The sequence below is a fragment of the Siniperca chuatsi genome, linkage group LG4, assembly GCF_020085105.1.
Source record: "Siniperca chuatsi isolate FFG_IHB_CAS linkage group LG4, ASM2008510v1, whole genome shotgun sequence".
Lineage (NCBI taxonomy): Eukaryota > Metazoa > Chordata > Actinopteri > Centrarchiformes > Sinipercidae > Siniperca > Siniperca chuatsi.
Genome location: NC_058045.1, coordinates 5,673,260 through 5,779,179, shown reverse-complemented (window position 1 = coordinate 5,779,179; position 105,920 = coordinate 5,673,260). Strand labels below are relative to the sequence as shown.

Here is a 105,920-nt window from a genome sequence, read left to right as displayed (position 1 = left end):
TACATTTTATTTCCCAACATGAAGGTCTAAATCAGGGGTCTCAATCTACGGGCCCTAACATGTTTTTCTTTTTTTCACCTTTAGATTTTTCCCCACTCTTTTATTTTACAGTAAGGACTTAATTTTCTTACAAGGCGGCAAAATCAAGGCATAGAAATTGTCTCTTTACATTCAGTCATTAGAAAAATCCACCTAACTGCCCAAGTTGTCAACACTTGAGGTATGACCAAGAGCACTCTCATTTTACACTTGGCACTAAAATGTCTCTTTCTTGAATATCTTTAGGACTTTGTTGGACAAAACAAAAGGTTGAACTGGAGGACAGACAGTTTCAAGAGCGGTGGAAAGCTGATTATTTTTTCTGATTTCTTGGAGTTTACTGTTTCCTGTCTCATCTACAAGGAGAAGTTCAAGTAATAAGCAGCTAGTGGTACAATCTTAAATAGGATTACTAAACATGCAGGGCAGTGTGACAGGTATGGAGAGGAGAGGGAAAGACAAGTTGCAAATTTAAATTAGAAATTTAAAGCCGAACAAAAGTGTTGAAGCAACCAAGAGCAGCCTAGCCAGTGGACCCCAGGTATTTTGGGTTTGAGACCCCTTCTGTAAATAGTGTTTCAGAGACCTTTTTGTTATTTTGTTGGCTTAAAAGTTGTCAAATTTAAATATATTGGGTCAAAAAATTGTTGAATCAGCTTATTAAACACCCATCATGTGTATGTTTTGAATTGTAGACCATAAACTCCACGTAGATTTGTGAAACCCACAAATTCTCAAAAAATAAATTAAAGAGAGGACATGACCTCAGTGTCCTCAATGGAAGCTGCGGCCCTGCTGGAGGAGTACATGAGCGCACAGATGAAATGTTTTTGAATAAGGTGATAAATAATGAAATAACGAGTATTAATGGGGGTTCAGATATGAGCCAAAAATGTCTCGTTAATTATAGTGTAAAATCATTTCTTGTAATTAGTTTTCATCAGTTGTAACTTGATTGAATCTTTACTTTTATTTTCATTACCCCTTCTTTGTGCATTTGCTTTTTTATGATTCGTATTTTATCATGTTACTATTTTACTACAAAAACAAGCACAAATGTTGCAACTAAGGATTGTTATTTATACATTACTGATTAATCTGCAAATTATTTTCTACATTAATCAAGTAATTGTTTGGTCTATAAAATGTCAGAAAAATAACACCCACCGTGTGGCTGCAACATATGTAGGTTCTGAATTCACTCTGACAATGTCAGCTGTTTGTGATTTGTGGAGGTAGACATCAGCTGTGGGTAAAGGGTATAACAAATTGAGGGGGACAAGTGGAACAAACCTGAGTGTTTATTTGTTGGTGTATGCTCGCCATGCTCTAAATTAGACGTCACCGTTGCTTCTTGTCTCTAGCAGAATCCAAATGTGTTGTGGGCAAAAGAGATACTTAAATTCGATTTACTCGCTCTAACATGATTTAAATGAGCCTCTTGGCTCGCCCAGACAGATTGACAGCGTTGTCTTTATCGCCGCTTTGTTTTATTTTTGGCTGTTTACTCTGCCTCTCTGCTGTCATCTCACACGACGACTTTAAAGGGAGCCGGCATCGATCTTCCGAGATCTGGAGAGAATAAGCGTCCTTTTATGTTCTAAGTGCTTCATATGACAAATATGAAAAGGGATTCAAGAGAGAGCTGACAAGTTTTGTGTCGCCCCGTTCCCCAGCTGCAAAGAGTCGTGCAGGTAGAAGTCAAACTTGCAATCTTATAACATGAGAACCAGTACAAAACTGAGCAAAGAGGTAGACCCCTCTCGTTCAGGGTCTCGCTGGGTCAAAGTCATTAAATGCAACTTAATGTACGAACAAAAGGCATTTCTGTGAGATAAAGCCTGAATCTGGGCACTGTAGCTGTAGTACATGCTGCATTGCAGCAAGTTTCTGTGCTTGTTTATCAAAAAAAAAATAGTTTGGTTGTTCAGCAATGCATCAAGAACAACAACATTAGAGTATTAATGAGTCCCACGCTGGCTTCAGTTTTATTCACCCTGGCAATCTGGAGGGATTTAAGAAGCAGCACAAATGACCTTGGCAAATTTATTTTAATATTTCAAAAGGTCCCTGAATCTATTTTCTAAAAAATCAACCAGGAGATAAATAATGCATCTATTCCTTCCTCTTGTCAGCATGGTTGCAATGAGCTGAGAATAGTTTGGGATATACACTCTTTTACTTTCTTGCAGAGTGTTAGATGGAGATTGACACCACTTTCATATATGAACCTACGGAGCTGGAGCCAGGAGGCGGTTAGCTTAGCTTAGCATGAGGGCTGGAGACAGGAGGAGACAGCTCGCCTGGTAACCTCATAGTAACGATAAGACTCCAGGAAGTCAATGCTCCATGCCAAGAAAAAGTCCAGCAGATAACCCCCCATGAAACCACAACTTGTTTTTACACTTTGGTTCTTGTACGAGGTGTAGGCACATTTTCTACTTTTGGACACAGGCAGGCTCCAGTAGCTGTTTTCCAGCCTTTATGCTAAGGTGAGCTAATTGTCTCTTGGCTGTAGCTTCAAATTCAACGGACAGATACAAAAGCGGTATTGAACTTCTCTCTGCAAAAAACCACATAAGTGTATTTCCCAAAGTATGGTGGCAATTAGCTTAGCTTAGCATAAAGACTGGAAGTGTGGGGAAAGGGCTAGCCTGGCCCTGTCGGAGGTTAAAATATTTGCCTACCAGCAACTCTAAAGCTCACTAATTAACAAACTGTCTCTAGTTTGTTTAATGTGCACACAAGCAGAAGTGTAAAAAGGACAATTTGTGGTTTTACGTGGAGTAACAGCACATTACTCCCGGTGAGGTTGCCAGGCAATGAGCAGAGACACTGCACTGCAGCACTGGGCGGATGGATATATTGTTGTTTGTCAACAAATACGTATTTACTATACAGCACTTAACTCCCTGTTAAAATGCAATTTTGTTTTTGATATTTCTATTGGTGTATGGACTAAACAAACAAGATACATGATACAATATGTTAATTTGTGGGCTTTAGAGGTGTTGGTAGTTGGATTATTATTATTATTTATTTATTTTTTACTTTGGATTGAGCCAGGCTTCCCCCATCTTCCAGGCTTTATGCTAAGCTTAGCTAATCGCCTCCTGGCTCCTGCTCCGTATTCAGAGCACAGTCATGAGAGAGGTATCAATCTTCTCATCCAATTCTTGGATAGAAAACAAATATGTGAATTTCCCAAAATTTTGAATCATTTATTTAAAAGTGCTTTAGCTCATAAAGATACATAAAATCCCCTTTACTGAAGAAAAGTGTGAAGCAATGAAGTCAAATCTTCCCTCTTTGGAAAGTGATTGTGTGGGTTGAAGTCAATAAAAATGAATTATTTTAGCAGCATTTTGTGTAAGAATAATTAGTGGATACATTGGGGGTCACAAAGTATTGTTATTGTTAAGTTATTGAGGGTCACAACAAGTTCAATAAGATGATGTGTAGTCACAAGAAATGTCATAGTAGTGCCACATTGGTTTTAATGTCTGTTGTTTCAGTCTTGCCACCTGTCTTATATGTTAGTCCTCAGGCCTGGTGGTCCAGCTGCCTCCTAGCTGCGATGGCAGATCTCGCAGCACTCCAGACAAAACTCGAGACACTCGGTTGGCTCACAGCAGGACTCGAAAAGCACCGAGTGGCAGTGGGCGTGGCAGTTGAGCTCCTCCACGGGTGCCTCCTGGATGGCCGAACAGCAGCGGGCGCAGGCGTGGCAGCAGGAGGAGCAGAGGGTGTGGAGGCAGGAGGAACAGGCCTCCAACAGACCCAGGAGCAGCACCGAGCCCTGGCACGACAGGCACGCCAGCAGCAGCTGTAAGCAGGAATCTGTGGGGAAAAATGATTTAGCAACAAATATCATATCCGAGGTCACAAAAAAAGCTGTTGTATGTTCTAAAAGCCTGTCAGACACCATCAGAAATGGGGATTAACAATTCTATTAACCCTAAATTAATCTTTCGCATGTTTGTTTGTTATGCCTAGAACTAGAACTTAAAAGAGAAACTACTCTGCTGCAGTGATCAAGTGTGATTGTGTTTACTTAATCACACAGCTTCGTTCAGTCCTCGGGGGAAAACAAAAAAAGGCCACAGAGGCTGCCAGTGATGAACAACAACTAGGAGGAAGCTGTCACAAGATAATTGCTCTCCCACCCAAATTAGGTGCAGATGAAATTGCATATATTAACCCCACTGGTGTGTTACAGTGCATCTCTCGTGATCCTAGCCGTTGTATTATTTCTCAGCTACCGTTTTCATCCTCGCAAGGACCAGATAGTGAGTGAGCTCATGCAAATCGAGCTGTTTTATCCTGTTTACTAAAGTAAATGAAAAGGAGATGGCAGAATTCCCTGGGGAGTGGGGTTCAGCATTTTCCTGCTTAGCCGCTCCATTTATTCCCCCCCCCCTCCACACATAACTTATGCTAATATCCATATATGTGTGTAGATGAAAAGGAGCATTATGTGTGGCCACTGTATTGATTTAATGCACAACTTCATAGAGATAACAACATGAACACAATGATAAACAAGGAGTGGTCCACTGCACACTTTGATAAAACTGGAAGAAAGAGCAGCAGTTTGAAATTCTTCAAGGGAAACTTTTTAGAGCTCCATTTGTGTAAAAAGATAGATTGTCTTTGGTAGTGACAGAAAAATCCTCCGAATGTACACACAGTGTTTTTATGCTGTTTTTTTTAATGGTGGATGAGAAACCAAATTTGGACCTAAATTTACTCTTGTCTCAGTTTTCAATGAATAAATAATCTCAGTTCCATGAAATTAAACTGAGAATAAAAAAAACAACCACAGCCCAGTTTGGGAACTCCTTATCCACTGCATGGGACACAGTTGTTTTTACTTGTTATCCAGCACGTTGCATCTTCAAAGGTATTTTTTGTGATCTCACTGATGTCCATTGTCTGCCCGGTGAGATAAAATGTTTCTTTGGGGTGAAACCAATCTTTAAATTCAATATGTCCACAGACTGCACCGGCCACTGGCTGGCTGGCTGGCAGAGCCGAGCAGAGCGAAGCAGAGCAGTCTGTGGAAATGTTGAATTTGAACCTGAGTTTCGCCCCAGGAAAAAAAACATTTATGATTTGATAGATCACAAAAACACATTTGAAGATGTGACCGGCCGCTGGATAACTTGTAAAAATGTTTCGATTTTTACCCGTAGGTTTGCGTAGGGAACGTTGTGTGATTGATCACGAAGTAAAGTACGAAGTGCTGCTATTTAATGGAAGTGAGGAAGTTAAACTGACTAATATTTTAACCAGCTGTTAAATCCTTGTGAATCCTTTTGTCTTGTAAAACTTAAACATACTGTTTGAAAATATTTCAGAAAAAGCATAAATCTCACTTTTGTGTGACTTTTCCCAGTTTGTTTTCGAGTGCAGCAGGAACGGTCGCATTGCTGCCCCTTGTGGCTGATGGGGGGAAAACATCTACTATAATTGTGGTTTCATCACCTGTAATGTTTTCCCCCTTTGGCCACAAGGGGCAGCAAGCTTATTCCTGCTTTGCGCATCAGAGAGGCACTCCACACTCGAAAAAATACTTGGACAAGCCACACAAATTTGACATTTTGTGTTTTCAAGCATTGTGTTTTACAAGAGAAAAGGCTTCAAGGGAGAGGACTAAGTTTGGCAATTCGGATTCAATTCCCAACCTCCGATAAAGTGCAGTGCAATGAGTTCAACTATCGTTATCACGATAAATGTGACAATTTATTGTGATATAAATTTTAGATCAGATTGCCCGGTTCTGTTTAAACAGTGTGTGGAAGTGAACCACATTATTGTGCCTACCAGCAGGTGTAGAAGTATGTTGGTGTGAGCGAGCCACACTAACCCTGCTCCTAGTCCTGCTCCTGCTCCTGCTCCTCCTGCTGCTGCTGCTGTGCACCGACAAGCTGGGGCCCTGCAGTTGGCTCAGGCCCGCCGGGAGAGGGGGGAGTCTCTGGTCTGGGACTGTGAGGCCACATTGCGGGCAGATGGGCTTCTGGAGGTCACTTTGATGCTTCTTAAACCCTGCTGCCTCCTGTGAGGCCTCTGCAGGTGGCTCTGCAACAGGCACAGGCTGGGCTGGGCAAATATACAGTAAAGATTGTCTTACACAGAACAGGGACAGAATGGAGATTCCTAAATGATAAAGCTTCTGAGTGAGCACAAAGCAAATTCAAACTGTAATCAATCTGGAATTTAAAATTAGAAAGTGCTACAGGGACAGACTGGTAAGTGTGAAACCGTTTTGGAACATCCTTGTTTTGCACGCAGGAATTTATCATTTTCTCCAGATGTTTTGGTATATTTTGAGCATTTGAAAATTTAGAAACAGGTCTAGATTGCCAACCGGGCAAAGGGGATAATTGCACCACGGCCCCCAGACTGCCAGGGTCCCGCAAAATGATTTTTTTGTTTTGTTTTTGTTTGGGGTTTTTTGTAATTTGATTAATTCTAATTTGGTAGGGAACTTGCTCCAGTAAAGTAAGGCAGGCCCCAAATTCTGGCAAATTTTGTGGCCCTGTGTCAAAACCTTTATTGGGGGGTTGGCAGTTTATTTCTCACTTCTGATTATTATTGCCTGAAAAATGGCAGCAGCGCAGAGTTAAACACTTGATTTCAAAAGAGATTAAATAACACACAGTGTGACAGTGATGTGATCACTTTCAGCTTACATACTCTGTACCTTCTCTGCTTACTGTTAATAAAACTGATTTATTTTCCAGTCCGACCTCTTGTCAAGAGTCACAACTTTTAATTGCGGTCAGTGTATTGTTTGCTACACAGGTCTCACGGTTTCCACTTACTGCTGATGAGGTCAGTGGGGATGGTATTTCCTCTGCTAACAGGGTCACGTGCTGAAAGGATTTCCTGTGCTGATTTTAAACACGCACTACCTTGAGACACATCAAAAGAAAGTCATGTTAGCTGAAACACCCACATAAAAAAATCTGCAAGTCCAGGTTTTTTTTTAAAATTTGCTTACATTTTTTTGGGGTTGATTGTTTTGAAAATATATATATTTTTACATTAAGACAATAGTAATTTATCAAAATTACTGCCATTTAATATGTGCAGTGTAATCCTGCCTTCAAGAGCTTCTGACCCTCACATAATTAAATTAAATTAATTCAACTTTTTGTGTCCCTTGATGTTTTTATTGTGTTGCAGGGCTTTTACCACCCTGCCCAGTGGGACGTTTCTTGGGAAAACTCTTAATCTTTTCAATACTTTTGGGATAAAAATGGTAAACATTACAGATAATGAATAGCAGCACAGAATCTTAGCCCTTAACAAGTGGTCAGAGACTGCTTTTACGTCTTATTTCAGGTCAGATCATGACTACTTGCCTTTAGTCGGGTTGCTCTGTTCCTCCGTTCCGTCCACAGGTAAATGGTCTCCTGGAAACATGTCTGATAATCATGACTGCTCAGGATCTCTCTTACACTTTGTTCAACCGTCCACTTTGTCCATCCTCCTGCTTCTGTCCACACCAAGAGGTCAGGAAACCTCCAACAACACCCAACATGCAGGCCTGAGTCACCGCTCAGGAGACTGTGAGCTGTACTGTGTGGGTGTGGGTGTGGGTGTGTATGGGGGTCGGCGTTTTGTTGTTGTTCAGTCACTAAATAACACTTCCCTTCCCAGCAGATCCCTGAGTGGCCGCTCTAAACATGCTGATCACAGAACAGCGGAGACGGCAGAGGCCTGGTTGTGTGACTTTAGGTTGCCCTCTCTGTTCTGCTTTTAGTCACCTAACATAATGGAGACACATACCCCACAAGTGTGTTAGCTGAATACTGCATGTATGCAAGCTCTCTCGCCCTCTTATGCACACACACACACACACACACACACACACAGAGATTCATACAAACTGTCAAATTTGTATACTTTCTAGCATTCAATATGCAAATAAATGCAATTACTAATTTGCTCTGAAATGATGTAATTCATGCTTTCCCATCCCACATGGGATAAGAAAACACCACCATACATCAAACATGACATTTTAGGTAACACATACATTCGGTAACATACTGTACAAAACAACAACATATAAATAGGATCAACACCTTGCGGAGTTCAGATTTGCCGTAAACTCTGCTGTTCAAGAAACTGCAGGAGTAACACCTGCAGAACTGCAAACTGGCAGGAAGCTGAAGAGTCCAATGGACAAAGTTGTACTTCTATATACTTTTAAATAACATATTTTTATGTGCAACATTTCAAATGAATCTAATTAACAGAATCATTGTTATGTAAATGATGCTTGTTTGTACTCTTTTGTTTGGCAAAAAATCTTAACTCAAGGTCCACTTACTATTTTAACAGAATGTCATGGTCTTCTTCAGTGGATGAGGTTTGCAAACTCCATGTCCCTGGTTTAATGTTAAGTCTGTCATTTGAGAGCGCAAAGTAGTCTTCAATCAATCACTTATTCTGAGTTTTAATTTCAACCTCCCAAAACAAAATAAAAAAAATAAAAAGTTATTAATTGCAGTCAGTGACACTTCACACATACAAATCTTTGTATGTGGAAATATTGTTTTCCCACAGATGAGGATTTTATGAAGAGATTGGACTCATGGGCATCATTACATGTTGCTGAGAAGATGAACAGGGACCAGCCCTGTCGGAGGGGCTGTTGACTAAGTGCTGTCAAAAATGCTGCGTTGAAAAACATGTTGACTTGCCAGCCTCACAGTGAGATTATGGCACATCAAAGCAACACATAAGTGAAGCTGTTGAAGTTGTCTAGCACCATGCTAACTTTCAGTCAGTAAACGCAGCGTGGAGAGGCAATGACAAGAAAATGTCATCTAATAGGCTGACAGCGAATCAAAGGAAGCCCTGAGAGGCAACAGCAAACTTAAAGCTAACTCGTTATCAGCCAAGACAATTACTGACATTAGTCAAAACAGGGAGCTGAAAAGTCTGCCTTTGTTCTGTATTTGGTTGTGAAGTCTACAGCATCAGCTTCACTTCGTGGGGTTCATCAGTGGATGAGACCATGTGATGCTGTTGGGATTGTTTATCCATGAATTTGAGCATTTTTACATGTTGATGTGATTAAAAAGGAGAGTAAACTGAAACCTTCTCTTAGTGATCATCAAGAGACAAACAACCATGAATGTTAACAGAAATGGTTTTAAAATCATTGGTTCAGATATAATAATTTAATGTTAATCATTATTCTTTGCAGTAGGTATTTTAAGGTATGGCAGCTTTAATTCACCCACAGTTGTACATGTATTCTTACTGTCCTCATAGACGTAACTAGCATTGCTTTTACACCAACTGCATAAAACAAATTACTAAATAAACATTCAAAATTGCACACTGCAGCAGTATTGTGAAGGATTTGGATTGCAATGAATATCTATGTGAATAGATTTTGAAATATCTATCATAGTCCAATTTGATTAGATTTGATTCATTCTAATTTCTTATTAGAACGACCCAAACTAAAGCCCTGGGCAACATGACCCTGCTATTGCTATTAGCATTCAGTCAAGCCTAATAAAAACATTTATTTGTTCAGCTTATGTTCATACGTACTGTATTATGCTGCTTACACAAGCATAAACATGACAAAACAACAAGTATGTTTACCCAAAACAAAGTATTTTTTTTAATTTTCAATGTGAAATTACCAAATACCAAACATACACTCTAACAGGTGTAGCCAGGTTAGTGGCAGCTTGTGGGATGGGATAAGTCTACTGGTGGGTAACAACGCTTAGAGGTGAGGTATGCAATTCTGATGCATTTCGATACACGTCTTTTTGTCAAATTCAGCGAATATCTCCTCACCGTCCGCTAACAGACTAGCTAACGTTATGTTTTAGTTTTAGTTTAGTTTAGTTTAGTTATATTACTTGCTGTGCTGTTGTTCGCTCTATATCACGGTATTTGTCACTGTGTTGGATTTCTCCAGAATCACATGCCCCACCTTTAACAGTGTATAACATTTAAATTTGGTCTGAATGTAGAGTTTGACATCAAAACACAAATGTTTTTTCAATACCATTAATCACAGGTGTGACCATGATAAAATAAACAGCATTAATTGACAAACATATATATTACATATCTTTATTACATCATTCATGTTGGACATACAATTACAGACAAACACATTTTTATAAATACAGAGAGTTGTATTTACCCAACATCTATTGTAAAGACTCAAAATGTTAGTTATAAAAGTGGAATGTTTGGAACAATCTTTATTTCAGTGGAAACACAGCTCTGTATTAAATACATAAGTTACACAGGGAAACAGGAAAACACACATAGTGACTTTTGAAAACAAATGAACATTGATAAAACACATTTCAGCAGGTTGATGTGCATCTTACAAGATTTCTTTTAATGTACAAAGACAACAGAGAGAAGCCACAGCACAAACTATACATGTTTTCAGATATTTCATCACCACAAAACATCTCTGTCTTTGCTGCACTTTAACATTCACATTCACCCTGTGTTAATTCTTTGAACTATCACAATCAACGTTCTTTCTCTACATATTACACTCATTACATAATAACAAACGTTGATGTAAATCACCTACTTTGGCCTTTGGAATGTATCATTTACATGAAAGGATTTGTTCATGGCAAAAAGGACATAATGTCCCCCAAACTATCAGATCCCAACTCTATTTTTGACTGTGTACATTCTCATGTATGTTTTTTTACTTTGATGCTTGTCATGATGCACTTTTAATTGAAAAAAAAGACAATAATTATAATGAGATCATTTTGAATCTCATTTTTAACTGTAATACCTTTTAGTCCTTTTATCATATCCTTAACCCATTATTTTAAATATTTTCTTAAATCTCTAGCTGATCAAAAAAGAATAATCAAGTGATAGGCCGACACAAAAACCACAGGTGGCACTATATTCCACTTCCTTTTCTTTAAGGCTGAAATGTCAACAGAAAAAGTCGACTGCTGCAGACACGTACTCCACAGACAACTAAATCAGAACATATGAATATATGAACCATATAATGAACCACAACTCTGAATAGCTCCATTCTGGTGTGTATTTGATCAAACGACGCCTGGCACTACACACTGAAGATTTACATGTTAAGATGGTATAATATGTAAACTGTGGTCTACATCCCTGAATGTTCAACGAATGCTCACTATGCTGCTTTGCAACTGCTTTCCGTCTGAAACCCTTCTTTTGTCATTCAAGGTCAAACAGATGCTCTTCGTCATTTTCAGTCATGTCATGCTGCAGACTGGCTGGTTTCATTGTTGGCATCAGAGATTCTTGGTCATTCAGACTCAGCGCTTCGTCTTTAAGGAAAAGAGACCTGCAAGAGGTGAAAAACAAAGACAATTTGATCAATAATTGCAGCACATCAGTCATTTCATTGATTTTTAGAGTTCACAATAAACAAAACTCACTGCTGGACTCGTGGAGAGGGGTTTTGTTTACTGTGGCTGTTTGTTGCTTTATTCTCCTGTATTTGACTCCTGGACTTGCTGCTGACACACTCCTTCTTGAATCCTGGCAGTGATGCCTCAGCCAGTGCCGTCTACAAGGAAGATTGATCAGAAATCACACAGTGACCTCAACCACTTCAAACTCCTGTAATCAGGAATCAGAATCAGAAATACTTTATTGATCCCCGAGGGGAAACTCTTTTGTTCCAGCTGCTCACTATCACGTCAGTGCACACAGGAATAGAAGTACTAAGCAAAAAATATAATACACTATAATACAGGTCAGATAAATTAAGTACCAAGTGGGTATAAGTATAAAATTAAAATAAGGATAAAGTACAAAGCCAGTTTACCGGTTGATGATAATAATACAGTATAATAATACAATGTAATAGTACAAGTAGTAAGTAATAGTGCATAAACTGTCAAGTTAAGTGTAGCCTATTAAGATTACAATGAGACGGTGGATATTGCACAGAAGCCAGTGTTGTTTGAAAGATGTGCTCTAACATCCTCTCACCTGTAAGCTGGCATTCCGAACGGTCCCAAAATCAAGATTGGAGGACACATTTTTCATCAGCGACGGACTCCTGTGGAATAACAAACGTAACAGAATTTCAAAACGGAGACAATCCATGTCTAATTCATGGAAAGCAAATCAATACATAGTATATATTCCACAAGCCACAACATGGTTAACAACAATAGTTTGAGGCAAGGTCTTAAGATGACAAATAATTCAGTCACATGAATAATCAGGAAAGAACATTGAAGTAGAGCCTTGAAATTGTCACCTGGATCAGTTCAGCCATATTTATCATTCATTTACTGAGGCCTACATTGGACCTACATTGGACACAGGACTAAATATTTTGTTCATTTTGACTCTGATGACAACACGGTGGTGTCAATTGCAGATACTTCAAATGTTTTCTTTCATTTTTCTTTTTGAAATTTAAGGTAAAAAAAAAACTTTAAATGTATAAAAAGAATGTAAGGAAAAATATGAAATTTGATCTGGGGCAGTTAAAATTGTCTTTTATTCAGTCTTCATGTTGTGCTTTATATCTCGCAATAATGACATTTTGATTTATGATTTATTCGCATGTTAAACAGCCTAGACTCCGCTAAATATTAGGCGATACACCTTTTTCTGTTTTTCTACTTTAATGCTGAAGCAAAGATGGAAAACCCTTGAGTATCTTTGCTTCAGCACTTTTTGCCAATGAAATGGTATCATTTGTTGTTTTTAACAAATTAAGTAAATGTCTTAAATATCATTAAGTTTGAACTGAAATACATGCAGATACCATGATACCAGTGCTGTGATAAACAGGAAGTCATGTACTGTACCCTGTGATCTTCTGGGACCTCCTGCTCTGGTATTCCACCTCATCCACTGTCCACACCGCTCCTTTCACATTCTCCACACGCACAAAACACTTGTGCAGGCTCAGGTTGTGGCGCACTGCATTCTGATCCAGAGAAAATCAGAGTGATGGAGATATTACTGAATACATGCTGCACAAATCAGGAATGACACACACTGGAATCACAGAGTTAATTATCTGGGGGTGGGATACCTTCCAAGTGGCAGCATTGCGTCTGAAATAAGCAAACGTCCGTGTGAACCAGTTGTATATCTCGTTGAGTGTTAGTTGCATGTCTGATGTTTCCATAATAGCCTGTAGATGGAGGAGAAATAAAAAAACTGTAGCACATTACAAGATCAAATTAAATTCACTTCTGATCCAAGGAAGGAGGACCTATTTAAATTCCTATCATAGGCAACTAAGAGAACCAGCAAATATTCATATTTAAGAAACTGGAACCAGGAGGCATTTTTGCTAGAAAAAGTTACTTAATTAACATGATTAATGGACTATCAAAATAGTTGCCAATTCATTTTCTGTCGATGTTTCAGCTGTACACTGCTGATTCAAACGAATGAGCTCACATGGCAATCAACATGAACATAGAAATACAGCACATAGAGAGGTCATTTATCGGCAAGAAAGGCCTCCAACACTAAAATGTTCACAGTCTAGGGACCAGCGAATACAAAACAGGAAAACACAGAGTAAAAATCAATGGAGAAAACATGAATTGCTCTGAATTGTAAATTATGCAATTAGTCTACAAAGGGAATTAAATAATATATTACATCTAAGTTACTTATACAATGTTTAAAGTTAAGTAAAGAAAGAAATAACTTCTATTCCAAGGCATAGACGGTACCTGTCTTATCAGCGTTGCATAGGTGAAAGGTGGTCTGATATCGGTGTTCTTGTAGAGCTCATATTCATTTTCTGAAACAACAGAAAAACATAGTAAGTGGAAACTGGAGTAGAAATTGTGCTATGAACTATTCATTTCCTGTATGAACACAATCTAAAAGTGACAGTCACAGTATTTGGTTTACCTGAAGACAGCGAGTAGACCAAAGGGTGATGATGACGTCTTATGGCCCCAGCACATGATGTATGAGTGGACGACTCTTCTTCACACCCCTGGGATGGAGAGCTGACAGGGGCCAGAGGTTGGGGGGACACCTGGGCCGAGTGTGAAGGGCTCAGCGAGGGCAGGCTGCTGGTGACGGCGACTGAGCTGAGCTGAGATCGACACAAGCAGGTGATCCAAGTTAACAAAGGAACAAGTGGAATGAAAAGACTGACGGAGAAACAAAACAGAGTGGGAGATTTTTTCAACAGAGTGTAACAGAGCGATTTGATTCGCCTCTTCAGAGGTGATTCCACTAATATCGCAAGAAGAAGGAAGCCAATTATTGTTAATTATAGGGTGAAATTGTTTGGTGAGTGTTGTGGTTATGGTGCAATATTTGCAAGATTAACAAATGATTAGCTTCCACATTATCAGAGCATGTCTGCTGTCTGAGAACACAATGGCAGCAATCTGGTGCCAACAGCTGGGCACCGAAAGGAAAGGAAGCGCTCAGGATTCACATCAGGCAGTGAGTCACACTCAAAAAGGATGGTGATCTCCACAAAGGAAAAGTGTCAAAGTAATTTGAGATTTATGGTAAAAGGGTGCAAAATGAGAAAACTTTTTCAAGAAATGCATTTGTGACATAATTTCTCTGAGCAGATTCAAATGACTTTCATCTCATGCAGGTGTACCCCTTAGCCATGTTTTTTTGTCCCAACATATTTTTGCAACTCATCCAAACGTTCACCAGGTCAATTACAGGCTGGCGGTATCTTCATCAGCGCTAGAGAAGATGAGGTTGCAGCCAGACACGTGTTATTTTCACTCTCCACCACATATTTGGAGTTTTGCTTACAGCTTCAAAACGCCGTACAGTTTCACGGCTCATTTACTTTGTCTCTTTTGTTCACACAGCTATTACTGCACACTATCTACCTGTAGACTGCATGGGTCAGCAGCCGTATCAGATTGTGGCGACTGCAGACTCGCGCGTGCAGAGATCGACCGAGCTTCTAAAGATGGCAGGTGCAGGTGAGCCATCATCGCTCGCAGACGCTCCCGTTCTTTGCAGAGCTGTTAGAGGAGATGAAGGGAGGGAGAAGAAATCAGAGTGGACGGTGTCGCATCGAAATCACTGAACACAGATTATTTAAATGGAACTCTGTGAACCAAACATATTTGCAAAGTACAATTTCCTGCTGTGTCAAACATCAGGAAGGAGGCTGTGTTGGCAGAGCATTACAAGAATATTTACCATGAACAACAAGGTGTTTAGGTGGTAAAATTTAGGAAAACTCAGGTTAAAGAATTCAATGTTGTAGTCAAATATTGCTTCTATAAATATCAGGGGAGATTTTTTTTAAATCAATAAAAACTAATCACATTTACAAAGCAAACTCACACTCTAATCAATGCTCACTTAGGTTTTCTTTGTGCAGAATATGACAATATTAAATGACTATTCAATTTTACTATTTGCATGGCCACTAGCACACATCTAAGCGGCAGTTATAACTCTTGTTGTTGGACATCTTTACAGAACTCATGCCTACCTGAAGCTCAAGTTGCTGAACCACCTGCATCTGGACTCTGCACTGCGCTGTACTTCTGTCATCCAGAGTGTGCTCACTGCTCATGTGCCTGGAACACACACAGGGGCATTAAAGGAATACTCCACTGAAAAGTCTGTAGCTTACTCCTTCACAGAGATAGCAGCTGTAGTAGGCTTGGATTCACAGCAGCTACAATAGATTCCAATGGTGAGTAATGGCAAAAAAAAAAAAAAAAAAAGTCAAAATCTATCAAAACATTCATGGAAACTTCATTTAAACAACTCGTGCAGAAATGAATTTAATGATTTCTTGACAAAGTGAAGATCGTTTGAAACACACTGAACATACGCATCAACAGCAGAGACGTGGACTACGCTGCAGGAGTGGTTAGAGAAGTTTATATGGATGTCTTGTTTTTTTCACCATTGAAATACAATCCAGCAAATTGAATCCAGCAATCACAATGCATCCAGTTTGTGCCTCTCATGTCTTATCCTCACTTTCAAGTCACAGAGATGAGCATCAGTTTTTAAATAAATCCCCAGCAGGCTTTTAACCCCCCCCCCAAAGTAATTAAAGAACAATTTTTGAAAGTATTTCCAGAATCCTCAAACATTCCTCTGTCCATCTGGATGGATAAAATAATACTGTGTCTGCTTCATAACAAATACGATGTTTACTCTGTTTCCCAAGTTACGACTCTATTTCCTATCCAAACAAAGGTGGTAGCCAGGAATGACATGTGTCGTTGCTCAGAAAGTGTTGTCATCAGTTACATAATACAAACATTTCAGAGGAACCTTTCAAGCCTACAGGGGGTGAGTATTTGAAACTGAAAATATTTTCACTGGAGTATTCCTTTAAATCATAAACAGAAAGGTGCAAAGAGTCAGAGTTAAAACCTACTTAATGAACTGGCTGAAGTTCTCACACACCGACTCGCATCCGGGCCAATTACACACACCGTGACTGTAGAGAGTGTGTGTGGCAGCGTGATCAGCTTTAACAGCACTAGAGTGAAAGTATTGACATGATTAAAAACCACAGCAACAAAAATGAGAGCAAAACAGCAATAAAACAGATATAAGGGTGGTTTGTTTTCTTTTCAGGTAGCAGAAAATGACACGAGAGAGGTGGAGGGGAGCACAGAAAAATAATTGGAAAACTATTTACTTTTGATTTGGGACATGTAGTCATGTAAACTTTTTCTTTGCTGAACCACTTCAGGTGGTGGAACACAAAGCAAACAAACAAAACAAAATGTACCGTCCCAAGGGGAATTAAAAGAGAAGTCTCACTGCAAAATCAAACACCTCCCCACCCGCACCTTGAGAGGAAGAAAATGTCTACAGATGACAGGTCTTTGATGTTTACCAAAAGGCAGTATCATCTCAGTTCTCACAATCTGTTTACAGCCCGAACAGACAGATCGTACCTTTCTGCCCTATGAGGAGAAGACGACTGCTGGTCACCCGTCTGTCTCCCTGTGACTTTTGTTGACATTATGTTGTTAGCCGAAGAGTCCTGATTGCCCCTCAGTGTGGTTTTATCTTCAGTTATTCCGCTTGTGAGCTCTTTCCATATCTGCTGCATCTCTGCAGGGCTGAAACCAGCTTAAACAAAAAAAACATACAGTATATTGTAAATTTCTAAATCAGTTTTACATAATAAAGGAAACTGCAAAAGGAATGGGGGCTTATTATCTATTTATGATACATTAGAGGCAGCTGACACATGCAAGGAGCTGAGTGGCAGGTTTTTCCAGAATTATTTACTTTATAAATATACTTGATAATTGTTGATGTTCGCACCTCCACAAGGGAAGAAACGGGGAGAGCAACTTTTTCTCATGACCTCATGTTACCTCTTCACTGTAATCCAGGAATATTTATCACAGCAAGAATATGAGTAATGATGCATTTTCTACTTTTAGGTTTCAATTTCATCATCGTGACTTTTGAGTTTAGTGCAGTTACATAACTGAACCTAAAGCCAACACGAAACAAATCTTCCTGTGCTGAGGTCTCTGTGACAAAATCGTACCAGATACATGTCCATGTTTGTTTATGTGTGTGTCCTTGTGATATGATACAACATACTATAACCCTATGATCAATTCAATCTTAAATTTGCTAACATGCTCTGAATTGCAACACTACAAACACTGATACTGTACAGAAAATCAAAACACGCAAAACATTGGAAATAAAACAGCTGACAACACAGTTGCTTTCAACAGAAACTGCTCCAAAGAGGGAGAAGAAACACAGAAATAAAGTAAAACCTTGGTGTTAAATGTAAAGTGGAGTGACCTGGAGAGAGAGCAGGAGAAGCCAGGACTGGTCTCTGCACCCGGAGGAGCTGCTGCTGCTGCTGCTGGAGCTGCAGGAGCTGCTGGAACACGAGCTGCTGTGCAGGGAGCTGGAGGATGGAGAGAGAAAATAAGACATTTCAAAGAAAAGTGAGGTAGTATTCATGTGAAACTCTGCTGATCACACTCTCTTTTCTCCTGCTAGCTGTCCGGGTATTGATCCTGGGCTAAAATCAGTGCCATATACTGCATTTGTAATGGCATCCTTCAATAGTTTCTTCATCAGATGTTGAGATTTCTGAGTTTGAAATCTCACATTCCAAAACAAAAACTCATCACCCACACAGCCAACATCTCAGCTGCAAAGGCTAGAAAACATTGTTCTCAAATCCCTACAGCAGTGACAAAGCACATAAACATGTTCTCTCTTGATTGCACATTCTGTTGGATCTCCTACCTTCCTCCATCTGTCCTGTTCAAATATGTTTTCATGATGTGTGTCACTTCCAGGACACCATAACATGTTCCACAGTGCTGTGGGTACTGCAGCAGTTTCTTTGCTTCCCATAGAAAAGTTAAAGATTACTTATCAACCTTAACACTAGAAATTGTTATTGTATTTATTACATTTTATTGATGACTTACTAATCTGACCTTTTACCCCCAGATGGATATGTATAGTGTAAAACCAGTCAAACAAACTGAAAAATAAATAAATTAATAAGTTTAAAAAACAGATCACAAATAACTACTTACTTCTTTGACTGTCTTGCTGGGCTGCTGCTGAAGCAGCTGCAGGTGAATCTGTTGTTGTTGTTTCTTGTAAAATTCTTTGAGATGCTGCTAGAAAAATGGTGATGGACCATTATTATTATTATTATTATCGTTATAGACATTTACCTCACTCTCAAACATCTTACTGTGAAATATGCGAAACAGTAGGATATACTAAACTCTTGAATTACAAATTACCAACCGCCTCCCTAGAGTCTCTCGTCAGAGAGGTCCACAACGAGTTTTTTCTTTTATTGACTACTACCGCCCACGAGCCAATGTCAGGTATGTGGTACAATTTTGCCATTATTTTGTTTAAAGATGGGACGGTGACAAGAACATTGGCAAGAAAGACAAGAGGTTTTATTTACACTTCCTTTTTATTCAGACATAAGGCAAGGCAAAGGAAGTTAATTTGTATAGCACCTTTAAACAACAAGGCAATTCAACGTGCTTTACATAAGACATAAAAGTAACACAAGGCAATATAAAAAGACGCATTTAAATAGGATTTAAAAGAGTAAAATAAAATAGAAGATAAAGATAAGCTAAAATAGAGCAAAACAGGAGAACAGAAATTAGGCAGTGGCAGACAGCACAGTCTTAAGCCTTTATTTAAAAGAAGTGAGAGTTGGAGCAGACCTCACATTTTCTGGGAGTTTGTTCCAGATATGTGGTACTTAAAAACTGAATGCTGCTTCTCCAAGTTTAGTTTTGACTTGGGGGACAGTAAGCAGACCTGTCCCAGACGATCTGAGAGCACTTATAGTTTTGCAGAGGCAGAAATAATCTGACACGTTGAGTTAAACCTAGTTAAACCTCAGTGGGTGAATTCAAAGAACCTCAAACCACAAATTGGGTTAAATGCTTAAATGACTACAGGAGCTTAAGGTAAAAATTGAAGTGTAATGATATTAATGAAGTCATCTTAATAGTGAATTAAGGTTAGCTGGCTAAAATTAAATTATTTTCCCATAACAATTTTGTGTTTTTGTGTAAGCTAGCTAGTTTACCTTAAATGACTAATTAGTTTACCTTAACAGACTAACTGTTAGCTAATTTACTAGCTTACCTTGATGGCCATAAGCGATTGGATGGCCGGCAGGCTACAGTAATACTGTAAACCAAGTTATTATAGTACTATATTACTTTACCTGAGATCCAACTTAGACGGACAACTAAGCTAACTAACTGGCTAATGTAAATGTTATATTGCACTCAGTAATTTACAGTAGTTTCAGTCAAATGTAATTTGAATTATTGTATACAAGAGAAAAAACTCAAACTTTATTCTGCACATGTATGGTCCAGTAAACCAGAGTGCAGTGTATTATTATTACAAATCATTGTACCTATATTAGTGTTAATATTGCATAAATACCTGCTGGAGCAGAAGGGCTTGTTGCTTCTGGTGGATCAGAGCCTGCAGCTGGTTGGGGGACAGAAGCGGCTGCATCTGCTGAGGAGCCATCATAGCCAGGAACACCTTCAAGAAGAGGAGGAAAGATTAAATGACAAAGGACCACAGTCTACTCTCAGTGAGTGGGACAGAAGGCAAGTGTCAGGTGTTAAACAGTAATAACCATTGAATGGGAATCTTTCCAATCCAATTACAAAACAGTGCTGTCAACCTTTTGTGAACATCATCATGCTGGATTGTGTCATTGACCCTAAATGAGATGGGAGATAGGCTAGCCAGTTAATTAGCAACACAATTACATGCTTGTTGTGACTCCTAATAGAAGTGTATGGGTATTAATAAAGGCAAACACTCATAGAATAATAACGGATCTGCACTGGTACTGGTTGAGTGACAAATAACCAGAATGATTGTCTCCTTTTGTATCCAAACAGAGGCAACATCAATTGCCATGACTGAAACAACAAAAGCCTCTTACAAATCCAACATGTTGTTTTACAAACAATGCTGAAAAACTATACTAGTGCTGTCAATTGATTGTTGGGTAAAATATAATTTATTATGTGAACAGTTTATGACACTTTTTCAAATGGTGAATATCTCTCATTGTCTACATATAGGATGTCAATCGCTGTATACAGATGTGTAAAGGCTGTGACATGATGTTCTTCATAGGTTTCAGTGAAGCCTTACAGTATGTCTATATGAGAGTAATATCTTAGCGGCTTGCAGGATGTAATGAAAGAACACATCAGGGACCTCAAGTTTGTGATTTTTGTTCTCAGACCTTTGAGATAATACCTCCTGTGTTTCGACCAGACTGATAAGACAACTAGAAAGTTAAGAACAGTGGAACTGAGAATAAAGAATTCACACTTTGGCACAGCAACGATCTGCAGTGCTTGTAGACATGTATGATTTGGTCTTATTTAGCAATCCGTGGATTACTTGATTAGTCGATCAACAAAAAATTGACAATTTTAAAAGCTTATACAATTATTTATATTTTGTTATTTATTTATTGTGTTCAAGCATTTACAGCCTCTTAAATGTCTTTGGTTTTTGTACTGTGTCACATCCCCTGTTCCAGAGACAGTAACATGACAGTCAGCACTAAAGAATGGCATGAACAAAGAAGTGGTGGAATAAGCAGAAAATGTGCAGCATTTATTTGACTATTTACAATATTTACATGCACAAAAAGGTTCTCTAAATGTAGGGGGAACAGGAAAAAAGTGGTTTGGTAACCACTTTTGGTAACCTTATTAAACCTCGTGCGTCTAACAAAAGTCACTTTGTGTAAAAATGTATAGGGTATGTCCTTACCCCACCACATACCTGTTAAATTCTCCAACAATTTTAGTTAGACAAAACAAGCTATTTAAAGACGGGAAATTGTGATCAGCCTTTCTGACAATTTATTGAGTAAACAGTTAATCGATTAATCATAAAAATACTGGACAGATTAATTGATAATGAAAATAATTGCTATTTGCAGCCTTAGTCTTACATTTTTTGTGTCTTTACTGACTCTTCTTGTGTGTGTAGTTTTAAAGACGGCACTGACATACAGGTGGCTTCATTACCATGCTTTATAAATCACAGGGTAACTATTTGTGGTGTGTGGATTGGATGCTACAGTTAGAAAAGAAATACATTACAGATGGAGGTCCCTCTCTTTCATTATAAGAGAAAACCAGTCTTCATTTGTAACGTTTTCAGAGGTTTTCAGGTTGAAAAACTTTCATATCACAAGCCATTATTATGTTTTGAAGACTGGAATCACACTCTGGCAGGTAACGTTGCAACAGTGGCGTTATGACATTGTCACTTACTATAATCATCATGTTCAAAAATATAACACGTTTAAAAATTCAGCTCACACAGTTGCAGAAAGTGCTAGCAGACCCTTTACTATGGACAGTGGCAATGTTTTTTGTTATATTGTTAAAATTCTGTAGTTGAGAGCCTTGTACAGGTTTAGAAAGTGAATTAAGAGAAAAGAGCAGAGCAAAACTGACAGATGAGGGAACAAGCTGAAGGAAACGGTGGTGACCAGGCGTTCATTATCGTGGTTGTTTCATTGATCCCTTAGATTAAGATTCCCAAGGGTGGAATCGCAACAGACAACCATAAAATTATGTTGGGCCATGCTTATTTGCCTTTCACTTGCATCTGTTTGGCCTAGGTCTGTGGACAATTATTCCTCCCTGGCTCTGACTCACAAACTAATAATGAAGGACAAACAGAGTTCTGTGTGTCAACTCCCATCTTGGATCAGATCTCATATGAAATCCCTGCCACTGTCAACAGAGCTACAGGCTCTGGGTTTGGTGTCCTGTCAGAGGACGTCCAATATGGAGCTGATGTGCGGTATTTCTCTTGACATCTGTTTGCCTAAGACTGTTCTATTTCCCGCTTATGAAGAGGAGGAGACGAAGAGAGACGAAGGGAGAAGAGGAGGATGAGGGGGGGCTTGAGGAGTAGGAGGAGGATGAAGATACCTGTTTATTGTGGAGACTCTGCCAGCTTTCACCACTCACTCCACTGCAGGAGTCCCCATTAGCTACTCTCTCTCCTGCACCGTTGTCTGTGTGACTGAGGAGGCTGCTGGCTGGGGTTTGACGGGCTGCCGTGGGACTGAGAGGAGACTCAGGCATCCCAGCTCAGGTCCTAGAAGAAAACAGTCAACACCAAATAAGCTGTAAGATTCAAACACTGTAGATACAGTTCAGCTAAATCATTGCTAAATTGTACCTTTGTGGGGCTTTGCATTAAACACATGGCAAGAAAGAAAACTAACTTGAAATTCTTAAAAAATACCAAGATGGTGGTCATGCTTATTGAGGTGCTGGCTAATAGAACATACAAAGAGAAAGAAAAAATACAGCAGAAAACAACAACATTTCTTTGCACAACTGAAATAAGCAATGCAAGGCTTCAAATCCAATGAAACTCTATAGATGCAGTTTACAGAACCAAAGACTAGATAAAGTTAATGAATCTAGGATTTCCATGTAAGACTTGAATTGCATGTCAGTGGAAACAGCAAAGAAGCAAAGGTATTTCAGCGTAGTTAATTAACATTTAAAAGATCCCAATTTCTGGAGATTAACATCATCCAGACCTCATGCACAAATAACAATAACAGGTGATTTGCAGTAGGTTCTAAAATGGAGGTGTCTATATGCATTCACTATATATACAAAAGTTATTGTATAATTTCAGATTCTCACAACTCAAATCAGTGTTATTTGACGCAGAATATAGTCAGTAAATGTATCTGTGGCTTCTTATTGGCGGGCATGAAGATCCAGGAAAGCTTGCATGGAGTTTTTCAAAGCCACCTTTTTATTACATATCTTAACTTATCTCGGCACTGCATGAAATGGAAACTAAGAGGCAAAAAAAGATCCTACAAATACGCAAGAGAGCCATAAAATACAACCTATTACCTCTAAAACTGAGCACAAGTATGAGTTTAACTTTAAGTATTAACTCCTAAAAGCATCCAAGAAATAAAATCACTGAAAGCTGTCTGACACCTCTATTTGTGTCAGAACTGTGTTACAGCTACATACCGTTAAGATGAACAGTTGAATTCAGAGCAGCCAGGCAGAGTTGATGTCTCTAAGTCATGCAGTTTGGAGTGAGGATGGGAGAGAACTGATGGAGTTGTGTGTCTACCTGAGGGGGAGGAGTCACAGTGTCAGTCAGTGAATGAGACAGTGAGAATAGCAGTTGATTACCAGGATGTGAAAAACAAGACAAAATAGTTTCCAAATCAGCTATAGATCATTTTTATTTTAGGCTTAAAAGTAACTGCTTTTCTGCTGAGTGTCTCCACATATGTACAGATGATTTTTTTGTCTGCATTTGTAAAAAAAAAAGTCCTCTACAATTTGCATTAATCAATAAACATCACGTCTACTTTGCAATGACATAAAAAAAATAATGTATATTGTAACATAATATATAAATAAAACATGCTGTTGTGCTTTCGAGTTGTCTATTTTGCAGTAAGAATGCATTTTTACAGGCATTACTTTTCTTTGTTGATATTCATAGACATACACAATACAATTTAAAAAAACATTAAAAACAAAATGCCTGAAAACAAGCATCATTTATTGTCTTTCATGATTAAAACAAAGGGTCCGGTTTGAGAAAAGACAAGTATAGTCATCTGTGACTTTATTTAGATATGCAGTCAGATATCTACAAGTTTTGAACAACAAAAAGAGCTCTACAGCCACACAACTGTCAAACTGTTATCAAAGAGCTATTTACAGTAGCGTCTTCACTTTTATTTGAATAGCATATCAGTTCATCTGTTAAAAACAAAAGAGTTTTAATTTTGGCTGCTGATAGTGTAAAAGTTCCACACAGCTGCATTGACAAACAATACCTGAAATGACTGAAACTTTGTACAGGACATTTCTGCACCTCTTCATGTTTTTAAGCATTTTGGTTCATTGTTTTCATTCAGTTTTACTCTTCTTTTCTTTTACTCTTTCCTTTCTTTTTTTCTTTTAAGCATGCCACCTTCATCACATTCCTGTAGTGGTTTCGTGTAATGTCAGCTCTTAATTGGAAAATATGTTTTACAGACTGCAAGTACATGATGAGGACAAAAGGCCAGGCTAGGGGGGATATCAAAGTAAGGAACAAAGACCCTGAATCCATTCTTTTTTTAAGTGTTTCTCTCTAGTCATGGCATAAGAATAAAATAAATATCATGGCATAGCTAATGCAGGCTAATACATGTTAAAGATTAAGCTATTCACACCTTGTAAATATGGATTAGTGCTGTACATTTAGATATGATGCTTTTATATAAGTGACAGAGAGGCCAAATATATCTTCTCTCCACAAAACATGTCTTAAAGCAGGACAGACTCAAGAGCAATTAAAGACTGAATTGTGGATAGTGTTACCAAGGTAACTTTCTGCCACCTACTGGATTAGTATTTACCTGCTTCCAGTTTACATTGGAAGAAATAATTAAGATACATTTGTTCTGTATATTCAGCAAAAACATTTCCATGTGGTCTCCATCTTTTTCTACTTTTCATCATAATGCTTTGAGACAGTTTGGGGGTGAAATTAAAAACTGACTTTGCAAGGTAAAGGTTTTATTAACTCTTTGATGACTGGAGACATACACCAGCAGCCAGGAAATCTGAAAGCTTGCACTGGTGGTGTCATGAACCTGCTGTCATATGACTCTTTCATGCCTTTCAGTACTGGGTCACTCATCTCCAAATAGTGCAGTCTAGAGGTCATGGGTTGACTGTTGTGCCCTCCTACAGCTGTGGCCCTGCCATATGACTCTGGTAGCCTCTTTGGAAAATAGTAAAATTTCATCCAGCTGGGGGATTGTACCCAGCCCACATTGACGTTCCAAGGCTGATAGCGGTTGGTCCAGTCCACAGAACTCATCTGATACCTCCTTGGTTCCTGCAGAGGGCATTGTGGCTCCACCCAACCCAAAGATCTGCTCTCATAGAGTCTTCCAAGGAAGTAACTTGTCTCCATCCAAGCCACACACCTTGCCGCTTTGTCACATCGCTCCCTCTCCCTCCTCCCCCTGGCCTTGCTGTACTGCCTGAAATTCCCCTGCTGGAAGTCTCTCAGGTGAGCTTGGTGGACACCCCAGTAATGGCCACGACCATCCTCACAGCGGCCCACCTTCACAAAGCAGTCGTTCACGGACAAGTTGTGCCGGACGCTGTTCCTCCAGCCCGGACCCCGGCTCCTGAGGTAGGGAAACTGCTCCTCCATTGCTCTGTAGATGGACGCCAGGTTGAGTTTCTGGGAGGGTGAGGACAGGATGACTTTGGCAATTAGGGCGACATATGAGAGCAAGGGCTTTGAGAAGAGCTGAGTGTCCTCAGACGAGGGATTGTCTGAGGAGCTCATCAAATTATCTGGATGATGGGCTGGGCTGGTGAGGATGTTCTCATAGGTACTGACAGCATCTGCCATTGTTGCAGTCATTTCTTGTGCAATAATGTCTCTGCTGTTCTCTTCCGTCTTAGATGCATTTATGAAGTCACATCCTACTTTTTCTTCTTTCATGTATGAAGTATCTGTGAGATGTTGTCTTGTCCTTCCTTTTTCTGTATTCATTGTTTCTTTTTAATGTAACTTCCAAGTCCTTGCACAGCAGTGAAATTTAGTATCCTGTCCGTATCAGATCCCACAGTTTGGTTCTTTCCTGTTGGACAAAATGCTGAAACCATTTTCTTCCCTGACAGCCTTACAGGCTTTACATGCTTTTATACTGCTCATATCCATTTTTGGGGGGGTGGGGGGGTTGAGACACAGCACTCTTACTCACTTTTAAAATATGTATTTTATTTGCTCGGTAAGATTAAGGAGTAACCACTTTGGTCATGGCGTGGGCTGGACATGCCATTTTGTCACAGCTGTGAGATAAACACAGGAAATAGTGCAAACACAATGCACTGCTGTAAACTGTATAATTCTGGTATCTGCATAAATATCTTGATAAGGGACAAGCAGATAAAAAATAAGCTTATGTGGAATGGTTGTTTCTTACATTCTATCAGGCTTTCACAGTTATTGCACCATCAGAGAGTCAGCAATTGGTCAGTGGAAATTATTTTGGAGGCCTCAACAGTATGCAAAGGCCATATGTTCTGTTTTAGATTTCATGTAAGCACAAATAGCTGTCATGGTAAATATCATGCTTGCTGTGTGAATAGCATTATAACTCTCCAGGGAACAATTAGTACAGTTACATAAGAACGATTAGAGCTTTTAAGTGTTGGGGTAGTTTTCCAGTAAGAAAATTAGATAATTGTCAATCTATTTTGTAGATTATATCACACAAGCGGCCTGCCTCAAAGGGGCAAGAGGATGATATTTTCTCCTCCTGAGCGTAGACTACTGTACATAGTTTAGGTCCCTTCTCGCCTATTTATAGTGTTGGCCCTTGCAACAATGTCATCTGTAACTCGACTCCATCTGTTAAGTCAGAGCATGTTGAATGTCAGTTGCCAGAAGCAGAAGCACTGCAGTTCACTTCCCACTGACTCTCTCACGGAGAGCCCCATGGAGTTTGTGGGACAACCAGGACCTTCTGGGGCTTGTAACCTCTTAGGAGTGCCAGGCCTCGGTACCTTGGATGTGGACGATGATGAGGGCGAGGTGGTGATCAGCATCAGGCCCAAATCTTCTCCTCTCCCACGGAGAAGGAGCTCTGCCTCTGACGAGGACTCAGAGCCTGAGTTGCCCCTGTGTGGCTCCAGGAGAGTGTCCTTTGCAGATGTCAAAGGCCTCAGTTTGGTGCAGGTGAAGGAGTTTGACACTTGGGATGTACCCAAGCTGCCAGGGTATGACTCTTTTGAGGGCAAAGGTCAAGATGCAGAGGAATACTTCCTAACTCCTCTCACTTTCTCCCTCCCGTTATCTACTGAGGAGCTGTTTGTCAAAGTACGGGAACAGAAAGTGGAGTTGGAGACCATCGAGTTACTTCCAGGGACCACAATACTGAAAGGAGTGATCCGTGTCCTCAACATCTCCTTCAGTAAGGCGGTATATGTCCGAACCACTTTGGACACCTGGTCCAGCCACTTTGACCTCCTGGCCGAGTACATCCCCGGTTCCAGTGACGGTCTGATGGACTGTTTCTCGTTTAAGCTCACCTTAGTGCCCCCATTCGGAGAGCAGGGAGCCAGAGTGGACTTTTGTCTGCGATATGAGACTTCAGTGGGGACATTCTGGACCAACAATAACAACAGAAACTACGTGCTGTTCTGTCACCAGAGAGTGAAAGAGAGGAAAGAGAAACCACAGAAGGAAAATGTGAACAAGAAAAGCTGCCTTAAGACTGTTGGGTGAGGATATAAAGCGTTTCACTGCTGGGGATTTTTAAAAGTCTATACTGATGATGTTTTTAGACACAATTCAACTTATGTAATTACGAGAATCATACGTCGGGAGAAATGTCTATCATTCCAAAGTTGGAAGAGCAGACTGGCTAGTTTCTGCCATATGATAAAAAAAATATTGGCTACTGTTAAACCTGATATACTGTACGCAGTAGCCTGACCAAAATTATTGTTGTAATTTTTGTATGAAAGCTGCTACTTTTCTAAAAGCCTTGATATTATAAAGAGGGGACAAACTACATCGAATTCTGTATGTAGAGCAAAGGATAAACTAGCTAATCAGATTTTTTGAAGTTGTTGACTGTGTGAGGTCTGTATTATAAACATATATATATTATATATATATATAAACTTATAAGTTTGAAGCAAATCATGTTACATAACTGGTGGAAAGAAGTTGCAGGGGTCCTGCAACCAATCCAGGCTGTTTGTAAATGGGAAAATAGTTTTATTTTGTGGTTTGTTGATTGGTGATAGTCACATAGAAGTATACGAGACACATAAATTAAGTCGGACTGATCACAATTTTATTAATTCGCAGTCAGAACTTCTCTACTGTGGAAAACATTTCAGCAATGGAAGCTTCATCTCAGGAAAATATTTCAACAGGTGAATATTTATTTTGCTTATTGTGAAATGAAGAAAATAATTGTGAAATTTTAAAAAACATGGCTGTAATAGTGCAGCCTCAATATAAATGTAAAATAGGCTATCTCTTTTCTCCAGATGTGTCAAAACATGGAGAGGAAGTGGACGCTATGAAAGCCAAGCAAGTCCCTGGTGGTCAGTCAGGAACATCAGAGGGAGCTGGACAGACATTACTGGTGAGTAAAATGCCCCGACAAATAATCAGCATTTCTTTCTTTCTTTTTTGGTACATAGGCAACAGTCCAGTTTACTTGTACATTTTACGGTTTGCCTTTAGACTTCCTAGCCAAATATCCAGACTTTAAAGGCCAATTCAATACATTTAGGCTCACAACACAAGTGTATAGCTTAAGTATATTATATACTGTATAAGTTACCGTGACTGATCAGTTACTTGAGACTATCTTACTGTTCTAAAATCCTAAATTCTTTTTGATTGTTTAAACTATCTCTTATTTTCAAACTTGATTTGACAGGTTTGATGCATTAATGGCTATGAAAGGGAGCATAAAGACACCATGGTGTGTCTATGTGGTACAGGAGGAACAGAAAACTTAACATGACCCTTGGTGCACTTTCTGAGAGAATGTCACATGACCGGGACTTGAGTAGCACCAGCGTAACATAATGTACTGTGCACCCAAAGGACACTTAGCGCATGCTGTTTGCACTTGCTCAGTGTCTCATATTTTGTCATGCGTGCTATTTTAATACTATTTTAATAGTTTGTCCTTTTATTTCAATCAAAAATGCAGTCAAGGACAGAATTTAATCCAAGCATGTCACTGTGGGACCTGCAACTTAAAATGTCACCCCACTCCCTTTTCTTAAAACATCATAACTGTTGTGTGAGCAAACTGAAATGAATCTATCCCTGTTGTTGATGGACAGACTGAGAGCAGACAGAACTGCAGCCGAAGAAGAAGTAGAAAGGCTGCACGGATGGCTTGGGTGGGGGACTACTTCGCTGAAAGAGGTGGAGGAGCGAATGACACTGAAAGAGATGAATCACCTCCAGAAGCAAAACAGGCAGCTCAAGAAGAAATCCCAGAGGAAAAGCACTCAGATGTACAATCATTTTCTCAGGGGAGCAGCAAATCAGAAGGTTCTCAGTTTGTTTCTGAATCTCTGGAAACACGCAGCGAACCCCTCCTTGATATTCTACATGATACGTCACCAGCACACGAGTATGCATCTAACAGCGAGCCAGAGAAATCTGAGAGCATCAGTTTGGCTGACTCGACCACATTAACAGGAGGTGAGAGTGCCACAGATATCCCAGACAACCCATTGCATTCAAATGATGAGCCTGTTCCTGCAGAATGCCAATACATCAACAAGTCTGTCTCCAAAGCTGAGGAAAACAGTCAGAAGCAAGGCATGAGTTATGAGTTATGTACTAGCAGCATTGCAGCAGAACCAGCTGACAGTGTTACTTCAGCAATGAGCAGCGAAAGCCTCGTTAGCCAGACCAACAGCTTCACATTTGGAACTGTGGTGGCTCCGCTGTATTGTCAGGTGTTTGGCAGAGTGGGAAGTGAAAGTAAGAGTGTAGGTAATTGGGGAAATCCAGTACGGGCTCCACTGAATGCTGTAGATTTAACTCAAAGTTTCCCTCACACTGAAAGAAAACAGACCAGCTGTACTGTTCCAACAGATGTTAGAGGTAACACTGGCAAAGTTCAGGGAAATGGGATTAAGACTCAGGAATCAAACCAAGAATGCTTAGATGCCACTCCGAATAGTCCCCCCATTGTAGAAGAAGAAACAAGTTTGAGTGTGACAGCAAATGACATCCAGGACTGTGCAGAAACTCTGCAGGATCCAGTTGAGGTTATACATTCAGACCAGAGACGCACATATGAGGTTCCAAAAACTATTTCAGGAGACACAGTAGTACATCCACACACTGTAAACACTTTGAAAACATATTTGTTAATTCCACAAATACCGACTGAGAGTTTACATCTTCAGGGAGAAGCACAGGACACAGACATTCTAAGCAATGACCTCCAAAGACAAACCACAGCAGAAACAGCACAGGCTCAACTGCCAGAGCACACATGTACACAGATCAAAACTAATCTAGATGAACCACTTGCACAAAATAAAACGCAAGAAGTCATGAGCAGTCTAGAAACTTCATTTATGTCACTTCAACCTTCTCAGAGTGTATCAGAGCCTGTTAGTGATGAGACAGACCAACAGACCAGAGGTAGTGGAGCAAACGACTGTAAGTGTGTAGATGAGTCAAACAAAGACAATGACGTTGGCAAAACAGTAACTATATCAACTACCAATGGCATTTCAGAGGAGGTTAAACTATTGGAAGCTTTACTTGATTTGAATCCCAATCACATCAATAATTCAGCTACAAAAGAAACTGAGAATAGTTATGTTTCTTGTTTTGAAATTGTGGAGGATGTCACAACAGTTCAGATTTCTCTTGAAACTCAGGAAGAAACTAATAATGCGGAAGAAGGAAATAAAATGGTGAACAACTCGCATACAGACGAAATAAAACACTCCACTGAAATTAAGGTAACTGGTGAGGTAGCTGAGTCAATGACAAAAGCAATGATGAGTAACTATCACATACATGGTGACATGTTCATGGAGCTCAATGGTGAAGCAATTAATGTTTCAGAAAAAACAGATCATCATGAAATGGAAGCTGCTGTCTCAGAACAGGAGGATTTGTGTTTAGCAGACACCACTGAGGTAAAAGACTGGGAATGTATGGTTGAAGAAGAGGAGAAAAACATGTTAACAGATGAAGAGGAAAGCAAGGCAATAAGTTTAAAAGCAGAGGACACTGAAGCAGTGGAGAAAGACCAAGGAGAACAGTCGGAGGGCGCAGACATAGATACAGGATTGGAAAATAGAGATACAACAGAGATGGAAAAAAAGGAAACAAAGGACAAAATGGTGGGGGAGATCAGATCTGCAAGAGAGAAAGAGAACAAAGCTGAAGATGCAGGTGTTTCAGTGGACAAGCAGAGGATTGGAGAGGAAGAAATTGGGGAGATTGTGGCTGGAAAAGATAGGGAAGAACTTGAGAAAGAATTAGATTATGTTCAAGCCACAAAGACAGAAAAGACACCTGGAGAGGAAGAACTAGCTGAGGAGACTGAAGTAGAGAAAAGAGAGGAACAAGAGAAGACAGAGTTAGAGAAAGAAGAACACTGTGCAGAGATAAAAGACTTCAATACTGAAAGGACAGATTTCCAAGAAGAAGAGGAGATAGAGGGGGAGGAAGAAATGGAAATAGACTTGACCGATGACGATGAAGCAGGTGTGGAGAGGAAGGATCAGGTAAAACCAAGGGAGGAAAACATAGAAGAGGAGAATCCAGATTACAAGGAGGAAATTCTAGTTGATGAAACAGGAGCGTCAGAGATTGTAGATGCACAGTCAGAGAGCAAGACAATACAGGACAGGGAAAATGAAGTGGGGTGTTTTGAGGAGAGGTTAGACATTATACAAAACAAGGTTGAGGATGGTTTGTCTGCTCTGGTGAACAATGTGCAGGACAAGAGAGTAATTGACAAAGAAAATACAGGAGAAGGGCAAAATGCACACCTCCCAACTGAAATGCATCTTTACAAAGAGGAAGATTTTCAAAGCAACGAGAATGTTACACATGACCTATCAAAAGGAGATGAGAACGAATCAGCTGCTGCAGAGGGAGGTTCAAGCATTTTTGCAGATGAACCTGAAAGTGACCAAACAGGCCACGACAGCGCTTCAGCAGAGTCTGATTCAGACGATGAGGTGGAGTTGTACATGCACTGTCTGAGGGCTGTTCACACTGGGCCACAGGCCCATAAAGACGGGAGCAAAGACACAGGTTTTAGTGCGGGCAAAAGGCCCTCTGTAAGCAGAAGCAAACTGCTGTCCGCAACCATGCCATCCATCAGTGAGTCTCTGGATGAAGAACAACACCTCAGCCGCCTTCAGGACAATCATGAAGACACAGAGACAGCAGACATCCAACCCACAGCTGCAGCTCTGCCAGTGTTAAATGGACAGGAAAGCATCAACAGAAATGTTTCGTGGTGGACAGAGACTTTTTCCTGCAGCAGTATCTCAAAAACATTGTTATACGCCACCTTGATAGTGGTATTTTTAGTTGTGGCCTACCATTATGATTTTCTTGCCTGTTTTGGGCTCTACTTGATATCAGTGATTTGGCTCTGCTGTCAAAGAGAGAGGCAGCCAGTTAAAAACAACAGAATAGGTTGAATTAAACTGTAAAAATCTGTTTCGGTTGTGGTATTGTTTAACATGGACAAGGTGCTGACATGACACCCACAAAGGTCTGTAGGTTTAGTAGATTTAAAACTCCCTTTTTGCCACATACTATCATACCATGATATTTCCCTTCATCTAAAGATATTTGAATAAGACCTACACAATTAGTAATGGTCTGAATAGAAGTAGTAGAAGAAGAAGAAACATACAGTGAATGATAATGGGCATTGATTTAAAGCATACACGACACATATCAGAATAAATGCTGTATATTCCCTATGGGAGGATATTAACTCTCTGTTGTCAAGAGTATGAACCAATTTTCTTTATGCTTTACTGTACATAAAACTTAGTGTCGACTCAAACAGGCTGCGGACCATTGCTCACACTAATCATTTCTGCAGAGCGTTAATGCATTTTTTGAGGCATAAATGAAACTCATCAGTGTGCTGTGTGAATGGATGCCACCTAAAAATCACTGTATTTGTGTAGAGTACATTTAGTTTTCATAGGTCTGGAATGAATAAATCAATATAGACAAATAATTCAATGTGTTCGATGGCTTTTCATTACTATTCGTGTTCACAACACTAATAGTAGACTAACAACAGTAGCCAGCTCAGAGTCAATACAGTAGGAACTGATTTAATTTAACATATTCTAATTAGTACTAAACACAAAGTACAGCTGCTGATGGGAATGCCATTAGCCGGCAGGCCAACATTGCTATTCAGAGCTGCTGGTGTGGCTAAAAACTGGGTTAATGCATCAGCATTAAAAACAGATCCGAAAAGGGCATTGTCTTCAAATACCCATTACATTTTTCTGTTAGAAATTGGACTGCACTTAGATTCACTCGCTAATAAATATACAGGGTAGATATACTTGGAATAGATTTTATTTCCTCTAAAAGTCAGCAGGTTAGTAACAGATAATCCAACCCATAATCAGTGTTTTGCAAAAGAAAACATGAATACCATCAGGGGTGTGTTGTGTGAGAGATCTGTGGTCATACCCTGAAACTCTACAAGAATGCAGAAACCGGATTCTGACCAGACAGTTTGGATTTTTATTTGTGTTTCTGGTGTGTTGAAATGTTTTTATCTCGGGCTGCATTCTGAACAAATCAGGTATCTTGTTATCACCACTTATCAGTGTTAAAAATATGTTTGGCATCAAGCTGGCCAACAGAAGTATTAACCTGTACTTTCATACTGTTTAGATGCCATCTTCGGGTTTTCTGAAAATCAACATTTTCGCATGAACAAACAGCTCCTGGGACAGAACAGAAGCCAATCGTTTTTAAGCATTATTCCTCATATTGTTTTGTCCTTTTCTTGCCTTTCTCTGGGAAAGAATGACACACATCTTTCCCAGACAAGCTCATCCAAATAGAGGACAAACCTTGAGCCAAGTCCATGTGCATTTCTGACATGCTTTCTTTTGTGTCGCTCCACAACAGTAAATCTAGTCAAGCAGAGTACTCTTTTGACAGCTTTCAATTCCTGTTCAAAGTAGTTGAGTAATTTTGTCTCCGAATCAATGAACAGAGTCAAATGAAGTCACTTGTACTGTAGCTATAGCATATAGTTCCTGCTCCCTATTTGAACTTTGGCTTTTAGCTGTGTTTTGAGCTGAACACAGCTGCAGTAATGTCAGGGGATTTTCCAGTTATTCCACTCAGATGATTACCACTCTCTTTTGCCAGATGAACATGAGCATTTTTAGCCACCAAAAGAAACACGATAACATTTTCAACAAGTCAGACATACAGAAGGATACTGTATGTATCTGTGCAAAGAGAATTAATGACCTTTCCATTCCATTCAAATTCCAATTATAGCCTTCAGGGACAGGGGTTTATTTTTGAAAGCATCCTTTCTTTATAAACTGGAAATCTGAGAGTTGAGTTCTGCAATTCAACCACGCCTGGTCTCTCTGTCTTTTAGAGGTACTAAATAAGACCATGACGTTTTAAAGAGAAGTATCACATCGAAAATGTGGCAGCTGACTTCTTCTCATTCGTCATTATGGTTATATAATTTGTTTACTTTTTACACATGAAATCAACCTGTTATTTGACCTGAAGTGATGGGTGCTGCCCTCACAACAAAACCGATGTGAGCAATTCTAATAAATTTTTATTAGCTGTGCAGGTGCAGCTTTTGTTGGACACGTATCATCAGAGCATGTTGGCTGACCCCTACAACTGTTGGACTACGTATCCTGATAATGACTACAGTGTTAGCTACTGCAGACTGCAGCCAGCCAACTGTCTTCATTTCCACACTAACAGATGCCTGTCTGACCTCTTTCTAGGACTTTTATTACTCGTGTGCAGTGATAAATCAAATGTACCACAAGTACTGCAACGTTTAAAACCAGGCAGTATTTTACTAAGAAGCAGTAGTGCTGCCTTTATACATAGAGTATAAAAGACATTTTCACGTTTGTTTAATGAAAAATTAACATGAAAAATGAATGACTTATGATCTGAGCCACACAGTATATAGCACGTAATTACTTTAAGTGAGAGAAAATTCAAATGAATACACATAAACCCACCAATAAAACATAATAGAATGGATGAAAAAAACAATAATTTTATGTGCCTATCTCATCTCAAACAATTTTTCCTGTTTACTACCAGAGCCTTTATGTAAGACCTCACCTAACATTGGTATGGATGTACGGTGTAATTACATCCCATCCATGACAGTATCACAGTGTGTCAAGCAGACGTAGCTGCAGCTAAAGCTACAGTAAAAAAACAACAACGCCGTTACAGTCATGTGCTGTGTGTTATTTTTGGAAGAGAGGAATAGTTATGTTCTGTCAAGGGGTTTAAAAGAATGTATAAATACAGTCTGGATAACAAAGCTGTGGATACAGCTACAATTGTCTTTACTTCACGCTGAATTTAACATTAACTCGGGACAAAAGCAGTGTAGAAACTGCAAAATCATTTACTTTTCAAATGATTATATTTTCACTGCTGCAACAACTGAACTCCTTTAAAATCAACCCTGCCAATCTTATTCTTCATGACAAATGTAGACTTAAATTAATATACAGGCATATTAACATTGTCAGCCAACCAGAGAGATGAAAAGGTCAAATAAAGTAGTGATCTGTCTTCAGACATGTGGGGTCCACACAAGGTAGATAACACTGGGCCCATTGGGTGGCACTATCTACACAGTTAGTGTCAAATTGGATGCACAAGAATGAAATACAACTGTTTTATCACATACAAAAGTATTCTTATAACCTTTTATGGGTTTTACATTGTTCATAATGAATGGAATGGGTTTATCCTTATTTTGACTTCAAGTGCATACACACTAGATGCTGCACTTTTATAACTGAAGGCTGACACTGAAGAGAGCCTGAGCAACATTTAGCTTGACCTAACTGTGCATATATTTGGTATTTTACTGCTGTTTTTTAATTATATTGAATGCACTTTGTACATAGGGTCCCCTCAATATCTTTTTGTTTACCAGAGGTGTTCTACACCCTCTTCCAGAAGTTTTTACCTCAGATTCTGAAATGATTGGACGTTCAGTGTTGTTAATAATTGACAGAGATTTCCTGTAAACAGCAGTGTTACACAACAGCGTTATACAGAGGATTTAATAATGCTGTTGGCAGCCTAAAATTTTCCCATCTGTTTTGACAACGGTTGCTTGTTTTTATTAGCCACAGTCAGGTTGCCATACCAGACTGAAATACTCTGTGTCAAGCTGACATACACTTTTTCCAGCACAGTTTGACTGAATCCAAAACTGTTTAGTTTCCAAATAAGGCTTCCTTCGGGCTGTTAATTCCTTATCCTATTTTTTTTTTTTTAAGGATTGTATTCCCTCTCCAAAGGTTTGAGACTGAAGGGAGACTAATGATTCATTTTGACATTTCTAACACCTTAATCTATTATTCAGTGCTCCTGAATAATCTGCACTAACATCACACTAATTGCAAAATGATTTATTGAGGCTTTCCAAATGCCTCTCCTCACACTATCCCCCCCTGAACAGGACAAAACATCATGTTCATGTCCAGTCACACTCTCCCAAATCTATTGTGCAGACTACATCCTACTTCTGGGCCTAATCAGATTATCTCATTTGCTGAGGCAGTTAGCCAAGCATCTTTGTTGTGTATCTGTGCCAAATTATTGTAGGTTGTACCAAACATTTGTATGAGCATGTTTTTGGACTAAACTATTTTGCAAGTAGATAACCTACCTGATAACTTAAGTGGTTTATAATGTAATTGGCTGAGTTATGAATGTGAAGGCCTTAAAATACTAATTAAATTAAGCACAGTTTGCAGTATGACTAAGCTGTTTAAATAAACAAATTATTATTTTATCTTATGAATAAAAAGCATGTATTGGCATATGATGTAAAAAGTCCTTTAAGCATGGTGTTCCATGTCAAGTCATTTGGTTTTTCAAATAACCCTTTTTTCAAAGTGTATACAGTTACAACAGAAGAACATAATGCCAGAGGGGCGATAGAAGTAGCCTACATGTAAACAGAAGCTATTTTCAAGGATTCAATGGTTTTATTTGTCACATACACAAACAATATGTGTATTGAAATGCAGGGTGGCTTAAAGCGGTGCTAAAAGACTAGTAAAAATAAGACAAGTATTAAAAGGGAAATATAATGTATTGTATAATGTATTGTGTATTATATATGGTATAATACAATAATATATGTACGCCAAAAAAAAAGGTAAGATATTTGCTTGTTTTATTGACTTCAAGAAAGCTTTCGACTCCATTTGGCATATAGGGCTCCATTACAGACTTTTACATTGTGGTACAGGGGGCAAAATGTATGATCTGGTTAAATCAATGTATTTGGAATAGATGTGCTGTTAAAATTGGAGACAAACAAACTGAATCCTTCAGCCAGAGAAGAGGTGTTCGTCAGGGCTGCAACTTAAGCCCGACTTTATTTAATGTGTATATAAATAAACGTGCTGTACAGTTGGATCAGTGTGCTGCTCCTGGCCTCTCCCTCCCAGATACAGAGGTGAAGTCTCTGTTTTACGCTGATGTCCTTGTTCTACTGTCTCCTACTGAACAAGGACTACAGCAACAGCTGGACATAGTAGGAAAGTACAGAACAGCAGCAGTCAGAACTGGGCCCTGGCAGTAAATATGAAGAAAACTAATGTCAGGATTTTTCATAAACACCACAGATGCCAGGAGAACAAATACCAGTTTACCATAAATAATCACATCATTGAACATAGTATGAGTTACACCCACCTTGGTATAACTATAACAGCATCAGGGAGTTTCAACATGGCAGTAAATGCACTAAAAGAAAAAGCTTGAAGAGCTCTAAATGCATTTAAGAGAACATTTTTATAACTTCCCAATTTCAATTAAAACTGGGCTTAAAATGTTTGATAGTGTCACTCTGACCAGTCTCACAAGAACACTGCCTTCCAAACACCAATCAGAGTAAACCAAATTATAAAGCAATGTAAAGAAACCTATTTCTTTATATTGGAAAGAAGAAACTAAAAGTAGATCAGAATGTTATCTGGCCCTAAAAAGAGATTATGAATTGGCAGAATATCTCTCTACTGTCAGAGATAGAAAGCAGAGACAGATCCTAACCAAGTACAGGCTCGGTGACCACAAACTGGCAATCCAACAAGGAAGACACAAAAAAATCATGGAAACCAAAAGAAAACGGAATATCTCAACCTCACTTTTCGACAAGTGAGCTTGAGACAGAGATGCACTTCCTCCTACAATATACAACATTCAGTGAAATAAGGAACATTTACATTAACAAGTTCAACTCCGCAATCTCAGATTTCAAGGAGCTAAATGACCTCTCAAAATTAGAAATATTCCTGGTAGAAGGAGACAGAGCACAACCTGAGGGACAGTGAATGACCTAGACACATACAGCACATGCATGCATACACACACACACACACCCACACACACACACACACACACACACACACACACACACACACACACACACACACACACACACATTTACATTCATTAAAAAAAAGAAATAAAAGAAAAGCAAAATATTTGTGTGTTTTTTTTTTTGTTGCTTCTTAACATAAGCAACCTTATTTTCTGTCAACGTCATTAGGTGTTGGGATAACTTCAGGAGTTATGGAATTTACAAGGTGCACTTAAACGCTTCATGGCACGCACGCAGGCTCAGGTACGCTTCGAGGCCTGTGATTGGACGACGGACTGTCAGTTCTGAGGCATGTCTGTCAAAGTAAACCAATCGTCTTGCGTGTTGTTGGCCAGTGCACCGGTTCGCCGGTCGGTTTGCAGCTGGGAAAAGGGGAAGCGACTGGCGGAACGGTGCTATGGACCTCAGGGACAATGTCGAGACAGGGAAGACAGAAAACCACCCGGAGCTGTTTTACATGCCGATTCCAGATGAAGCACCGTGCAAGAGGGAGCAGGAGAAGCTGTCGGGGGTCGTCAAAAACGTCCACAGAAAACTGCGCAGGAAATACAGAGAGGGTAAGCAGCCTCTGTGGGCCCCTGTGTCTCTCTGTGGCCCTGCAGCCGAGTGGCTAACACTGAACGTTAGTCCACAAATACAAAATTAAATAATTTTCCGTTAACAGTAATCCCACTAAAGATAACTTTTTCTGCTCGCTAACGTTACCGCTGCTAGCTTACGGTCTCGTCTTGAGGCTGGTTAGCTGTTAGACCGCAGACAGCAGCAGTGAGGGTTGCATTCAGCAAGCAAGGCCTTTAAAGCTACTTAACAATAACATTACATACACAGCAATTGATATTGCTGTTTATAAACGTAAGTCACCAGTGTGAGCATGTATAATCTCTACTCTAAAACCAGTATACTGACAACGGAGACCTTAATAGGTTACTAATCAGAAACACTAACAGAGCCTATCTGTTGACAATGAATTACTTTCTATTACCTCTCTATTGCCAACAAATGATAACTCTGTGGCCTGCACAAACATTTGGTGCAACTTTTACGACCAAATTAGCTTTATCTCTGAGTATTGGTGTTATTCAGAACTAGATAACTTGAGTTAAAATGAGTTAATATTTCTTACATCAGATATTGTCAAAAGGTTCCTCACAGAGCCACTGATGCAGATTTTAACAAACACCCAGTCATGTTTGAAAACATGAGGCTAGGTTATATGTCAAACTAAAAAGGGTTAGGAAAGGCTGGTATCGTGAGAGCTAAGGCAGATATAGGTCATTTATTCGAAATTAAAAGACAAGAGATTGAGTCCAACCTTCTTCCATTTCTTTTCCAATACCTGGTATGGCAGGAGGTCTTTGACATCATCTGTTCGTGGCAGGTGGAGAAAGTGTCGCCTGAGAACATCAGAAGACTGAAGTTTTTACTCTTTATTTCCACTTTTTTAGAGAAATGTTCCCTATTTATTGCTCATAAATAAAATTAAGGTCCAAACCGACACTTCGGATACCACTCTAGGGCGGATTTTCTTCTGCTTTTGTGATTTGGGGAAGTACAAAAAAAAGCCAAAAAGTAACCACTTAGTTGGAGCAGATGATAATTGTATCTCTGAGACTGTGATTTCTCAGACAAAATGTTTAAGTTCATCTGAGATGTTGCTCTCGATCACCTCATCTGTCTTCACTCAGAACGAGCCCTAACTATTTGCAAATAAAATTAGCAAGACCATAATCGACCTTTCCTGATGCTAAAATGCAAAACTAAATGTAGCTTCATTCTCTTGTGTGTTTGTGTTCCAGTGGCTGAAAAGAGTTAATGGATCTTTTTAAGACGGTAAAGACTGTATCAGGGTCAGATTTCCACAGGAGTCAGTGCGTGTTCATCGGCAGCTGTCTCTCTGAGAGCAAAAACATCTGTCTTCTTTCCTATTGTGAGTCAGTCTGGATAAGAGCATGATGTAAAAAATGGGAAGTTTGGAAAAACCCTTTCACAATACTTCAGCACTGACGTATGACATCTGAGTGTCAGTCAACATCTTCATTGCTCAAAGAAGAAACTGGGTTTATTACAACTACGAGCTTGAAGTTGAAGACTGTTTGTAGTGTAAAGTGCCTACCAGCAGTGCTGAAGTGCCCTGGATTTAAAAACTTGATAAAATGCCCACCTACCCAGAGGCTTTGAACTGTGGATAATGCTGCACTCTCGCTCTCATTTTCTCTTTCTGAGGAAAATATGATTTAGGTTGTCTCCTGCTTGAATGCCTGGCTGGTTTGTTTCATTTGACTGCCCCTGAATCAAAAAATATGGATTTGACAATTTCACTGCTCTCAAATCTCATAAACAGCAGAAAGGGAAGACTTAGCACCAGACAACTCTTTTTACTAGTTTAAAACAATTTATCAAAAAGGAGTTTCAGGAATATTTGTGGAGTCAGGCTTGTGCTGTAGCTAATGTGGCCACATTCTCTACTTTCAGTTTATTTATTTTAATTATTTATTTGGATCCCCATTAGCCACTACAAAGGTAGCAACTAGCCTATTCTTCCTGGGGTCCACACAAGTAAACATTACATCATAGTGTAAAATGAAACAATGAATCAACAGCAATAAAACTACTAATGATGATAATAACAACAATGACAACCAGTACTCACATACTATCAAAATAGTCAGTAAAATATTTTATACAGCTCAAAAATAATAGTAGGACCACTACAAACAGTGTATACAGTGACTGTGAAAATTAAATTAAATAAAAATGAAACATGACCAATAAAGTTCTTCATTAATGATCATATCATATAGTCAAATATTATGTAGCAAAACATGTCCTATTTGGAGAGAGGCTAGTGTTCTGTTAAAAACAGTTTTACTTGTTAAATGTGTAATGTCTGATGGCAAACCATTCCATATTTTCATTCCTCTGTATGTAAAAGTACGTTGCCTTGCATTAGTTTTTGAGACAGGAATTGAAAAAGAATTGATGCATGCCTAGTATTAAAGTTACGGCCAGTACTACTATATGAAAATTGATGTACAGGACATTCGGGATTTTAAACAATTTGATTTGAAATATTTCTTATAAAACAGAGCAGAGAAATAACCGTCCCTCACCAATGACCAACCTAAGGTCATGTGCATTCTGGTGATGTTAGCTCTTCTGTAGCAGTTCAGAGCGAGTACTGTATTACTGTAGAAGTCCTAATTCGATGCACTGACCACACTACTGGACATTAATCCAAATGAGTAAGAACTAGTGTTTGAACAATGTGAGAAATGCATTGTTGTGGTAAAAATTTAGCACATCTCTAAATAACTGTCAGACCTCTCCCCATAGCTGCAAAATTTTTTATTTTTTTTTGAATCACTTCAGTCTGCTGTCTAATAATACTCCAAGGCATTTGGTTTCCTCTACCTGTTGTACAGGCACTCCCTGTACAGACAGGGAGAAGAGAAGTTTAACTCTGGCTTATGTTTAAGCCTGAAATTTGATCCAAATACAATATTTTTTTGGTTTTGATAGATTAAGAGCTAACTTGTTACTCCATGCCCACATTACAACTCATTGCTTACTACACAACTCAGTTGATTTTTCTGTTACTTGTGCAAGCTCTGTTCTACTTTTCCACTTTTAAAAACACTACATAAACATAATATAGTGTTTTATAATGTCATGTTTTGAATAAATCATGTTAAACCAGAAAATATTCAGAGTAAGAGAGACTAGCTGGTTGTTTTGGAGACTCGAACAGCACAGAGAAGTCGTCCTGCTAGCAGACCTCATGATTGGTTAATAAGTAAAGCATGATCTGGTAGGCTTGGCATTGAATCACAGTGGTCATGCTTCCAGAGTGCTGCTGTTTACCACCACTCCTCTTGTTGTCCTTTCATTTCTGCAAATCTGATAGAAAGTTTTTCCTTGTGGTCATGGGATTTCTCCCTTATCAGTGTGTTTGCCTAAGCTACAGGCTGTAAGCGTCTGAGTAACTGAAGATTTGCTGAAGGGAATTTTTGTTGACATTATTGTAACTGTGAAATGGCTAATTGAGGATGATTTCTAGAGAAACAGTTCCATTTCTGTGCTGGCAGAGACGAGTGAACATGTAGGCAATGTAGCAGTAAATGTGACCTGAGCTTTATTTAAGCAGGTTTCTTCGAAGGAGTACTGTGTAATGTTTTGGTCCTGAAGGGGATGACCAAAGTTGGGAAGTATGTTGTGAATGTTTGGTACTTGCTGTGGATAGACATGTCAGACTAAAAGACAACATAAATAGGACTATTTGTTAGTTCTGTCCTGATTTTAACTTTTCTTTTTTTTTTTTCCTCAGTGGGCGACTTTGACAAGATCTGGCGCGAGCACTGTGAGGATGAGCAGACACTGAGTGAGTATGCCCTCGCCATGAAGAATCTTGCTGACAACCACTGGACCAAAAACTGCGAAGGGGAGGGACGCATCGAATGGTGTCGCAGGTACGACTGACTTCAAATGTCTTCCAACGTCTTTCAGCTGCAGTCTTACACCTCATGACAGTGAAGTCTGACTCAGCTAAACCTGTAGGATGTGCTTCTGTGACATGTCGTTGCCACCTTCACAGTAAGGTTTGAGCAGTGTTTTGATTCCGCTTCCACAGTGTCTGTCAAGAATATTTTTTGGATGGTGGGATGAAAAGAATGTTAGAAAAGGATGAGAAAAGTGCCACGCTTGCCATGGGTCTGAATGCAGCATCTGTAAGTGCCCAACCGTACAGCACCATCCCCAGGTAAGCTGTAGTAAGAACTTCTTCTGCCATAGAATCTATGTCCAAATTCTGTACTGCATAGTAATTGCTTGAAATATGCACTATATACTAATCTTTATAGTCATCTGTTCTTACAGTTAATATACAAGAAATCGACACACTTTACTGATTTATAGTGGCAGAAAATTATACAATACTTGAACCACCCGACGCCAATCCAACTGCAACTTCACTATAAATTGAATTTCACAAAAGACAGCAAATGTCTTCTAAAAATGTTCTGCTTATGTTTTTGCTTTCGGAGCTGGTTTACCAATATTCCCAAATTATTGCCTTCAGTAATGCCTCAGTTTCCTTGCATTGTGGGACAATAGTGTGCTTTACATCAACACACATTAAAAACTTTTTTATGGATACTTTTACCAGTGTGAACACACTACATCCTCAGAACCTCTCACCCATTACCTGAGAAAATAGTTAGAGTAACTGGCCTGAATGTTACTTTACTTTCATCAAAAAACAAACAAAGCCTGAATTATTATTTTTTTCTGGATTGGCCATTTCAGCCTGGCAAGATTGTTCACAGATTTAAAATTTTTGTTTGTTTCAGCTCCTACAAATTAACTCGATATTTGACACATAGTAAATGTAAACTGAAAATCCATCATTACTTGGATTTTCAAGCTGCCTACAGCTTTTCTACAATTCAAATTCTAAAGCCCCGCTAGTGACCCCTACAGTCCGCAGTGTATATTACACCCAATATAAAAATACAGAATAATTAAACATACTTAAAATGTTTGCTCTTAATAGAGCCTCGCTGCAAGGACATAGAATGTAAAGTTTGACCTCAAGATCATCCCTAGCTCAATCAGGTAGGATGAAAAGAAGGATGGTTGTAGAAAATATTCCTGTATATTAGATTAGATTATTATATATTATATTAGATTATATATAATTACTATATTATTCTAATAATGTTGCTAGTTATTATTGTATTATTATAATGTTATTGCTAATTATGAAATAGGTGTTTGTTTTTCTATTGTTTCTCATAAAAGCATTGTCAATAATAATATTTGCAAATTGCGTGGGGACCTTGCGCCTCACCGAAAGCATCTATATTTTATTTACATTTTTTTAACACACCAAACTTACATAACATACTCTAGCAGTCAGAAATTTCAACTGAAAAGATTTAAAGGTCCAGTGTGTAACATTTAGGAGCAGCTATTGGCAGAAATGAAATATGGCTATTGGCAGAAATGAAAATGTTTTCATTAGTGTATAATCACCTGAAAATAAGAATCGTTGTGTTTTTGTTACCTTAGAATAAGACGTTTTTATCAACAAAGGGAGCGGGTCCCCTTCCACAGAGGCCGCCATGTTGCACCGCCATGTTCCTACAATAGCCCAGAACGGACAAACCAAGCACTGGTTCTAGATAAGGCCTTTCGCGTTTTCCGCGAGTTTCGCGGCCTCCTTAGTCTCTCCTACACGCTTGGAACGGGAGGGTGAGACGAGCGGTACTTAAATGGTTGCAAACTGCAATTTCACCGCTAGATGCCACTAAATCCTACACACTGGACTTTTAATGGGCCCTTGCATGTAATGTTGTATTGTGTTTGTTGTGAAAAAAATATTAAAATTTAACAATATGGTTGTAAGAAGACAGAGGCACTGTTGGATGCAAAAGTTACATGTTGGTTTGACAGCTATTGACTTTGACACTTCTGCCCCATCTGTGTTGTAGTTCAATCTCTCGGCTGGGGAAAATGCGCCTTCTTGACGTGGGAAGCTGCTTCAACCCTTTCTTGAAGTTTGATGAATTCCTTACAGTTGGTATTGACATAGTGCCTGCAGTTGAGGTATGAGTGCTTATTTCTGCTCACTTCTTTTTGTTGACGACAACATGTACAGAGCAAAAGCAACACCAGAAATGACTCATGCAGGGATATCAGTGTTGTGGTTAGACAGTCTGTGTGAACAAATTCTGTAGAAAGCAGAACAAAAAGCGGCTTGCATCCTGCAGCTGCAAGTAGAGAAGCTACATAGGTGGAATGACAATGACAGTTTCATGAAAAAGAGCAAAAGATCACAATTGAACCATTTGAAAATGCTGAATTGCTGCCCGTTTTCTCTCCTTCAGAGTGTGTACAAGTGTGACTTCCTCAACCTTCAGCTCCAGCAGCCTCTCCAGCTGGCAGGAGATGCGGTAGAGGCCTTCCTCCGCCAGCTCCACAACCCAATCGACACTCTGCCTGCCCAGCTTTTCCACGTGGTGGTCTTCTCCCTGCTCCTGTCCTACTTCCCCTCACCATACCAGCGCTGGATCTGCTGTAAGAAAGCCCACGAGCTGCTGGAGCTGCACGGCCTGCTGCTCATCATCACGCCCGACTCCTCCCACCAAAACCGCCATGCCCTCATGATGCGCAGCTGGCGCGTCGCGGTGGAGTCGCTGGGCTTCAAGCGCTACAAATACGTCAAGTATTCCCACATGCATCTCATCGCCTTCCGTAAGGTGTGTCTGGCCACCACCAGCGACCTGGTGTCACGCAACTACCCTGAGATGCTCTACATCCCCCAGGACTTCCACTCCAATGAGGAGGAAGAGTGTGCCGACGTGCCCGTGCAGGTGCGCTCCGAGTTTGAGGATGACCAGCTGGCTTGGGGCTTCACGGAGCTACCTGACACGCCCTGTGATTCAGATTCTGGGGAGAGCCAGAGCAGCTCAGTGCCGGGCTTCTATGAGCTAGAAGACCCCATCCTGCTTCAGAGCTAGGCTAAACCAGCTACCCCCCCCCTCCTTTTCTCTACATAACTGTCACCTTCCCTTCAATTGCTGCGCTGCCAAATTTAACCTGCTGCATTCTTCTCCCACGTCTCTTCCCTGTCCTCAAAACAATGCAGTTTGCACAGTGTGAAAGACAGAAGTTTATTTTCTCATATCCACACTCCTCTGAGAGTACACACACATACACGCACACATATACACATACACACACACACACAAACTAAGATGGATATATTTTGATAAATATCTAGGTTTTTTAAGAGTTGGAAAGTGAATGCCCTTAAGATATCTAAACTCCCTGCTCCTTGATTTCCATCCCATCTTCCAATCAGCATTTAATAACAAAAGTCAGCTTTTCTACATTCTGTACTCAGTCTCTATCTGAATAAGCTAGTGTGGCAGGCTGCTTAGTACAAAAGGCAAATACAGCAACCCGAGCAGTCTGACAGGAGTATGATTGCACTGGAGAGACTGAGATGGAATGACTGGACTGGTACGCTTGCTTATGTCACAGTCATGCAGCTAGATTTTCTGAAAATTCTTGATGTGCATTTAGTTTTCCAAGACAAAAAAATAAGTTCATTGTTTTGAAATATATATTCTCAACAGTCAAAACATTGGTGTTGTCCAGTGTTAAGTGTGGCAATGCCATTTTAACTTGGCATCCTCTGAATGATTTATGTATCTTTTACAAGCAAGTGGTATTTGTAGCATTTTAAACATTTTCCGAAACATATGGTAGGAGTATTACTAGGTTTACTAATGTGAAACTGTAACTGTGTTTACTCATTGTGTAACAAGGTACGAGTGTTTCAGAGTAGGTATTACACTTTTTCCCTTCTCTCGTTGTCCTCACAAATATTAATACTGAGTTATCTCCTGTTAGATTTTCAATACATTTTTGTTCTCAAGCAGAGAAATAGTACAGCACTGCAAGTCAGTGACCCACATCAAATGGACTTTACAGCACCAGTATACTTTGACACAATTTTGTAACTTTGATGTGAAAATACAGTAAGTACTCTGCCTCCAAAAAGATCCAGATCTGAGCTACTCAGTCAGAAAATTCACCTCATTAGAAGAGATTTGCACTAATTTACTGTTTTGTCATACAGGACCTCTGAAACAGGTGAGAAACTGTAGATTTTAGCAATAGCAAGCGAGCCCATATCTGAAGATACTGTACCCTACGGGAGGAGGTTTTAGCTAAAGACACTACCAGATGAAATGTTAGTGTGTGTTCCTGCCTGTCCCTGAACAGGCTAAATGTGTGGGTGTGGGTGTGGTTGGGTTTGTCAGTGTGAATGGAGGAATGAATTTACGTTGATGTGTTTTTTTTTTTTTGTCAGTGACACTTCAAAAAACATTGATCATTGATCCCAAAGGGTGTCACAAAATGTAATTATTTTCCTATGATGACAGTTTTACAACCAATATGATGGGCCCATAAGATAATATCAGTAAGGTGCCTTCTTTGTTCACATTTACTGTATGTTGCAAGCAGACTTTCATGCCCCTGGAGAAAATGAAACTCATACCTTTTAACAAAAAGAAATCAAGCTTCTTTGGCCAAACAGTACATGCAAACTGTCTCCTTTGTCATATTAATGGATAACAAGAAACATTTCCAGTGTTGATGTAATGTATGTTGTTGCCATTCCCATATCATTTTCCAGTTAATGCACATCTCTGTTGATATCTCCTCTGTTTTCATAGAAAAAAAAAACATTTCACAGTACCAGACATATTCAGACTTTGAAGAGGCGTGTTTTGTGATTAATTGGTGCATTTGTCTTCCAGTGTTTCTTTTGGCCCATTTGCATGAGATGGTTCATCTACATTATCAACATTTTCAACAATGCAGAACAATGTGTGCTTATAGTATGGTTGTATTTCTCTTTTATAAATGAATGTAAACTTAAGGTGTCTGTGGGTTTTTCTTGTGTGTGTGTATTGTACATTTACTTTTGAACACTCGAAATTCTGCTCTTTGTACTGCTTATGAAGTTAGGAAGGAAGTGGTCATCAGTTGACAGGTCTTTTGATACACAAAGAATACATGTCAACATCGGTAGCGGTTGAAAAAGATGATATAAAATAGGGGTCTGTATCATGAGGCAGGATTTCATCATTCTATGTAATAATACTGTATCTTATACCTAGCCTTTAAGGCCATTTTGACACTGAGGCCATGTCCTCTGTATTTTTTTCAGGAGGTATAAGTTTACACTTGAAACCTACGTGTGGTGGGTATTTTACAGGCTAATTCTAGTATTTCACTGAAAGTCCAATAAACCTACCTTAAGGCCAACGAAAAAGAAACTAAAAAGAAAGAAAAAGTACAGATATTAAAAGACAATTTTACAGACTTTTTCTTTATCTCAGGAAGGTAGGGTTGCAGTGGGGAGACTTAAAATCCTGGCTCTCAACCCGCTACCCTTTTGCTTACATTTTGAGCAAAGAATGGGCCTTTTCCAGCTGCTGCGTCATTGGGCATTCATTCTTGTTGACTAAAGTGCTGCAACAGTAGGCAGAAATAACTTCATCTGAGTTCCTGTTTTTCAGTGTTGTTCAGTTGAAACACACACATTCTTTAGTGTAAAAGTTCGTTCTAAGCTTAACTCGAGGTCCGCGTCAGATGCGGTTGAAGGCTCCGGAAAAAGTAAGCAAGCTCATTTAAATCTATACCGGTAAACCAAACTGACTATGAAAATATTTGAAATTTCTGGATTAAAAAATACGGATTAGCCCTTTAACGTTGGCAAAACAGTTTTGACCCTTAGAATTTGCCGTAGTCGAAGTCAGTGTCATGGCGCCTGACATCTGACTCAAAACTTTTGACGTGCCAAACTTTTTGAACTGATATGTCTTGCAAACTACTGGCAGCTGGATTCAGAGCGCTCCATCTTAGACCTTTTGAAACCGCATCGGACATCAGATCAGAAGAACACAAACAACAATCGTCAAGATGTATGTTAAATGTTTGTCCGTGCTAACGTTGACCGGTGCAAAGATGCATCGCTAGTAGCTAACGGTAACTAAGCTAGCCACTTTCAACAGGTTAGCTAGCTAAAGTTAGTTTTGCTGTCGGGGGATTTCAAATGTAATAACGGACAGTAACGTTAAGCCGACTGTAACTCATTAAAGTGCCTGCTTCTGGCTTTGGACGGTTAACGTCAGTCTTTCATATCAAAATGTGTCGTTTTCTACGCTACTGTGTCAGCCACTGCCTCCATGCAGCGATGACCCGGCTGGAGGAGGTCAACGGAGAGGTGAGCATGTGGTCGTCTGTCCGGTGGCTGGGCTACCTGTCCGGTCTTAACCTGCTGGTCGCCCTGTGTTTGGGGCTCTATGCCCGGTGGGAGAGTACCGCAGAGTCCACTCTTGTCGTTTTCGTTTTGGCTCTGATTGTCCTCGGAATAGCAAGTATTGTGTACTACTACTTCAGCATGGAGAGGTTCAGCCTCAGTCTCCTCCACCTGTGGTTCGGCTTTTTGCTGGGACTGCTGTGCTTCCTCACCAGCCCTGCCCTGGAGAGCAACTTGAAGGAGCAGGCGGCCAACTACCTGCTGCTGTCCAGTGTGGCTCTGAGGACGCTGTGGGCGCTGCTGGAGAGACTGTTTGGATGTACCAGGTACCGTCCGGCCTTCCTCACCTCGGCAGAGCGGCTGGAGCTGTTGGGCTTTGCCGCCGCCAGCACGGCACTGCTCATCCAGAAGTCCTTGAGCGTGATGGTGCTGGTGGTGGCGCTGGCCACGGTCATGGTTGCCCTCCGGATGAAGGCTCTCCTGGCTCTTCCCAACTTGGTCTGCTTCACTGTCATCACCGCCGTGTTGTTCTTCAAGTCTCTGAACATCACCATCAACCCTTTCGCCCTCGCCTGCTTTTTCAGCCAGCTCATCTGTGACCCTCTGCTGGATGTCTACTTCAGTGGTCTCTCTGTGACCGAGCGCTGGCAGCCTTTCCTGGTGTGGCGAGGCCTGTGGCGCCGGCTGTCCCTCCTGCCTCTGCTGCTGGTGGAGATGACCTTCATCATTCTGGCTGCTCGGAAGCTGACAGACCTGGACCAGTGGTACCTGATGATCCCAGGCTTTGTGCTCTGTGTGCTCTTCTGGGCCATCTGCCACATGGTGTTTGTCATCACAGTGTGGGGCTTTCACACCAAGCTCAGTGACTGCCAGAGGGTGTGCTTGTCCCAGGGGTCAGGTGTCTGTGGCCTGGACAAGGTTATGGCCTCAAAGGGCATGAGACATTTCTGCCTAATCTCTGAACGCCTAGTGCTCTTCACGATGGTGTCAACGGTTGCTGTTGCTGCTTTTTGTTGGCAGGTAGGGTTAGCCAGACAACATATATTTTATCCTTTTATAGGTACCACACAAGATCAACTGAATAGCACAGGGCTCTATAAATCCAACGTGTTGCAAATTTGGAAATACTGTGAGCACAAAAACAACGTCAGGGATGTAACAGCAATTAATCATCTGGAGGCACACACACACATCCATTTTTGCAGTTGCTGGGTAACAATAATCTGCACAAAAGGATGAAAATATACTTGTACACTGCTGTCTAGTTCCCAGTTTTTGTTTTATTCTACACGGACATGGACATATTTCAACCACAATGTCTTATGAGAAAAAAACATTTGTGGTTCAGGTGACCTGAGGAAGCTCAATTATGAGCTTTTGAAACGTTGTCACGTCATTGTAGACCAGCAGTTCCCAACATTTTTGGCTTGTGAGCCCTTAAAAACGAGTGTTTACTCAGGACCCCTCATCACAGGTTGCATATGTCTATTGATTTTCCATGAATTCACAAGAAAAAAGTAAAGATCTGAGAAACGTCAGGAAAGTAAATATAATTTTGTATTGCAGATCCTCTCCTGTTAATCACCGTGCGAACCCTCGTAGGGGTCCTGAACTCCAGGGATAGTCTGAGAATGTGCCTTGCATTTACATTACACGTTATTAAAAGTCATGCTGAATTGCTCAGTTTCCTCTATGTTTTGATTTGAGTCCCCTAAATTGAACAATACAATAAAAACTCTTACTATTACATATTGATTACTCCTACCCCACATTAAACAGGATTTGCTATTTCACGGTGAGCATATTCTTATTCTCAGCTAAAGTTGTTTATTATATTCTGCTAAAATGTTTAAGAATTCCATGCAGATTCATGTTACAGTTTCTTCCACAGCATTTGCCTTCATATGTCATCCTCTCTGTCAGTGTAGTGTGAACCAATAATTCATTGACTCATGAATGTGCTCTGCAGGCCTCCAGCAGCATCTTTGTGAGTATGTTTCTGCTCGTCCTGCCTCTGGAGTCTCTGTTCCACGGGCTTTTCCACGAGCTCGGCAGCAGCCTGGGAGGAACATGTGTAGGCTACGCAGTGGTCATCCCCACCAACTACTGCAGGTAGTGTGTCATGCATAACTACTGGCACAGTATGAAACAATTACCAGCCAAATGTAGGTAGACTGTATGGCCCTACCAGGGTATTAGTCAGTAACCAAAAAAAAAGAAAAATCCCATGATATGGTGACAGTTGTAAGAGGTAAATATCCAGTTATTCCCCAGCTTTAAATCAATGCTTTGGGTGTTATTCCTGACTGTGAAGTGCATCTTGCCACACAACAGTAAGACATAGCTGTTCTGTGCTTTTTCCTGCACAGTGAAGTTTTAAAATTGCCATATAAGATCTATAATTAAAGTGTTGTCAGCAGGCAAATGCTACATTCCTGCAAGGAGTTGTAAGTCAAAGGCAGCTGGACTTTCTGTGTAGTCACAAAGATGTCTTTGACTCATTAGACATTCCCCTGACCTGTGCTGAATGGCTGATCTAAATAGACGTGATTCACTCACTTTCCGCCTCTGTTTTATTTTTGTCCGCCTTGAAGTCTTGACGGTCAGCCCATGCTGCTGCCTCCAGAACAGGTGCAGGAGCTGAACAAGCGCTCTACAGGCATGTTGAACAACGTGCAGCGCTTCTTCGCCCACCACCTGATTGAGACTTTTGGCTGCGACTATTCCACCAGCGGGGTGACCCTGGAGGCTCTGCAAGCCAAGATCAAATCCTTCTTGGAGCTTCGCACTGCAGACGGGCCTCGCCACGACACCTACGTGATCTTCTACAGCGGTCACAGTCACCGCTCTGGAGAGTGGGCGCTGGCAGGTGAGAGGGGCATCAAGTTGAAGCAATTATGATTAGTAAGGGTTGATTCATTGACTATTTGAATGGTAATATACTGTAATTACGACTTATAACTCGTACTTTTGGCTTTCAAAGTTAATGAATCTGGATTAGCTGGAGTGTTTTTTCTGTGCATCAAATGAAGCACTATTTTCACTGCAATTTATTTTTTGGTTACATGCTGATGGTATCATCATAATAATATTGTTTTATTTATATTACTGCAAATTAATTCCCTTTTTGTCTTTTTCATTCGTTCGGAATTTGCCACAAATGAAATAAACCCAAATTTATGACCCAACCCATCTATGTAAGGGTGTGAGAAATTCTTGAATATAATATATCCTTTAAATTACAAATGAATGTATAAAAGAAGACATATAACTTCACGTTTTAGTTAAAACGTGAAGTTAAAACCTTCCACTTATTTCATTAAATTAGTAAATAAAGAAAAAATGCAGTTTTAATGTAGGTGAGGTTTGCTATAGAGGCACAATGAGAAAAGTGACTCTAAAACGTCCTAATGAGTGAGATAAAGCCAATCTGCAATCTTAAAGAATTCACAGTCTTTAAAAGATTATTCTGAGGTCACACTTTGAATCGTATCTTATTCTCCTTATGCATAGTTTGTTTCTGTGTGATCTGTAATCAGCCGGTTTCTGTGTTGATCATCAGGAGGAGACACTCTTCGACTGGATCAGATCTTGGAGTGGTGGCGCGAGAAGAACGGCAGCTTCTGTTCGCGCCTCATCTTGGTGCTCGACTGTGACAACTCGCTGCCGTGGGTGAAGCAGGTCAGGAAGGTGGAGGGTCTGCATGCGGCCGTGCAGGGGGCAACGCTTGCTCGAGTGACGGACGTGGAGCTGCGGGACCCCCCGCAGCTCGGAGACTTCACCTCTCAGTGGGTGGAGTATAACTGCAACTCACACAGCCACATCCAGTGGTCTGAGAGGGGCAGGGCGGTTTCTGCCGACTACGGCATCTCCAAACACTGGAGCGACTACACGCTGCACCTGCCGACAGGAAGTGATGTCACCAACCACTGGAGCATGTACTTCCCTCGGATGACGTACCCGGTGGTCCAGTTGGCGCTGTGGTGCAGCGGTCTGAACCTGCTGTGGCTCTGCAGCGTCTGCCTGCGATGTCTGAAGAGAGTCAAACTTAACTGGTTTCCACCAGCGATACTGGACACTGGCCTAGGCTTCAAACTGGTCAGATCATAGAACAAATATGTCCATATGTACAAAGGCTACTTTTATTTTTAGAATATATTTCAGGCTGAATATTTTCAAAAAGTCAACAAGTTTCTTTTGTCCCTGAAAATAGGCAGCTATTGGATTGTAAACTCGTCGCTAACCAGTATCCTGTTAGTTACTGAAAAACGAATCACATAGTTACTGGTGATTTTTGAAATTTGTCATTTTAGTACCAGTTTTTATATTCTTTGCAAATTGCTCTATTCATTTGTGTTTTTAGCTTTGATTGAGAGATCTAAACTCCCCTGTCAAACAGATATGTCGATGTGTGGGATGAGACACACAATGACACTATTTTGCACATTTCTGCATTGTATTAACTGTTAGATGTGATTCCATCTTGATTTTAAGAACATTCGTGTTGTGCCTTTTACCATAAAATCACCAAATAACATCCAGCTCGCCAGGCTGAACTTTTTAACCTTAAACCAAAGTGGCTGTGGCACATTTTCAGAGAAAGATCTCAGGCGTAAATATTATTCTAAGCAGTCTGTTTCTAGAGCACAAAATGTTCTATTGTTCTTGTATTTTGATTGTGAAATGATTCCTTTTACACCTCTCTGTACTATACTATGCATTATACGCTCAAAGCTCAGAGTATATTCAACGCACTGCTTTGTGTCTGTTGTAACAGCATTTTGTAATGCTTTTCAGGGTGATTTTTAAATACACTCCAGCTGCTTCAGGGATTCCAGAAAGTGTTTTTTTTTAAACTGTACTGATGAATGCACTATAAGCAGAGATGTGTGAGAACTACATTATTTATATCATATTAAACCCCAGAAATTAAATGCATCACATGATAAGATGTATTTTCTTCCTGGGGTTCACTGCAGTTTACTGGGCTATGCACGTTTATTCTAATCAGCTCGATGTGTTGATGTGAGGGAGTTGTGGTTAAGAAAAGCTGGTGAAGGATGAATGAAACTATGCAATAAAAGAATAAAGTGGGACCTCACTGCTCAAATCATGCATTTAATGGGCTCCTCATTGGATACATTCTACCATAAACTAAATGAAAGGTTATTTCATGGCAGACACTAGAGGAATGACAACAAATCTAACTAATCTTCCATTCATAAAATGTAAATGATCTGCACTTGTGGACCTTCTTGAATGTTTCCTGGAAAGAACTATAATTCAGTACTAATTACAGGGAAAATATAAAGTTCTGAGACTGATCATTTCGGTAGTTTAGTCAGTCGGGCCGAGTTTAAAAAGTTGATTTTCAGAAAGATTTCCTTTTAAAGAACTGCTCCCTCTTATACCCAAGTAAATATTTAATTTACTATTGGAAATTTTAATCTTCATATATGTTGAATTGTATGCTTGCCTATAGACAAATGTTACATTTGTGCATGTTGAACTCACCTGAATAATTGAGGGATTGAACCACCAATCCTACGATCAATGGGCAACATGCTCTACCACCTCAGTCAGTAGCAGCCCGATGACGAGGAAGGTAGCTGGTGAAAGCATTAGGAAACTGCAAAGACAGGCAACTCCTAAATCAATTAATGGGATTCGGCCAAAGTAAAGCTTGATCAGCATACCTTTTCTCTGATTATTGCTAGTGGTATATTGTGTGGCAAATATGTGAAAGAAAAAAAGGCCCAAGTATCTGCTACTCAACTTCAAAGTGGAGTGCATGGTTCCAGGGTTTCATGACAAGTGAATGTAGTCAACCTGTTTAAGTATAACCGGTTTGCCTTATCAGTGGAACATTTGTTTGCGTGGTGACACCAACCAACTCACCCAACGTGGATACAGCTTCTGCAAACAGTGGAGGGGGTAAATTCAAAGGACTTTGTGACGTGATTTGTTAAAAATCAAGCAGACTAAATTCAGGTTTTCAGTTGATTTTATTGAAAACATTATAAAATTATGTGGTGCAGCAGCATTTTTCAGTTTGTATTATCTTAATTATCTTTTTTTATTATGTTCACATTTACACAAACCATGTTGAAAATGGCTTTTACAGCAAGTTATGAATGATTATTGAGACAAGAACACAGGGCAGAGACAATAAGAGAACTTCTACCGCCCTCATGTGGCTGGACCCTAAACACTAATGGAAAATGTCCTTTTTTGGGGACCAGTTCCTATTTCGTTCTGCAGCTCATTTATGAGTTCAGTTTCTGAATTTACCATTTTGTGATTTCAGAGCTGATGTGCAAATTCATGACTTGGGTTGGTTTAACGCTTCAGTGATTTCAAATGAAAGCACTTCGACCAATCCAAGGCATGGACACAGGTACACAGTGAATCCCCAGCCCCGTCTAAAAAGCATTCATTTAAGAAGGGAGGAAAAAAGCACACTTCTTGAACTTCTACCAAGTTCACAAGTGACTGAATTAGAACAGCACAAGATAACAAGTACAAACTTTGACATATCAGCTAAACATCATTTTTAGGGTTTTAGATTTGCACAGCTATCCCTATATTTAAAAAAAAAAAAGAGGGTCAAAGATGCAAACAGCTGCAGCCTGGATGAGCATGAGCCTTGCAGAAATGATAAAGTTCAGTTCAGTGTTTATGGCAAAATAAACTAATACATGATGACCAGACCGTCTCATTGAACAGCAGATTCTGCTGGATTACATTCACAAGAAAATGATAGTGTCATTACACATCAGCCTAGTTTACAACAGGAAATTCTGGAGCTAGATTCACAGATATTGTCTACTTTGTCATCAGCTATGTAGTATGAAGCCACTGGGACACAATGAGTAACACATACATTTACAATGGATTCTCTGACAGCTACAAGACCTGAACAGGACAAAGACTAAAGCTTTCTGGGGGACATTTTTGGAAACAGTGAATATCTAACCAGACTAGTATGCAAGAGTGTTATTTTCAGTTTGACCAAGTTAGATTTTTTTCAATGTAAAGCTTGTTTTTTTGTATAATTGTGAAACGTATTTCTAGCTAAGGCTGCAACTAACAATTATTTTCATTATAAATTAAGCTGCCTATTATTTTCTTGACTAACTGATTAATCGTTTTCTCTATTGGTAAAAAAAAAAAAAAAAAAAGAGTAAGAAATGGCCATTATAAGTTTAATAATTTGTTGTCTTCAAATTCCTTGTTGTGTCTGTCCAACAGTTCAAAAACCAAAGATATTCAGGTTACTATCACATAAAGACAAAGAAAAGCAGCACATTCTCACACTGGAGAAGCTGCTACCAGAGAATGTTTGGCATTTTTGCTTGAAAGAAAAAAAATCACTGAAACAATTAATCAGTCATCACAATAGTTGTGGATTCATTTTCTGTCAACTCATCTACTAATTGTTACAGCTCTACATTTAATATAAATTTAATTTGTAACTGACAAGGAAATCAAAAGCTGCTGAGATGATTCCACATATTTAGACTGAGACATTCAATGTAACAGAAATAAAGGAGTTGACATCTCTTTTGACATACCTTTATTGCTCAAATAAATTTGGTTTCAATGGTCTGAACTCCGGGGGGCAATTTCCTTTTGTAACATAAAAATTGTTATCTGACGTGACTGATCCCGGTGGCTTTGGGACTCTGCTTTAGTTGAAATGAAAAGGAATCTAATTGAGGTTTAACAGCTGTTTGAGCGCCTTGAGTGTGTCTGGGTGGCATTTATGGCTTTAGCAAGAATGAGATCTAAGCTTTGGCTTGTTGCATGTGCAATATGGTAAACCCACGGAGCTGGAAAGGCTGGTTCTCTTCCCAAACCAAAACACAACTAAACCTTCACCTTCATTTCACCCACCTTAAGATAAAGTTAGAGCTAATTCAGACACAGCAGAACACGACGTTTTAATAAAATGTAAGAGTTAAATAAAAACAAACATTTGGCATAAGAGTAATCAGATATTAAATTCACGTTCTGATGTGACTGAATGAGCTATTGGTTGAGCTCAGCCTTATTTACAGTGCTGTTCCAGTGGAGGGACATCTAGATCTCTGCCATTTGTTACTGTGCTGTATGTGAGCCAACATGTCTCCGTCAGAAGGGAGCGCAGCTTTCTATCAGTGTGATTGTCATGGATGTGTTCAGAGTGCTGCAGATTTCTCAGTACCTCATTTCACAAAAAGGAACTTGAGTACAATCTAGTGTTCATAATCAATTTACCCTAAAGAAATTACAATAGTGATAACAAAACATCTACAAAAAACACCCAAACTATATCCAATATACCACGATAATATCAGCAGTTAAATACCTAGAATATGGTACACTTAGATTTTTTTTTTGTCTTTACAAACTTGACGTTCTTTTCAAAGAACAAAGCCTGAGAGGAGAGAAAGGCTTTGGCCAGCTTCTCCTCTCTGTGTCAGCCTGAGCGAGGATCCCCAGCAGTTACAAGGACCTCGAGGCTCAGTGCTTCCAGGAATGGGAACCCTGAACTGTAAATGAAAAGCTGATATCATCTCTCACATGTAAGGAACCTGGAACCAAACCTAAAGAGTACTCTAAATGGTCAAAACTGCATGGGAATCAATAGACAGAAAATGTGTAATTTTAACTGAACATAACAGAAATGTGTCATTATTAACCAAGCTCCATTTTAACTTCTACTTGGCAATGTTGTGGCTAAAATCCCAGGATGATAGTGAACATCAGTTACCTACACCTACAGAGAACTGTCACTGATCCAAACACTCTCCTTTTTCTCATCTGCACCGATGCGACTGCACAACACAGAGCAAAGCCTATTTACAGTGGCGGACATGTTCCTGATGCTCATCTCTTGTTTTCTAAGACAGAGTGCAGCTGAGAAAATGGAAACTGCTGTCGATTATTGGTCAAGAGTCTATCTACTTCACTGGTCGCCCATATCCCTCCTTCCACCACTCTACCTCTCAGCTTTTTCACCCAACATCCAAAGTAATGTATAAATAACAGAAAAATGTATCTTGCCCGGTGTATAATTCCCCAAATGTTCTTAAGAAAATAGAATGAGGTAAATCCCTGTAGTAAGACAATAACTAGACGATGCAATCCCTTCCCTCGCCTCTGTTGAATGACTACTTAGTTCATGTAGGCACAAAAAAAGTCTACACCGCACATACATGTGTCCATCTGTTTGCCTCTACATGTGTCTTTGTGTCACGATTCTCCTTCATTTGTCTCATTTTTCCCACCAAACCTTGAACTTTCCTCTTCAGCTGCTGCTGACCGACCGGTCACGACTCGCGTTCCCCCCTCAGGACTTCCTCTGCCGCAGCGTCTCGGAGCTGCCGTTCAGTTTACTCCGCCCAGACGGGGTGGCTGTGCTGCCGTTGCCCAGAGGACGGTCCCGGTCCGTGGGGACTTCGTGTTTGCGTTGACGGGTCTCTTTGTAACGGAGTGTGATGTCGCTGTGAGAAGATAGAAGGAAAGTAGATGCACTATTAATAGAAAACCAACCTCGGGAACAGTTCTTCCCAGCTTGTTTCTGTTCCACCCACTTTCACTGCTCAATGTGTTTTCTCTTAGAAGGCCACTTTCAACAGTCTTTCTGAAAAAATGAAACATGTTCATGAGATATTCTGTCCATTTCTGAGCTAAATACTTTTTAACGTATGGGGTAATCATTTTTAGAACGAAAAATCATTGTGTTACTTTAGCTAGTAACAGAAGCTACTGTAGACTGGGGCAGGACGTCAGCTCAGACTCTATATACGCCACCTAAACTCTTAAATTTGAAGTATCTGCAGGTGAGGAAGTGGTTTTCAGTGTGTTTCAGTCTCTTCATTTGTTGAAATAACCCGTGAGCCTTGACATAATACAAGAACCATTTTATTTGTTGAAACAGTGCTCTGATGCTGCTGATAACTTTACTTTCTTTGAAGGTAATAATAAACTACCTTGCTTTCTCTCTCTCTGTTAAACAGGAAACTTTGTATTTCCACCATGATGTGCATCGTCATGGAGAAAAGCCAGAATCAACCAAGCAGGTTGGCACTTTGCTCTACAGTGATGGAGATCCTAAATTGCAAGCATCAAATATCACATCCAGTGTGTCCAGGTCTTTGGTTTACTTCAGTGCAAAATAACTCTATAGGTCGTGAATAATCGATTAAAATGTCTGGGTATCAAACCCGGATTATATGGCATTTATGTCTCCCAAATCAAGATGAAGGTCAGTCTGACAACAAACAGTGACACTGACAACAGAGGGATTATCATTAATGCTCCTGGTGATAATCTCCAGCACACTTAATGGTGGAGCACAAAAGCTCTTTTAACATCTACGGAGGTGAAGTAAAACATCCTAACAATACTCACCTTGGTCTGCTGATGCTAATGCAGTGTATTAGATGAGGGAGAGAGACATGACGCACCTGGACCTGTACAACTGGGTCAAATAGTATTTGCAGATATTTATAATTATAATAGTTTGTTTTAAGCTGCTTGGAGTGGCAGAACAGTTGGGTTTGTAGTAGCAGTTTAGATCAGAAAGACAAACAATGACACATACTTATTTCCAAAAAAAACACATAATGATAGTGAAAATGCTTATCTTTTGGGGCAAAGCTAATCTACTTGTAGCCACAGAAAGCTAAAACAAACCATTAAAACTATTTGCAAATACAATTTCACCCAGGTCTGAGTAACTATAAATGCCATGCTTTAGTGTCTGGTGTCCTTGATGCACTGTACTGTATGACTGGAGGAGGTGCACTATGAGACGTGGTGGAGCTGATCTAATTGGCTCTCATCAGATGATGGGCAGTTCAGTCAGAGGAGCCGGGCACGCTGACTGGCACATAGTGTGTGTGAGGTGTGCAAACAGTTCCCCTGGCTTTCATTCATAGGCCTTTTCCACAAGCATGGAATCAGCTCGGTTCTGGTTCGCGCGCGTATGTTGAACCGTTCGGAGCATTTTGACCAAATATAAATTGGTTCGGAACCTGAAAAGTTCGGGTTCAGGTTTTCCTTGCGAACCGAAGTGGGCGTGTCACATACTACAGATCATTGTGCATCCGTGATTACAATGGTTCTGTTCAAAACTGGCGTAAACGCAGGCTGGTTCACTAGATAGCACCAAGCTTCCAAGAATCTTGAACGGAACCGGTTCAAGAACCAGAGCTAATTTGACAGAAAAACACTGTCAATGAGCACTCTTGTCTCCTGTGTATCACACCTACAGTGTCAGCACGAGCTGGCTGTTTCTGTATTACTTAACTGACTGCCACTGAGAATAAAAATGATGTGAAGGGAAGGGCTAAAAATTAAGATGATAAAATTCACCACAGCAAAAAACTGAAAAGTGCCATGCGGGAGAAGGATCCATGTGGAGTAATATCTGTGTTGTCTAGAGGATCCCAAAGATATTCTAAATATAATTATGGATCCAAACAGTGATGTATTAGAGATGAAATAAAACAAAGTACAACACTGCTGATAGGAGGGAGTGGATGGGGCAAAGCTCCTCTCTCCTATACCTACCTCACTGGACATGGACATTACTGCATTACTGCTGAGCATGAGCAGAAAGGAAAGGAAAGTTGGGAAGGAGAAAGGGAGGGTGGACGGGGGAGGCAGGGAGGGGGAAAAAACAGACAAGAAGCTTAACATGCTTAAGCATGGCTACACTCAACAGGAACGCTACTCAACAGAAGGTGAATCAAACCAAAAATAACCTAAAATATATCGATACGTGAGGTCATGAGGAAAAAGAAAATCAAATCCTGGGCCTATTGATAAAAAGTCTCATTGGATGGGATCACACGCACATAAAACCACGTTCATGAAATTAAATTGATTATTTTGTGTTATTAAACTGCAAAAGCCAGTGTTACCTGCCTGTAAAACAGCAGCAGACTAGCTGAACCGATTGTTATACTCTTCCTGTATTTGAATCTTTAGTGTGTTAAAAGGTTCCTTTAAAAAAATAGCAATTTTTAGCTCAATCACCTCTTCTCTTCTTTTGGCTGCCCTCTTTTGCCCCCCCCCCCAAAGAACAAACACTTTTGCACAGCTATTTTAATCTGCACTGACAAATCAGATGAAAAATAAATGTGGATTATTAAATTTCATAGTAGAAGACCATTTTCGTAATTTACTTTTTGTCCAAGGATTATTTGCACCAAAATAATTTCTTTACCCGAATGAGCACAGGGTTTTATAATTTCTTTTTATGCATCCATGTCCTATGTCATTAAAGTAGCTTTGTAACCAATTTTGCCTTAATTCCCAACCCAACCCCATTTCCCTTTCCCCCTTCCCCCTGCCCAGTAACCCACCCCACTTCTTACCGGATGAAGAACCGCCACAGGGTCCAGGTAAAGATGAGGAGGATTCCTAAAAACCAGCACTGCATGATGAAGAAGGGGATGGGCAGCATGATGGTGTTGGGGTCATACTTGACCACTATGAGGAACTCAGTAACTGTGATTGCTGCCACTAGCCACGCCTGCTGGCCAAGCTTCTTGTGGAACTTCCTGATGGGAAAATGACAAAAGGTGTTGTTATGGAAAAGTAATATAGAGGACGTTTTAACTGTTTATAGGTGTGCTTGTGATGTGGGAAATACCAAAATACATATTATATCACAGTGGCACTCAAGGTCAGTGTGACTCATACAGCTGCATTAAAAGCTTCCTACACAATACTCTATATACATAAATCTAAAATAGCTGGTCTAAGCTGGTAAGTTGCCTGAAAGCAGCAGCACAGCCAACGTGTAAGGTAGAGCTGGTAATATTTGGAATATTGCTAACTGAAACGGGTGTGAAAAGAAGCTTACACTATCGGTCAGGTAAATACACTCGCTCCCTAAGTTGCTCTGAGGGTTTGCCAACAACAACCTCACATGCAGCACACACTGGTACATGTAGGCATCATGGTACAGGTCTTTGGTGATTTCTCTCTTAGCACTGAACTGGAAATATGAATTTTAATGGCCTACAGAGATAACCAGCACATACCACAGTCATTTTCAGCGAAATGTCCATTTACAGGATGGCTAACAACACTTTAGGCGTTTTTGACCAACAGTTTCATTGATCCATAACAGATTAATTTACCTCTCATTGCAGTGTTAATTTTTTACTGCTTGGGATTGTAGCACCACTATCCTTTCTGACATTTAGAAAAATCAGCAGCAAACACTTCAGTCAAACTTAGTAAATACTGCACCACAAAAAGACTTGAATAACAGCTATAGCACATTACAGTCAAGTCGTGCACTCATGAAAACTGAATGCCAGCAAGTTCCTAACGCAACAACAGTCTCTGTTATGAATCAGTGTTCCAGACACTGTGTGGGTGTACTTGTACACCCCTGCAGCCCCCACCAGCCAACTTCATGTTGCTGCTACTCACGGGTCGTCCATGAAGTCATAGATTTCCCTCATGGCTACGCCTCCCACGTTGACAAAGAAGACCAAGCGGAGCAGCACCAGGTAGTGTTCAGGAGGCATCCACAACACAAACTTCAGGTAGAAGGTGTTCAGTTCTGCCAGGAGGAACTGGGAAGGAAGGAGATGAAATAACACACATCTTAATTTAGGTGCACTGAGAGTATAATAAATTGAAGATAACAGAATAGGACGTCACTTTTGCCCTGCATCAATTATGTAAGTATATCCACTTTTGTGGGTGGTGGCTCATCATGTTTTGATATATTAATACAAATGAATGAAAATGACTATCACTGATATTATAAGTTCATCAACTGATTACTTTTCCAAATAGTAATGGATTATTTACACTAAAATGTTTTTAAAAAAAAATGGTGAATGCAGAATCCATGTAGCTAAATAGCTTCTGGAAAAAGCTGAGCACAAAGCAATCAACAATCAAAAATGTAATTACATTACAATGATAAGAAATATAGAAAAACAGCAATTATCTTGACTTTCATTGATAAATTCAACTAACTGATTGAGAGTTATTTAAGACAAAAATAGAGACTGAAAGAGGGAAGGTATGGGGACAGGAAAGGTGTGATGGTGACACTTTTTGCAATCTCTTCCTTAACCTCTTCAGTGTGTGTGCTTAGTTGTGGTTCATGGCAGAAAACATTTAGGTTAACATTTGGGTAAAGAAGCTTAAGCAATGTCGACTCGTTCTTGGTAATGTAGAGAGTATGTGAGGACAAGCATGATGAGGGTACGTGTTTAATATTCAGTATTTTTCATTGTATTGTAATCTCATTCTTTACTACCATTACAACCAAAATTTCAATTCCCAATTTCATGTCAATACAAACAGGATCTTTCTTACCATAAAGATGATGCCTAACACAGCAAGCCAGCGCTGAACTGTTGATGCAGGCTTCCATTCAAACTTCACCCAACTGTACGGTGTGAACTGGAATGCTATACGCTTTATCTTACCCCTGGGAGGAACACAGCAGAGATACAGTTAGAAATACATACATTTCTTACAGTTACATTACTTATCCGATATTGCTGTAATTACAATATTGGTACTGTAATTAAAGGGGAAATACCCCCACCCTTATTCACGTTATTTCATGGTTCAAAGAAGAAGTCATGTCAAAAACTAGTCAATATTTTTAAACGTGAACATCATACCTTATATCTGTCACACAATACAGACAATCAGTGTGGAGAAGTTAAAGAAACAAATATTAAAAAGTAGCATTAGAATTTTGTGGTTTCAATTCTTTAAGAGTAGAGTTCTGATAGTGGGTTAATCACATTTTTGAATAAACCAAATCCTGCTTTAGAAAGGCAGTTGTTTTCAGTGTTGTGCAGTGTAGTGTACTTGTATGTAGGAATGTTCCACAGGCCCTGCCACTGGTAGGGCTTCATTGACAACCAGGCCAGGGTCTTCATGCCACAGTAGATCCCCAGACCGTTACACACCAGCACATCCATGATCCACTAGAGAGAGATAAACATAAGAATTTTATCAAAGGGTAAAAAAAAGGTAAAGTTATGCTCCTACAGAACCGTGATCCACCTACACAAGATTTTTAGATTAGACCCTTTCTTAGGACCGTGTGGGTGTGTACACATTGTGCTTGACTGACATCTCCCTGACTTTCCTATTAGTTTTGTTGCAACCTAAGGGGAGGGAAAACTCACACTTTAACATTAATTTAAAACTATGGAGTTTGGTGACCTAAAAAAAAAAAAATCCTGGCATAGCTCCTCATACCTTAAAGGTGGGATATGCGATTCTGGAGAAAACCAATACCATGATAAATACCATGATATAGATCGAACAATGGCACAGCAAGTAATATAACTAACATTAGCTAGGTTGTTGGTTAGCAATCTGGCCCTACAGTTGCTGCTGCGAAGCTAACAGCCAGAGAGGACGAGACATTTCCCAGAGCCAGCACAGCAGCTCCAGACAGCGATACTCACAACTCTCCAGCTACTGTAGCTAACATCACAACAACAGCATATCTTGGCAAACTAGAAAGTAAGCTGAATGTCCGTGGGCAAGTCATTTAACGTTACCTGACACACAAATCACGGCTGGAATAGTGTTGTGTGGCTCGGTCCGAGCCACTTTATTTCCCATTTACAGAGCCAGGGCTGTGTACAAACACCAGATTTTTTTTCAGTGCACACACTGAACGGACAGCTAGCGGACCGTGAGGAGATATTCGCTGAATTTGACAAAAAGACGTGTATTGGATTAGAATTGCATTCCCCACCTTTAAACCTGACAAAACATTTGTCAGACAGAATGAAATGAAAACATCAACGTGTGTGTGCTGGGCCGCGTTTTTTAATGTACAACTTCTGAGGCACCTTAACCTTGTGTTTTCAGAAGTGTTGCTCTATTTAAAGTATAGATATTTACATTTTATTATGTATAAACTTTTGTAATTCATATTTACTGTAAATAAGCAGTTGTTTGTTTAACAACTTAAATAACCACCCCTTACTTCCTAATTAATGCAGTCTACTTACTATGTTTTTACAGTCAACAGTTTATCCTTATATAATACCCCCACTATTTGTTCTATTCTGTTGTTTTATTGCTTTCTAATTGTGTTCTCATGATTTTACCTGCTATCACTTGTGTTGCTTAGAGCGCCTAGTTTCCCCACAGGTATAATATAAGGTTCTTATCATTCAAACAAATGGCCACTTAATTGCTATCATAAATCTCAATAGCAAAAATGAAACGGCTTTAATACTGTATCAGCATCAGGTACCATTATTTTACAAAGCAAGGTGTTGAGCGCCATGTAACATGTTTCTCAATAATGGTATGCAACAAAGTGTCATTTTATGTTATGTTATTTTCCTGGTCTTGAATTAGCAGACACATTAGTGCTTCACATTGCATTTTTTCTACTGACCTTTTGCTTTTCTTCATCATTATCTTCAAATTACTATTAGTTTGACAATTTGTCAATTTCATGTTTATATATTTCCTTCTTTTATATGCTGAGACCCTTTAAAATTGTGCATTTTTTTGAATCTAATTTGTTTTGAGGGCGCACCTGTTGATTCTTAGGTAAGCAAATGAGAAGAGCGGTAATATTTGTACGTACATGGTCCCACCAGCACTCTGAGAAGTTAGGTAACTGGTGCTCCAGGCTGTATTCCAGGAACTCAAACATGACACTGATTATCATACACATCCACCAATCCCGAATCATCAGAGTCTGAGGAAGAAAGGAGAGCAAAAGGGGAGGGTGAGGAGTAGGAGGAGGAGAATGGTGTGGAGTGGGAGGAGGTCAGCAAGATACCATAGCAAGAAACTTAACAATTTTCATTGCTGCAAATGTCCACAGAGCATACTAGTGTTGTCAATCATGATCAGCTCACAAGTTGAAATAAATTATAGGTTTTATCCCAATATGCTAATAGCATATGAGTTGGTACTTAATGATTAAGGTGCTTGCAATCTTAGTGAGTCAGATTTATGAAAATCTCTTGCTGTTCCATATATTTAAATGTGCGTTACCTGTAATCATTGGCTAAGAAATTGTTGTCATTCCCAGCATGTCAACAGGTCTGACTGACGCAAACGGGCTTTTATCATTTTTGTGTCACATGCTCAACTGCTTTCATGTAGCAGCAACTGACAATTTTTTGTTTAGAGTGGGTAGTTGAATTGGTGACAGGTCGTTCTTTAAACCATCATTTGACAGTAACAGAACAGCTGAAGCCAGTCAATTAGTGCACACAGGTGTATAGTGTTCAGTTATGCTCAGCCTACTCCATACCTACCTTGATATACCATCCCAGGAAGTGAGCTGGAACAAAGCCATCCATCTTGTCCTGTAGAGTCAAACTGTTAATTTAACAGGAAGTTCTCTTCACAAAAAAATGCTGTTAAGCTTCTATTTATCATGTCATATTTAGTCCTAACACACCATCGCCATATAATATTTAGCTCATTTTCACAACTGTTACATCATCAAGCTAAACTTTAGCTTTGAAATTGAGTTTAGTTTAATTGCATGTCACTGTCAAATGCTGGATGACACAAACATGTACAAGTACAAACATGACATAATATTGTATTGTCTCTGATGTAACTAAGCATTAGAAAACTAAAACATATCCATGATACATTCTTAATTTTGATAATGAATTAATCGTTTTAGTCCTTTTTGATGCCAAAATGCCAAACCAATTCCAGCTTCTCAAATGTGAGGATCAAATAAAACATATTTATGAATACAGAGAGAAATTATACTGGGCATTTTTCACAATGTGACATTTTATAGACCAAACAATTAATCAATAATTAAAATACTCATTAGTGGCAGCCCTACTCTTAACTACAACTTTCTATGTTCTAATAAAGTACCACATCTAGTTCACTGGTACCAGCCAGAAATGAGCACAGTGAGTACTGGGTCACTAAACAGGACAAAACTTGGCTGGGCATAATAAAGCACAGAAATAAAATACACCCAAAACCAGTTCTCTACTGTGTTTTTATAGTATAGCTCAACCACATAGCATTTGTATTCAGTTCTTCGTGCCTAGTAATTTAGCACATATTAGTTTTTTGTTTTTACCTACAAGTCCAAAATCTCCTACAACTCCAAATCTGTTTTATTTTAAATGAAATTTATTTTTAAATATCTGAATTTTACATTTTAAAAAGGTTATTCACATAGACTGGCTATAATTTAGTGGGGGATGTGGTGGTTTGACCCACTCAGAGATTGAAATCAGGCCAACAGTAGAGATGGGGTCTGGGTCATGGCGGCGGCAAAAGACTGCCTCCCCAGGGGGGAAGAAGGCCTGGTTCTACTGACGGGCTATAATCTGCACCAGACGCAAGCCTCTGGAGCCAGTCAGCACACAGCCACACTAACTGTCTGTTTGTGTGTGTGTGTGTGTGTGTGTGTGTGTGTGTGTGTGTGTGTGTGTGTGTGAGAAAGAAAGCAAAGGAGAAAGAGACAGGGAGGGAGAACTAGTGTCAAATGGAGAATGAGCGTGTGAATGAACGAGGGACAGAGAGGATTCTGTTAATTTCACAGTAATGCAGAAGGCTGTGTACAGACTTGTTTAGGCTGCCACTCTATTTGAGATCTGGGTCACATACAACCTTTCATAACTGAAAAAAACAGCTGCATGGGTGACATAAAAAAAAAAAAAAATCTCACCCAGATGTTGTGGAAGGGGTCGGTTGCGTTGCCTGGGTCGTACATGAGGCAGTTTCCTCCATAGTCGCGCTCAGGGAGGGCTACCCCAAGCTTGGGGTCAATGTACTTCATGAACTGTCGTCCATCATGCACCGTCTGGATAACGAGGTTTAGAAGAGAAATATAGAAACTATCAGCACTTATTCTCCCTGAAAAAGGAGTTTTTATGGAGACAAGGAGCCCTACTGAAACCGAAAGGTCAGAGCTCCGGAATGCGACCATTTAGTCGCTTTTTGCAATCATTTTTGGAGACAGTGCTACTAAATTTTATAACTAGGAGCACCAGCGCAAATATTCCTCCTGTTTTTGTTTTGTTTTTTTTAAATCATCATCAATATCATGTGAAACACCAGAGGGAGCAAGAAATGGTGTGTGTTTGTGTGAGAATGTATTACTCATGTAGTGGGGACATAAATCTGTTTACACAGTCACATTGTGGGGACTCGCCTTCCTTGTGTGTGTATGTGTGTGTGTGTGTGTGTGTGTGTGTGTGTGTGTAACTACCGTAAGTTCTGCCGCTTGGCTCTTTGGTGACAATGAAATAAACTCATCGATTCATTTTTCAAAAGAAAAGATCATTCAGACCCTCCCATAGTCAGACTGGCCATCGCGAGCACCGGGAGAAACCCCGGTTGAGCAGCCCATTATACAAAACAAGAGTGAGAAAGACGCTTAAACTGCTGTATTCCAACTGGAATTATTACTAGTGATAGGCTATATAGTATACTATTATACAAAATTATAATGCATATACTAACATAAAATTTAGATAGATAGAAATAGATTTATATAATACTGACATTATACTATTATATTCACATTATACTATGTATTTAATGTTATAATATTATACTAATAAACTAATTTCTACTAGTTACTCATCCAGGTTGTGGATAGCGCATCTGCAGTGGACAGTAGATTTAGCCAGAGCCAGAACGCCATTGTGCCAATATGTGCTCCTTCTAGCCAGCCACCTTCCCCTTGTTTGACTTTCCACCACTGACTCTGACTCTGACTCACCACTGACTCTGGCTGAGTGATGGATATTTTAATTAAACTGGGAAAGCGCAAACAGCCTTCCAGGATTCAAGGATCACAGCAGAAAAAGTAGCAGAGATTGGAGCAGAATTCAAACAACAAAATTCTATATTTTGGCCAGTGTTCAGGACTGGTGTTAAGATGCCTTAATGTACTCCACCACATGGTTTTTCTAGATGTAGCTACTTTGCTTTGGTTTGTGGACACTACACAATCCAAGTGACGCAGTCACCAAAATGGTCTAGTAAAACACCCAAGAAAGATAAGCATGAAGTGTAATTGACATGCTTTATGTGTGCATGTGAATGCTATATGGATTTCCCTTCTGCAATGAATGTTTTAATGTGATTGTTTCGGCCCATCAAGGAGTCAGTATCATCAGCACACCGACCTGGAACAGGATGAAGATGAGGAACAGCTCGTAGACGACAGTGACACAAAGCCAGAACCGCCAGTAAGCTACAGAGAGAGAGAGAGAGAGAGAGAGAGAGAAAGTGATGGTGAGAGTTGTAGCAACAAGTTACACTGGACATCAGTGCGTCACTTCCAAAAAATTAAAAGAAAACATGTTGGATGACATCTGGGAGGTAATATGACTTCAGTTTTAGCTTCTGTTGTTTAAAGGGGGCAGATCAAAGATTACGTACATGTTATACAGTCTGAACAGAATCTGAGTGATGCTCTAGTTTGTGTTGAGTACCAGTATGTATCAGTCACACAGACGTTGATGACAATCCTAACTACACCATTTCTGTACTGCCTCCTTCATTCAACACTCCATGAAGAATTTTAGTGCTAGGTTATGTCTTAACTTCTATGTTCCTGTTCTGATTTTGACATTTAGGCCAGTTTTTTCACTGATGCTCTTAATATCCAGACCAACATACAATGAATAAATGGGTGAAGGCTCTTTTAGTCAAAGGCATTTACACAAAAAACATGCCACTGGACACGATGAGCTGCTAGGGGTGCAGGCATTAGTGCCAAATCGAAAGATTCTAAGATTTGGCAATTTTAATATTGCAATTTTAGTGTATTTTTTTCTATTACCAAGGATACAGTGAAATTCAGTAACAACTGAGTACTACAGTCAAAGGGACTGCAAAAGATAATCTGGTTTTGATTCAAGTTCAGTTTCATAAGTAGATTTCATGTAGTAGGACTAATAGTTGCTGTGGTAAAAGCCTAAAGCTATCATAGCAGCACCTTGTAATAAATGTCCCACAAAGGGATTAAATTCAGTTGTTACTGTTATTGTAATTTCTTGTGAGTTGATGTGTATAAACTCAGTTTGCGGTGACACTTGATCCACCAGGAGTTGCAGGTTGTAAATCTGAACGTCCCTCTGGGACTTTTCCCAGGATATAAACCTGTGGAGTTTCATCTTAACAACAACTGAACCTACTTGGCCTGCTGAACAGGTCAGGGAGTATGACACAGTCACTCAATATACACACACACACACACACACACACACACAAACCCCCCTTGTCTTTCAATCCACAAAAGGAGGGGGCAAGAAGGCACAAGTAATGCAACAACAGCAGCCCGAATTCCTGCCCGGCCACTTCACGCCTCCAACAACCGACAACATTCAGTGTTTGTCTCCATGTGACCTCCACACCCTGTTATCTTCCTTCCTTCCTTCCTTCCTTCCTTCCTTCCTTCTTTTCCCTCTGGAGTTAGTGGGAAACATGTTGTGTGAGAGACAAGATGAGTCTTCTGCATGAATGACCTGGTTAAAACCTAAATAGCAAACTACTTTTAAGAACTGCACTGTTTAAATAGAAGCATCCCATAGTGTGCAGTGGATTTCTTTTTAAAAAAAAAAAAGGTACCCAGTGTCACAGTTAAGCTAATGCACTCAGTCACACCAAAAATGGTTCAACATACGATATATCACCACCTAAACAGTCTGATGAAACCTTAAAACACACGCCCTGATCAAAAGCAAGTAACAATAAGCTTAAACTCTTAAGTAATGATAAAGTACAGAAGCGCTAACGATGCACTCATATCAACTATTAACAGAGAGATCCAAATGCCACAGTGTTTCTGCTGCATTCACGAACCATACAGTTTAACTTGTGTGTTTACCTGAACCACAGGATGTATCATTACAGAAGTCATTACAGGTTTGTGAACAGCTTTCTAATTCAGTGTTTGTGGATGACTTGGGTGTGTACGAGTTGTTTGATCACTTTTCCTCTCTCCTTTCCCTTGCAGCTGTCCTTCAAACCCACCAGCTAACACAAGCTCCAACCTCATCATCTAAGCCCCACTTGTTGCTGTCCTTACCTACAGTTTAAATACTACAACATTAAAATAGAAATGGAAACAAACACCTACATCAGAGGTGCCCGGTTAAATTATTTGGTTACTAGAAATTGACACCTACAAGCCAATCACAATCGAAACTTCACTGTCGCCATGGTATACTGCCATGTAATGCCAACTGTCTTTAACGGTTGGTGTTTAGTTACTGCAATGAATTAATGTAAATTTGCCTAAATCTCATGGGTACAGTGTGCCATGAATAAATTGAGGTGGTAGTGGCCTGGCAGCTATGTAAGCAGAAATAAGACCATAAGGAACATATCTTTTGTCCTTGTGGTCGGATGGCCTTGCTCTGCATTTAAACAGCAGCTCACTGATCTGTGGGAGAAGTTTATGTGTTTAGCTGGGCTGAGATGCCCTGTTAAAGGAAGTGTATCATTTTCAAGTTTAAACTATTCACTGATCACTACAGTCCTTTAGACATTACTGCTATAAGCCAGGAGAGACTTCAACAACCTGTGATGAAGATGTTCACCCAGTGTGGACTTGTTGGTGTTTAATTTGTTCTCTAAGGGATCTGATTGGACCTTACCCATGCCAGAAAACACCCCACCTCCTTTTAACTGAAGTCTTCATTTACTCAGATGTCTCCTTTATTTTGACATTACATTAATCTATCTATTGTGTGTATCAATTCCCAGCACTCAGAGGATCTTATTTCATATTAGAAGCCAACATGAGATTCTCAAAGGTTGCTACTGATCGAGTTAGTGGTAACTGCTCTCAGGTACTCTTATCTCTCTACAGATGAAAGGAATGAAGACACAATCAATGCACCATTAAAAGTCAGACTCAACACCTGGGCTTCTCCTGATAATACCATGCTATATGAACAGCATAATGTTCCTGTCAACTACTGTAATGGAAGCTATACTTTAAATATCTCAGTTCGTAAACAAGTGCTTTTTGATGCTTTTTCACTTATGTGAAATTTGTAACAGGGCAAACAAATGTCACTTTGACATTTTCTGGATACGATTCAGAGTGGAATAAAACAGCTCTGCAAAAGCTTGACCTACTCAAATTCTTTGAAATGTAACCGGCATTGCACAAAATTTCCGAGATGACGATGTTCTGTTCTGTCAGCTTTTAAAAACTGAAAAGGACAGCAATGCTTTGACTGAGATACATGACATGAAGAAGAGCTAAATGTTGCCATAAAACTGGGAAAAGCAGGTTGAGAAAACGTTAGATAGTTTGTGATGTGCTATTCTTACCTGGATGTGGTCTGGTGAAGGGTCCATCTTTGGCTTGTGTCACTCCAAAACAGAGGAACACCAGGATGCTTGCCACAATCCCCCTACAGGACCACAAGTGGAAACACAGAAAAATGCAATGTAAGTTCATGTTAAGACGGTGTAGTCCCTCATTCGTCCAGGAGTGTTCTATCGTAGAAAAGGTTTCAGTCGTAGTCATCTGGAGTCATCACAATTGAGAATGACTTCCGGATGGGAGCCGAAACGTCTTGATTCTGAAAACAGTGTCCAGATGACTACGACTGAAACCTTTTCTACGTAAGTTCATGTTATACTACAGACGAATCCGGGGGCTGATTTATGTGTTGCGCTCTCAAGCCCCGCCGCCATTACTGCAGTGGCAGTGGAACTAAACATATTTACGCTGACAGTGAAGGCAGAGATGTTTGAGTTAATCGCGGTCGACAGTCACCTCCTCACACAGGTCTGTGTGAACGGGGAAGTTATTCAGTCTCAAAACGCTAGTCTAACATTGGTTATGACACAGAATTTGGGGAAAAAAATAACATTAAAAAGGTACCACTTCCGTCCTAACTCCAGTCTGGATGTGAAAGCAGTGTGTACTGGCGTACCTACAAATGGGTGACAAATTAAAGGAAAAACCAACATGAAGTGTCTTAGTATGGAGTCAGGCCACCACGAGCCTCCAGAACAGCTTCAGTGCTCTTTACCAAGTCTGTGGAACTCTATTGACGGGATAAACACCATTCCTCACTATTATATTTAAGTTTATATGATATCATCTGGCCTTATGGAGATGGTGGTGGAGAGCATTGTCTTACACGTTGGTCCAAAGTCTTCCATAGGTGTGAAACTGGGTGGAGATCTGGTGACTGTAAAGGTGCCGTAGCATTTTATTCACATCATTTTCAAACTCACTAAACCGTTCAGTGCACAGAAGCATCTGTATTTGATGTTTCTCCACTTCTCTGATGTTGATGTTTCTCCACTCTCCTTTATATTTGTCCCCCATCTGTAATTAAAACCAGCAGGAATAACTTGCTAGTTTAAGATTTAAATCATCAAACTCCATGACTCCTTGCCTTGTAATCAAAAGAATGTATCATCAAAAATCTGAAACACGCGATACTGTAAAAGTGGAATTTCAGCCAGGAAACAAAGTACAAAGCTAGCAGGAGATATGCGGGTAGCGGTTCACCATCTTCCCCATGTAGGCAGATTGCTCACTCTTGTTAGTGGTCCTTTGTTGGCATGCTGCTCAGCATGCGATCAAAACACGAGGATTTCATAATAATGGACATTTCAGTTCATGGAGCAGAGACTTGTGGCTTTTACTTTTCTTTCCACAGTGTCAGTTTGTTGCTGGAGCAGCTGATTACGGCACGGCCCAGAAAAGACGTCTGTTCAAACTGGACAAAATTTCATTTAGTAGATTATGACATTTATTTTAAAGGGAATTCAATGACTACATACAACTGGTTCTACAGGATCTGCCTTGACAGGTTTCTTGTGTGAAAAGTGAAATCCTCCGGTGAAGTCCGGTGAGAGGTGCCACCGCAGTAATGGCAGCTCGTCTACTTCCGCCTACAACCCGGATTCATCTATATATATACAAATACTGAGTCTATGTTTTCCGTGGACTGAAATAATTCCAGACTGTTCAAAAAAATCTGTGATGTCAGTGGTCTAAACATAGGTACAAAGAGCAGGAAGGAGAACGTAATGGGGAATAATTTGATATGAATCTGGAGGCCTGTCTCAGTAGCTGACCGTGGACAATTACTCCTCATTACAATTCCCTCTGTGTTTACTAAGAGATTAGACCGATCCGAACCCGCTGCTGTCAGGTTGTGTTGCCTTTAATCGCTGCTGTGTTGAGATCTGAAAACCAGGAGACCAGGACGCTGCTCTGAACTTACAAATGGATAGGGGGGGCTTAGCAACTGGAAACACAATGAGATTTCAGCTTGTGCTTGCCAACGACTGTGGGAGCATGAGTGTGTGTGACTGAGTGATTGATTAAGCGAGTGTGTGTAGGTGGGAAAATGAGTGTATGTGAGTACAATTATGTGTCAGTAAGTGAGGGTACATGTATGTGTGAACTAGTGAGTGACCGATTAGCCCAAATGACAATGTTTCAAAATGGGACTGTGTGTGTGTGTGTGTGTGTGTGTGTGTGTGTGTGTGTGTGTGTACTCTGCTGCCAGGAAGAAGCTCTAGGGTCTTTATCCCGACGAACCGGACTGCGCTGACTGCAGCAAATCCTGTTAAGAACCGCCCCACAATCCCCCACAAACACCAGCATACACAAAAACACAATTTACAATCCCTGACTCTCTGTCACAAACACACACATCATTTATGCAGCTTACTTGTGCTTAGCCTGCCTTGTACTGTTCCAATTAAACTTCCACACACACAGCCACTATTGCTTAGAAGCAAATGTAACTTAAAAAAATGAAAGCAGTTCATTATCATAAGACTTTTTCCACACTTTTCAGTTCACATAAGCCATTAAACAAAGCAGGAGTTGGTAGAACAGAGAGGAGCTCAGACAAGTGTGAATCAGATGTCACTCCTGACCAATATGATGAAGTCGAGTCAAGTGAGCAAAAACCAGGCCTGTTCTAAAATGAATATCTAAAAATGTTCACGTATGTTCAAATGTTAAGTGAGATGTTATCAATACCACCGCGAAAAGGAGCACTGGGAGCGCCTCACATTTGAAAACAGGAGCTTAGTGTAACATGCCAAAACTAGGAACAAGCTGATGTAATCTTATGGTGCCTTACCACAGAAGGATGTTAGACCACAATAACATCCTGGCAAAACAGCATTTACAATAGCAGAATTTCTGACCGAACTCAATTAATTTCAATCAGTGGATTTACGTCAACTTTGACACACAATTAACCATTTGCAAACCATTTTGAGAGTTGAGGGCTTTGTCTAACACTGGCACATTTACAGTGATGTTGATCAATGTCCCTGAAAATAATAAGAAAATAATTTTAAAAATAAAACCCTGCTCTGCAGAATTACAAGCCAACCAGTAGAGCTTTCCTCTTCATATCCATTTTGCCACAAACAAAACTATCCACAACCACCAAAACATAAACACATAAGGTGACTCTTTTGCTGTTTTTGACTTATGGAGTGCTGCCTTTTTTTCATCTGCTGTTTTCAGCAAACATAGACTAGTCAGTACAGTCACCTCCAAGCTTCCAGTACCACCAACGGCAATGATCGGGCACTAATAAGGGAAACTGGATCACACCTCAGTCATTTTGCATTTGTCCAAGTCTCTATGGTTCAGTAAATGTAATGTACTGGGTTACATATTTCCTCTGTGTTGAAAGAGTAAGGCATAAAACCCACTTGCCAAATCTTAATCTAATCAAATGGTGATCTGGTGTTCATACTCTTCCTTTTCACGGTCATCAGGGTTTTATTTTTCTGTGAAAAGCTACATTTAGCTAGTTGTGTCCTTGAAAGACGGCCAGCTGGGCTCAAGGTGAATGCTACTGAAAAAGGATAAGATTCAATTTGAAACGATGAATTCTGCACCTCACACATGTTGCTGTGGCCGTGTGGCTTCATGCCAAATTCATGCCAAATGGTGTTAAAAGCAAGCTAAATTGTGTGCTTCAAGGTTGTCACGACACCAGATTTTTAAACTTTGATACAATACTAGTATAAAAAAACGATACTCCATACCATTTTCGATACCGTGACAAAAAGAAAAAAAAAGGCCTAGGCACACAAATTAGGATTCTTTTTTTTATTTTACACAACCTGCACACAGAACTGAACACATATTTTTGACCAGATGATTTTCTTCCCTGTTGTTTCATCTGTGCAGCCTTGGGTTCAAAATCTGATTTTAGATCTGTTTTGTTTTTATAGCTTCGGTACTATTGAATGTATAATTAACGGAGATCAAAAAAGTATCAAAGTAGCCATACTTTTGACAACCCGAGTGTGCTTATTGGCCGGTTTTCTAATGTGACCTAGTCATCAGACTTTAAATGACAATGTGACACGACCCACACAAGATTGACAAACACACACACTCCTGCCTTTTTATCTTAAATTTCACACACAAAGAGGCAAATCATCTGTAATCCGCTGGCTCCTCAGTAAAACATGTCATCAGACATGCCTCCTGGTTCCCGTAGGGTTTTGGCTTTGAGGACACTGAGGAAGCGAAGAGTGCAGCCTACTGACCTCTTAGTGTTGTAGGCCGTGTCCTGGGGGGTCTCTTCCAACAGCGTAACATAGACCAGAGCACAGGTCAGAATGAACAGCACTGTCACAGCATGGGCTCGCCTGCAGAGAAAGAAGGAGAGAAGGGACAGAGAGAGGGATATTAACAACATTTGTAAAGATGATGCTATCTGACGCCACCAAAGGAGAACGTTTAGCAAAATTAATGCACGGTAATTTAAGTTGAGAACACATTAGTGATTATAAACAAAGTGTCTTTACAAAGCTTTTAGACATTCATGTGCTTGTGACTGAAAAATCTTTGCCTCTGATAATCAGAAGTAAATAGACTGAAGGGAGTGGAGATGAGAGAAAACAGAGGAGTTGAAACAGATTTCTGTTTCTGTCTACAAAAAGGGTGTGCAACAAACAAAATAAAAAATGCACAATGGGGTATGGATTTTAGTGTCAAATGTCAGTAAAACATTTTCTTTCACTTAAATGGAGGAATAAAAGTCAAAATAGCATTTGTATCAATTTTACTATGGACAGTGTGTATCTGGCCTGTTAAACTAATAACATCTGTATACTTTGGTAGACAAGCTGAACATGATTTTGGCCACAGGCTCTCTCATATCAACCGAGAGCAGGGAACACACACACTGGCATTTGTCGTACGACAGTTACACACTATAGTGGTTCAGATATCCTGAACATCCATGCTATCTGTGGGATTTATCTCAATTCAAGGGGCAAAGTTTTATTTATTCACTTACTGATAACGGTCATAAGGACATTACACAATGTTACGTACAAATACTATGCAATAGATAACCCCAGGATTTCTCAATTCGAAAGAGGGAAAAAGATTAAGCACTTGAATGGTCTTTGGAAAGCTGACAAGGACATAATTGCATTATAATTTATAGGGAGAGAAAGCGTGTATGGTGGGAATAATGGCAGAGTCAATTCAAGGTTTAATACTACTGTGTACTTGGGATGCTCAGATTGATCATATTTATTGTTATTATTTGGGAAGTCCCAAAGGTAATCCACAGGATCAGGGCCGATTTAAGCACTTTTAAACGCTTGACCTATTGTCGATGTTGTATTTGTTTGCTCGGGGTACCCCAGCTGTCAAAAACACCATTAAGCTCAGTTAAAACACTGACAATAAACAGCATTGTGAGTGAGTGACCTGCAAGTGAACTGTGAAGTGAATAAACAGCAGCCAGCAGTTTAAATTAACCCAATGACATGAAAGAGTGTGCACCGATGAGTATTGCGAGCAGTAGCGCTTCAGTTAGGGAACATAAAGCAATTTCACTTGAATTTCAGCAACATGCTGCAGATGGACAACCCTCTGAACTGTTGCTGAACTTCAGTGTCTTGCTCCACTATACAGCACCAAACAACAAAGTTACCTAGTGGCTGCTAAGCATACAGAGTTAGGCGAGCATCTAGCAAGTTAAGATTAGAGCCCAAATGACTGTTTTTTAAGGCTGATTAAGTTCTGATATTTAAGAGTTAACAAAATCTAATTAAATTTGAGAGGAGGCTGTATGGGCCAATAGATGTTTTATAACAAACACATTTTTTGATACGCCTTCCTTAAATGATATTTTTTAAGAAATGTGACCAATACATGTTGAGCTAGACATTTAACAGTTGCACAATAAACTTGCCAGTGCTCTCTTGTGGACAAACTAGAGAGCATTAAACACAGCAAGTGTAGTTTTTTTCCCCTCAGCTCATCAAACTAACAAAGCAATGCATAAACATAAAACCAATATCGCAGAGCATGCCAAGTGACATTCGCCTGACACAGCTACTCTCCAGAGATAGACAGTGCAGTCATGTTGTTTCAGAACAACTACACTGTCCATGTTTACTGCCATTAATGTAAATGTCACCCGGTGTGGCTCTTTTGTGTGTTTTTAATAGTTTTGGGACAGCAATCGAGATCAATAGCACAGAGGCATTACTATATCAGTCTGTAGCTACACAGACAATGGCCTCTTCAGGGGACTTTGTAATAAAAAGATAAAACACCTTAATATTGCAATAAAGCAATGGCTTTAAAAAGCTTATTTTGTATTGAAGCCATTGCTGTCATCCATCAAACTAAAGAACATCCCCCCCTCTGCCAGCGCTTCGGCTCAGAGTCTGATTCACAGAGACGGCACGCCAGGTGTCGAGCATTTTGTCTCTGCTCCAACGTCTTATCCAACCTGTTTGGCAGGAAACACAAAGGAGGACCTGGCTTCTCCCTTGCCTGACAACCACACAACACCACAAGGAGTGAAAAGACACAGCGGAAATACCAGCCTGCTGCAACTGAGAGGCAAGCTAAGCTTAGAAGAAAATGTACCACTAAGATTGAGGATGAGCATCCAGATAAAAGAAGCTGGTTGAATAGAGTCTAATGAGCAATCAGAGCATAGCCTAATGTTGTCCTTAGACTCAGGGCTAAAATAGGCTTGACAATTATAGTTTGTGACTATGCTTAACACAGCATGCTCAATTGTCAGTTTCATGTATTTGGCCACAGCAGCCTCTGGTTTCCATGATCATAATGTGTTATAAATCACAGGTTTACTGGCCTTGTGCCACTTAGATAACATTTTTAAAAATGCTGTTCAATCTTCCTCAATTTTCTTGGTGTTACTACCCCAAGTAAAGAGTTCTCCCCTTAAAATACATTTAAAAACAGAACTTGACATTTTCAGTAGTCAAAATGCACAAAGCACTCTCAGAAGTACCTTAGAACTGTGTGGGCAGCAATGCTATTCAGGGAAAAATCTAAGTGGTGTGCAAGCACAAAATTTTGCTTCATCAGGCTGAGTTCTATATAAAGTCTATCCAAGCTATTCCTCTTTTCTCAACAAAAAAAAAAAACACTTTCCCAACTAATAAGGCAGGTTGCATACCTCATGGGTTACCCCTCCTTAACAACCAGAGGAAGCTGCCACCATCAACAGGCAGCTCTTTGGTATATCTCTGTAACACTTGGGAAACTTCCACAACACAGCCAATGTGCTTCTGTACTGACTCCCTGATCAGAAATCCACTACAAGCAACTTCTTAACTGCCACTTCCTCTCTTTCAATGCTGGTGTGTGGTTTGCGTTATACCCAATTTCTTCGCTGTTATCACAAGTCAGCTCTAAAAAAATTGTCCCGCATGGTTTAATTTGACGTAGTGGTCAGCATATAAAAAAATATTAACTGTTGAATGTTAACGGCTATTAACAGCTAAATAAATGTAATGCGATGTAATGAATGTAAATTTCTGATGACTTATGAAAGGAAGGACTAATTTTCAGTGACATGTATTTTGTTCCTTCTTTTTGTTTTCAATGTGTTTATACGTGCAATATTTGCCCAGAAATATCCAGGATGCCACATGATTCCCGATGGCCACAGGTTTCCAAGCTGACCACAAGCGAAACAGCTATGAAGCCATTCTTCATTATCAGTTCTCCATTATAACCAACTGGGAGTGCTAACTAACCACTGTGAGGCAAAAATCCCATAAATCACAAGCAGTAATAACCAGAGCTGGTTATGTTGTGATCAAACTGAGCTTGCCTCCGTGAAGCTCATTATAATGTGTCGATACTACATCTTCGTATTGCATTTTGTTAGTTGCCCATTTATTAGGTACACCAAGCTAAAGTAAATGTAGTATAATAAAACAACACTGCATTAAACCCTACCTTCATGAGGATTACAATGTTCAGTATGTGTTGAAACAGTTTAGTGTTGATTTGACTTTATGGTCATTTTGGAGGCTGTAGTGCTGTTGAATTATACTGCATAAACTAAGCGGTGTTTCTAGTATTTAGTCTATCCTATCCTATCCTGGGAAGTGTGCATGTGCCAGCCTGCATGCTCCCTGTTGCTGTAGCTCTATGTTTTATGAGTCTGTGGTGGCCAGTGCTGTCCTGTATGCTGTTGCATGCTGGGGCAGCAGGCTGAGGGTAGCGGACATTAACAGGCTCAACAAACTGATCCGTAAGGCCAGTGACATTGTGGGGGTGGAGCTGGACTCTCTGGCGGTGGTGTCAGAGAGGAGGATGCTGGCTAAACTACATGCCATCTTGGACAGCGTCTCCCACCCGCTCCATCACGTGCTGGTCTAACAAAGGAGCACCTTCAGCGAAAGACTCATCCCCCCAAAATGCACCACAGAGCGCCACAGGAAGTCATTCCTGCCTGTGGCCATCAAACTCTTTAACTCCTCCCTCTAAGTGTCAGTCTGTATGACCCTAAGTCACTAAACTGGACATTGATCATTAATATCACTGCAATACTTGACATAATTGTGCAATATTCTGTGTTAATACTCCTGTGCAATATTTTACTTTATAATTCCCTATGTAATGATATTGATATTACTCATACCTCTGTTACTGCTGCGCAATATCCTCCATCTCATTATAATCTTAATAAGCTACACTTAACTTGACAGTTCATGCACTATTAGCTTATACCGTATTATTATCATCAACCGGTAAACCCACTTTGTACTTCACACTTATTTTATTTTATACTTATACCCACTTGGTACTTAATTTATTTTCTGACCTATATTATAGTTTATTATATTTTTTGCTAGTACTTCTATTCCTGTGTGCACTGACATACAGGTGAGCTGCTGGAACAAAAGAGTTTCCCCTCAGGGATCAATAATGTATTTCTGATTCTGATTCTGATAATTGATAGAAATGTGATGGCCCTTAGCGTTGGGCCGATGAACGATGCCATCATCCATCGACCACTGAGTCCTCTACCATCGTAACATCGTGATTTAAGGATGCTGGTCTATTTGAATAACTTGAATAGAGTAAAGTATCTTAGCATCTCAGCTCCTGTTAATGTCAAGTACACAGTAATGAGAAATTCTCATTAAGGTTTCTCTCTGGGAGGGGAAGTCTCCTCTGCTGCCAAAGATATTGGATAGCTTAGCAAATTCTTTCTGGCCCTTGCTTTACACACAAAGCAGAGATTAGACACACATACATTTAGTCAGGCTTAAATATCCCTGGAGCGACAGGTTGAAGGGCCATCGTAGCTATACATTAAAGAAGGCTGCAGAACAGAACGTCACCTTTCCAGACTCGCCTCACGCCCTTACATCACAACACCTGCATCCTGCACATGTCAAAACGCACTGTCCGTGCGCGCACATTTGTGTCAGTGGGTGCATACAGAACTCCGTCCTCCAGTTTACCGCATGGACAGAATATCTGTCAAGTCTGCCGTGGATCTCTTTCTGCTGATGGTGCAGGCTGGGATATTGGCTATTGGCTTGTCAACAACAAGCTCTCAGCTTGGATGTGCAATGCAAGCATCCATGACAGCCCGGCAAACATTAGCAGAACGCCTTTAAAACTGACACCTTGTGGAATAAGCCTTGGTAATTCCTTAACATCATTTTGCATTTGAACAATTTCCCCAAAACACATTTCAGCTTGACCTCAGACTTAATATTTAAAATCACTGTATATTTAAAAAATTTGGAACAATGTCGCGGTATTTGTTATTATGGAGGTCATTTGGGCCTGTCTTTCAGCTCACCTTGAAACCTATAACACACCCTGTTGTCACCAAACACGTGTCTTTTTCTGCAAGAAGTATTTTCATGTAGTGACTGATCAAAACAACACCATCACTTCAGATGCTGCAGCGTTCGGTATTTGACATTTGTATTGTTGACATTGCCAGAACGCACTCACCAGAAAAAGGTGTTGGTCCCGTCGTCATAGACCTCGCACTCCGTGTTTCTCCGGTGCAGGCTCTCCCTGGAGGTCTGCTTCATCACACTGGCTTGGATCTGTGAGCTCTGATCCGGACAGCCCGGCTCGACCGAGCCGTTCTTGAGCTGCTCGGCAGCGGATGCGGCTGTGGCGCACTTGCCGGTAGCGTTGATCGCGGCCACACTGCTTTTCTTCGACTCGGGCTTGGTCATATCTTTACCGACCAACCGCTCGGTACTTTAAACTGATCCTGTGCGGTTTGGTTTATCTCCGGGCTCTGCTCCCGTGCACTGTCATCCGCGTCAGCCCCACCCAAGTGACTGTCAGCATCCTAGGGTGGTCGGAGGAAATGAACGTTACTAACACGATACTCGGGGGGGAGAATAACCTGAAAATCACGTCCTGCACCCGTTTCGACTGCTGACTGCTGAGCACCACCCAGCACGGCAGAGTGCAGTTAAGGACGTGTATAGTTATATATGTGTAGCTATGATTTCTTCTCTGACATCACCTACTTATATCAAAGCATTTCTACAAAAACGAGGGGGGCAAGACTGTCATGTGTCAGCAATGGCGACCACTTTCTGACATGTACGGGTATATAATTGATGGCTATCAGATGGTAAACAAATCTCAGTAGCTGCACTGCGACGAGTCCTTGATGTCAGACAGCTTGGCTAACTGCGTTAGCTATTTTTTGACTATTTGACCTTGCTAACAAGGCTAAGTTAACTGACAAGCGTGTTAACAATTAACCGACATAAAACCATCATTAGTCGAGACAGTGTTTTGCCATGTATGAGTTAGAAATTGTCTTTACGTTAGCTATTCGGCATGGTGTTTCCGTTAAATTTAAGATAACATTAACTTACTTACCAGTTGAATCTATGGGATTAACGTTACTGACTGGAGTCCGGGTGAGTTCAGGAGCTGCTAACGCTACATCAGTACAGACGCTTAAAATCCGTTTTGTTAGTAGAAAGAAAAGGTATTTAGCTGTAAACTCTGTCACACTCTGCCTGGAGACTGACTCTGCTGCAGCAACAAAAAGACAAACCGCTCCAGTCCATAGACCGTGCAAGCTACTCTCCAGACACATCACATGGGCATGGTGTCTGCTAACAGCGGCAGCAATACCGTATCTGGTCTGTTCTCTTCACAATAAAATATATTCCTATAGTCACACATCTAAATGTTTTTATTTTGAAATCATAATCTTGAACTCGGAAGTCTTACTTCTGCTCTTTTCCGCAATTGTGTTACGTCGGCAGCTTCACCTATCTGGCGGGTTTAGCTGAGGATCATCCGTTTATGCGTTTTGTTTGTAACAGTTGCTGAGTTAATGTTAAAGTTTTGAAATCCCACAGTAGCAATAGGTTATTTACAAGTAATTCAACCACAGCGTGCCGTCGAATGGGCTAAACTGCAAAAAACACGCTATCAAAAACCGTATCCTTACAACATGTTTTGGGACATTTGTATGTCGTCACTTCCGTTCAACTTACGCCTCAGACGTCATTAGCCATGATAAAGAAATCGGTAAAAAAAACAAAAAAAAAACTAATTAAATTAAAAAGATAAAAAGAAAGAATAAGAGCAATCATTTCTCCGGTGAATTCTTACAATAACAAACTATTTAAAAACACAAGTAAATAAATCAAAAACACATTATTTGTAATACATGATTATGATAGGCTAACTAGTTGCATTAGTTAGTTGATTAACTAGTTGGTTATCACACCTTCACAATTTTGCTGTAGAAAAAAGTCACAGTGCAGGATGGGCATGACAATGCAAGGATTTGCTCAATAATTATAACAACTTTTTACAAAAGATTTATAAATTGTCTTTATTTATGATTGTTACATTATTTGCAATTACTTTATAGATCAGTAATAAGCATTGATAAAAGTGACTTTTGCGTTGCCAGGTTGCAAAGAGCCCCTGTTTTTGCTGGTTTTTATCTTGTTTGGTAGGCTATGCCTTTAAAAAAAAAAAAAGCTTTTTCACTTTCAAGCCATCAAGTCTTTGTAAACAATCCATCGAGTCTGAGCGGGTCCCCTTCCACGGGGGTCGCCATGTTGTACCGCCATGTTTCTACAGTAGCCCAGAACGGACAAATCAGATATTGGCTTTAGATAGGGCCGTTCGCATTATTTGCGAGTTTCGCGGCCACCGTAGTCTCTTAAATAGTTGCAATCTGCAAAGAAGACCGCTAGATGCCACTAAATCCTGCACACTGGACCTTTAAGGTATTATTACTGATCTATAAAGTATGAAATGATTTATTGACCATTAATAAAGCTATTAGTTACATATTATAACACCCTTTACAAAGGGTATTTTTCTTTCTTGAAGCATCATGTTTATAGCACTATAGTTACATCATTTATTTACTTAAAAAATCTTGAAATTCAAAGACTTATTTTTAATGTAAGATGCAGAAGATCTCATTTCTGCCAGCCAGTGTGATGTAAACTCACCCAACGGTTCAACAGCTTGATGTGTCCACAGATGGAACAATCAGAAAACTTCAAGGTATACAGCCGCTTTCTGCAGTTCAACAAATGTGAGAAAAGCTTTTAAGAGCTTTCCAAGCAGTCACTGTAGGGCAATTATAACCTTTGCTTAGACTGCATCACCAAGTCTGGCCTGTCAAAGATCCATTCAGAAGATTCTCCTCGAGACTTCAGTTTCCATCTGGGAAAATCCCTCAGCTGACAACACATGGCAAAACCACCCGTTGTCTCTCTCTTATGTAACCAGAATTAGGGACTTCAGGCAAGAGGTAAAGAGGTATTTTCATTTTGCAAGACTTTTACTGAACTGCATCTCAGTGGAAATTGTTGTAGGCTACTTTATACTCCACTACATTTATCTGGGGCCTGTTGGTAGTTACTGCAAAAGTATTTTTTGCATTCAAAGATGTCCTTGATTGTGAATTCAACAGCATGGCAGTAGTTACATTTATTTACTTAATACATCCATAATTTTACACTCTGAAGCGAACCATTATTCAAAATACTTTTAGTTATATAAGAGTTGAATTTACGTGTGTGTGTGTGTGTGTGTGTGTGTGTGTGTGTGTGTGTGTGTGAAATGATTGCCAAAGGCAACAATCTCTGCAGGCTGAAGCACACTGAGGTCTGAGAACCATAACGGCCACTCTAGGTCATAAACTGCAAGGACAGAGGTTTTGTTATTGCATGGGTAAATGAATGGCAGGAGTAGCCCGAGGCTTATTTGTCTAAACTATAATGTTTGACTGCATGGCTTATAAAACAATTAGCATTCAAAAACAAAAACCCTTGAGTGATGCTGCTCCTTTGAAGACATGTTTCTAAACAAAGAATATTCTTTTAATATATTGGCAATCTCTCTCAGAGCTCAGTGCTTTCAATTTAGGTCTTTGCTTCTGCAACAGAATTGTGAAAACATTCCAGGAGCTATTTTTACCAACTGAACGAGCAATTCTGTTTTTTCAGTTTTTAAAGCACTGGACACAGGTCACTGCAGTTCAGCGCACGTTTTGGTTGAAACATCACCCTGTTGGATGTTGGATGATTGATTTCTAACTGTTGAATGGACTAGCAGTGAATAAAGGTGTTTTTACATTTTTTCATTAGAAAGTATAATTGACTTTATAACATTCTTGAGTGTTTTTTTCCTACAAAAAGAACATCATTTGTTGTGGTAATTTCATATTGGGTTTTTTTTTTTTTTTTTTTGGTGATATAACGATATCTTTTGGAAGAGGCTTTTTCCGTTCTATTTGTATTGAGAAAAAATAACTATAGTAAATAAAAGCAATGGCGATAACAGCTGCCATCTGCAAAGCATCAAGGTTTAAAAAATAAAACCATAGACGTCCACAAAGCCTAAAAGTGTCATTATCAACACACCCAGACTAGAGCATGATTTAATAAAAATCAAAGAGGGTACACAGAAATAGCTGCAGGGCTAACTGAGCTTAGAGTGTAAATTCATCCGTTTTCTTTCTGTTTCTGCTCTCTCCACAACTGAAGTTCCATCCAACAGGTAGACACAAGGAAACAATTGTGTGTTTGCATAAGTTAAAAGTGTTAGAGATCTGTTTCTGAAAGGTCTGATGAGCTTACAGCTACACATACATTATTCGGTGGAGTGGATCATTAGGTAGGAAACAGTGGCTAACTCATCCAGGAAATCACTTTGGACGGGTGTGTCATACAATAGCCAACTTTAATGCAGCATGCTGAGAGAACGGTTTTATAGGTGTCTCATGTGGGTGCGGGATCAAATGACCATTTATCCTCTTTCTAAAGGGCCCTGTGGTGATGCCTGCAGCCCCTCTGTAACATCAAAAGGATGAGTTTGTTCAGATGAGTGGTCTAGGTGCGGGTGGGGCTATCGCAACACCCTCAAAATGGCCTTTCAGTTAAATCCTTTGCAAGTAAAAATAAATAAATAAAAACCCACTTCTGACCACGGCAGCCAAACACTTCTCTTAAAGATGGCAATGTGTTTAACAGAAGACAAAAACATGTAATTCATAAGTAGTTTAGTAAGTTAAATGGCATCATACTTCAACTAAAGATCACACTTTTCTGTTTGGTCTTTTTTGTAGCGTCTAACAGAGGATAATGTGCATTCTGATTTTTTACTATCTTATAAACTGTATATACAAAATTATTGGAAATAAAACGTCAAATTGAATAAAAAGAAGTACATTTCAATCCAAAAAAGCCCCACTGTTGAGCTTCAACAAAAAGTTTCATTTTAATTTAATTTGACTTTACACACAAACTTTTTCTTGAGTGAAGGTCTTGCAGTGATTTGACAGTTTGACAGAAGCTGCAGCGCATTCAGAGGCTCTCACACATCACCAAAAACCAAACCTGGTTTGGGTCTTTGAGTCTGGAGCGCCTGGGTATTTAGCCATCGGGATATTCTGTCAAATAGCAAGTTAAGCCAGTGGAGGTGTGTGTGTGTGTGTGTGTGTGTGTGTGCTTAAAGATAAAATAATCATACTGCTGCATTTGTCAGAGAGAAACAGGTCGAAGGGCATCACACTGGTTGACTGAGCGTACCTGCTGCTCCGATCCCTTTGAAAAATAACGAATACAGACTTTCTCTTTGCTTTTTCACGGCCTTTACAACATTAGCTGATAACATCTGTTTGAAAGTACGCCTGAGGAGCAGACGTCTTTCTCCAACTTCTCAAATTAAATCAGTGGCCAGTTTGAAAGTGAGTAATAAGAGGTGACAAGTAAGATAATTTTCTGTTCAGGGATAGTTTTATATCAGAACAAAAACACACCAACGATCAAGACTGATGAACTGAAGTTGTGTTAATCATCATGGTTACATGGAATATTCATAAGGTAAAAGTGAAGACTTCATTTAATAATTGATGAGATACAATTGGCTTTCTCTGCCAAGATATACTGCTTTAAATTAGGCAAATAAAAAAGGTCACATTTTAGTAAGTACCTTTCACCACTAGAGGGAGCCAACAAACAACACATGGAGCCTTCATCAGGGAAAGGGAAGGTTTGTGTTTCATGTTTATAATCCGAGCTAAAATGATGACAGTGATCATCAGGTAGGTGTGGCATCAATCATAGCTCAACTTAAGAGACTGACAATTTGATCTTGTCATTTTTATCATCAAAAGAACCACAACAATAAAGAGAAAATGCTTTACATTTATTTGAAAGACATAAAATAAATCACATCAGATGAGCACCCAGAGGTTTTATAACCAAATAGCCTAATAATGTCTTGTCAGTCCTCATCCATTATTTTGTTGCAGTGAATGTGTTTAATATTTAGCAAAATTAGGAAACCTTTTTCTTTTTTCATTATTGATTGCCTATAATATTAGTCCTATTGTGTGTGTTCCGGTGCTGCCTACCACCTGATGGTATGATATGCATGTCTATGTAGATTAATTTATAGCATCACTATAGCTGAATCACATGTCCAACCCGAGGGACAGAACGTCACCTGGTGAAGGGACACCACTTTCAGAGAGCACCTGACCTTTGGTGGAACACATGAATCATTCAGACAGGCTGCTACTTACAATGCCATCCTGACACCCCCTGCAACTCTATACACACCCACATGTCAAATGTGCCTCAGCAACCCAGGTGAAGCTCACATGACATCACGGTGTCACACGAATGTCAAAGTTTTTCACTTTGAGAAACTTGCGAGAGAGTAGACAGACAGTGTACTACTGAGCTGCTCGCTCTTTCTCAGGGTAACGGTGTCAATGAATTTCTTGAAGTTCTTGAATAATAGTAGCTTACAACTAAAAACTTGTTTATGCCTATTCCAAATGAATGACTCCATTTGCACACTGAAATGTAAGACAAGATAAGATGCAATAAAACTTTATTGACCAGCGTGCATAAATTAAAATGCATATGCAGTTTCCTGATATTCCAGATCTGGATCAATATATAGCCTTTCTAACAGACATAACACAAATGTCTGCAGTAAGGACTTTACTGTTAAACGTTTAACAATGTTTCATTTTGGGGGTTTACGGCATATTATTTTGCTGCATTTACACGTTTAACAAGCTCGTGCTGCAGTACCAGTTCTCAACCACTGGGGGTCGCTGTTAACCTATTCTCCGCTGCAAAGGCGGCGTCTGTGTCTCCTGACTGTTTGGATCCGAGGACAGCAGACTGGCAGACTGGAGACTCTGCAGGCCCGGTGCACGCAACGTCATTAACGGTGTTGTTCTGTTTTTAAGCTGTAGTATGTCGCCCCACAATAAACTGAATGTACACCCTAAATAATGATGATCACCAATACTCAATAACCTAGGATACCTATCAACTCAGTATTAGCCTCCAAGCCTCCACGCGCGCACACCCACATCAGTGATCTATGCTTTACTCTTCCATTCTTGTTAATCGAGTGCGATACTGATACTTTTTTATTTATTTTTTTACTGTGAAGTGAATATGACCTTTTCCCACTGCAGTCATTTTATCTGTTTGTCAGTGTTCAAAAGTTGTAATTCGCTACTAAACTGGATTACAGTAATCTCCTTACAGCATAAAAGGGTGTAATCAGTTAGAAAGAGAAAACAAAAAGACGTTTCATCTTAAGAACAATTCTGCTGAAAAGGTGTCTTGCTTTGTTTATTAGAGCTGAAAACTGCTCTGATGGGCTTGACACTATTTGTATGTCTGACCGTGCCTTCCCTTACTGTGGTTCGCTTTGCTCTCTCAGCGCAGGCGGCTGAGCGAAGATGCGATGTGACCCGAGCAGTTCGTGTTGTTGTTGTGAGAGGAGAAGGGTGTGTGTGTGTGTGTGTGTGTGTGTGTGTGTGTGTGTGTGTCGGGCCAGGAGAGCGCAGGCACTGTGTGTGGTGTAACGTTAAGGGGTCAGACATCGGACAGAGAATTAAACCAGCGAGATGCGCTTCCTGTCTGTTTCTACCTGTATTTAAATCATAAAAGCATAAACAACAGTTTAGTGCTTTCATAAAACACAAGGCGATCGATCCCCTGTCAGTCCGTTATCGGGCGCACAACACGGCAGCTCCTCCTTCCTCCTCAAGGAGCAAACGAAAGTCGCGTCCGGTGATGGATGCACAACCATCAGCTGCTTGTGTAAGCACCCAAAGGCGACCTAAAAGTGCAGCTCCAACAATTTGACGCTGACACCGAAGGTGTACCTCAGTGTTATTAAGAGTGTTTGACACTCCGAGAGAAAAAAAAAAAAATCAAAACGCTGCGCTTTGCTCGGAGCACAGCCAAATGGGCACCAGGGGCCGATGGGAAAATTAGGGTGGGGGTTGTGCGTGTTTTTGGAGAGGGTTGTACTTAAGGCAACCAATGAGAAAGTCGCCCGAGGTGGCTGTTCTGGCTGACGAGTTGTTGGGAGCGTATATACTCCACATCTCCAGACGAAGGTACATTTAAACAGAACTGTGTGGTGGAGGGAGACGGGCGAGCGAGGAGAAAGAAACACACTCACACACACTCTCAAGGCACAACAACAACAACAACACCACCTGATACTCTCTCAGGGATCGATCAGCCAAATCGGGCATCTTTACTTTTTTGGGGGGCTTTTTTTAGGAAACATTTTGGAGATGTCCAACGTCCAGTTATCGAGCAGCGCGATGGAGAGGCTGGTGGCCAGGAGGACCTTCCCTCTCCACAGACGCACGAGCGTCTGCCGCAACCTCTTCGGACCAGTGGATCACGACGAACTGAGCCGGGAGATGAAAACCAAGATGCGGGAGATTTCCGAGCGGGACCAGCAGAGATGGAACTTTAATTTCGAGGCCAACACCCCGCTGGACGGGGATTACAAGTGGGAAGAGGTGCCCATGGATAAGACCCCGGTGTTTTATCAGGACTCTGTACAGAACGACAGGACCAGGGTGCCTGCGACGCCCGTCAAGCAGATGCCGACCTCGGACTCTGCTCTCCTGGAGAGCCCTCTTATGGATGTACTGGAGCGCTTGGCTTTGCCCGAGAGCAGCAGCACTCCCTCCCCGGCGGAGGTCAACCAGGAGAACCGCACAGACAAGCTCAACTCAGGGAAGCCGCCTCACAGACAGGTCCCATGTGTTAGGCGCAAGAGGACGGCCACCACTGACAACAACACACACATCACAGGTAAATATAAGATGTTTTAAATCTCATGATGGTCGGGCTGTGTGCGCCCTGTATCCGGATTATTCCCGTGTCTGCCGCTCTCTTCCGTGCGTAATTTCAGCTCAAGTGGATGTGTGTGTGTCTTAACGGTTTTCTCCGTTCCCACAGACTTCTTCGTGAAACGAAAGAGGGCTGCTGAGAGAAAATCTAGCGATATGAGCGCTTGCCATCACTCCAAATCTCCAATCCCGTTGGAGCAAACTCCGCGGAAGAGGATTCGTTGAAGGTATGAAGATTTATCGTATTTTCTGTATCGCGTTAACTGTTCAAACCTTTAAACATCTAGTCTAATATGACTGTTCTAATATGTCACCTCAAATGATCAAACTGTTAATTATTAAGAAGTATTAAGTGTTAAGCCTGGCGGCTGCATTCTGGCTATTTCTTTCTGATTTGTTTGTTAATAGTACAGGCTTACGTTAGCCAGAAAGCGCAGGCAGTCCCCTCTGGGAGGGGTGGGGGAGAGGGTGCAGCGGGGAAATCGCAGTAGTAGTGATAGTAGTTTAGTGGCTGTAGTAACACCAGTGGGGGAGGGGGGATGTGCGTCACGATGTGGCGGGAAAAGGCCAGAGTAAAGGGTGACGCCCGCTGCTGAGGTTACGTCTCCTGTTTCCTCAGAAAGCTGACTCGCGTCTTTCTCCGGATCGACTGTTACTCCTGAAACTTAGCGTGTTTTTATTCCTTCCTCAGGTGGGCTTGCACTATTTGTTTGCGCATTTTGAGGATCAAGGGGACGACGTTTCTCCCTGCTACTTAAAGAAGAGAAAACGGGGGACGGTGTGGGAGAAAGAAGCCCGACAGGCCGGCTGCTGCGGCTCGGTGCGCCCCGGCGGGCCCCGGCGGGCCCCGGCGGAGCGCAGCCTGAACACCGGACCAGACTCTCAGGACTGAACGGTTTGGGGTGGGGGTGGGGGTGGAAGGGGTGGAAAGAGAGAACATTTCGCCGAATGACTTATCCAGTACAAATGTAGCATCCATTGTTGCTTTTGCATACAGCCACTCGACAGTGTTAAATGTTTTAACATCTGTGCAATCCTAAATTACTTTAAAATAATTGTCTACACTGGCCAGGAGTGTACAGCTTTATAGAGACAATAGCTTATAAATGTTTATTTCTGTTCTGTTTCTGTAAATTTATATTTTTAAGACTATTCTAACTTATAATTTATTTATGTTTCTTTATATTTGTTAAATGCCTTGTTGATTTAGCCAAAGGGCATATTTTATTTTAATTTTATTTTTATTATTTCCGTTTTGTATTGTGATATTTTGCAATCATGTAGCTTGCCCGTATAGTCCACACTTGAAAAAAAAAAAAAGGTTTCTTTGTGTTTCTGAGCCGTTTTATGTGTTTTTATACAAGTGCCCTAATTAGGCTGTGTCTTGCAAAAGATGAGAATAAAATATTTTTCACTTCAACTTCACGCACGATTTATTGGTGTGTTTTTGTCTGATTTACTTGTTTGGTTTTCGATGCTTTGAAACTGGTTGTGTCAAATTAGTCTTGAAACTGAAACCGAGATAAGAGACTTTGACGTCTTTGTGTTGTCTGGTTCTTGCCTCGATTTTTTTTTCCTTTTTTTTTTTTCTTAGAAAAAGAACAGGAACAACAGCTTTTACTATTTATTTAAAGCTGGCCTAAGTCTCCTTATTGGATGTAGATTTTAATAATACTTTTCGAGATGATTTATTATATTTCACACAAAGAAAGCACAATAAACGCATGACACAGAATCCATGCAGTGTCCTCCAGACGTTTCTGACTCTGCAGCCCCCTGACTCTGCGGGGGCAGGTACACTACCTTTCACTGAGCTCCCTGTAGCCGACCTGTCTGCCTCTATGGGCTCATCCACCTTGCGGGGAGAAAACGCATTCAGACGTGCAGCCTTGGGCAGCATGGCAGCTGCGGGATATAGGCTGGGATTTAAAGGCCCTTTCGCCTTCTCTAAAGAAGCAGCAGCTGCCTTTGGATCCCCGCTTTGTCCGCCACGAAGACACCCCCACATCCACCCGCACTCAACAAGCCCTCTAAAGACCCACTCACACACTGTTTACCCCGCCGTGGATACACCGGGCGTGGAGGCCACCTGCCAGAGCTGGAAAAAGAAAACTACTAGTCTTTGTAATTGTCCTCGTCTATTGAAACAAACCATTCAACAGGTCATACTTGCAAGTTTACCCTTAATTGAAAGAAGCCAAATGCAGCAGTGTCTGAATGCGCGCGGGGCCTGGACTGCCTGGCAGTGCGCAGAAAACAGAGGCGCGTTTCATAATTTTCCATAAGCTACTCCATTTGTTTAAATTGCTTCGACTATCTGACATTATTGTTTTGATGGAAATGGAGACTTTTGATGGCCAGAGTGACTTTGTCAGCTCTGTGCAGCCATAAGCTCTGACGGGCTTGTTCTGATTTCCAACACAAAGCGCTCTCCGGCTCCATTCTTTCCTTTTTGTTGCCATATGGCAAATCCATGTAGACATAGCCAAGACCCATTCAGTCAGCCACAGAATGTCCTGCATCAGAGAACAAAAGACACTTTGTCTGGCTGCTCTATTGATACGGATGGGCGAAAAAAATATTATAATTAATCTATGGCTATATCCAGCTAATTAACGCCCATATGCCCACGGGGAGCTGCGAGGCCATTCAGTGTAGTTTTAAATTCTCAATAGTTTTCATGTTAAAGACAACAGCTGTTCATGTGTTACTTTAATGAAGTCCCCTCTATGTTGGAGACTGGACACATTCAGGGGCTCAAGTCCCCCCTCAGAGTTAAAGGGGTCATCTTCCTTTATTTGTCTTTACAGCTGTGCAACTATATAAAATTTGTCCCAATAAATAGAACCCAAAATCGCAGTCGTTTCCTCACAAAGGTATTGAATTTGAGCCACTGCTTGAGAGGTCATAGGTTAAGGCCTGAAATTAAGCTTCTCTTTAAACAGAAAAAAACATTCGAGTTGTATTTTAAACAGTAAATAATTTCAGACTGCCCATGCATAATAAGTGGAATTAGTCTCATATAATATGAGCTTCTAAGCCAAGGCCTTAATATTTTGTGACCGGATGGATTTTGGGCTCCATAGAATATGCTGTATGACAGTTATAACTTAATTCAGCCCTGTTGTACATATGATGGGCATAAAGGAAAGAGATGACAGCTAACATACAGACCTCATTAACAAGCCCACTACAAGAGAATAGAATTAAACAACCAGCTGCTGATGGGGAGAATCAGCCTCATGGGCCCTCCAGTCTCACATCTGACCTTTAGCTCACTTCCACAGTTTAATGTCTCAGTCATCAGTGAAATCCCAATCATGTTACTTGCTTTAATCAGTTAGTTAAACTAAGCTTCAAAATCTATACATGTACTGTATAATATATGTGTATCAGTATGCTGAGTTCTGCTATTTGGAGTTACAATAAAAATGTCTGTAATTTTTCATTAAATGTACAGTACTTTATATAAACACCTCAGACTTCATTCCTTTGAATCAGAGCATTTAAATATGCTCTACAAGATGTACATCAGATTTCATGTGGCACACGTTTTCCATTCTTAAAAGAATGTGTGTAGAAAATAAAAAAAAAGGATTCAGACTGTTTTTATTTTGAAACTGAGTGATAAAAAGTGTTCTGATGGCCCAAAAGGAACGGATAAAATACTATCAGAAGTCGTAAACTGAGTCTATTCGAAAAAAGAGATAAATAAAGTTAAATAAATATAGTCTATGTAAAAGTCGATCTTAAAAAGGGAGCGTGGAGGCACAATGCGTCCTCTGTGTGCGTCTTTGCAAAGTCTCTTCATTCTATCTTTAGTAATTCATCACATTGACCGCTAATAAAATCTCGCCAGTAAAATGCGTCACTAGTTCCTGCAAAATGTTGCTCCTTTATGGGTGTGAGGTGCAGCCACTTTGACACGGAGGCCTGCAGTGGCTTTGAAGCTTCATGCAAATGTAGCGACTAAAAATATAATATTAGACAAAAAAAAAAAAAAAAAAAACAACAAAAAAACCTTAAATCACATTTTCCTCTCAAAACACACAATTACTGGGGCAGTCTGCAAAGACGGCAATTAAATATAGAAAAGAGGAAAATCATCCAAGGGGAATTAGCATTTTCCATGACCATCTGCCATCGGCGCAGGCGACAGGGAACAAAGGCGCGCTGGATGGAGAGGAGAGGCGAGTGTGCCATCGCATTGACCTGCAAATGAGGCTTTGTCACCGAGTTAAAGCTCCCTGACCCCCTTTACCCCCCTCCCAAAAAAAAAGACCTTTTTTTTTTTTTTTTTTACCTATAGCGTGACGAATAGAGGCCTGATTCAGGTCTGAGTGTGTTTACGAGCTGCAGAACAAAACAATCCAGGAATTACTGAAAAGCGCAAACAATCTAATTCTGCAGGTCTGGTTGTCTGATTAATAGTCTTATGATCTTAAAAATTCAGATAAATCAATTGAGAAATTCAGATTCACATTCCCAATATTAATTTCATTTTCTAATGTGACGGGGAGTTATTAACGTGAAACAAGGCCGAGGGAGGCAAATTATTCCTCCTTGCTGAGGCCTGTTGAGCTTCTCAGCGCACCAAAAGTCACCAAAAGGCCTCTTTGGAGCTTTTCTTGCACAAGCCTCGCATTTGATTCATTAATAATCTAAAATTTCGATTAATGGAGACAGGTAATCCTGTTTGTTTCTGCCTTTTTTTGACTTGATTCTTGCGCAGTCAGTGGCATACAAGTGTGTGTGCAGAGGGTCTTTGGGGGTGGGGGGGGATTGTTTGTTGGATTGTTGGACACCTGTGCCCTCCTCACCCCCCCACTCCACTAGTGAAGTGGGCAGACAGGGACCCACGTGTTTGCATAAAGGTGATTGTATCCGGAGGAGGGATCTGTTGTTTGTGTTTCTTTCTTTGTGTGTGCGTGTGTGTGTGTGTGTGTGTGTGTGTGTCTGTTACAGGCTCAGCTTCAGCGGGACGGGGTTAGGGGTTTTAGGGTTATGATCCTATAATAAAAGCAATGCTGATAATAAATACTAAAGGCCACAGCAGAGCTCCAGTATTAATCGGTATTAACAATTTATGTGATTTACTCATAAAATATATGCCAAATATCTTGAATATCATGGTGACATAACAGCATCTGGGACAGTAAATACCATAAAGTATAACAAGGGAATTACAAAACTACCCGTAAGGCCCTTTAGCCAATATTATAGACATTTTGTAGGTCAACTTATTTTTGCTTTGGTTCTTGTAGATGCAGACGTGCCCCATGTTTGTCTTTTCCCCTCTCCTGGGCCTTTTTCACTTTACATGCACTCAGTATTCATGCCTGTGGATAACAAAGAGCACGGCTCAATCCACGCAGGAGGCGGTGTGACAGGGAACTCGTGGCAGCTTTTCAAATGTCTTCTTTCTGTCTCCTCCTTTTCTTTGCATCACTACTTTGGTCTCGGTTAGAAGGGGGAGGAGGCGGAGGAGGAGGAGGAGGAGGAGGAGGAGGGGGGTAATCAGCCTCCCACCTCAATCTCTAATTCACTTTGCTCTCCCCACGCATCAAGGGGATCGGATTTAACGCTGCCTAGAAGAAAAGCAGATCCTTTACAATGTTTCACAACGTGATGGAGCGAGCGACTTAATGTCTGGTGTGGGCTGCTTCTGCACTGCGAAAAAACACTGTGTCAAAGAGCTGTGTTGGAGGTGTTGGAGTTTAAACTTTTGTTTTTCTGAAGAAAATTGGGGAAATAGCCTAAAATAATGAGAGCAATTTATCTTTTAAAGTTTGTTCAAAGCATTTTCTGTTATTGTACATGAAGGACAGATTTGATAGACAGTATATGATACTTCATTAGAAGCGAGTTTTTATCACATTCTGTGCTTGTTAAAGTTAATGTTTTTGTAACTGCTGAGACAGCACGCTGCCTCAGTCCAGCAGATAAAAGGCTGCAGGGAGCATGTGCTTTGCATTTGAAAGGATTTACTATTGACCTGTAGCTTTACAAAGTAATCGACACATGCACACTGCAAAAAAAAATCTAAATTTTTACAAATAATTTGGTCCAATATTGACCGTAAACATTTTTTTTTCTAAAGACAGGCGTCTCTTACTGACATTGTATCATTCCAGTTTTTGTTTGTGAGGAATGGCTTGAAATTAGTTTTGACAAAGACAGATTAAGATAAACTTCATGACACCTCAAGGATATTAATTACATAGGAAACACTCTCCCACTGCGACCTCTCATTAAAATGAATATACTATATGCATGATATATATATATATATATACATATTACACTTGACTAATTGACTTAAGGTGAACATTTTTTTCCATTGTATAGAGCATCACTTAAAGGCTGTCTGTTCTCTTTAGGGTGGGGCAGTTTTCCCGCCTGAAAAGGTGAAGCGGTCATGGTATTGATTTGGCACCCAACAGCTCTAAATTCCGTCATCCTCTTTCCATCATAGAAAAAAACGTCCAAAATGTTTTCAAATGTAAAAAAAAAAAAAAGTTCAAACTCTCTGATGATAATTTACACTGACAAAAATATGTTAAAGCCTGAGACAAAGCACAAATTCTGTTCAATTTGCTTTGGAGTGATTGCACACACACACACACACACACACACACACACATAGAACAGGAGAACACTTTTCTTAGTCTAATGAGAAGTCAAAATGTCTGCTGCGGGTCTATAGGATCAGGATTACTAGGATTCTGTATTATTGTACTTTATATTACCCAGGATGCATCCTAAAGTCTAATAATTAAAAACACCAATATATTCACACACTGTCTGTATTATTAGGTTCTTTTAAAAGTAATTTATAACCTTATGTCCATGGATATTTTGCAGCACCACTTGAGAGATTATAACAATGGCTTATAATTAATTAAAATACTAAAGTTTGATTGATCCGGAGCTGCAGCTACACCATCAATAGATTACCATCAACATATGGTGTGTGTGCGTGTGTTGTATTCCCACAGAAGACACACACCATTACAGCCAAGTGATGCAATGTGATTATTGAACGCCTTCACAACACAGATGTCAGGGGAATTTCAACACATGCGGTGCCGTGCAGCCACTGAAACTTGTTCTTCCTTTTAATATGAATTGCACAGAGAAGCTACAGAAAGTGGGGGCCACTTTCAAACAGAGGTTTTTAAATTTGAGTGTGATGTACTTTCTCATAGGAGGCTCTTAAAAACCAACGTTATGTCCTGATAGCTCCTCTTCTTTATTAGATAACAGTTATAAAATTTGAATATCAAACAGCTTTTGGCATCAGAATTATATGGTATCGTCAAATCGAAGTACTCAGCATTGTTAGCAAATCACTTAGTAGATCTTTAACTCTCTGTTAAAAGTCACTTTCCTTATTGGAAGTCAGTTTAAAAAGAAAGTGGAAGAAAACTGAATAGTAACCATTTTTGAGGCTGATGTTGAAGCTGACAGTAGATGATTTAATCCTACCCTGTTGCTTATAGTCTGTGATAGGCTGGTGGCATGTCAGCATTCAGAGAAAATCATGTTGCAACAAGCTGTCGCATGCTCAGTCAAACAACAACCTACTGTGGCCCTTTGAGTTTCACACATACTGTACCTATCAAAAACTGCATAGCTTCACTCTGGAGTGATGGCTTTACAACCAGAGAGCCATATGCAGCTCTGCAGGAAGGGGCCTGCTTCATTGTGGCAGTAATTGGACAGAGAGGAGAGAGGAGGGGACACAGATAGTGCGATGACACTTGAGAAATGAGATCTAACTCCATCACAGCGCCAGTCCTGACAGCCAGAGTCTTCCACCTCCATTCTTCCCCTCTCTCCCTTTGTCTAGATGCTTTTCAGTCCCTCCGAACCAAACCTGTTCCCCTTCACATCCCTTCTTGCATGGGATGTGAGTCCTCTGTTGAGCGGCTGCTGTCTCTGTTTTATCCATCATCCATCCATCCATCTCTGACACCTCTCCTCCTCGCTCCTCTCCACTCTGTCCCTTCCTATTGGCAGAGCAGTTTTCTTCTCCTTCAATCATCCTGGCTCATAAAACTTGGGGAGGAGGGCTAGCAGGCTGTGTTTTCAGGGCTGGCTACACCGCTATGGGTGCACTGACTCAGACTAATGCTATTCACGCCTCACATTTGCTCGCCAGGTCCTATGAAAAGGGATGGCCATGGCAGCCTTTATGGGACACACAACAAAGGACCATCATTCATCAGGAAGCATGAGCGCTGAGGAGTGGCAGAGTCTGGGTTCATCCTGCTAGCCCTCACTTGCTTGCGTTTGCTAGCATCATGTTCAGGCATGGTCACTTTATTTTGAAAAAACAGCCGCTTGCAAGTTGCAATCTTCTTTATGTTTTGTTTGTCGACAGTATGATCTGTCCTGGATTTTACGTTTGAACTTTCACATGATGCTGATGGTGTGTATGTGTGTGTGTGTGTGCGTGCAACACACAGAAAGACAGACGTGTACTATGGCTGAGCGTCTGGTGGCGATATAGATTAATAGCTGTACACCCAGGTCACCAAGCCACTATTAATCTTCACCTTTCCTTGGCTGTTCCTTCACATAGGGCCAGAAGCTTTAGAGGACTGTTGGCAACTCACAACAATACCCAGAATGCCGCAGGGGCTTGTCAGCCTGTCCTAATTTGTGGCTGTGGTCCTAGTGTTGAATTCAGCCGCTGCTGGCTGCTTGACCTGCTGTATTCTGTTGGCGGATTAGCAACATCTTTTAGTCTGCACGAAGGGCAACACCAGTGGGCTGATACGCAGCCTGCAATTACAAAGCAGGAAAGGCCTGCTTAGACACACACATGCATGCATGCACGCACACACACACACACACACACACACACACACAAATGTTCATGGATGGATAGATGGAAAGATGAATAGTTTGCTGAGACGGGAAAGAGAAGCAGGTGATGTGGCGGTAGGCTGCTTTAAAGAAGACTTAAGAAAGAGAGAGGGAGACTGAAGGGAAACTGTCTCAGTGTGGGTTTTGGGGTTTTATACTTACACAGTGGGTATTCAGCCTACATTGTGTACATGGAAATCAATGTATCGAGGGGCTGAGCAGCTTATCTTCATAGGGATGGCACTGTACCCCATCAGAGCATCAGAATGCCAACAGATGCCTGACAAAGATAAAAATAGCCAAATGTTTCCAATTCACAACCATCAAAAGGGTGTTATTCAGAGGGTGTGAAAATGCAGAGTCTTATAGAGTCTTGGATTTTAGTAAAGAAGCTCCTTCAGCACTGTTGGCAAATGACTGAAATTGTAATGCAATGAAAGTGAACATTCATTGTCTTTTGACTATTATTGATCATCTGCGTAAAGCTTTTTTATAAAGATTGTTTTAGAAATTATATATAAAATAAATAAATTGGGCAATTACCAAAAGCCTAATGAGATGCATTTCAGAAAGTCTTTAATAGTTTAACCTATACTAGTGACTGAGATTCAGGATATGTCAGCCTCTGCTACATCGATTATGGACCATTCTTTTTCAAATCTTCTTCATCAGTTTAAATCGCTGGAATAGCCTTTGAAAGATAAATATGAACTTTTGACTGAAGGCTGAGAGCTCATGTTTAAGCAAAGGATTCCTTTGGTTAGTGTATATCTTCTGCCAATATAGTTTGCTTTGTTTAGCTCTTTGATTTATTAAGATGGACACCTCCCATGGACTGTTTTGCCACGCTTATCGTCTGGAAGGAGGCTGCAGAGCATTCAGCCCAAAAACATTCATTAATGACTTACTACTAGCTAAAGACTAGATAGCTTATTGTGAAGTGAAGAACTGTTCTTGTGAAAGTTTTCATCAATAGCAGGCCCAACTGCAGTGGAAGTTGTAGTGGTGGCAGAAACTGTGGTACTAGAAGCAGCAGCCATTGCAGCTGTGTTCTTATTTCACTGGAACTGCAACAACAAGATTCAGTGATAAAAGGTTTTAAGTAACAAGGCAGGTAGAAAATAAAATGCAGAGTTAAAAAAAAATCTCCAGAGCTCTACACACACATGCATTTGCACAATGTTATCCCTGAGTGAAACAAAAGACCTAAACACAGATAACAACAGGCAGATATGCAGCAGGGCAAGTGCAGATCAGAACTGGCAGAGCAGCGCAGCGTCATACAATGCACACAAAGCCTTGAACGATGGGAATAGGGAAATTGGCAAACCTAACATGGTCCCCTGCCATCATCCCTTGCTCCCTCCCTCTGTTTCACAACAGATGCTATGTTCCACGAAGACACTGTCAGCTGCACAAGAATGGGCCGAAATTTGTTGACAATGATGGTGGGGACTGGAGGACAAAAAAAAAAAAAAAAGGACAAAAAAGAAGAAAGAAACAAAAAAAACGTTGTCAAAGTCAGCATCTGAGTTTACAATGACGACACAGCACCAGGGAGGAGGGCGGTGCGGAGTGTATGCACAGACCTCTCTCCAGGAATAGGACCTATCGCTATGGAAACACACCCCCACCCCTCCCCACTACTATTGCTATAGTATACTCATACACGCACACACTTGTCAGCTGCAGGCCAGGCGCTGTCTAAGCCCAGATGGTGGCGAACTGCATAACTCACTTATCTGTCTCTGGCCTCTAAAGGAATGCCTAAAGGCCTCTCCAATTCCCAGTGGACGTCACCAAAAAGAGAGAGAGGGAGAGGCCTGCCATCTGCTCCCAGACACCGTGGGCACCCCCCTTTCCTGTCCGTCCCCCAAATTCATCCCCCTTTTTACCTTCAACCCCCCCTGTGATCCCTGAGCCATTCCTAGAGAGTCACCGTTGTTGGGAGAGGAGGCGCTGGGAAGAATCAGCATCATTTGATTTGTACATAAATATATCCACCAGAATAATGTTATTATGTCATTTTATGACATGCTTTGTGCTTCCTGTCAACGAATTGTTTAACTCTTTAACTGATTTTAATCATGCAAAAACATATGAAACAACGTAACAGTGTTGTATATTTCATTCACTTATTTTAACATGTATTATATTCATTTATATTAATTATTATATTAGTGTAGATCAGTGGTCCCTCACCTTTTTGGCTTGTGACCCCTCAAAATTAAGCAATGTTTTTAGAGGCCTGAAGAGGAGAAAGTATCCAGTGTTTAACGAGAAAAAAAGTGAAAATTTGAAAACAAACAGATTTTTGTGTATCAATTTCATCCTCTTGTGACCCCTCAGATTAAACTTGCAACCCCCTGGGCTCGACCTGACCCCCAGGATTGGAACCATAGGTGCAGATATTGCATAATCACTGTGTCAAAAAAAAAAAAAAACCCAGCAGAACACACCCTCTGCTCTACAATTGTCCAACAAAACAAAAGAAAAAAGGAGTTAAAGCTCAGATATTTTAAAAACAGTCCCTTATGTCTTGCTAATTTAAAAAAAGAAGGAATAAATGAGTTTTAACAGGCAACATCATTAAGACATGCTGGAATCCTAAGCCAAGTCGTGGGTGATTTATTTTCCCATCTGTCTGACTAGGAATTTTTAATTTTAGTGGAGGAATTCTGTTATTCTGGACTGGTGTAAGCACACCAGTTTTTTTTTTGTTTTTTTTGGTTTGAGGTTAAATAAGGTGATTTTCGTGAGGCTTACTGTGAGATTTTGGTCATTTAATTTTATGTAAAACTCGGCCTGTTTGAGTCTTTCTTGTGCACGGTCTTGTACAAAAGCATCTGAATAACAGATATATGTACAAACCTCCCTGTTTTTCTGCCCTAACAACAAGACAGTCCTGAAACGCATAAACTCGGGACAAAGGGAGAATGCATACTTTGCGCAGGGACAGTACAAGCCAAGGGTCACAGGGTTCTGTTTATACAACCTTCTGTGCAGGAGTCTTCTCATCGCTCCGGATGGTTTGCAGACTGGGGCTTTCCAGAAAGGCTGTATTTACGCCTGTTTTTCCATATAAACATACTGGAAATACATGCTGCAAGTGCCTGTCTAATGCTGTTGCAAATCAGTTGCAAATGAAGGCATGATGTGTGAGACAAAGTTTAAAATGTCACATGTTTTGGAAGGAATATTATTTTTAGGTTAGCTTTTTTACAGTGACATTAACTTTATTTGAACAGATTTGAATCGATTTGTATTGATATTTCTTGAAGATTTTACAATAACTCGTCTTTGTGGTGGTTGCGTTGTCTGTTGCTGCAAGTGTAAAGTGTTGCTGCTGGAAAGACATGTAAGGAACAGAGATGTAAGAACTCAAAATAAAGAGGAAAAGAGACATTTGAAAACAGAGGGTGGCGAAGGCACCAGCAGGTTTTGCCTTCATCACAGTGCCAATTCTTTACTTTCACTCTTTAAGCCCCCGATTACACAGCACACCCTTCTCAACCTTGCTGCATATTGCTCCAATGTTTAAAGAGGTGTAATCTCCACCACCCACTGAGTCAAGTGTGGCTCAGGTGTGTGTGTGTGTGTGTGTGTGTTCACCACATGTGCCTGTGTGCATGCTGGTGTGTGGTCCGTCCAGTTTGTGTAAGCATAATCAGATGGTTTTCTTGGTCTTGTATGTGCCTGCATGTGCACACACGGAAAACAATAAATGTAGCTTTTCACAAGCTGTGAGAGAGGAAGATAACGAAAGAGAGAGGGACGGAAATGTGTGAGGTGTGTGTTTGTGTGTGTGTGTCTGTGTGTGTGTGAGAGAGAGAGAGAGTGAGAGAGAGAAAGGAAGAGAGAGAGAGAGATAAGGCAGCTGGGATGCACTTGTAGCAGTACTATAACCCACAAATAAGACCAAGTACTGATAGTAGGTTAAAATGCCTTGGTGCTGACCTGCATCTAGTGTGTTTATAAAAGCTGAAATATTCTCTCTCAGGACAAGGTTGGACCATGTGACGTCGACTGAATCAAAAAAGCCCAGTTGTACATGATCTTTTTGAGTTTTACGTGCTCTTTTAGTTGTCATTGGTGCAAGAGATTAATAAATAGGCTACAAAGAGTAAAATATTGCATTTCACTTCACTGCACAGAGGCAGCCACATGTGGCAGTGTGCTGTCAGGCAGTGACAAGCATGATGAAACTGGGTGTGACAGTTGGATTGTCATTTTCAGAAAGTTGCAAAAAAGTGGGTGACACAGAAGGAACTTTTTATCCTCTTTAGACAGTCCAAAGAGCCCTTCTTGGTGAGTGTTAGCCTTAAGGATTTAGTTAGACTGACTCAGTCATGTGATCATTGGTGCTATGTCTGCACTGCATCTGATGCATCAGTGCATCTGATAATATGGTTACTGGTGAAATTACAGTTTAATTTAAATGTGACATCTCTATGTGTATGCACATGCTTATGTTTGCATTTCCCACAAAATGAAGTCCTTCATCAAGAAAGTGCCATATTTAGGTGAAATCAATGTAGCTCTAGTGGATGGTATGACATCATGCAAATGCTACTGATACAGATAAATAAACAAGGAAGGAAGGTTGAGTGAAGGATTGTTTTCTACAATGAAGTTCACAGACTTTGAATTGTAGGCCATGCAGGAGAAGGTGAGCTCACAATCACAATCTGATAACTCTGTTGTAAATAACAGGACGCTAAGCTGTTAACATTATGTGCAGTGTTTGTCTAGGTTGGTTTAGTACTGAACTGAAAGTTGCAGCTTGAACCAGAAACAGACTGAATGTACTGCTGAACTGAAAAGAGCCTGAATCAGCGCAGAACTTCGCCGTATGAACGGTTATGTGTTCACTCACTGATGTACGTACTGAGGTGCATTTGAACGGTGATGCAACCACTCAGCTTATGAAAAAAAGTGAACAAACTGCAGTAAGTGACTGCAAACTGAAATTAAGGAAATGATTTGAATCAGCAAAGTGATTTCCACCTCCAGATCGCATTAGAAAGTCAAGCAGCAAAATTCTTCCAATTCCATCTGGTTTCTCCAGCAGCGATTCCCCCCGTTTATTATTCTTGGTGGACCCACTTTCCTTCAGTTTGTCTCGTCCACTCCTCGTCTAATTTAGACACCAACGTTTTTTCCTACATTTCTCAAAATAGCCTTCAACAATCTCAGAGAGAGGGGCCCTGAACTGGTAGCATTCAGTAGGTGGAGATGGCAATATTAAGTGTGGAAGGAGCAAGAGAGTAAAAGTTTTTCCACTCACAGTCTTTAGTTCAGTGATGTGACACAATCGACTTCCAAATGCTACACCAGAGATTTTTGGGAGTATAAACCACCAAACAACAAAACTGGACTGGAAAGTGTTTTAACATGGTTTTCCCCTTTAATTGCAGACTTTGCTTCAGAAGAA

General features: G+C 40.3%; 7 protein-coding genes across 14 annotated transcripts; 4 read left to right on the top strand and 3 right to left on the bottom strand.

The window, feature by feature from the left end:
- Positions 1–2,013: 2,013 nt before the first annotated feature.
- LOC122875331 lies at positions 2,014–7,652 on the bottom strand. Its single transcript, XM_044194310.1, has 4 exons — positions 7,410–7,652; positions 6,867–6,956; positions 5,866–6,141; positions 2,014–3,879 (listed from the first exon to the last, which is right to left on the bottom strand). The coding sequence occupies exons 1-4, from the start codon at positions 7,468–7,470 to the stop codon at positions 3,608–3,610; spliced, it is 699 nt and encodes a 232-aa protein (XP_044050245.1). The 5' UTR covers positions 7,471–7,652; the 3' UTR covers positions 2,014–3,607.
- A 2,492-nt stretch (positions 7,653–10,144) lies between these two features.
- On the bottom strand, positions 10,145–41,087 carry LOC122874227 (forkhead box protein P2-like). 6 transcript variants are annotated; one of them, XM_044191783.1, is made up of 17 exons: positions 40,140–41,087; positions 23,616–23,721; positions 22,539–22,707; positions 19,996–20,100; positions 18,597–18,683; positions 17,842–17,950; positions 16,965–17,142; positions 16,436–16,540; positions 15,530–15,617; positions 14,913–15,050; positions 13,954–14,143; positions 13,770–13,840; positions 13,115–13,216; positions 12,885–13,006; positions 12,052–12,121; positions 11,493–11,623; positions 10,145–11,398 (listed from the first exon to the last, which is right to left on the bottom strand). In XM_044191783.1, exons 3-17 carry the CDS (start codon positions 22,692–22,694, stop codon positions 11,269–11,271), a joined length of 1,782 nt encoding a protein of 593 aa, XP_044047718.1. In that variant the 5' UTR covers positions 22,695–22,707; positions 23,616–23,721; positions 40,140–41,087; the 3' UTR covers positions 10,145–11,268. The 6 variants fall into 6 exon arrangements, with proteins under 6 accessions (XP_044047718.1, XP_044047719.1, XP_044047717.1 ...); XM_044191784.1 differs by having other exon boundaries at positions 23,616–23,717; XM_044191782.1 differs by having other exon boundaries at positions 40,164–41,087.
- Positions 27,073–33,401, top strand: ppp1r3ab (protein phosphatase 1, regulatory subunit 3Ab). The gene is made up of 4 exons (XM_044191780.1): positions 27,073–27,899; positions 28,495–28,562; positions 28,680–28,777; positions 29,493–33,401. Exons 1-4 carry the CDS (start codon positions 27,115–27,117, stop codon positions 32,844–32,846), a joined length of 4,305 nt encoding a protein of 1,434 aa, XP_044047715.1. The 5' UTR covers positions 27,073–27,114; the 3' UTR covers positions 32,847–33,401.
- On the top strand, positions 39,135–48,278 carry bmt2 (base methyltransferase of 25S rRNA 2 homolog). Of its 2 annotated transcripts, none has more exons than XM_044191791.1 (5): positions 39,135–39,384; positions 43,152–43,293; positions 43,455–43,583; positions 45,316–45,430; positions 45,712–48,278. In XM_044191791.1, exons 1-5 carry the CDS (start codon positions 39,225–39,227, stop codon positions 46,342–46,344), a joined length of 1,179 nt encoding a protein of 392 aa, XP_044047726.1. In that variant the 5' UTR covers positions 39,135–39,224; the 3' UTR covers positions 46,345–48,278. The 2 variants fall into 2 exon arrangements, with proteins under 2 accessions (XP_044047726.1, XP_044047727.1); XM_044191792.1 differs by lacking the exon at positions 39,135–39,384 and adding an exon at positions 42,764–43,032.
- Positions 48,279–49,115: 837 nt separating this feature from the next.
- On the top strand, positions 49,116–54,781 carry tmem168b (transmembrane protein 168b). Its single transcript, XM_044191781.1, has 4 exons — positions 49,116–50,684; positions 51,634–51,776; positions 52,259–52,533; positions 53,227–54,781. The coding sequence occupies exons 1-4, from the start codon at positions 49,551–49,553 to the stop codon at positions 53,772–53,774; spliced, it is 2,100 nt and encodes a 699-aa protein (XP_044047716.1). The 5' UTR covers positions 49,116–49,550; the 3' UTR covers positions 53,775–54,781.
- An 869-nt stretch (positions 54,782–55,650) lies between these two features.
- Positions 55,651–84,430, bottom strand: ptdss2 (phosphatidylserine synthase 2). 2 transcript variants are annotated; one of them, XM_044191790.1, is made up of 13 exons: positions 84,178–84,430; positions 82,921–83,272; positions 77,202–77,303; positions 72,975–73,057; positions 69,812–69,879; positions 68,344–68,478; positions 66,950–67,000; positions 66,268–66,381; positions 64,515–64,633; positions 64,008–64,122; positions 63,105–63,250; positions 62,036–62,221; positions 55,651–59,152 (listed from the first exon to the last, which is right to left on the bottom strand). In XM_044191790.1, the coding sequence occupies exons 2-13, from the start codon at positions 83,151–83,153 to the stop codon at positions 58,999–59,001; spliced, it is 1,506 nt and encodes a 501-aa protein (XP_044047725.1). In that variant the 5' UTR covers positions 83,154–83,272; positions 84,178–84,430; the 3' UTR covers positions 55,651–58,998. The 2 variants fall into 2 exon arrangements, with proteins under 2 accessions (XP_044047725.1, XP_044047724.1); XM_044191789.1 differs by lacking the exon at positions 84,178–84,430 and adding an exon at positions 83,818–84,092.
- A 6,401-nt stretch (positions 84,431–90,831) lies between these two features.
- Positions 90,832–93,037, top strand: LOC122875268 (cyclin-dependent kinase inhibitor 1C-like). The gene is made up of 3 exons (XM_044194224.1): positions 90,832–91,574; positions 91,722–91,839; positions 92,304–93,037. The coding sequence occupies exons 1-2, from the start codon at positions 91,043–91,045 to the stop codon at positions 91,835–91,837; spliced, it is 648 nt and encodes a 215-aa protein (XP_044050159.1). The 5' UTR covers positions 90,832–91,042; the 3' UTR covers positions 91,838–91,839; positions 92,304–93,037.
- The last annotated feature ends 12,883 nt before the right edge of the window (positions 93,038–105,920 follow it).

Excerpts from the sequence above, each read along its gene's own strand:
- LOC122875331 (XM_044194310.1), bottom strand. The coding sequence starts at position 7,470 with ATGTTTCCAGGAGACCATTTACCTGTGGACGGAACGGAGGAACAGAGC. Across the intron at positions 6,957-7,409 it reads ACAGAGCAACCCGACTAAAG|GTAGTGCGTGTTTAAAATCA; the intron begins GCAAGTAGTCAT and ends ATGTGTCTCAAG. Across the intron at positions 3,880-5,865 it reads ACATACTTCTACACCTGCTG|ATTCCTGCTTACAGCTGCTG; the intron begins GTAGGCACAATA and ends TTTTCCCCACAG.
- ppp1r3ab (XM_044191780.1), top strand. The coding sequence starts at position 27,115 with ATGGAGTTTGTGGGACAACCAGGACCTTCTGGGGCTTGTAACCTCTTA. Across the intron at positions 27,900-28,494 it reads AGCTGCCTTAAGACTGTTGG|TCAGAACTTCTCTACTGTGG; the intron begins GTGAGGATATAA and ends ATTAATTCGCAG. Across the intron at positions 28,778-29,492 it reads GAGCTGGACAGACATTACTG|ACTGAGAGCAGACAGAACTG; the intron begins GTGAGTAAAATG and ends GTTGATGGACAG.
- LOC122875268 (XM_044194224.1), top strand. The coding sequence starts at position 91,043 with ATGTCCAACGTCCAGTTATCGAGCAGCGCGATGGAGAGGCTGGTGGCC. Across the intron at positions 91,575-91,721 it reads CAACAACACACACATCACAG|ACTTCTTCGTGAAACGAAAG; the intron begins GTAAATATAAGA and ends CCGTTCCCACAG.
- LOC122874227 (XM_044191783.1), bottom strand. The coding sequence starts at position 22,694 with ATGCCTGAGTCTCCTCTCAGTCCCACGGCAGCCCGTCAAACCCCAGCC. Across the intron at positions 15,618-16,435 it reads AACTTCAGCCAGTTCATTAA|GCACATGAGCAGTGAGCACA; the intron begins GTAGGTTTTAAC and ends TGTGTGTTCCAG. Across the intron at positions 12,122-12,884 it reads AGGTCCCAGAAGATCACAGG|GAGTCCGTCGCTGATGAAAA; the intron begins GTACAGTACATG and ends GTTATTCCACAG.
- bmt2 (XM_044191791.1), top strand. The coding sequence starts at position 39,225 with ATGGACCTCAGGGACAATGTCGAGACAGGGAAGACAGAAAACCACCCG. Across the intron at positions 39,385-43,151 it reads GCGCAGGAAATACAGAGAGG|TGGGCGACTTTGACAAGATC; the intron begins GTAAGCAGCCTC and ends TTTTTTCCTCAG. Across the intron at positions 45,431-45,711 it reads ACATAGTGCCTGCAGTTGAG|AGTGTGTACAAGTGTGACTT; the intron begins GTATGAGTGCTT and ends TCTCTCCTTCAG.
- tmem168b (XM_044191781.1), top strand. The coding sequence starts at position 49,551 with ATGTGTCGTTTTCTACGCTACTGTGTCAGCCACTGCCTCCATGCAGCG. Across the intron at positions 50,685-51,633 it reads TTGCTGCTTTTTGTTGGCAG|GCCTCCAGCAGCATCTTTGT; the intron begins GTAGGGTTAGCC and ends TGTGCTCTGCAG. Across the intron at positions 51,777-52,258 it reads ATCCCCACCAACTACTGCAG|TCTTGACGGTCAGCCCATGC; the intron begins GTAGTGTGTCAT and ends TCCGCCTTGAAG.
- ptdss2 (XM_044191790.1), bottom strand. The coding sequence starts at position 83,153 with ATGACCAAGCCCGAGTCGAAGAAAAGCAGTGTGGCCGCGATCAACGCT. Across the intron at positions 77,304-82,920 it reads GGGACCAACACCTTTTTCTG|GCGAGCCCATGCTGTGACAG; the intron begins GTGAGTGCGTTC and ends CTTTCTCTGCAG. Across the intron at positions 59,153-62,035 it reads CTGTGGCGGTTCTTCATCCG|CGACATCACACTCCGTTACA; the intron begins GTAAGAAGTGGG and ends ATCTTCTCACAG.